Below are 121918 nucleotides of genomic sequence, written 5' to 3' on the forward strand. Positions count from 1 at the left end.
TAATACCTAGTCAAATTGTTTCCATGGAAACACGAAAATTATTAAAGATATTTGATCGGTCTATGAGATATACCCTGGAAACAAAACCTGAACGGAATGCAGGAGAGCGGAATTCATTTCGATACCCCTTCCATAACCTCATCGGTACATGGACTCGATTAAGCGCATTACGTACATTTGGTGTTTGAATATGGTATGTATGCTTTGTCTGGTGCACGACAACAATCCTCAAATCAATTTAAAATAGTATCTATAATTCGGTATTAATTAAGTGCTAAAAAGAAATATATATCTTTATTTAAAGATCGAATTATTTTGTTTAACTGCTTTGTATACTTATCAGTCAATGTATATAAGTAGTTATTTATATACAAGTTCAAACAAAATAGGAAACTTACCGCTCACTGCAAAAAATAAAACAATGAGTAAAATCCCATAACGTACAATACTTCTTATAGTCCCGTCCATCACTGAAACTTCTATAGAATGGACCATTTCCATCTATTCTGGCGACTTTTATCGACCGTTCAGCGTGGGCTAGGTTGTTTCTCTTTGACACAATACGCCTTTATCTTCTTCCAACCGCCCAACAGACACCGATTTCATCTGTTGCAATTCCACTGACAGGATGTCGGCAGTTGATGCCAAGCGAGGATAACGTTATTGTTAATATCATATGCGATTTTGGTTCCATGCCCTTTGATCAATAATGCATGCATCAACATGAAGAAGATAAGTTCCTTTATGATAGTTTATATTTTACTCAAATATAAAGTCATGCTTACAACTTTTAATTTAATCATAAGAACAACTCCTTTTTGTGTTTCGACAGAAATATTATGATTTTTACATATTTATATCAGTCCGGTAACGGAAAATGTTCTCTTTCTAAAAAAAAGGGGTTTCCTAAAAAGATCAAGTTCTCTTCTAAAACGATCAAGTGCTCTTTCTAAAACGATCAAGTTCTCTTTCTAAAACGATCAAGTTCTCTTGCAAAAATGGTAAATGTTCCCTGTCAAAAATATTATATGTTCCCTTTCAAAAATATTAAATGTTCTTTTTTTAAAAATGGCAAATATTCTCTTTCAAAAATGGTAAATGTCATCTTTCAACAATGGGAAATGTTGTTTCAAAAATGTTCGATATCGAATTTGGTAAATGTTCTATATCAAAAATATTCTTTCAAAAATGGTAAATGTTCGAACACAGGTGACTGTGTCAGTCACAGTATGATTGAATGACCGATTGTTTTAACGTGTACATTTCTGGGTCCGGTTGTTCACCATGTGGTTAAACATATAACAAGGTAAAAAGTAAATAAACGTTTAATTTAACAAGTTCATGATCATTTTCGTTATATATTTAAAGTTTAATTTAACAATTTAATATTGCTGCTATTGATTCTTGGTATCAAATTCCACCTGTCACACGAAACGATCTACTGTTATAGCATCTATTGCTGTTTCGTTTTGTATTTCGTCATCAAGTTGCTTACATTCATAAAATCTATTTTAAGCTCTTAATCGTTTTTCGATTGTCAGTATAATTATACCTCTTGTAGTTCGTAAACTAATTTTGGCAAACAAATTCTTTATTTAACAAAACATTATATCCACGAGTATCCCTGGGAAGTGGTATTGCGAAATAAATGTCAAATAATGAGAGTGTTGAGACACAAACTAAGTAATTAATAACCGTAGATGAACTTTAGTAAAAGGCCATGACATTATCTAGATGATAAGCGACCAAGTCTATCATTATGCATTAACTTAGGAACCATATTAACTGTATGTAAGATGTAAGTTGAAACTAAGTATCAATGAGAGAATATACCGCATCCTAAAAAGAAAAAAAAACGCCCATGTTTTATATGCGTGTGCCTTTACTCACAATTTAACTTTACTTAAAGATACATTATGTAAGATTTAGATAAAGAGCTGGCCGTTCTGGCTAAACTATTTCAAAAAAAAGATAATGCAAAATAACTATATTGAAAATTTAATTCAAATTACTATATTCTAAGCGAGGATATTAGCCTTTGAAGGTTTGACAAGATGTGTGCACAGATTGTAACCACCGTACTGGTTGTGCGGAGCTAAGCCTAGCTTCACTATTTGTATGGTTAATCATTAAATGGCTGACCCGTTCTAATCTGCTTTAAATCGGACCCATCGGATGGCATTGAGGGTTGATTATGGTCTTGTTATGTTAATAAATGTCTAATTAATAGCTTATATATAACATTTACGGCCCAAAGAAAGGCCTGCAATAGGCAAATCTAGCTCTTCCAGGATGCATGTTTAAAGGAGAAGTTCCAAATACAAGTAAGTTGAATAAAATATAAAACTGAAACAAAAAAGTACACAAATAATTGACCTAGCATCTGTTAATCACTAAAATATATTTGGGACAGCAAATATTAACATCGTGACCCATACTATGATGTCCAAACCTAGCGTGATTTTATGGAAGTGGAAGTAGTTGAGTGGAGTTAGTTGTAACCCTCAAACTACAAAGGGTCGGATATATTCACTTCATTTGATTTAACTTGTTGTCCGTGTATACTTTCTTGGTAGGTGTGTGGTACAATCATCCTACACTTGCCAGACACTATTATCTTATACGTATGAAACATTTGTCTCGATTGAATTGTCTATTTTGTCTGATGTCTCACTGTATATTGTCCCCTGGGTACTCTTGTCACAAACAGAATAGATACGCAACCGCAAGCTACCAATAACACAAAATTATATTACCACTGACGCAATGTTTGCCAGATTAAGTGACTTGGATAATTCTGTTTGTTCCCTTTAATTAGATAAATTGATCCATGACTCAATAAAGTTGTATATAATTTCCCGCCATAAATTGCTTCCATTCTGAACTTCAGATTGACCCGAAACAAGCAGCCGAGGGCGTCCAATATATCACGTCTGTAACAACATTCAGTGTTGAGAGTGATTGCGTCTTCAAACGAAACACTGTGAGAAGTGCGAGTAAATGATGGCGTTCAGGGTTGAATTTAAAAATTACAAATTTCTTCACTGATCTGGATTGTTATTAAGATTCAGAATGACAATTACTCGACCTTCCTCAATAAAAAAAAATTGATTCCAGAAACAGAATCTAGACAGGTGTTATCTCGCGGGTCATTGTTTCGGGAATATGGCATTTACTAGAAAAAGCCGAATCTTGAATGAATATTATAGAGTAATCACCAGCATACACGGTATACATATTCATTAGCTGACACGATATGCCAGAGCTCATCCATTGTGATATTACTAGAATTGGGATATTTAATCTGTAAACTGAACACTGCATTGAAACAATGATACGGTCTCAAGAAAAATTGTCGTTGACACAATTCTATGGCCTCAACAAGGAATTGCGGTCGGTATATAGCACTACTGAACTATTTCACTGACGGCGAGGTTTCTGTATTTGTCATATTTAAATGTTATTAAAAGTGGGTGCCGCGTGTGAGGCAGAGTATGCTCTTTCCGCAACACATGTCATAGAAAGTTAGAAACCCCAGTTATAATCCTTGAGTGGCAATTAGCGATTAAACACATTAAAAACACAACACAGTTTATCAATGATAACGATATCAATGATATCGATACGAGAATACTTGTCGAAACGTCGTGCTATGCCTATAAACCAGTGATTGTATTTCCATATAAACTGTGTTGTGTCGAATACTTGTCGAAACGTCGTGTTATGCCTATAAACCAGTGATTGTATATATAAACTGCGTTGTGTTATTAAACTCCAGTTAGTTTAACGTTTCCTTGACACAGTTCACATTTCATATGTCACATTGCTTCAGAATCGATGGCACTATATTTTATGAAAAATATAGGGGACGCAAAATTAATCTTCTGTTCATCTTTAATCCACTGAAAACCTCTTATCTAAGATAGATATCAGAATCTGTCACCCACTCACTTACCTTTATGACAAGTGTAGCAAAATAATATTAAATGATGGACAGATTCTGAAATGATCCCGACATCTATTCCATTAAATGTCAGGCAATATATTCTGGAATGCCAGCGAGCTCTGTAAATGCATGCATTTGTAAAGTAATGTCGTTTCAAAATTAATATCTAATTTAATTTTTACTAATCAAAAGTAAATAGGCCATACATTAAAAATGAAACTGTAGATGATTCGGTGTTTTGGAATATGCCTTTAGCTACGTGATTTTATTACGCAGCAAAGGGCCCACCGAAACTGTACAAATGTGTATCTTGAGGTAGGATGTTGACATTTTAAGAATACAAAAACAGGAAGAACTGATTGTTAAAGAATAAAAAGTAAAGGATATTCATTATAGACATTTTAGCCACATGAACAAATTAATTCTATTGAAATAACATGACAAATACAAACCAAATAGTTTAAATGTTATTTTTAATGTAAATCTGTCTGTTTACGACAAAGTTTTTAGAGTTAATCCCAGATTAAGTTTCTATTTGAATTACTTTAATTCTTATAAAGCACTAGTCTGTTGTAGAGACTCCAGGCGTTATTACATCGTTATTATAAGAAAACATTATTAATGTTTTTGAATGAAATGTAAACGTTCCTTGGTTATTTTTATACCAAGAAGTCATAATAATCATACAGATAAACATGTTTCAAAATTTGATCTGTTTCATTCCACTGAAAAGATGTCGGCAGTTGATATTGTTAATATCATACGCGATTTTGATTTCTTATTCTTTGATCAATAATGCTGGCATCAACTTGAAGAAGAAGGTTACTTTATAACAGTTTATATAAACGAACTTCAAACTTTAATGCCGATTGTTAATAATAAAAATAGTGATGTGTACAGATCATTTGGCCAAAGTCAAAATGAAATGAAATGGGGTTTAACGTCCTACTGTTCTGCCCCACACTGGGCTAATGAATACGGACATACGCCATACGGTGCGCTATGAGGGAAATTTTGCCCGGACAGCGGCACTACGGCCTACACTTATATCGAATTCCAACCGCCAAGGGATCTTTTACGTGCACGCCAATGTGTACACGGGACCTCGGGATTTTTTGTCCCATCCGAATGACTAGACAGCTGTCCTTGTCAGACCCTTCGTCCTTCATCACTGACAAGGGGTAGCCACGCCGGAAAATCTGGATGAACTTTCTCGGCCAATGCAGGGATCGAACACCGGACCTCCAGGCTAACGAGCCAGCGTCTTACCCACTTAGCCACCGAGCCTATTTATCAACTGATATTTCATTTAAAAACATACGAGACGATTTTTTGTTCTCTTAGTACGTAGTCCATCAAAATGAGACCATTGGCGGAAAAGGTTGGAAATGGGATGTCATATGTAGAAATTGGTCAGTTTAGCTTCTGTTTATTGAAATATCAGATTCTTGAACATTTCTGGGTGTGAAATTCAAGCAGACGCGACACATTAACTATGAAAAATTAAGGGGTGTATGGTTACATTGAAAATGTATGAAACTATGTACACGACAATTAAATCGATGACGCATCAGAGCATTCTGCCACCAATACGTAAAACCTTGGGCATTTTCTCGAAGAAATTATTCTATATAAACTGATTAAGGACATCGAACAGACTTAATGTACCTGTCATTGATAACTTAATATATTTATTTTCATGTAATCACTGCTTCAGTGTTTTTGTAATGATAGACAGCAGAGCCACGAATGAAAACCATATGGTATAATTTCCATTGTTAATGTAAATCATGAGGAAGCGCCAGATTCCAGAACTTTCTACGAGTTATTGTGTGAAAGTTGTGTACTACAAGCCAGTCAGAATACCATGTATCGACATACACAGGACGCAAGTCTCTGTGGAATGCAATCAATGTTTATTACTGAGCGACTTTTCCTCTGGGGTACTCGTTTCTTTATTATGCAAATAATAAACAATCATAGACATGCCACTAATCACCTTTCGTAGATTTTTAATTCTTGACAGAGACGAGAGAATCCCCGTTGCCCAGTATTTTTATCTTGTGTATATCGATATCGACAGGGACACTATTTTAGCGCCATAAGTCACAGAAAGGTCTGGGGTCTTGGTGACTTACCAATCCATATTTTGGTTTTCTCTGATATCTATGTTACAAGTCGTTGACTAGCTTTACATTATAAAATTACATTAAATGTTAAATATTTCAATGGAATGCTGTCGTGCCTGCTCGTGCCTGGGAAGTTGGATTTATACTCCAAGCAGCAGTTTTCTAGATGGTAGAGAGCGTATGCATACACGTACCTTGTATCGATCATAACACCAGCCACATCTTGGACAGCGAAGTTACTTAGTAAACGATAAGGCCAGCACCGACTAGGCTAAGGAAGACGGACATGCGTCATGCAGTGTGCTACGAGGGACATTTCGCCCGGGAAGCGGCGCTGCGGCCTACTCTTACAACTGTCAAGGTTTTTTAAGCGTACGCAAATGTGTACACTGGACCTCGGTTTTTCCGCTCATCCAAACGACTAGACAGTTGTATTTGTCAGGCCCTCCGTCCATGCACCACCGACAAGGGGAAGGCGGACACAAACGGTCACTTTCCCAATGTTTCAATGTAGATCACGGTTTACCCAAAACCATTTGGCACATATCCATCCCCCTTACTTAGATCACACTAGCCAAAGATCCAGTTTTTAATCTGTCTACCGCATCAACCCTCTCCCAGTCCTTAGTCGTCAGCTATCCTTGGTAGGCTATAACTGTGGTGTCACTGTATTATCAAGATTAACCATCATATCAACTCATTTATAACTTTCTGTCTGAAACCAAACTCTTAGTTCGGTAACGTCGCAAGTACCATAAAAAAAACATATCATGACGAATTAGCGGTGTCTGCGATATCACCGGAAGGTGGAAGCGGACGTTAAATCCCCTGTTTACAACATCACCTAAGTGTTGAGGATAGAGGCAGAGATAAAAACAATATTTCTTTATGTTTTGTAAACAGACTGACATGGTGTTTATAAAAAAAATATCAAAAATATAACAGATTACTATGAATAATATCTATTGTATCTATTATTCAGGCATAATAACAGAATTAATTTACACCGACATAACTACAAAGGATCCATTAAATATATTATGACCAATGTTTACAAATTACTTATCTACATCAAACTGTGCTAATTGCATCCGTCTATATTTAAACAGCATAACAAATACAACATATTATTATGTTTACCTGTTGTAACATTCAGACTGTCAATCTCGGGAGTTTCCGTTGAACACTATATGATTCAGATAAAGAGTAGCTATAAAAAATATCCAGGAAAATAGGAAATGATATTGTACTTGTAGTTGACTAAAAAAGAAACGGTCCATTAATACTTAAGATATAAAATAAATGGGTTCTTGTATAAATGTAGAAAGGATAAATACAATAACACAAGGGCATTGGGATAAAGCCACTAATGGTTAGAAACAAAGCTTTAAATAACATAGCTGTTTCATGGGAGTTATCTTCTCTAGGAAATGAAATGAAATGGGGTTTAACGTCCTATTGTTCAGCACCGACTGGGCTGATGAAGACGGAATACGTTATACATTGTGGCATGAGGGACATTTTACTCGGACAAAGGCAATACGACCTACTCTTTATTTCGAACTCCAACTGCCAAGAGTTCTCTTACGAAAACGCCAAAGTGTACACGGGACCTCGGTTTTTCGGCTAATCCGAACGACTATACGTTGCCCCTTACCAGGTCCTCCATCCTGAACCAAAGGGTGGGGGGGGGCGACACGCCGCAAACCCCTGATGAACTTTCTCAGCCAACACCGGGGTCGAACAAGGGACAACAGGGCTAGTGAACCAACTTCTTACTCATTGAGCCACCACGGTCCCATCTTCTCTAAGATTACTGTAGTTGCAGACAAAACCATTTAGCTCTGATATACATGGATTTTGAACGAAGAAATTAGGCGAAAAGGGGATATTCTCTACAAGAAAAGGGAAAGTTTATAGCGACCTAGAGACTGGCCCACATTCAGGGATTTCATAAAAGACCCCAAAGGTTCATTTAGGTTATGTCACCCAGTTGTGTTACGTTCCTTTCCAGTCTCTGCGGTACCGGTTTCCTGGTAATTTCAATTTCAACGTTTCGTTTAACAATGTTGAGAATATGTTTTTTTTGCCTTTTGGTTTTACGAGGACCATTTCCCTATTATTAGGTTATGACTCTTCTATATCCAAGCATGTCACAAGCATGTGTCTTGATCAGGGGCGGATTGGGGCCGGGAACTGGCCCGGGCTCCCGTGTCGGAGCCGCCCCTTTTACTGCCCACGGAGCCCGGAGGGGGGATCCCCGGGAAAATTTTGAAAAATGAACCCCAAATATGCGATTTGGTGGCATATCTGATTATAATGGGAGGCCATTTCCCACAATTTGAGACCATTCCCGACATCCCAATTCTGTTATTTCATCTCTGAAAATAACGAGTTAATAAAAATGTCAAGGAATGTTTAACACCAGCCTCAGGAAATCGCCTCGCACTCGTATTCAGCCAGCAGACCAGCTATCATCAAATTTTGCTGAGGCTTTAAATTGAATTTTTTTTGGGAGTTACGAACCATCGGCAGACGTTTTTGGCGTATCCCCACAAACAGGGTGCAGATGACTTAATAATTAGTAAATTTGCGGGCGACAGTGTCGGGTGAATCCCACCCGGCCCAGAAAGTCTATTATACCAGCCCATTCCAGACTCCAGTGATGGCGTGGCGGCCCGTTAAAGCCACCGGCCACATAATACAAAATGATCATCATCGCTCCATGGCCGGTCCAATACCCCCCCCCCCCCCCTATAATGTTCAACAGAAAAGGGGTTTTTTTTGACAAATTGGACAAAATTATTTTTTTCATTTTTTGTCCGACCGGCCCAATCCGTCCCTAGTCTTGACCCACAATAAAATATAGATGTTTTATCTTTTTGGGAGGAATATTATATTTTTATTTCCCACAATTCTGAAGATTGCATATAATAAATAAATAAGATTACGATCAAAAAGAAATAAGTTGTTATTAAGTATAAATTTGCTATCGTAATAACCGTGAATTCTCTTTCTAAAACAACAATGAGTATGTATGTAATATAATATTTAATACTAACACTTGATATTATTCTATCCAAAGAAAGAATTGGCCTCAGGAAAGATAATTAGTGCCTTCACAATAAGAATATTGTAATGGGGATATAATTCGTTCCTTTATTAATTCGTTCCTTTATTAATTCATTCATTTAATGTCCAATGCGTTGTTTTAATAACATATTTAAATTTCAACTGATTTCTTTTAATACCGATTATACCTGAAGCCATTAATCTTGTAACTTGGTAACCGATGGTGGACAGCCAACTCATTAATAGTTTAGACTGTATGATAAGCTTACTCCTTATTATTTCTATTATATGTAACTAGTGTCTTTAATGTTTTATGGTTACCTACGTTCGTTAACTGTGTATATTTAATTAATCCTTAAATACCGAATTGTACATTCATTCAAGATTCTAGGTTTCATCCCGTTTCCAGGACAGTTACTCTGCTTGTCGGACGTGCTGTTCTCCATATATGATGTTTAATGTTTTCCGGTAATAAATAGTCTCAAGGATAGTTCCAGTCTTTAGTTATTATCGAAGATTTACACTGTTACAATATATATAAGGTTTTTTTTGAAAACAGAAAAACAAACACTTGGTATCGAGTTCAAATCAGGGGAATAACTAATCTAAATTATTTATTCGCTGAATACAAGCTCGGAGGTAACGCATATTTAAATAGGCGCTTTGGGAGTATCATTGGGAGTGGTAAAATTAGATTATGTTCAAAAGTTAAACAAGTTTTTAAATTCTTGCTAAGATATAGACGTTTTAAGATTCATTACGAGTGGTACACGTGTTCCGATTTTCGATAATTTGGCGAATCTTGGGTTAGTTTTAAAAGGGTACTTATATTTATTTTCTTATGGAGATTAACGATCAATGTTAAAAGTCAATATGTCTGACTTCATTTCACGTCTAGTATTGACAATACCTCATCTTTAGTTGTCTTTTACTTTTCGACCCCAATAAAAATGAGGGGAGGGCACTACAAAGCTTTGGGGATTTATAGTGATGTCAATATTGAAATATCTAGAAAAAGAAACGACACATATTAATTTTTTTTTACGGAATAAAACAAAGGAATCAATAGTATGTTTCTTTAAAACGTTTCTTTTTTTAATATTTCTAATAAATTCAAAAGTTTGTCTTAAAGCTACAATCAGGAAGAAAGAAGATAGTTTCAAATCAAATAGAATACTGATTTGTTTCAGTTTTTTTTAAATTTCACAAACATGAAAATGGCGTTGTGGTTCTGATAAATCGACATTTTAGCTGACGTATGATTAAATATTTAAATTTCGATTTTGTGGTAAACGCAGTGCATTTTGGTTAATGAAATTGCTGATATTTGTAAAATAATGTGTGTCGATGGCGTTTTTTAGCACATGAAACCCAAGAATTATCACGAACAGTAGTTTCTTTGTTGTATAAAAACGGAGAGCAACGTAATCGAATGAAGTATCAGTATCTTGAACAAACCATGACTCGAAGTTTTTTCAGAGGGATAGCATTATTAGGTCTTTCGACCTATTTCAACCCAATAATAATGTTTGTACCAAACTGGAAATCTATAATTGATTCAATTGATTGCTGTGGTTTGAGCATACAATTTTCACAGAGATAGGGTATTAATAATTTGTACACGTTGATTCATGCTGATCAGTTTCGCCGTGGGAATTCACCAACCATAAACCATCACTCTAAATATTCTATGGTCTCTTCAATGGATTCCTGGAGTTAGACAGCGTCACAATATGGTTTAGAACAATTGCTGTTGTATACATGTCTTCTGGGATTTTGTGCTTGTTATAATGTGGAATACGCTAGGAAACTCTTCATTGCATTAAACATCTGATTAACAATATGACAACTGTCTGATTAAGTCTCTCATGCGTACATTTTGAACTCTCCAAACGCCATTCCTCCAATGCAGTATAGTTTTTAAATTCTTGCTAAGATATAGACGTTTTAAGATTCATTACGAGTGGTACACGTGTTCCGATTTTCGATAATTTGGCGAATCTTGGGTTAGTTTTAAAAGGGTACTTATATTTATTTTCTTATGGAGATTAACGATCAATGTTAAAAGTCAATATGTCTGACTTCATTTCACGTCTAGTATTGACAATACCTCATCTTTAGTTGTCTTTTACTTTTCGATATTGGCTTTTATAAATTACATTTTTATCAACATAATCATCTTCGACTTGATATTATATCTAAAGTGGTTTTCGATTCGTCTCGAAGGCCATCTGAGGAACATATTTCTGCTTAAATGTTTCATTTACAGTCTGCGTATTTCAAAATCTTTATTAAAATTTATACTTACCAAAGAAAATTGACCAATTTCTGGTCATTATGTGGCCTAGTGAGTAAAAAGTTGGTCGCTAAACAGGAGGTCTCGAGTTCGCGCTCCGTGTCGCAGGGAAAGTTCCTCGAGATTGTCAGTGACGTAGACCTGAGGGCCTGGCAAGAACAGTGTCTTGTCGTTCGGCTGGTATAAAAGACCCGGGTCTCGTGTACACACTGATGTGCACGTTAAAGAACCTTGATAGCTCGAATTAGAAATAAGGCCATAGCTCCGCTTTCATGGCAAAATTCCCCTCATAGCACACTCCATGACAGGCATCGACATTAAAGCGATATCATACCACAATTTTAATTTCGTTTCGTTTATTTTTCTGGTTAGATCATAACTAAGTTCTGCCAAGAAGAGTTCCATTTATATCAGACACTCGTATTCCAAATGGTTATAACGACTAAACGACATAGATCATTCTCATATCGAATCACCACAATACTGCAGCCAGATGCATTTTCACGAAATATTTATAGGGTAGATATTTCCAATAAAAGTATGGCATCTTACTAGAAAATACTGGATTCCCTGAAAAACATCCATGGGGCGCCCATGTGATAACCTGTCCACCTGTTGTCTGTTCGATTGACTTAACGGCCGCTTCGTATGTGTTGGTCGAATGGCTAGAGTTGTGAGAAAATTGAGAGACAAAAACTACAGCAGACTCTACAATTATCCACCGGAATAGGTTGGCAGCGGATTATCCTAGAATTTACTAAGGCTTCGAAATCTATGGTAAATGGACAGCGAGTAGTGACAAATGCATGCTGTGAATGGACTTACACTAAGTCACGTGACAAACGAGGCTGCTTAAATATAATTTTCCAGCTTGGGGTAGTTTTGAAACAAACGTTTGATGGATATATTAACTTTAATATGTTCTAAGTCTAGATCCCACAGTCAGGGCGTCGGAAGACATCTTTAATATAATGATTTCCAATAAGACCAAACGAAATATGATTGACATCTGATTTTAATTATATTATCTCCGATCCTAATAAAAATGAGGGGGAGGGCATTACAAAGCTTTGGGGATTTATAGTGATGTCAATATTGAAATATCTAGAAAAAGAAACGACACATATTATTATTATTAATTGGTTTTTACGGAATTAAACAAAGGAATCAATAGTATGTATCTTTAAAACGTTTCTTTGAGAGCCATAACCGTCAATGATGTTCTATGACACCAGATACATTTTTTAATATTTCTAATAAATTCAAAAGTTTGTCTTAAAGCTACAATCAGGAAGAAAGAAGAGAGTTTCAAATCAAATAGAACACTGATTTGTTTCAGTTTTTTTTTAATTTCACAAACATGAAAATGGCGTTGTGATTCTGAGGAATCGACATTTTAGCTGACGTATCATTAAATATTTAAATTTCGATTTTGTGGTAAACGCAGTGCATTTTGGTTAATGGAATTGCTGATATTTGCAAAATAATGTAGCACATGAAACCCAAGAATTATCACGAACGGTAGTTTCTTTGTTGTATAAAAACGGAGAGCAACATAATCGAGTGAAATATCAGTATCTTGAAGAAACGATGACTCGAAGTTTTTTCAGAGGAAGGATAGCATTATTAGGTCTTTCGACCTATTTCAACCCAATAATAATGTTTGTACCAAACTGGAAATCTATAATTGATTCAATTGATTGCTGTGGTTTGAGCATACAATTTTCACAGAGATAGGGTATTAATAATTTGTACACGTTGATTCATGCTGATCAGTTTCGCCGTGGGAATTCACCAACCATAAACCATCACTCTAAATATTCTATGGTCTCTTCAATGGATTCCTGGAGTTAGACAGCGTCACAATATGGTTTAGAACAATTGCTGTTGTATACATGTCTTCTGGGATTTTGTGCTTGTTATAATGTCGAATACGCTAGGAAACTCTTCATTGCATTAAACATCTGATTAACAATATGACAACTGTCTGATTAAGTCTCTCATGCGTACATTTTGAACTCTCCAAACGCCATTCCTCCAATGCAGTATAATATTCAAGACTTTTACAAACGGCATGTAGATATTCGACAATATTTGAGATTTTTATGGGGCAACAACATATTAAGGATATTGAAAAATGAATATGGCATATATCTTTTTGTAGTCCGATGTCTTATTGTAACCTTTTTGCAAGCTATTGTGCAGGGGGTTGACCATTAATGGATTGCCTGAAAGGTAGGGCAATTGCCCCTGACTAACTTAGACAACGACATAAAAAAGGAAAATGCACTATGCCAATACTTCACATAGGACAGTACATTAGAATAAATCCAAATTTACCGCCTTGCGAAAATCAAATAAATAACTGAACAGTGGACGAACAATGACTCATTGATTCAATTAATCATATACAGCACTTTTCAAGTTACACGCAATGGCCAAACTGTTTGAAAAAGTAACCATGGCTTCGTCAATACTAATTCTTTCCTATTCCAAACATCTTCAAATAATACGCCCCCACCCCCACCCCCAATAAATCTAATATGAATGTATAGGAGGCGTATGCGGACATTCGACGATGAATTCCAAAACGGTTTTTTTATTTAACAAAGAGACATTGTTCGGAAGGCGTTAATACAAAGTAAACATAAATAACTGTTGATCGGCTTAAACACATCATATTTCTAATCCACTATGGTTCTGTGTAAACTTTATTGTATCTAATGTATCTGAATAATTGAAATTTACCATAACCATTACGATAATGGCATATCGGCCATTATGACTAACCTTCAACCATTAAAACTAATATCTAAGCTACTCATCAGTACAGTAATGATATTTACCTTTCCAGTCATAATTTAGACTGTAAGATAATTCCATACTGATATTAATTAATTCTATGACCTCTAATATCGCATGTTAACGTAATTCCCCTGGGCAATCTTACTAGGCAGTTCAGACCGTATTGTGGGCATTTGGTTCACTTGATTCACATAAAAACTATAACAATATAGTTAGTGATTGTGGTCATATGGTAACGATGACGGTGCAGATGACTATGATGACATCATGATAATAATGATGATTGTGATAACCTCCCGTTCAGCTTAAAATTCTCTAAGTTGCTTTGCAGGACTATGACTTTCAAAGTTCCATACTCCATGACGATACATCTGAGTGAATAGTAAATAAATGAAATGAAATTGGTTTTAACGTCCCACTTTTCACTATTTCCAACACCAACAGAAATAGTAAAGACGGTAGTTAGGTTACTAAATAACAATCATAACAATTGTAAATATAGGAATGCAGCATAACACATGACATGGCATTTAAAAAACAAACATGGTATGGGAGAGAGAGAGAGAGAGAGAGAGAGAGAGAGAGACACTGATAACTGACACATAACTGATACTAAAAGAAAATATCTATAGATAGAGAAAGAGAGAGAGAGAGGTATGGGGTTTAACGTCCACTCGACACAAACTAGGTCATTTTGGGACTAACACATGGTTTAATTTTATTTCAATAATTCGCTTGCGCGTAGGGGTCTTTAGCAGTGGCGGGAAGCGGGAGGACCCGGAGAAAACCCACGAGGTTGGACAGGCAACCCTACTCCTTGTCACGTACAACCGGGGATTCGAAACCACACCAGTTAACTCAATGACAGGCCTCGTGATACAGCGCGCACGTGCTACCCATTCGGCCATCCAACACCCCAATATAATGGAGTTTGAAGGTCCGTCAACACAATACGGTCATTTTGAGATTAACATGTTTATTCTACAGCAAAGTTAGTAATGCGAGGTGGAGAAGTTTGCCTTTGCCCATACAGTGGCGTTTTCGCCTACTCATCTTCGAATTCCACTCCGCTTTTGATTGAAGTAACATAAGAGTATGGTCAACCCAAGATATTATGCAATAATGGAACTATGAAATGTCATACGTTAATAATAACGAGTGAATTCTCCATACGAGATAATATCTAAATATAAAGCAAAGGCGCCTGTAGCATGAAAAATCTCTTACTAAAATAACATTAAACTGCGGCTAAGTATTTAGTCTATTACTATTATATTCGTAAGCGACATTATCCCATCTTACTATGTCAGTCGGTTTCTTACCTTCCTACGTCTATTGATAGCGAATCAGTTTCGGACAAGTTGTTTGCCCCTGATTTTGATATTAATTTTGAAAGCGATTGTCCATGTTATCTATGTGCCTGTAAAATATAAAGTTCTATCCATTTTTAGGGTGAAGATTGTAACATGAACGTGACATATAAAATAACAGTCAACCCACCCCCAGCGATGAAACTATGGAACGCCATCAGTGACCAACGGTAACTGTATGCTATGAGTATAATCCGTTATGATGTAATATTTTTAAATGCGAACAAAATTACTTGCGGAGATTTATGATAAAAAAAACCAAGTGTACTATTTTGTGCAAAATGCTGTCCAAAGCTCGTCAATTTATCAATTATTAATGATTATTTATATGGTGATAATATGTCAAAGTCTTAATTCACTTCTGATATTCCATAAAGCCGAAACAGACACCATAACGTTGATTTAACAAAATGAATGACGATATAATAATGATTTACTGGAATCTATTTGAGTGTGTACAGATTGTACTTTATAATCAAAAATTAATATAAGCACACATTCGTTTTTTCTATAACAATGACTTCAGGCAAACACAAACTGCTATTTTTCTCTGATATTTTCATAAATAATTGAAAGCCTTTATGAATGTATGATTTGATTACAAATGTCATATCTTTCGTCAGGGGTTTGAGGCTGTTTGCCCGAAAGTTTTCTTTGTCACCCGAATTTTCAGAATGAATCAATCATTAACTAAAACTAAATTTCCACAAGGCTGGTTGTTTATTTTTAATTAATTTCATAATTACACAACAATAGAAATTTACCTTATAATGTTTAGCAAAAAACAACTTAATGTTCCCCATTCTCTGATGTTTGTACCCGACAAACGACATTGCCCGAAAAATGGACGGTTCGCCGCCGGTTCCTACGCCTATGGCGAGAATACGGGGACTCCAGTATACCGTGGGCATTGCCTTAAGGATTCCCTTGTAGTATACCGGATCGACAATCAAGGTTCGGTCCTGTTTTGGCCGAGTATGGTGCAGGAAGAAGAATCTGGCAAGGAAGAGCGTCTCTAGTAGTTAGGATGGAACGGAAGCCAAATGCCCTGTGTACACGTTGACATGTGCGTAAAATAACCAGTTGAAATTCGACGAAGAGTAGGCCGTAATTCCACATCTGCATAATTTCGACTATAACCCCCCCCCCCCCAGTACATTTTGAAGGCTAAATCAAGTGCGTAGTTCCGTTATATACCAGGAGGTCTTGGGTTCACTCCCGGTATTTGCCGAGAAATTCCCGGTGTGCTTTCCCCTAGTCAGAGATGCAGACCGGAGGGTCAAGCGAGTACAGTGCCTAGTCGTGTGGATTGGGCGAAAAGCTGAGGTCCTTCATAGCACACTGCATGGCGTTCGTCCGTCTTTCTTTTAGCCCGGTTAATGTAGAAATGTGGGATATTAAACCCAATTTCTTTTCATATCAAATGACTGAATACCACATATCCGTGTTTTAAGAGTATAATTTGATTCCAAAAGGAAACAAAACTGCGTCATTTATATATTTTATATTGGATGTGTGTAACGCAATCATGTGATAATTCTAACGCCAAGCAAAAATAGATACACGTATAACCTTTAACAAGAGACCCTTTACATCCAAATTGCCAACTAATGAAGTTTTAGACAGGAATACCACCAATGTGGTTTCATCAACACTAACTATTAAGGTCACCGAGCAGAAAACAAGTGGGAACACAGACGATACGCCTACATGTAAGCATTTGAAACACATCAATTCACACAAAAACAAATAATAGAAAAATGTGACAAAATATATATAGATAATAACGGTGAAAACCATTTCCTTAAATCAATATAATAAAACTAATTTAGAAATCATAAGTAATTTTTTATGGGAATCCAGTGAAGCGAATTGGTTCTCAGATATTCTCTATGTCCATAGATTCTACTTATTTGAGATTCATATCTGAATATCGAAAAACGGGTAGCCTGTTTTCGTTATTGGCCAATATCGACAATTCAAAACGAAGAAGCAGTTTTATTGAATCCTCTGCACATGCATTCTCATTTATGGTTTCAAAATTCGCTTTATAAAACTGTATTGATGAAATATGTTTGGAATACATTCTGTAGATACACATCCTTAAATCCACTTTTTTTATATGTACTAATTGTTTTTCGTCATTCGCCAATATTGAAAATCAAAAGGGAAAAGCAGTTTTATTTGATCCAATGCCCAGGCATCGCCATTTATAAGTTTAATTAATTAAATGTGTTTCTCTATTCATTCCTGAAAACTGTTTTTATATTTAAATGAGAAGCTTGTTTTCGTTATTTGCCAATATCGAAAAACGAGTAACTCGTTTTTCGGCATCAGAGATACCAAGCCTTTCTCCAACTGCAAATACTTGGGTTCGTATGCAAGTATGGATATTGGCCAGGATGTGCATTTTGATTACTACCCGGTTGTTAATTACCTTGGCCTGAAACAATAGATTAATCAAAATCCTCATAGTAACTTAGCTCCCAAAACCAGAGTCCGCTGGAGGTTGTTTTTCCTATCCGAATGTCTCAACAGTTTATCTCCAGACAAGATATTACTGTCACTCCTTGCTCGTCTAGAAACGTTTACCTAATGACGGTATATTTGACTCTTGAAATCAACGATATACATCTTGCCCTGGGTATAATTGATAATCATGCCCTAATTGGGATGATCGTCTAGGTCTAGAAGTTTACAATCACATTGCTAGACGATAAATACATATTTTTATATTCTATTTTTAAATTTACAGTGGGGCATATTTCTAGGGCTGAGACACCTTTGAGCTATACATCATAATTATGAGTTAAATTCCTAGAAACATTTCGAAAGGATGGATTACATTCTGTTGGTTTTATTCTGAACTTAAACATACCGCGGTCTGCAGTCCAATCACAATTATGCCTGGTACCACGCATCTTCAATAGAAACTCGCAGTCGTTGCTTCAACAACATGGGTACCACAAAGCAAGACCAACTTAATTCCTCATTAACGTGTATTAATTCCTAATGTTTTGAAAACATTTGGCTGTTAAATCCCTACTGTTAAAATTGAACAAGCTAGATTTTGACAAATCAAAAACATTCTTTCAATTTCGCAGTATACCCGATCACAACAATATTTAACTGTGCCCTCTAAATGTATGCATCTTTTTAATGCCACCATGCATACTAAATTTTAAATCTATTTGGGAATTTAAAAGTATATTGTCTGCTAACTTGCAGTTTGTTATGGGGTAGGTCTCTTGTCTTACTTTGTGGTATTTCTCCAGGTACTTCAGTATCCCCCACTTCTGAAGACCCTTGTACACCAATAAAATTATTTAAATACAAATTGTACACTTGGTCCCAAAATTACCTAGTTTGCAATGAGAGGATATTAATCTCTCTTTCAAAATGAATAGACCTCTTTGATTTGGATCAAAAATAGAACCTAGTTCAATCCAATATTAAGACATAATCAATTGCATGTACTGCTGCTGACACTGTATGCCAAACATGATACTGGTGCAAAGGCCCCTATATGAGTGACACAGCCACGAGCCGAGCACAGCACTTGCAAGTTTTCTGTGAGGGGGGGGGGGGATGCACCCGCTGAGAAATTTTGAATCTAGACTTCCTAAAATGTCATTTCCTGGACTTTATGGGAAGATTTTGCAGAATTCTGATGGTCAGAAAACACTTATGAGTAAATTTGGGTAATACCATGGGAATTCATGTTATTTATTAAGAAATTTGCAAGAACGTATATAGTGCTGTGATTCTGTGACAATTTCTGAAAGTGATAATAATTACATCATTTACATATGGACCTATATCTTCCATATACTGTTGAGGTGAAAATACATGTAAATAAATTAGCAAAGATATGACTATGCATATTTGCATCAAGCACCTATTGGCAATTTTGTCAGGATCAAGCTTTGAGCTTTGAAAAACTGGCGCGTATTGTGATATCAAATCAAAGCAATCGTATACACAGATATATTCAATCATGATATATTAAGTATTTGAGATTTCCATTTCTATTTTGGCATTTTTGTGTACCTCATTAATTCATATAGTCGCTGATGCATAATATTGGGACCGACTGCACTTATTTTGCGACCAACTGTTTTTTTCCTGGGTATCCCCCCCCACACACCCCTGATCAAAGAGGTTTAGCTCTTTTAAGCAGTTAAAGACATCATTTTACAATAAGTTTTGTATGACTGTATTTTATTAATAGCACTATAATTAAAACAACATATAACAAAGCAAATGATAACAATAGGACCTTTTTACAAATTCATATATAAAATTACATATTTATCAGAATCATATAAACTTAATCAAATATCATAGATCTCAAATAGTACAGTAGCATACATAAAAACATACAATGAATTACGGATGATTAACAGATAATGAATATTTTGCTCATATTTACCTAGAATGTATATATACAGTCTTTAGTATATTATTAAAACTCAATTTTGTTTGTCCCACTTATTAAGTTCTCAGTTTATTATATCATGGTAATTAGGGACTGTACCTTTTGCGCAGCGGTGAGATTTACCGTTGAGATCTGATAAAAATTATGCTGCTGGTTAATTTTGTATTACTGACAGAATGTTGTTATGTAAAAGTAGACACACATTGACGAATAAGTGACCAATTTGTGATGTCAATCATTGTAGAAATTACTGCTGAAAATCAGATTTCTGCTTCCTCAATTCAGTCTACGAAAAACAGACCAAATATTTTGCTTATATAATGATGCGAATTTACAAACATAATGATGCGAATTTGATAACATACAAATGTATGATTACTTAAGCCACATCAATTTGATTTTCTGTTCATTGGGAATACACATAGAAATTTGTCTTATTTCTTTGGGGAAAAAGACTTATCTATAAACAAAAATACTTGGTTGTGCAGTTAAAAAGCATTTAGTCTCATTTTTTTAAGTTTTGAAATTTCAAACAAAACATCTTTCGTTCGTTCGTTTCTGGGGTTTTACGTCCACTTCCACCTAAGGTGATATCGTAGACAATAAAACATCTTTCACACGATTGAACTCTTAAATGACACAGAGGTTTGACTTCATAACGTTATAAAAAAAAAAAAAAAAAAAAAAAACCTGTCATAATGATCAATAGTGTTAAAATATAGATATGCATTTTAAAATCATTTCATTAAATAACAACTGTAGATAGACCCAACATGTAAATGGATGAAATAATCTAAATTTAATGTTATTTTCATTAATATGAATTTTATACCAAATATTAATTTAGACATTTCATGCAAAATTCATGTATATAATGGTTAGTTCTATTTTTTTGTCTGTCTGTTGTGAACTAAAAATCATTCATCATGAATCTCTTTTGATTTAAGCTTATTTAAGTAATTTGTTGATTAAGCCCACTTGCTTGTATCACGTGACTTATCACTATTATCAGTAGGCCTACTAACTAGCCTATCACGTTCTAACGCAAAACTATAAAAATCTAAACCACAGATAAAATCAAACAGTAAGATTTTTAACTGTCAAAACAGGATGTAAACAAACAAGAAAAAATTTGTCTGTTCATAAGGAAAGTAACTATCATTATGCTAGAAGGAGGCAGACCACCATTAATTTCCCCATTGACTTCAATGTTAATTCTGGCCTCTTTGCCCACCTCCAACTTTTCCCCAAATTTTCGTTGGGCTGAATGCTTTTCACTACAGACAGAGGAATAAATGGTCATGTCTTCGCACTAAAATTTGTATGGGGTTGACCACCAAAATTTTGAGATACACAAACTTGAAGAAGCATACTAAAAACATGTAACTAGTTGCCGTACATATCGCCGTAGCCAACCTGATAACCCTGTTATCCTTCCGCCTCAAAATCATGAATATTTACCAAAACCTGGCAGAAAATGTTAATTCAAACCCTCTTCGTCCATTCTAGACCAAAAAATCAACAAAAATGGGCATGCAAAAGGGGAGAAAAGAGAGAGAGAGAATTGCTATAAATAGACGAACTACAATTCGTTGGGTACCGAGATGGTGAAATTTAATGGTGGTCTGCCTCCAGAAGCATTGCATTTAGCTAAATGGTTTTGTCAACAAAAGTTGCCAGTAATTTTAACGGTAATGTTATAGGTGTCGACAAAAGTCACTATGCATCAGTTAAGAGTTAAGTGGTCATTTATTTATCAAGACCCCAAAGAACAGAAAATCAATTTGTTGTGGCCTTAATTTCATACATGTCAAATTATCACATTTTAGTGAGTACATAAACCATGTTTTAACAACTGCATACTAAGTAAATTGTCTACATTATGCATGACAATAAATACTTTACTAAATAATACAGAGCTATAGTCAGTTGATAAAATAGTTACAAACTATTAATTATAAATGCATCATAAAAATATTAGATATTTTATATTGTGTGGACAGTGTGTTGTAGTGAAAACATCAAATGCTGAATCCATTACTATCAATATCATCAGATAATTTTGTTGCTTACCATATTACCTACTTTATATTAATTTGTACTTATCTTATTAATCATGATATATCACATATAACTCTTTACTTAATTACAGTACTGACAGTATACATTTGTTCTTTGTCATTGAAACCATTGCATAATTTATGAATATAATTTTAAACAATGTATTTATATATTTTATTTTTAAATCATGATATATCACATACAACTCTTTACTTAATTACAGTACTGAGAGTATACATTTGTTCTTTGTCATTGAAACCATTGCATAATTTATGATTATAATTTTAAACAATGTACTTATAATTTTTTTTAAATAATTTCTTTCCAGAAAAGAATTTATAGATTTTCATAATACTGAGTCTTGTTGTATTATGTCAATATTTATTGTAATGCTAATTTTACTAGTCACAATTCGAATGCTGCCATACCGGTATTTGAAAAGTCGAAATGAAATAAATATTTGGTTCAGTTTTGGGCATTTTTCAGAAGTTTAGAAAGTCAAATTCTTCCAAATAAATATAGGCTAATTTCTTTCATTTGAGTAATAGACGCAACAAATATTTCATATTAGACAGAAACTTAACAAATTCTGATTTGAATTTGAATTGACATTATATAACAAACAGTAAACAGTTTGTTCATGTAGTCTAATAAAAAAGAGATTTAAATGCAATGTTTTAGGTCCAATCTTGTGTTCATTCAAACATTAAATATTTCAACATATATATGTGTAACCAAAAATATATGATATTATGCATATATCATTACATATAGACATGTGCCGATACATAACACTGATACAACACAAAGCCAAACTCATTAGATATTCTCAAAGCCAAACAATTATGAATTGCATTTAAATATGTCATATATTTTGGGTTTATCTTAACTACTAAATGTCATTTAAAGAAAAAAAAAACCTAGGTTATCGAGTAGTTACATAAACAATTTAGATTCAGACTTTCTTCAATCAAACTAAAATTAATGTGAAAAAATTACTGAGCAATGTTTTGATTAAGATTCTCTAGTCTTAATGAGGGACATATACTAAACAAAGCAATTGTATTGATTAATATATTATTTATCTATATCTATGACTGAACATATATTGAATTTGAAACCAATAGATATAAAATATAGAAATTTATGGATCTTTTCTTAAAAAAATTATATCATGAATTCGGAGAATGAACTGAGATCTTAAATATAGAATATTACAAATCACACCGCCGTTCCCTCATCATTCGATGCTTCAGCTCTTTCGGATAGAATAATCAACAATTGGTCAAATTTACGATGTCTGTCTTTACGATTTACACTGGCACCTCTGGCTCCCCATAACAATTTAAGATGAAAGGCAGTGTCAAACATATCTAAAATGTCACGATCACCATGAAAATCGGCCATTACAGCACTTCCTGTAATTTGATAGAGTTCAACTTGAGCAGCAATGACACGCGCAGTATCCAAATGTGTAAGAAACATATCTAACCCTGCCACAGGGTTGTTGCGTTCCCATGTTAGTTCATTGAGCAGACTATCTAAATCTCGTTCCAATAAATACACTAGAGGGTTAATATTTGGCACGCACACATTTTGTAAAGGGAGAGAACTGCTACCCTCATTTAAAGCTTTATAGGCTGCCTTGAGTTTTGTGTCGAAGGTGTAAGCACTATTGGTGTGATTTTGACGTAATATTAATCTGGTTGTCTTTAATCTTGACACCTGAAAACACAATATTGATGAGAATTAACATCATGTGACTACATTGTAGGAATTCTATGGAAGTAAGGAATATTAGTCATTTTGAGGCCCACAAAATTTCTATGGTTCCAAGTGAAATTTGAAGAAGAATTCTCACTTAAAGTTCCTTAAAGGCCATCACCTTAAAGGCCATCACCAACGGATCTATAGCAAATTGAAATGAAATGAGATTTTGATGTCTATCTTTTCTGCACCAACTGGACATGATGAGGGCATATACTCTTCAAAAAAAAGTAGGGGATATTCCGAAACAATACAAAACTGTTTTTAGTAGAGGAAACCGTGTATGTTAATAACAGGCAAATTGCCTACACATGAACATAAACAGTTCATATGGGCGGCTTATCTGACGGCCCCATTTCACTCGCAAAGAGATATACACCGTCAAAAGTGAAAATGGACGTTTTTGATTTTTGTCTTAATAATGAGTAATTGTTCCACCAATCCTCAGACATTCAGCAATTCGTTGTGGCGTGCTCCTAATCAACCGTCCAATCAGTCCTCTTGCAGTGCCATGGCCAATGCTTGCAGTGTTGTCGGTTGACGTTGACGAACACGTGTCCCGATCAAATTAAATGTAACACACTAAAGCAAAGATATGCTAAACAGTAAATCTTATGCAAGAACCGATAGGAATGCAAACATGGATAGATAAACTAGCACGCGGCAGTTTTCATCAACCCTTCCTTGAAGTGTCAAATTTGACAATGAACCCCTTCCACAAGAATGGCGCTATTGCGTTTTGCATGTGCAGCTCAGTGGTTCTGTTGGGGCGATAAGTTCTTCATCTGTGAACATACTCTCAAAGCATGTCAAATGTCCATGACTATTTATCATATCGCAACCTGCATAGGTATTTGCATTTCAATATCCCCTACTTTTTTGGAAGAGTACATATAAGGGAAATTTTACCCCGACAGCGTTGCTATGGCTTACTCATATTTCAATTTCCATCTTTCAGGGGATCTTTAACATGCTGCAGATGGTGTAAACAGAACCATGGCGTTTTTCGATCATAGCAACTAGATGCTTTTCCTCTGTAGTGCACCGACAAGGGAAATCAGGTTGGAAAATCATAGAACCCTCTGTCTGCTGGTATTACGACTCCTAAGCAGTCTTGGTGATTGTTTTTCAATCATCTTGTTAATAAATGTCTAAATAATAATGCATCTTTAATTTAGAAGCTTATGCACTAAATTGTTTGAATCCAGGACACTGGAACTGTGAACAGGGCATGAATAACATAAATCTAATCGTTTCATTACAATTCTCATTACAATGTTAATAAAATAAACTAACCTGTTGTGAAGTAAGTCCATCCATAACATTAACAAAACTAAATAGATTACCCAATAGTTTTAATTCTAAGGATATCAAAATCCATTGACTCATCATATTAGCTCGTTCACTGACTGTACTGCATGTTAAAATACTGACAATAACAAATAACTTCATACAATGACATCTGTAATACATAAAACAACAATGGCCATGTTAAAATACTGACAATAACAAATATATAACTTTATGTCAAAATACTTAATTAATTAATATAAAAAATAGAGTGGCAATATATGTAGTTATCTCCCTTGACACATTTTTAATTTTTACACTATCATTATTTAGATATTCATGTTTAACCTCATCTCAAATCACATGACTTTTGACTTTTAAGTTTGATTAATATTAAACTTCTAAATTGATTTTGAATTTATTTACCATAACTTAAACCAGGGCCCGGTTCCTACAAAATTCTTAAAGTAAGCAAAGAGTCATGCTTCACGTTTACTTAATGCACGTAAATAACTTTATAAAATACCGTCTCTAGAAAATTCTCAAGACCATTCTTACGTAAGCATAAGTCAAGAACATTGTGACTAGTAAATTGAGACTATGATGCTCTCTAATGTCATAAAAACAATTTTGGTATGCGAATTAAGTCATAAATTGGTCGACTGCATTGAGTTATAAATAGATCAATGACATTAACTCCCTGGCAAATGGTCGATTTAGATGCATTTGACATGTCCCCTATACATATATAAAATGTGCCACAAACTAAAAAAAAAAAAACGCAAGAACATGCAAACAGACGGAATAATTGTGAGAGCGTCTGATCTTAAAGTGGCCTGTGTTTGTGTTGTTTACTAATTGGCAAATAAATAAAATGGTTTCAGGGAAGAAGCGAAATTTTCTATATTCTTCTCGAGAATATGTTTCTTTTGTATCAAAGGAAGTAAGAAATGCCGTCGAATATCTCTACGGTCAACCATCTTGTTTGAAGAACAAACAGACTTAAGGTTGGTAAGCGCTTGGGACTTGCACTTAGATTGACAATGTTTAAGAACAAAGTTTTACTTAAGTATTTTCTTGGAACACATAAGAACGTGCTTGTGCTTACCCTGAAATCTACTTAAAATCTAAGCACAAGAATTTTCTTAAGAATTTTCCGGGAACACAAAATAAGATAAGTTTACTTAAATGCAAAGTCTACTTAAAATCTAAGCACAAGAACGTGCTTAAGAATTTTTTAGGAATCGGGCCCTGGCTTAATGAGTCACATGTTGCAGGTCTCTTAATTGAGATTTGGCATGATACGTACAACAGTGTCAACTAAATCCAAATTAGTATAGTTTTCCCCAATATCTAAAGGCAAACACTGATCAGAAATGCACAAAATATGATGTTTTTGGTTGCTATATATGGAGTCCTTATTTAGTTTGTGTAATTATTCTGAAAATGACTGTTACGGTGTATACCAATTTCCAAGCTAAATATTTCACCCATTTTGTTAGATAAATGCATACCGGTCAACATGTATGTCATATCAAATGGAAGACCATTGAATATAGGTTTTATGCATTGACCCGTGGATCTCATGCGGACAGAACCAGTCATATATTTACCCACACCAGTACAACATGCTAAACAATAATATGCCTAGGAGTTATTAAAGACAATATACAGCCATGACTTAGATTATCTGGCCCCAAGTTCACAAAACATTCTCAGACTTAAGTTAAGAATTTACTCAACTTTCAATCACTGTTTATGAGAAATATCTTTGATCCAGAAACACAAAAATTTGCACATAGTTTCTTATTGATGTATTTGATACATTAAAACAACACAAGTTTTATAAATGGTTATATTTTAGTTAAAATAAGGCGAACAATTATGAACATAGGTTTGAGAATGCTTTGTGAACTCGGGGCCTGGTTTATGTACGAAACAAAAGAACTGAACCAACTCATCTACTAGCCCATATTACTAAATATTGAAAAAAAAATTTTCTTCAGTTTCCAAAACTTACCTTTCTATAATATCCTGTCTTAAATCTTTACCCTGAGGCAGGGTCAATAACTCTAGCCCCGATTCTACCCCCATTCCATGATCCTCATTTGTTAAAACATGAACAGCATCTAAATCCATCTTAGTACAATGTAGAGCCAGCACTCGGGCATCTTTTTCTAATAACGTGGATTTCAACTTTATCATACTTCCAGCCTCTAACGGTTTACAGTCGTTTGGCAAGACTGCGAATTCACTTGTACGAACATTAAAGCTTGAAGAATTGCGCATCACTGGTTTTGTCATTTTACGTTTTTTTAGATACATGGTATCATACTTGATATTTATGTTGTAAATATCTTCATCATATCGAATATCCTTAGTCGGAGAATCCAGCTCTGGAAACACACGATTACTTAAAAATTTTCCGTATATCGTATGTGAATTAAGATTATGGGAGGAATTTTTCAGAGTATTAAAATTATTGTCATAGATTTTCGGAGGACTAGTTAATGCTGTTGGAGTTTTAATGTCAGGTGCAAGAGAGGTTTTTCCCTTGGCCCAACTCGGTTCCTCTTTCACCTGATAGTAATCAGAATAATCTCTTCCGTCATCATCTTCATATAACGCAACATTCCTGACTAAAACCTTTGGTCGTTGTTTATATTTTATAGAAGGGATTCGACTGGGTTTCGGCGGTGGAGGCTTTGTTAAATCACTGTCTGATCCTGATTGTCCAGTTCCTTTTTGAATTGATTTTTGCTCCGATTGAGTAGGCATTAAGACAGGTTCGCTGCCTGATCTTTGATGATATCGCGTAACTGGATGTTCTCTCGAGGGAGATCGATGTTTAGTTTGTGGTGTATTAATCACCGGTAAACTGTCACAACGATCCATGGCATTGGAACCTATTCGTGTATCTCTAATCTCATCCACAGACAACAATGGCTGACTTCCTGTTCGTTTTGGTGTCCTTCGTTGCATTTTTGGACTCGTTGATGGACTAACGGCTGGAGAAACAAAAGGACTAGGTCTCGGACTTTGCGATGGTGTGTAAACACCGACAGTTGATAAATTACTCAAAGCTCCATATTTGGAATCATAATAGCTCAGTGGCATTGAACGTTTTATAGGTTTCTTGAGTTTGGCTTTGGAAGTACGAGTGATGAATTTATTCTGTGTTAAATAAAAGTTAATCAAATTCTGTATTGTATCGAAAGACTCTTCTTCAAATTGATAAGATATTTGCGGAATTTGTCCACCTTGTACAGACTGGATGTTGGCGTTGATCATAAAATGTAATGGAACTCCAGACCAACAACAAGTAAGCACAAAATCACCTGGCTTAGAAATACAGTCACGCACTAAAAAATCGCCATTTTCTTTTACTATGACTTCTGCTCGCTGCCGGGAGATGTTACCATGGTACCACCCATGACTCTTTAACTCTGATGGGTCCGATTCCAATTCTCGTTGCAGAACCTCCTGAAGTTTTTCTTGAGAACTATTTAGGCTCGAATAATCTGGATGACTGTAGGGAGATGGTGGTGAAACTCTAAAAGAAGAATTAGATGAAAACAAACATGAGATTATATTTATATTCAGATATTAATATCCTTCCCATTCATGACGACATGTAATATCATGAATGAATGTGTGCATATAATTGTCATATGAAACAGAAACATGAAACAATAGAAGACTTTATTCATTATTAAATGTGCAATATTTAATGCACACATACAATTCTGTACAATAGTACGTCACAACAGGGGTATAGTGGTGAAAGTATAATGTAATTTAGTTCCTGGTTGAATTAAGACAATGAGTCATATATAAAGTCTACATGATAAAGTATGGCGTACATGTTTATCAACATACATACAGTATATTATTACTATATATTGTCACACATAACTGATACTAAAAGAAAATATCTATAGATAGAGAGAGAGAGAGAGAAATGGGGTTTAACGTCCACTCGACACAAACTAGGTCATTTCGGGACTAACATATGGTTTTAATTTTATTTCAATAATTCGCTTGCGCGTAGGGGTCTTTAGCAGTGGGAGGAAACCGGAGGACCCGGAGAAAACCCACGAGGTTGGACAGGCGACCCTACTCCTTGACACGTACAACCGGGGATTCAAAACCATGCAAGTCGACTCAATGACAGACTTTATGATACAGCGTGCGCACGCTAATCTATAGATAGAAATATAAGATGAAATAAATAGAATCAAGCACAATCATGCATGTTCATATTAAATTCTGTGCAAAATTCTGTGCAAAATTGGAGCTCAAGTCGTCAATCTTTAAGAAAGAATACTATCTTCTTCAGAATTTGAAGAAACATTCAAAGAAATCTGCCCACTGCAGGTCAGTGACCCAATTTTCAATAATTATAGATTCAAGTTTATAAGCTTATTTTGAATACCTTGGTAGATGTTTTTGATGCCTCTTTATACAGAATTCTAAAATAATGTTTCCTGTGAATAGCCATATCTCAAGATGTAAAAGTCGAACACTGTGAATATTTGCAGAATAGCCTACACATACTGGTATATTGGCCTTGAGCCATTTTAATCATAAAAAGAATGAAAATATAATGAAAGGTGTTACATACTGTATGCCAGGTGGTGGTAAATGAGCGGGACCAGGTGAGTGAATTGGTGAATGATGACTTCGTCCTTTAATTAATAAAAGAAAAATAATGAAAGTACTAAAATCTTACAAGACAATAATAACTGTTCAAATGCAATAACCAATGAATTTGATAGGCTTCTCCAAGTACTAACATAAACAAAATATGTACCAGTAATCAGATGAAAACTTTAACTGTCTTAATTACGTCATGTCAAATGGATGATAACTTTAGCTTTTAGAGCATCGACAAGATTGATCAATGTCATCAAGGGCATTGACTTTGATAATAATCATTCTTCATCTCATAAACATAAGTACTGTGTATAAATTTTCCAGATCCTCCAAAAAGTTATTATCAGAAATGGTTGACAAGAACTTAAGCTGTTTGAGTTATCGGAAATTAATAGGCTGTCTTATCTAATGATCATAAACACTGTGTATAAATTGCATGTAAATGGATCAAAGAATTGCATGTAAATGGATCAAGGAATTCTAAACAAACAAATAAACAAATGGACTGATGGACAGGAGTGACTTTATAAACAAAATCTTACTGACTATAATGCTGTTGACTTGACTCATTTGGACAATATTTCAGTTTATACATTTGTAAATAAATATACTACTCCTGTCTGTATGGATCTTTACATCAAATGTATTAACAAATCCCGATGTTAAAATTGATTCAATACAAAACATACTAAATAATTTTATATCTACCTTTTTCATACTTTTCACGAAGTATTCGTAAACTGGAAACTATTTTCGCGCGATGTCCACCATTATGAACTCCAAGATCTCTTATTTCTGATTCTGTTAGATATAACAAATCCTGAAGAAAATACACATGGAAATTATTTAATTTAAAAGTAATCCGTTGAAGAGAACTTTAAATCATTACATGAAAAAAAAAACTGATGCAGGATCTAAATATAAAGACTGTACCGTCTGTTATATATAGTAAGTAACAATAGAATATAGAATGTCATACTTAAATCGCAAACTGCTATTCCTAATTTATCACAATTTAGGCAATAAACTCATAACTACTTAAGTGCGGAATATGATCAGTGTCATCAGTCAAGTGTCATCAATCCATCTGCTTATATCACCCAATATGGATGTGAAAGCTGTAAGTGATAATTTGATTGGCTGATTATCAGTATTTCATTGTTTCCTTAGATACAAGTATTGTTACCACTCCATCTATATGTACTAACATGACTTGATATTGGGTAAGACGATACTTATTATTAGTAATATTCTACCGAATATTGGGGGTTAATGACATTTGATCTTTTAGTCATATCCTACGATTATTATTAATTTCCTTAGTAGGATAGTATCATATTTATATATTTGTTATTTATAATATAGTTTATCTTAATTGTTGCGGAAAACAGACCTACTTGAAATAAATTAGTAGTAGATAATACAATATAAGTGGTATATAGTTGTTTCATGAAAGTATAAAGGGAATTTCTGGTCTGGTAAAAATTAATGTTTGTCATTTATTTAGTTAGTAATGAGGTATGACTTAATTTCACACCGAGCTGATATTAAGAAATCAAATGAAATTGGGTTTAACGTCCTACAGTATGCTATGAGTGAAATTATTCTCAAACAGTGGTGTGTGAAAAAGCTTTATTTAACGTCCGTTTCCACTGAGGTGATATCGCAGACAAACAGTGGTGCTACAGCCTGTTTTTATTTCGAACAGGACCCCAGTTTTTTTGCCCATCCGAACAACCATGGTTGTTCTTTGCCAGGCCCTCCGTCCTACACCACTGACACGGGGTGGGTGGAGGGGGGGGGCATGATGAAAAATCCTGATGAACTTTCTAGGCCCACACAGGGATTGAACACCGGACCTCCAGGTTAGTGAGCCAACGTCTTACTCACTTAGCCACCTCAGGTTCTGCTAATAAGGATAGGTTTGCTTATTGCTTTGGTGGAAATGAAAAAGCTAAGGGGTCACATAAAAGAACCCTTGACAATTCCTTTTACATGTAGAGTAGGCAGTAGACTCTGGGCATTGCACACATTACCATAGACAAATCAAATAATATAATCAAGGATTAAAGGTGCAGTGTCTCATGAATTATGTATGGTATACTCTTAAAGATCTTCATCCTGTGAGGTACCTTTTCTCAGAAATACAAACTTTAGTTTCCATATGTTTTTGGTGACAAGTCCCCAAATTCCATGTTATAAACAAATGCCTGGAAAGATATGTCTACAGACATGCAAATTATAGTGGTAAGAGAATGTCATTATTATTACAAAGTCACTATTGAAACAGTGTATTCTATAAATAAAATGAAATGGGATTTAACGTCCTACTTTCTGCACCGACTGGGCTAATGAAGATGAGATTCTTTAAATAAGTTATGTAACTCTGTGAAGCAAATCTAGGGATATCTTCCAAATGACTCAAAATTTTGAGCTGAAACTTTCATACAAGCTATTTGGGCAATTTCCTCACATTTTGGCATTTGGTATAGTTAAATCAACTCTTATCAATAGGTATGTACCCAGTGAAACCTGGGACTGCCCATTTAATTACAGATATTTTAGTAGCCTACAAAACATTTTTGTATTTTGTTTCATAATCCTTATATATTTAATTAAATTTTTGACTGCTGCATTGGGGATGGGCCTTTAACTAGTTGTCATATAAAAACAAAACAAGATATTATTATTCAAGTTTAGTTAAAAGCGCCCCTAACATCATGACATAGTCTGAAAGGTATTAACCAAGTTGATTTTAACTAACACATTACACACAGCTGGATCTAAATTAAACTTTATGCAGTTAACATCACTCCACATGAATAAAAAACACTGCATAATGAATAAAGGTATGTAACAGGTTTCAGTGTAGACATGTAATTGGGTAATAACAAACAAAATTTTCATGTGTCACGGAAAAATATCATGCAATTTTCCTTGTATATAAATTACATCTATGTAAACTGCTATATTTTTATTTATAATGAAACATACATTAAAGCGTCAGCATGGCAATGCAGGTTATCATGCTCAGGATAATAATTCAAAATATTTACAAAAGTTTGTGCCTTTTGGTTGCAAATTGAATATTGTATCACATAAGTTATAGGCAAATTGCAGACATGTTACATTTGAAACTGGCACTTCCAGGTGGACCTTTAACTGGCTTCATACTATGATTGTAGCATTGTAGCCATTTCTGATCATTTTTAAAAAATCCTTCCACTACAACAGATCTTGGCTGTCAATCTGGGAGCTCACCCAAAATGTTCCCATTTGGTCCTGCAGCTCTTAAGACCGTCCCTATAGTTGCATGAATTTACAATAATGTACCATAAACAAAAATCATGAAATATTAATCTAAATTGCAAATTTTCTGAGAGTTATCAAAAATGACTGACAGTGAAAATTTTGAAGTGGAAGCCCTGGTCCCTAGGTGCTGGAGCAGAAGCAGTGTTGAATAGGCACCATAGATTAGTATATCTATCATCCGGGGGTTCATATGCAAATGATTAAAAGAGCTAAATCGCTAATATTTGGGACCTAGAAATTGACCCAAATGGGTCGCAACGCATATAATAATGTAATCTGAATGTATATAAACTGATTTACATTCAATTGTTTCTGTTTTGAATCTTAATTTCAAATCAGTTACGTCCAGCGAAATAGGGCATGATTCTCAACCGAATGGCAATTTCTAGCATCTGGTTATTCCAGTCTATTGCGCATGCTCTCCAGATAAGATATGGTGTGACCGTTTGGCATGAGTTGTGTAATATGTCTAACCTCGTTCTTTCTGGTCACTTGTTACAAATGACGCTGAAATGCACTATGGTACACGATTCGTGTACCAATGGTAAAATGTTTATTTTGTCTTAAATATTGGATATCAGAAGCCTACCTTTTCCCGGTAAGATCACAACATCAATGTTGATTTGAATTGAGAAATAATTCACGTTTTCAACTTGTAAGCCTTTGGATGATATTGAGTCCAAGATTTAGCTACTTTTATTGAAAACTGAAGATGAATGATTGGAAAATATATTCTCACCTCAACCCCCACATATTTGGTAAAATGTGGTAAATATTCTACAAGTCCAATTGCATCTAGCCATGTTGATACAGCTATATGTTTATGTGCCATCAACTGTTGATTATGTCTCTTCTCTAGCACCAATCTATAAAATACAAAATATGTAACATATTTATTTTACAATAAATTAATAATATAAGATATTTTTCAAGAGATGGATTTAGGTAATGAAAATGAACCAACTTGGCCAACTTACCTGTCATGTAAGAATTTAACCTTAACACATAAAAAAATGCATCAAAAATTGACTGAAGTGAAAAGTCTGGTCTGAAAACAAGAGATTTTGTCCAGTCAAATTGATCCAAAATACTTAATCCTGACGTCTTTTTCATGTATGAATTAGTTTCTTGTTTAGCAGTTATTGTGTCTATAAAATAACTGAAGGAAAACACAAAACCCATATGCAAATAGAAAGTCAGGTATATTTTAAAATAAATAATTAGGGATCCAAAGCTTGTCTCGATAAAACGACTTAATTTTACCTGATTAAAGCCTGTGGCATTATTATATATGTGGTTGTCCGCTGGTAAATCAACCAATACTTGTTCAAAGTTATAAAATCAACTTGTCCTTTAGTTAATCAAACCATATAGTCAAGGACAATATGTAAACTCCACTATTACTTAACACAATATATTCATGTTCACTTATCTAATACATAAATATAACCTGTTAACAGTGGTAAGGTCTTGAGGGAAACTTAATTCAACCAACTGTATGCCCCAAATGGCTATGCCCCAAAGCCATTCTATCTCTCAGACAATGTTAAGAATTTAAAACACTTATAGACCTTATAAAGATATATTTGACACCTAATGCAGGTTAAAAGATGTACTGAACTATGCTACATGTTTAATTGTTAAATGATAGCCTATTATTAATGCTATTATTTTGTATAATTGGGAGATAATTGTTGACAAATAGTTTAATGAGCACTCATGCTTTCATGATGAACAATGCAAATGAACAATGGAAGCGATGATGACAATGTCAGTACTTTTCTTTTGCACTGTTAGTCCCTAGGCCAAAACAAAAGTAGATACATTTCATTGCATACAAGGCTTTTTAAAACATTTTTTTTCCCTTAATTTTCTTAAGAGCCACATTATAACAAATAGGAAAACATTGATGAAAAATATAGTCTTCAGACCTATGAAAGTTAAATTCAAGTATGGCATCCAAATGGTAAATTCTGCCACGTACCATATTGTCTTATTAATTACAACTTCAGAGTTCGTACCGCTGGAAGGGATCAAAATAGTATGGTACTTCTATAAAATGTTAAAATCAAGTACCGTATATAGAGTACCCACATGGTAAATTCTTTCAAGTATCAAAGCTAGTAGCTGCAATGATTATAGAAAGAAAAAAAAAACGTTTGGATCAATTTAGGAACTTTCAAGCCTTTTGCAACAAAAACTTTGCAGTCAATCTAAATTGGGGAATTGATTTCTATTTGAATAAGATTTCTCAGCTGATTTGACAAAAAATTTAGTTTGCCTCAAGGCGAAAAACTGACAACTTTTTACTTCACTGCTCATTTATGAGTAAGATCTTACCTATAAAAACTTATAACAATAATCAGTAGAAAACGACAACAACTCTCGTACAAAAGGTCCTAAAGTAACTGGATGCTAGTATCTGAAGGACATCTAGACTGGGATCTCAGCGATACACAAGGGGTTGCAGGATAAAGTAGAAATATAACAATACATGTAAATAAACAAGGTGATTAATATCAGTAGTTTATTTATCATTATTTTCTATCAGTCCTTATTTCCTTTCATCATATGATTCAGATTAGTATTATGTTTTTCTCAAATCTGGTGTTGACAAGTTTAACTCCTAGTTTGTTCTTTTATAAAGAAATGAAATGAAATGAAATAAAATAAAATGGGGTTTAAAGTCCTACTGTTCTGCTCCTAAACTGGGCTAATGAAGACGGGCATACGCCATACAGTGTGCTATGAGGGAAATTTTGCCCGGGCAGCGGCGCTACGTCCTACTCTTATATCGAATTCCAACTGCCAAGGGATCTTTTATGTGCACGCCAATATGTACACGGGACCTTGGTTTTTCGTCCCATCCGAACGACTAGACAGCTGTCCTTGCCAGGCCCTCCATCCTGCATCACTGACAAGGGGAAACCACGCCGGAAAAAGTGGATGAACTTTCTTGGCCAATGCAGGGATCGAACACCCGACTTCCAGGCTAGCGAGCCAGCGTCTTACCCACTTAGTCACGTGATCCCTTCCTTTATAAAGAGATTGCCCACGATTTTGCAGGCTATATATTGATACATGTGGGTTAAAGAATGCCAATGTAAAGAAATATTGAGCTGTTCTGAAGTCATTGTCTAAAGATACACAGGTATTGAGTGTTGAAATGAGATTATGGGGACTTCTCCCTGAAAGATTTTGAATATGAGGAACAAATATAGATACGTCTTATATATAAATGCCTTAATTTAATTTAAAATATCAAATAACTTACTTTACATCATAAATCACTTTAAAAACACCCTTCATGGAGTTAAAAGAATTGTAACAGTTATATTATTACTGTACACTTTGATTGAAACTTTAACCGACATGCACTTATATTATACTATGTGCACACTTCTAACAGTGCATGTATAAGTGGAAATTTGACCACAGTAATATGATTCAGTTTTCTTTACAAAGGTGGTTCCCAAATGAAACAATCATGTATTTTCCAATTATTAATAAAGTTTAAAATATTTACATGTATTTACATGTTCTTAATAAATTTTAAAATGATGGAATATATAAATTACATGTACTACTCTACCTTAATATTGTTCTTAATAAAGTTTAAAATGATGGAATATTTACAAAGGTATCTGATCTACAACTTGACCTAAGATTTCGAGTGGCTTATAGCTTGTTATAGAGTGTTTGTCAGGTGTAGTGGATAAAACTACCATTAACAGATTATCTTATGTAAACAATCAGATGTTAGTCTCTTGTTGTGTGATAATGTAACACACCTGTTTACGTGTTGTAATAACCTCAACACATAAAACACAGATCAGATTTAAAAAAAGCACATTTATTTTCAAGTTCCAAATGTCTTAGAACCATCTTGAAGTACAATTAATGTGAAGAATTTATTATGATGTCTGTTGTTTTTATGTGTTGTAATGTAACACATTTTTATGAGCAAATGGCCACCGAAACAATATGAAATTTAAAACCTTAAATTTAAAATTGATATCTTCAAATCTAACATAACATATAATATAGTCGAATTATCTGAAAAAGTATTCGTGTATTATACATCACCAACTTGTTCATAATTCTAAAATGTCCGCTTCTTACTAGTCACATGAAGTCTGTGATATTATGTACCGGTACTTCTAATCTAATATAATCTCATGTTTTATGTATCTAAAATAACATGTCATTGTATTATGCACGAAAAAAGGCATTACCATCCTCAAAATGACCACAAGATTTCATAGAATGCTGTTGTATATTTAGATAACATTTCACGCATAAATATATGTCATAATCTCTCAACACCAATGGAAACATTAATGCACAAAGGTATTCAAAACATTACCCAGTAAGTGATTTACATAAAAAATATCAGTAGGTCACATAGAATAATATACAATGTCAAGATTTTAAAATTAATTTTCACAAATGATCAGTCATCTGTAACGTTGAGCAGAAATGTTATTATAGAATTAACAATGATTTTATACGACCTGAGATATCATACATCATATGCACTCATAGTTTAAGAATTCCTCCGATGATGTGGGTATTATCTAAAATATGTCTGTGCAGTAAATAGTTTACATATTCAAATTATATTTAATGTGTTTAGAATAAGATAACGCTTGTTTCAGGTATGGTAACCTCAAGCGTATATTGGTTACAGTGATAAAGAGACATATGAACTATTGGATTTGGAGGGGGGAACCAGGTTTGGGTGCCCGAATTTCTCTATTTTTTTTAACCAAATATCACATACTGATTTTGGCACATATACCAAAAAGTGACATTCACATTTTTTTTCTAGGGATATGAATATTGATAATAGTATACTATAAACATTGAAGATTCTTGTTCGAATTTGACCCATAAAATTCAAAAACTTTCCAATGGAATTTCTCTGATCGCCTCGTCAGTATTTGCCATCACCCTAATATCAGGGTTTGTTGGGCTGGAGGCCACTATGTTTTTTCAACATAATTTTGTATACATATATACTCTAAATGTACTGTCCCTACAATATCATTTGTTCTGTCCTTAGTTTGTTGTGCAGTTATCCTGCATTGTCTGTTTTTTACAAAATAAATTCCAATCTATTAGAATGCTGAATCTCTAGGGGGTTTGCGCCATCTGGTGGTCCTCGGAATATGATAGATTTCTTCACTCACAAAGCCCATCTTCCCTTATTCAAAATGTTGAAACAACCCTTTGAGTAGGTACATGTAGGTAGTTAGAAATGATAAAAGGTGTACATGTAAATTTTGTTTATTATACAAATTGCATCAGCACCTGTAAACATCAACTTCAAAGAGAAATAGTATCTTGATAAATTAAAGGGCATCATTATTGAAAGATTAAAACCATACTCTGTAACCGATACATTTTGAGGTATACCTTCATGTAGCAAGGGTAAAGCCGGATAATATACATGTATAAATACACCATAGGACAGAAATAATAAACATAGACTAGCTTCTATTATTTTAATAAAAATTGTATTTATATTACAATAAGGGCAAACAAATAATGAATGGCTATAAATATTTCCTAATTATTAGCATGTGTTACCATATATAAACACCAAAATATGAAGAGGGTTGGAAAATATACCCTATGGTATTCTGCATGGATCATGAAAAAATAAACATTTCACATGCAGAGCACATTTCACATCCATCTGATTTTCAAAACAGATATTAGTACGCAAAGGCAATAGATAACTTTTTGTTGGCAACACTTATTTTTATTGTTTATGTGTATTTCCAGCAAAAGCCTTTCAGGAACGAATGATTGAAATAGTGTTTAACGTCCTCCATTTCTGTTTTAAACGGGCTAATGAAGACGACCATATGCCAGGCAGTGGCGTACGAGGAAAATTTTGCTTTGACAGGAATTGAATTAAACCTGTCAATGACTCTTTTACAGGACCTCAGTTTATTTTTCGTCCATCCGAATGACTCGACATTGTTCCATGCCAGATCCTCCCCGTCTTTCACCACTGAAAGGGGGAAACCACCCTGGAAAATCCCTTTCTGGAACTTTGCAATGGTGTTTATAAATAACATAATTGTTAAAGTTAAAACTAAGCCTACAAATGAAGGGGAATCATAAAAAGATGTCAGTATAAATTCTTTTTTTTTTGGACATTGTGAGATTGTCTAGAAAGTTAAAGTGTGGAAATATGATTGAAATCAACAACACATTTTTTACAGGAGTGGTCAGTGTTTCAGCTGGAACTAAAATATTGGAATTAAACAGATCATAATTAGAACATTGGTTTATATAATTAGATCATTTATATAAACAATATCTCACATTCTAAAGGTTTAGACTGAGACCACCATATCTGATGTCTGCAATGGCTACCTATAAACAGGAAGTGGTTGACATTAGTAATTTAATTATACCAGCACCTAAAAGATTATTATTAAGTACACACAGTCCTGGGTCACTTTAAATACCACTTTTAAAAGTTATTTATGACATTTATCGTTTACTTTTAAGTCATTTGAAATGTACTCAACCCAATATGGATGCCATACGAGTACAATATGAATACAATGAAACTTTAGAATTATGGATTTCAGAACTATTAACTCTTATTTCAGATCTTTTACAATTGGAATGTTAGTTTGCTGGGGTTGCATCTTTCAAGTAGAATTTGTCTTGGCTTGCAACATGTCCGGGCAACACTCGATCTCATTGCACACTGCATATATAGCATAATGCCTGTCTTTATTAATTACATTTGCCCTGATGGAGAAGACAAGTAGAACATTAAACCGCATTTCTTTTCATTCCTGTCTTCTCTGTACTCTGTAAAATAATAACTGAGGAACATGGTTTTCTCTACTACAGGTCGCTAAGCATGTAGAAAAAGGCCAATAAACATTACTATAACTTTTGGGCTTATAAAACATGCTTCTTATTAGCTATAGATAGACAGAAGGTATGCCAGACTTAATAATGATACAGTTACTGTGGAACTATTTCATCAAATCACAGAATTTTGTTGTTTTATATGGCAGCTGACATAGGATATAAAGTGTTTAAAAAACCTAAAATATTCACTGAATATGTTTCAGTTTACAAAAGCATGTCCGCTACGTAAGTAAAAGTATGTAACTTTGCATAACAAACATAATGGCTGTCTGCAATTTACTTGTTTTTTAAATTAGTGTAAATGGAACAATGAATCTTTTATTTACAAGCACAATGCCTGTATTCTTTTGAATTTTGGTTGATGTAAAGGATAAATTAGTATTCATTTTGTTACCCATGATTACATAACATGGCCAATCCACACTTTCTAAAGTTCAACTTGTGTCAGAATTCATTTACCACCATGATAACAGGGCTACATTTTAAAAGGTGCATTGACTAATTCAATGTAATAAATGCCCCCCCCCCCCCTCCCCTCCCCAGAAAGAAATCATTTCGAGATAAAGCCTTTAAACAAGGTAAATAAGCTATTTTGTCACATTATGACAGGTACAACTTCAGTTGTTATTCCAACAGACAATGCAAAATTAATTCATAACAATGCACAAAGTACCAATTCTAAAATCAAATGTCGAAGTTAATCCAATTTGAATACTACATTCTTTTGTGAATTGATCATGGACATTGCACAGGTATTGAATATGATCCAAACCAAAAAATTACGAAACAGAATTAAGAGAACTAAGAAATTAAGTTCTACATACAATTCACTTGTCAGCTGAGATGAAGTTGATGCATTAATATTTTGCCATTTAATTATAAATCTACATTATAGGCCCACCTGTGAACAAATATTTCAATGAATTGTTATTCACCTACCTGACATTTTATCAGATAACCAAAGAAGGAAGAACTACTTGACATTAAGTTAAAGTCAAAGTTTACACTAATAGTTAGCCATTATATTGCCCTCCAGCAAGTTTAAACTGACCTTGTATCTTTAGTATTATTTACACGTCTGCTTCAATTACCTGACGAGATTTATCTCCTCTTGTTACAAAATTATCAAGTTAACAACCCACAGGTAGCCTATATATATATACACACACACACCTCAATTAAATTAACTGGACATTAATAGCTTAAGTAGCCTAGATTAATGATAATAGTTTGTCTACTTTTACACATCTGCATGAGGTGTCTAAAATTAGCAAGTTCTGTTTTTTGGGTGTGACAAGGTCTTTGTGGCAAGTTAAGTTATCTTTAATGAGACAATTGTTCCAACCCTAGATGAACTATGAAATATTGACCTACTCTGTCCTAATTTCAGCCATAGTAATTTGTGTACGAGATGTGTGTTCATAGATTATTTCACATTGCCACATAAAGTTTGTGTAATCTTGAATTGGATGGTTAGTAAAGATTTATCTGTCGATGTTACTCTATGGAATTCAGGCACCAATCTAAGATACTTCACAGCAATATTAATGGTGAAAATGAACTTTCTCCCTTTCGAAAGAATGGGATTTAATGTCCACTTGACACAAACTAGGTCATTTCAGACTAACATGTATGGGTCATACTATTTCAATAATTTGCTTGTGAGTCGGGTCTTTAGCAGTGGGACGAAACCAGAGGACCTGGAGAAAAACAAACTGGATTGGCCAGGCTACAGTACTCCTTGTCACATACAAGTGGGGTATCGATTGCGAAAACCAGGTCACTTGACTCATTGACAGACTTTAGGATTTAAAGCGCAGGCTGTTAACTCATCCGGCCACCCAAATCCCCCTTTAAAAGGAAATCATCATCATTTTTCTGCATTCTAATAGTTATATTGAATGTTGATTTCACTATTTGATTTGATTATTCTAAATCATTATTCAAATGAAATATTTTTGGGTGCATTTCTTGATTGTTAGAAACTATACATCTGCCATATCCAAATATATTTTCCTTATTTCTGTTTGTTTATTTCTGAACATTAGTTGATTTCGCTTAATCCATATCATTAAATACATGTAATTCATGTATAGGAGACAAAAACTGATCAATTCCATTAGATTTAATCGACAATGAAAAACGAATACTAAATACTATGAATAACCAAATATATATGTGAACACTATTGCTCACTATAATTTCCCCAATATCATATACCTACTGACACATTAAAAATTAATATGAGTGTACTATGGACCAGGAACTGACTATGTGATGTCATATAAATTATCGAAAGCCTGTTAATCTTTGCACAATTGTCCAAGAAACAAGTATGCTATGTTTCATGTCGATCATACCTGAATCGGCAGAGTCTTAGGCTTTTTGAAGAGTGTCGCCTGCAAGAACAACAAGATCCTCAAGATGAGTAGCGGGTAGCGCTAATGGCGTGCAGCTCCTGTGCCAAAAAGTTTCAACTTAAAATCTTAATAATTGTGATTTGTGATATAAGGAGCTATATAATAGTTACTGTAATCATTTGATACAAATCTTAATAAATGTTTGAGAAAAATCTGATAAAGTCAAAACCTTACCTCTAATTTCAAAACTTTTAACAAATATTCCCTGTTCCTCCCACCGCATTTAATCAGAATGTTCTTGAATTCAAATTCAGGAGATTTATAAAATAAAAGTTTCATCATGGCATCAAAATGATAAGCAGGAACTCAGAATGGTTGTTTCTGTTAAGATGAATATACCATCCTTATAATCTCTACCTAATCACACATCTGCCATTTCTGTTTTGAAATCATGGTTAAAATGGCTGATAAACATATCTGAAACAGTGTCTTACTTGTTCTCTATATTTTGATATTATTAGGTTTTCTTTTTTTATTTGACAGATTTCGACAGACAGTTGGTCAGTGCACTAAATCCCCCACAAAAATATCAAAACATTGGCAACCATCATGTCATGTATATTTTCACAAAGTGCAATCATTGGCAGCACAAGGCAATATTTAAAAATAACTTCCTGGCAAAATTAAAAGCAGAGTTAGTTTTGGGGTTGTCATTGCACATGCTAATATTCAATTAAACATATTAATATGAATTTAAACCACAATCTTCAGAGTTATTTTGGGGTTGTCATTGCTAATATTCAATTAAATATATTAATATGAATTTAAATCACAATCTTCAAAGTTATACTTGAAAACTATTTCATGTTTTTTGGCTGCAAACTTGTCAGTTAGTGAAAAAAATTGATATCAGGACTATTTTTTGAAGTCAGATATGTGGCGCTGAATATTATGGATAATATTGAGTTAAGAAACAAACTATAAATTCAATTAAATATTGTATTTTATGGTAAATTTCTTTTTCATTCTAATTGGATGGCATGTACATTGATTGACACGCAAGTTCTTCTGTCTGTCAATTTCACTGGGGAGCCATGGGGGTTTACTAACCTGGTGGTCCCGTGTTCAATACCTGCGTTGGTGGAGACAGTTCATCAGGATTTTCCGGCATGGTTCACCCTTGTCAGTGATGTAAGACTCACGGCCTGGTAAGGGACATGTAGTTGTTCGGAAGGGATGAAAAACAGATGGAATTCGGAAATAAGAGTAGGCCGTAGCACGGCTGTTGGAAAATTTCCCTCATAGCACAGTTCAGAACAGTAGGACGTTAAACCCGATTTCATTTAATATTACTGTTAGTCAGTCAAGACTAGGAAATAGGTCTGAAATATAAGCCCTGCATATAACGCTATGAGGTCAAAGATTATAATCTATCAGTCTTCGGTATTGACTAAAACATTGGTGAGTATTGGTATGTTTGTAAAAAAACTTGATGAAAACAGGTAGTCAGTTCGGCCAAACACATTAATAGTTCAATCAACAAAACTAATAAACAACCTGCTGTCTAATACAGGAAGGTAACACATCTGTTTAACACAAGTTGATACAAAGACTAAAATAGCACCATGGGAAATATCAAAATTTGGAGGTGGTGGCTATGTACTTAAAGGGAAGAGCATGATTTTTGCTGAAATATGAGCAGTTCTCTGATCTCATGTACAGTTATTATTAGAATATTAATGCATATATTTATTGTAAAAGTGTTACACTGTTCCCTCATCCTTGTTCAGACATTTTTTGCAAAAAATTGGTTCCTAGATATACATACATTATATCTAATGCTACATTCGCTACGATTGAAATCATGTTTTAATTATGGTGATCCTATCAGGTCCTATCATATATTGAGGTCAGTCGTGGCAATCATGTTGATTGTATCGAAACATATCTTAACGTATCTTCACATACCATATTGTTGACTCGATAGGGCCAATCCTATCATAAGGCATCGCACGACAGTGGGAACCTAGCATTATATGAAAATTACAAGCAATCCTAACCGTCAAGAAAATTCTTATGGACAATTGTAAAAAATTCAACAATACTATGAGACCATTCATTTTAAAATGATAGCCTAGCTACCAGGTGTTTTAAAAACATTATGCATGCACTGCCACAGACAAGACAGTTACAATGCTGTTAAGAGTTCAGTTTAAACCCCTTAGAATATAGTTACAAAGCCAGTAAAAATACACTGTTCTGAATAATAGGATGAATAATACTGTACAGTGATGGTAAAGGGCAATAAGCATAAAAAATAAAATTGTTATATTAGTTTCAAAATAGCATATGTAATAAGAATCAATGACGATAAACAACACTCTTGTTTATTATTTCTCATAACATTTGCCATTTATCATGATGTGCTCCCTGCACCAAATGTTTCTTCAGAAAATGATTAAATCAAAACTGTCAATATTCTCCAGTTAGTGGGCAACTTAAGATAATATATCATAATTAGAATAAATCTTCTTTATTCCTCAGAGACTACAAAAGTAGAGGATATGTAGAGCACATACAGTACTGATTACTTTAAAACATTTGAGTACTAAGGCACAAATTATTTAATTTTAAAGGAGATGTCCCAGATACATTCTTGTGAATATAGATGATTAATTTGAGATGTACACCATATCCTAGCGCTTTGCAACTTTCCTAAGCTGTGTGATCTGTCATACTTTTTTGAAGAAATACAAACTTATAGTTTCCAAGTAGAGTTATTCATAACTTATAAATCTTCTAATTACATGCTGTGTATGTGCCTTGTTAACCATGTCTATATATATGCCAAAGTTATAGTGGTAATTGATGATCATGATTATCAAGCCACTTATACAATTAAGGAATGATATTCCTTCAAATAGTTATTAAGTAACCCAATTAAACAAATGTAGCAATCATTTTCTAAGGCTCAATGTTTTGATTTGATATTTTCTAATTTTGGCATTAAGATTTAGATATCTAAGTCCACTTTATGTCCTATGAAACCTTAGCATTTATTTTTGCTTCTGAGTGCATAAATTAAAGCAATTGTCATTAATCTAATTGCATGATTTATACTTCTTTTAAATTTGCTTTTAAGCCTGAAATTAAAATATGACTTCTAAGCCTGATATTAAAATTTGACTTTTAAGTCTGATATCAAAATCTTATTTATTTTAAGCCTGACATTAAAATGTAATGTTGATTATTGCTTCTGAGTGTGTATTTATAAATTAAAGCAATTGTCATTATAATTTAAGCCTAGCATTATAATTTGACTTTTAAGCCTGATATTAAAATTCAACATTTAAAACCTGATATTGTTTTTTTTTTACTTTAAAACCCAATAGACTTTTAAAATGTCCTCAGGTATCTAAATTTAAGCTATGATAGATGCAAAACAAAACTACATAGTTGGTGCATGTTTCAAAAACCCATTAAGCTCAGTTCAATAGAGACTGCATGCATGATGGAAAAGAATGTCAATAGGCACACATCAAGTACTTTTTTAGTACCAGAAAAACATTTCGGGTTTCAAAATAATGATCATTGAGATATATCATTTGTTGTTCATACATACTTACCTAACAGATAAACTGCCAGATTGCATGAAACCGGCAAGAGACCAGATTAACTTATCTGGGACCCCTCTATTTAAATAGTCATTCCACACAAGAGACATGCAACTTGTTTAAATTCTTTTCAAGCAATTGTTTATTGGAAAAGAGTTATTAAAGTATTATATAGGAAAAAGATTTTTTCTTTGAAAACCAAACTATTACATTTTAGATTCTGTACCATGATATATGATGCTATTTGATCGAGGCAAGTTAATAAATCTGTACATAATTAAATTTATTCCATCCTTAAGTATGTTTATTTAAGATGGGTTGAAGAATTTAAATTAAAATGCCAAAAACATAAACTCTTTGAAGAAATTCTTAAGAAGGTAAAGCCTAGAGCACAACCCAATCTGCACTGTATAAAATGTTCAGAGGGTCAAATTAATCTCTCAAATGTACAACTTTTAATTAACAGTAAAACAAACTGTATTTGAGACTGCCCATTAGCTAAGTAATGAATATTCTTTGGAATATTGGGACCATATGAAAATACAGAGGTGAACAGAAGTATTAAAGTTCTATATGGTTCTCTCATGCAGAAATCTGGTTGCTTTGATTGCCAAATAAATTCCATTGCATCGGCTCTGAATATCCCAATATCCAGTATTAGATACATCTACATGTATGTTTCCTGTTTCTGGAGCCTTGCAGTTTTGGTCATGGTTGTCATGCTTGGCAGAAATGAGGAAAGAATAAAATCTGAAGAATAATTAAGGTAAATAAAAAAAAACAGAAATACATGCCATCTCACCTTGCCATGGTACCAATCATTGGAATTAAGTATGGGATCATTGGATCCAATGGTTCTTCTAATTCCATATTCCAGTCAAATAGTTTATCTACCGATTCCACTTCCATAGTATCCATGGTAAACAGTGACGCTTATCCAATTAGTTAAAATCCAAACTCTGAACAAAGCAGTTCAGCAATTAATATCTTTCAAATATGGTAATCCATTCGCTGACAGCAGAACCCTTCGGCATGTGTTCTCGTTACAAAAGAAATCATTCCAAGTCCACTAGAATGAGTTTTAATCATTAAATGGCACCATTATGCTCAGGCAAGCCACACAAGAAGAACTCTAAAACTGTAGCTTCCAGGAATTTACTTACAGCATTCTCAATTTGTCATTGGCACTACATGTCTACATGTAGTTCATTTTAAGTTCACTTCTCACAAGATATTTAGACAATAAAATGTTTTAAACACTTTTAAAAGTCAGTCAAAAAAATTTTCACATCATTCTTTACAAACAATGTTTTGTTCTCATATCAAACTTCCTGATTTTAAGTTATGTTTCTCTAAAAAGTGCATTTAAATCAATCTGTTCACACTTCGCTATCATCGGTGCCAAATTACTCCTACCTACAGCAGAATGATGTAAATTATTATGACATGAATATACATGTAATAAGGTAAACATCAACTCCTACATAAAACTATCATGTACCAACTTTGAACCTGTTCATAAAACTGATAATCTTAATGATCAGATTTCATTAACCAAAAGTCAATATAAAGGATTGGTTTCCTGTTTTTTGTACCCATTTCAGGTCACATTGCAGTGCACACAAATGAACAGTCAATGTTTTTTTGTGGCAAATCAGTGGTCCACCATCTTCCTTGGTTAACAACTTGTACATACAACAATTTGTAAGTACTGGCTAGAAATCTTTAGTATGTACTGGCCTTTAAATTATTAACCAACTGAACAATCTCTGCACAATTAAAGTCACCAATTTAATAAACAGCAACTGATACTGATTTATATATGTATCAAACTATTATCTTTCAAGTGCATGTTACATTAGATGTAAGTTTTATTTCTATTTTTTCCAAACTAACTCTATGAGACAAAACTTTCACAGAATCCATGAGATATAATCTTCCATAGAACATTATCCATTAGAAAAAAACTTCCTGAAGATGAAACATTAACAAAAACCTTGAAACAAGGAGACAGAACTTTTACAGAATAGAGTAAGACAAAACTTCTACACAAACACCATGAGGCAAAACTTACAGAATACATTATAAACTCTTTAATCAGCATTTATATGTGCATGTTTGTCCTTTTACAGTGTACACAAATTTTGTTCCCATGGCCTCAAATTTAAAATCCTAAATTTTCTGAAAGCAATTTGGTACTGTTATAAGTGACCTTTGCTGTGAAATTATAACTCTCCACTAAGTTTAAAATCACTTGCGACATTTATTCTCATGACAGAATAAAATGATTATCATCAAAAGTCAAAAGGTTTACGTACGGTAATAATTCTCTCATTGCTGCATACAATATGTGAATTATGCATGAGAACAGAATAAATAACAATGTCTCTCCTGTCTGTACAAAAACTAAGAAATCTTAACTGGAAGCAGGAAAAAGTTAGTCACACATAGGATATGAAAGAATGTATCATGTGTGTAAAATAATAATAATAAGGGTTGAAAATTACGCCAATGACCTGTCTTACATTTTGCCCTAAACATCATAGATTAAAGAAGAAATAAATAAATAACATTAATCATAATGCAATCTCTTTATGTAATTCGATTTTATAATTATATGGTATGCATTTAATGTAAAACCATATGCTTAGTCTATATACAGGTGCTCGAATTTCTTTACTTTTGTCCAAATAAGAAGGAAATGTTAGTCACACATAGGTTATGAAACAATGTATCATATTGTAACAATGTATCATATTGTGTGGGTATGATACATTAAAGGGGTGGCAGGGTTCTATCAGGAGAAACAGTTTTCAAACTTCAAAAATAAAACACTGGCAAAATTCTAAAAAGTCTTACAAACACAATAATGTTGGCTTTTCTGCCTAGTCTTTTATGTGCATGCCAATGTGTACAGAAATGGACCTTGAATTTTTGTCAGTATGAAAAATGCTAAGATTGAAAGACCATGCATCACTTTAACTACATGTAGGCTACATGTATCAGAGTTGATGTAAAAATTGTTTTCACACTTTTAACTCTGCACTTAAAATACCTAAGTGTGTAAAGTTTATCTAAAATAAATTAAATGATTCTCTGAGAAAAAAAAGAAAAATTGTGGCAGAAAAAAAATTACTGTGTAATCAAGTAGTTTAGTTTTCAGTTACGAACATTTCCGTGTAGTTTTATCAACTAATGATTAACATAATCATGCCATGATATTGTTAATTATCTCACAAATTAACAGGAGAGAAATAGAATCTATTAAGGCTGGTGATACAACCTGTATTACTCATATCACAAGATATACTAATGTAGAAAGGTAGTAAATAAAATAAACCCTGATAACAAGACAGTAACAATTTCCTCGTTTTTGAAATTTGGCTCTGAAACTAAGACAGACAGAAACTCTTTCATTTTTAAGTGAGGTTAACAGTCACAACAGGATTTTGATAGAGCAGTAGCACTGTGTGTAAATAAACTGTCCTCCAACGATAATATTTCCACAATTTGTCCAGAATACTTCTTTAAATATCCATATTTCAGTGTTCTGACCAATTTTCAAGCATATCAATTATCTAAATCCTCCAATATTGAACATTACAATCAACAAAGTGTTATAATTATATCTGCCTATTAACAATATATATACATATTACTTAATAATAATAATAATAATAATGAGTTCTTGTATAGCGCAGCTTATCCATAAAAAATGCTCAAGGCGCTTAGAGATGGTATGAAGCATATCAATGTTACAATGTTCAGTTATAGTATGAGTTAAAAAGAAATGTTTTCAGTTTTGACTTAAAAGTCCCGAGATTATCACATCGCCTTAAATCAATATCAATTGCGTTCCAGAGTAATGGTGCAGCATGGGAAAATGACCTGTACCCGAAGGTCTTCATGTCGTAGCCTTTTGTGTAAAGTTTCAGTTGGTTTCTTGATCTGAGATTGCGTGTAGGAATGTAATTGTGTATCAGTTCTTGAAGGTACGAAGGGGATGAATTGTTGACACTTATTATACAATACACATCAAGTTATCTTAATATACATCTCTCCTTCACTGTATCTTAACACCTTATATATCCAATAAACATTTACACTGATACACTCCAAATACACATACTAGATATTTATCTGATAAATAAAAACATCCAGGTGGAGCTACCCATGTCCAAGAATGACAGAATAGTACAGTATGATCAACATATTTTCATCAAACAAATTTTAGAGTTGGGAAATCTTAGTTCATTTCTTTCTAAGTCTGACACAGCCATAAAATGATCAAAGATGTCCTTCTCTTCAATCATTTATTTTGGGTTGATTATTGTACATTTAGGTCAGGAACAGTCTGTCAATATGCCACTCAAAAACCTTAAATAAAGTGCCATAAAGTCTTTGATTTAGTAAATAAGAAAATATTGAAGTTAAAGTGGCTAATAGTCTCTAACTCAATATCATCCAAAATCTTCGATATTGAAAACATGATTTATTTGTCGGTTTAAATCAACATTGATGTTGTGATCTTACCGGGGAAAAGATGGCCTTCTGATATCCTATATTTAAGACAAAATAAACATTTTACAATTGGTACACGAATCGTGTACCATAATGTGTTTCAGAGCTATTTGTAATAAGGGACTCGAAAAATGAGGCTATAGGCATATTCCACAAGTCATGTCAACCAGTGACGCTATATTCTTATCTGGAGAGCAAGCCCAATAAATAATATCGGCGTAGACTGGAATGACCAGACGCTAGAGATTAAATATTACAGTAAAAACAGAAACGCTTGAATGTAAATCAATTTATATACATTCATATTACATTATTGTATGCGTTGCGACCCATTTGTGTCAATTTCTAGGTCCCAAATATTAGCAACTTAGCCCCTTTAACTGTTACTGTTTATAATGATATATTTTTGTAAAATAAATTTCTTTCGATTAAGCTAAGTTTAACATGTAACCAACAGACGATATTAACATAAAGCATCCATAAAAATCTAATAAACTTGCAAAAATACTTTGGTTCAAATATTAAATGAAGTGACAATATTTTCATCTTTAACTGGAAAAATTGCACATATAAACCTTCTTTTTTTCAGCTAAATCTAAAACAATGCTTCCCCCATATAAAATTATAAACCCTTTTGAAATATAACCATTTAAAAGCTGCATAAATATTCCAATATTAAACAAATACATCACAAAGATCATCAATCATAAATATCCACACTTTAGGAACATGTGTAATTGTTTCCAATAATTCACACAATTTTCACATTGTTAAACATCAAAGAATCTTCCCTGATCTCATAAAACTTATAGAAAATGCAAAACATGCCATTTTTCTCCACAACAATGTTCAAATATTATAAACATGTTTCCACACTGAGAAAGTTTGCACTTCACAGCATACTTTTTGCTTACATTTTTTTTCATTTGACAAGCAGAGTTCATGGTCTTCTTAATAGTATATAATTCTTAAAACAAGAAAAACTGGAAACATTAGAGAGAAAATATTACAAAATATGACTATTCAACAGATTATTTTAATAAAATTTGGATAAGTTGGGTTAAACGGCAACCACACTTTCTTAAAAAAAAATCTAAAACACAAAATTTAACTAAAATCCTCCAACATTGATTTGGTCTTAATTTTAACCAAACCAAGACTGCAGAAAATTTTTTACCTTCATCATTAGGAAACAGAAACATCTCATAAAATGACATCTTTTAATAAAAAAAAAAAGTTTTCAAAAGACCTTGATCCAACTACTTAATGTCTAGTCTTTTAGTTACAATCACTAATTAATTATACATAATCAATTACACCTCATTCATATCCAAAGACCTTGATCCAATTACTTAATGCACTGTTAATGCTCAATCAAATATATGTATGCTTAATTCATATCTAAAGACCTTGATCAAACTACTTTCAGTTAAATCATTGATTAATTACTCTTAATTCATATTAAAAGACCTTGATCCAACTATTTAATGCACAGTATTTTAGTTACAAACACAGATTAATTAGGCATACCGGTAATCAATTACACTTAATTCATATCAGGAACAAATGAATCCATTCAATATTCCACTTAGCACAATTTATACATTCTCCATCCATACACATACAATAGATTCTAGTATACAATTCTGGCACTACTTGTAGTAATTATTTTATAGTCTGTGATATATAGCGCTACTGTCTGAGAAGGAGACGTTGTAAAGTTGTAACCCTCCTATAATGTAGAATACTGTATATATACAGCATAAATCTCACCTATATAATACAAGTACCCCCCTTAACAATCTGCTAGCTGGCTACAGTATGTCTATATATTACCTACTGAAAATTCAAGGTAACTTTAACTAACATTCTAAGGTATAAGCTTGAAAGTAAATAGCAGAATTTTACTATAGATGTAAGGTGATAAAAATCACTATGTTTTCTGTCTAGTGGTATTGAAAGAAAGAGTAAAATGTTTTTGAAGTCCATGAAATGAACCATAACTTTGTAAGTATAGCTGTATTAACAATGTGATTCTGTATAAGAGATTATTAAAAGTCGTTATGAAAATAAGAGGTGAAAGTTTATGGGACTATAAGTTAATATACCCTTTAAGTTCAATACATCAAATATTTTAAAGTACAAAAAGAATGTATTTTTATTGCAGGGCCATCTTTATATTTTTGATGGTATGTATAAAAGACTACATGTACTATAAGTTTTCTGATATTTGCAAATACCCATAAGCTATGTGAACTTCCCATGTCAATCAGTTTTGGTATTAAGTGTCCTAAAGTAAAAGGTACCCTTTGGACCCTGAGGGGGAGGGGGGCGGGTGGAGGGGAGACGTAGTTAGGTCTCTCGAATAGTATGTTCAAGTTTCGAATCCTGATGTGGGTCGAGGAATAGTCATTTTTTGATTCAGGTTTTCAGATGTCAGGGATGACACAAGGATTAAAGTATACCGAGTCATTCAGATAAGACAAAAAAAAGGACAACTGTGTACACATTGGCTTGCATGTAAAAGAACCCTTTAATGGTAAAATTTTACCCACTACATTACACATATAACCATAGAAATGAAAATTACCATGTTAGTCTCAAAATGAGCCATATATTTTGTTGACAGGTCATTAAACCCCATTTCATTACAATAACCAGTAAACCTGAACTGGTAAATAGGATCAAACTCATGATATTTTTACTTGAAAGTTCCAAAATTATATCTATTACTTTGACCAAATAAGTTTTTCTCCCAGATTCTTAACGCATATAAGATAAACAACCACCAATATGTTTCTAGTTAACCGCAAACCAATAATGCTTATCTAAATATTTTCAAACATTTACTCTTTCTTAAACTGAACACTTCAATTCTTTTGACATCAAATTATACTTTCAATAAAATGTATAATGAGGAAAAAAAAATCTCCTCTTGATACCAGAAAATCTGTCTACTAAATTTATGTCTCCATTTCATTTTATTATCCTTTCATTTCAAGTAGTTGTCTTTTTTCCATTACAATTTGAATTTCCAAGCTGTTCCTTCTCAAATTTTACACCTTTTTAAACCAATTAAACTGCCAGTCAATTACAACAGTCTGTTGTGTACATGGCTGTTTTTTTCTAAAACAATTTCGTCTAGGTTGCATGCATACTTTTTTTTCAATTACCCGAAAGATAAGCAACACTTTGGCTAATTGTAAACAGTATAAAGTATTGCATGGCAGATTTCTTTGCTTTTTATATACATAGTCGAAAAGTTCTTGAAAATTGGTTCATTACAATGAAATTACTTGGAGAAAGAATAAATAATTGTTTTTAACACGAAGTGTTTTACTTTCGCTCGTCCTTTGTTTCCATTTGAATTCAACCACATAAAAGAGATACAGTCTTTATATATGGGTTAAGTCTATGACCATTGTAATTTTTTAAAACATACTTTTTTTGGGTGGTTTCGAATCCCCCGTTGTACGTGAATAAATTTGTTAGTGAAATTTGTTAACGTAACCGATATTTCAATTTGCGTAACCAGGAAGTTGTTCGCGCGTTTTTGAGCTGGAGCGACCGCACATAACCAATTGGTATCGTTCGCGTGAAATTTCGTGGCCTGTATAGTCTATAGCCATTGTAATTCTATATATTGGTTAAGACTATGATCATTGTAACTTTATATATGGGTTAAGTCTATGACCATTGTAACTTTATATATGGGTAAGTCTATGGTCATTTCGTCTAGGTTGCATGCATACTTTTTTTTCAATTACCCGAAAGATAAGCAACACTTTGGCTAATTGTAACAGTATAAAGTATTGCATGGCAGATTTCTTTGCTTTTTATATACATAGTCGAAAAGTTCTTGAAAATTGGTTCATTACAATGAAATTACTTGGAGAAAGAATAAATAATTGTTTTTAACATGAAGTGTTTTACTTTCGCTCGTCCTTTGTTTCCATTTGAATTCAACCACATAAAAGAGATACAGTCTTTATATATGGGTTAAGTCTATGACCATTGTAATTTTTTAAAACATACTTTTTTTGGGTGGTTTCGAATCCCCGGTTGTACGTGAATAAATTTGTTAGTGAAATTTGTTAACGTAACCGATATTTCAATTTGCGTAACCAGGAAGTTGTTCGCGTGTTTTTGAGCTGGAGCGACCGCACATAACCAATTGGTATCGTTCGCGTGAAATTTCGTGGCCTGTATAGTCTATAGCCATTGTAATTCTATATATTGGTTAAGACTATGATCATTGTAACTTTATATATGGGTTAAGTCTATGACCATTGTAACTTTATATATGGGTTAAGTCTATGACCATTGTAACTTTATATATGGGTAAGTCTATGGTCATTTCGTCTAGGTTGCATGCATACTTTTTTTTCAATTACCCGAAAGATAAGCAACACTTTGGCTAATTGTAAACAGTATAAAGTATTGCATGGCAGATTTCTTTGCTTTTCATATACATAGTCGAAAAGTTCTTGAAAATTGGTTCATTACAATGAAATTACTTGGAGAAAGAATAAATAATTGTTTCTAACACGAAGTGTTTTACTTTCGCTCGTCCTTTATTTCCATTTGAATTCAACCACATAAAAGAGATACGGTCTTTATATATGGGTTAAGTCTATGACCATTGTAATTTTTTAAAACATACTTTTTTTGGGTGGTTTCGAATCCCCGGTTGTACGTGAATAAATTTGTTAGTGAAATTTGTTAACGTAACCGATATTTCAATTTGCGTAACCAGGAAGTTGTTCGCGTGTTTTTGAGCTGGAGCGACCGCACATAACCAATTGGTATCGTTCGCGTGAAATTTCGTGGCCTGTATAGTCTATAGCCATGGGTTAAGTCTATGACCATTGTAACTTTATATATGGGTAAGTCTATGGTCATTGTAATTTTATATATGGGTTAAGTCTATGACTATTGTAATTTTATATATTGGTTAAGTCTAGTATGCCCATTGTAATTTTATATTATAGGCTATTAAGTCTAGTATGGTCATTGTAATTTTATATATAGGTTAAGTTTACAGTCACTTGAATTCTAATGAAATAAATATTAGTGTCAAAGAATGTTTCCCAATTCATTGATAATGGCAATTCAGTTGACAGGAACAATCCAAGATTAATCTGGACAGTGAAGCAGGAGTGAAGGTATCCATTGGTTTTAGTTCTGTGAATCAAATGCCAAAATATGACGAAATGGCCTAATAATCTTGCCTGAATGTTTCAAATTACACTATTGAGCATTAATTGTCCTAGGATTTACTTTACAAGGTTGTATAACTCTTTTAAGGGATTTTAGTACGCAAATTGTCGGTAAGTGTCAAAAGGGGTGTATCTTGGGAAATTAGTCAAATACACTTTTTTTGCATTTTTAAAATCTCCCAATTAATATGCAAATTTCTGTCTAAGCTGTGTATCTCTACACCAATTAGAACTGTTCTGGGTATCATGTGTCCAAATGTATCTTGATTTGTGGAGATTTTAAAATGCAAAAGGTTCTATTTCTTAATCTTTAGAAATTCTTAGATACACCCTTTTGACACTTCACCGACGAAATGTGAGTTGACAATTGTGACTATAGCTGACCACAGGAGAATGCTAAATCGGAGACGGTCCTGCACATTTGATGTTATATGTAGATTATGCGTTAGGGTAAGGGTAAGGGTTAATCTTGGTCCAGGGTTAGGTTTAAGAATTTGGGAGAGAGGATAAGTCTCCACATAAGCACTGACCTAGGGTGATGGGCACGGGCGAGGGTTAGGTTTAAGAATTTGGGGTCCTAACCCTTACCCTAACCCACATATGACGTCATATGTGCTAAAATGAGCAGGACCGTCACCAATCTAGCGTTCTCCCTGACCATATTTATTGCAAAGACATGGATATCCAGACATGTATATTATTATTAATTAAACAGCTTATTTTATTCAAGAAATATAGGCCTACTTGGGACGGTGTCTTCATGATAAAAAGTTTTACATTTGCAAAAATTATATGCTGTTTCAAATTAGGAAAAATGTCTTGGATGATAAGCCACTGAATATATTGTGAAATGTGAAAGCTGAAATGTTTTGGTTGGTAGTAGCTATAGCATATAACCAAAGGGTTATACTATGCACCTGCCTTTAGGCACCACAAAATAGGAGTGCCAACTCCTTGAAAGATGATATTCAGCCATCCTTAGATTAGGATTGTGGACCAATATGTCATCTCCTGTGATGGTCAGTATCGCAGAGCCTTGTCTAAGGATTTGGTCGTGCGCAAATGTCGGGCGAAGCTCGACCCGCGAGCAGCGTAGGTGCAAGCCGCGCGAACACAGCCACCGCCGCCTAGTCACCATGTTAAACGAGGCTCTGCAGTATCGTGACTATATTACCTTAAGTACCTGTATGGTATATAATTACAAATACCATACCAGCTAAATTCTTCATAGCAGTACAAGTAAAGCCAATCTGCTTAACAAAATTTTAAAAAAATGATTTCATTTTCTGCTTAAAAAAAACAAAAGTAGCTACTCTAGTAACAATGTCACATGTTTATTAGAGAGTCAGGGACCTTGACTGGAATGATGTACATGTATATGTTGCCGCCCATGCTGTGAGGCTTGTAGACTTCACAGAGATGTTAAGTTAAACTTCCACATGATCATCTCTTGATAATTAAAGCCTTTATAGATATAAAACAGATTAACATGTGGAAAATATTAATGCCTATATACAAAAGCAATGAGAAATGGTAACATTTATGTTATCGTTTCAAAATCACCATATACCACAGGAAATCTATGTTTACCCCACTGGAGTGTCTTAAATATATCATTTGAATTCAGACTTAAAGTCTTCTTGGGCTGGACTTTGGTGGGAAAATGTAGGAAACATTTTTATCGTCATTAAGACCTGGTGGGGGATAATTGGGAACATTTTTTATTGGACTGCTGGGTTCACAGCCAAGGTCTGTCTTAGTGATTTATTAAAAATGACCAAAAATGACTACCAGTACTTTTTTTAAAGTCAAAAATGTGCTTTAGTACTTATGTCCAAGGGGCCAGGGCAGTTTTACATGACAAGACTAAAGTAGGTATCCCAGGCACATGGTACAATTGGGAATTATTGGTCTGCAATCGGTTCGAAAAATGCTTATGATCAAACTCAGTCAAGGGATAAAAATAATGTGTAAGAAGTGGTGTTCACTAGTTTGATAATATTATCAAAATTCTCTGGTTATTACATGTATCTATGAGTCAACTTCGGTAAGGTGTCAAATAAAAATTATTTGACTTTCTTTAATTTTGTTTTCAACTATTTGGTCTTTTTAATATGTTTTTTTTTTAACAAACATGTTTTAATCTAATCAGACCATCTGCTGTGGAGATTGACATCTACAACTCACATAACCCACAACTAATGGAACCTTCTTAGTATTGAAAGTTTTCTAATTTCATCATCTGGCAGTAATTGCATAGAATCTTCTTGTACAAAAAATACAACTTCTGCCAAAGAACTCGGTGATTTCATTTTTTAACCATGGCAGACGTCACTTTTAGATCACTCAGACATCTAAATCGGTAATTCTAGTAATATGTAGGTGGTTTTTCGAGTAAACTTTTATAATATATATTTAGAAACATTATCAAATCATGCTGTTTTTTTAAGCAAAAAAAAAGAAATCTTCTGAACCCACTGCTCATGTAACATAAGTACAAATTATCATTCAATTCCTATGTTTCACTACAAGCAGGTAAATGCAATCATATTGCGGAAAAGCTAAAATTACTCCAATTAAATCTTCAGAGACCATCTTTATCTAATCTCTGAAATCCCTCTTTATCTGAAGATTGAATTAAATATTTATCTAAACTACCATAAGACAACAAGTCAGCATGTGCCAATCTTAGTTAGAGCTAATATTAAATAATCAAAATAGACTTCAACATGACAATTATTTACAGATTTTGATAAGGAAATAATCTGAAACTTGAAGTATAAATCTTGTTATAAGACAAAGATAAATGGGTTATTTTTTTACAAAAATATCCCTCTACGATATATATACACACACACAAAGAAGCCAAATATTTTTGTATCATTTTAGTTATTTTACAAAATATACAGGAATTAAATGCAAAAAATCAAAAAATAATTGCACTATATTTGATGATGGCTTAAAGATGCTAAATCTGCATTTGCAGGTATAAATTATTGTTTAAGCTTTTATTCAAAGGAAAATCCCATAATCAATCCTCTGTAGACCATCGGATGGTTGGATTAAGAGATGTCTGCCATATCTTCGTTAAGCAGTATAATGGAAAATCGAGACTCTGTTTATTATGGTAGCAATGGTACTTGACAATCGGGATAAATTTACTTTGTTGCTTGTCAAAATTTTCAATAGATTTATTTTCCATTATCAATTTTTAAATTATTATAGCAACAGCGGCCAGCACTTTTTCTAGATTTTACATACTGCATCTTTAATCACAAACATTCCAACCCAACTAAAATAATGGTTAAGCTAATCGGTGGATCACATATCAAACCAAACATACTTTGCACTTTGTTTTTCCCTGATTTACTTCTGTGATGTTTTGGTTTCAAATCAGGTGAGTTATTTCATGATATATAACGTATGTAAAATGATCATAGCCAAATCTAACCCGAATTAACATCAAATAAAAATAATCTTTCCTTGTAAATAATAACTGTGTAATTTAGTTAACATGACCACTGTGAATTGGGTAACATTTACGTTATCAATACAGACATGAGGCACAGATTGCTGATCTAATGCTAGGATAAAATGATTCCCTTAATCCCCATGACTATAATCATTTGTTACTTTTTCCCCCCAGAAATTTAACATTTGCAGAATTTCAATGGAAAATATCTCTTAGATGAGTTATCAAGCTTTGAAGACTAGATGGATTTTGCAATAAAATAAGAGTTTCCAAGATACAGTTAAAGAAATATCAAAAACTTAAAATTTTGCCATTTCAGTCATAATATTTAATGTTAGCCCAACTGGACAGTGGAGAGTATAGCTAGAGGTATCCCTGTGATGGACCATTGATGCTGGATATATCCTACGAATTCGAAGTTGGCAAACGTCCGACTTCAAAGATACATAATTGGACATATGGTGAATAAATATTAACTGTACTGAGTGTAAGTATTACTAATCTCAATCGTAGTACTGACAATGAAACTGTGACCACGAGATACTATAAATAGTGACAAATCTTTTGTGGTGTTATTTTTCATTACATAAAAAAACTAAAATCTTTTATTCTGTAGTTTTGAATTTGGGTAAATCAAATGATTTTGAAATCAGTCTATCAAAATAAGCAGAGATAAACATTCTAATATTTATCTGAGAAAAAAAAATAGATGAGTGAAACGGTGTTGATAAAAATGATTTTCTATGCATGTGGGCCATATGTATTTTGTAGTTTGTCAGTCAGACCTTGGCAGTTTTGAACTAAACATTTGAAAACACTGTGACCGCATACAAAGTTGTATCAGTTACCTTATTGGCAAGTATCCTGTGCCAAGCGAAACAATATAAACGGACTGAATATTAATACGAAGATTATGTATATCAAATTTAATGAAGTTCTCGAAAAATGTTGTTCTTACAGAGATACAGAGATACTGTTAGCACTTTGGGATGAGGCAGGAACAATGAAATAAAATGAAATGGGGTTTAACGTCCTACTCTTCTGCTCCTAAACTGGGCTAGTGAAGACCGGCATACACCATACAGTGTGCTATGAGGTAAATTTTAACTTGTCTAACAATTACAGTGAGTTGTCAATCATAATGGCATATCATATATTAATAGGGAAAGTTGCATATCAACTTTTTCCTTTTTGATGTATGTCTAATCTATTTGGGTAAATTTTGATGCTGAAAATGATGTTAATAAAAAAAAAAACAGCACATTAACAAACTAATGTTTTAATTATAATGTTTCATTAAAGTCAATTTATACATTATATAGTAATAAATCATTGGGTATGCCACACACCCCATGTTAACTGTCAGATAGGAATAAAGATATCACATTCTAACTGTATCCTGTAGTTTATTTGATGAAAATAACATATGATCATAGAGGGTTAACATTATCACATGCAGGATCACAGACCGCTTTAAAAACACCTCTATAATGGCAGCGTCATGACAACTCATTAAGACAGCAGCTGTCAGAATTGGGTGAAAAATACTAAAAGATTAAAAAATGTCTACCAGAAACTTGATATTTAGATGAAACCTACACCTAGGATGGAAAGTCATAGATCATAACTACAATGGATTATGCCTAAACATATACTTCTGATTGACAGTTCCAATATGAAAATGCATGCATGGGCATATAAACATGAAAACTTGACAGGTCCGTAACTAGCAGAGGGGCAAGGGAGCTGGCTCCCACCCGGAAAATAATCGCTGCCCACATTGGACGCAAAACGAAGTTAACGACCAACCTGCCAATATCAGTATATGCGCAGAGTGACATTAGTTGGGCACCCACAACAAGATTGCCGAGGCGCCCAATGTCAAAAGATATGAGGTGTCCCCCCTAAATGGTGAGGCGCCTCATAATTAATCGCATGATTAACTCCACAACTTAATCGATGGGGCAACCAAAACGACATGATTTCTGCAGGGTGCCTTATACCAGAGGAGCGCCCATAATGACATTATTGGTGGGGCGCCTTATAATGACAATATATGATTGTCAGACTGCACATCATGCATAATGCCGAGTGAGATTGGTTAGGCGCCCATGACTTGAAAAATGGGGCGAATAAAACGGCTTGATTGGTGGGGTGCCTCATCCCAGAGGGTAGCACATAATGTTGAGATTGGTGGGCCGCTCACAAAGAGATCATGGGCGTCCAACCAAGAAACAGATCGCATACGCCCAAAGAAATCTACCATAAGAAAGCCAACTGAGATTGTATGGAATATTCCAGGTCAAATTCACGATGGGGATGAGATTGATTCAAGCACACACCAGGCGTTATAATCTTCAAAATTCAAACAGATTTCGAACTTTTCTCATAAATTATTACAGGTACCCTAAAGTCGTATTGCTTCCTTCAAATTTTTATAATGTTCATATCAAAATATCATAATACACCAATATCGCAAATTCAGCCTCAAAATTGAAATATTCTGGTGTCACCCCTTTTTTCCAAAATTTTCTGAGGGGAGAGCCCCCCTAGACCCTTCTCCGAAGGTAGACACTCCATTGGCGCCCCCTGAAATTAAATAGAATTCTACCGTATGCCCCAATAAACAAACTTACTGAGTTTTAAAATATGCCATCAATACTTCGAGAGTCGAGACCATATTTCAAATTCAAGAAGAATCTGTGGAAAACTTTTACAATGTAAATGAAATGAAATGAAATGAAATGAAATGGGGTTCAACGCCCTTTTTAATTTACAATATACATGTATAAAAGATACCATATTTATGTCTTTTTAATTTCTTGCCATAAAATATCATATCCGTATGTTACTTTAATCATAAGAAGAGAACATTACTATCTCTTGTGTCTGCTCTGTAGTATGACTCAGCAAATACTTCTGCTCACCTATTGCGGTCTGCAAAAATTACTAAAGAAAACAAAACACAGGTACAACAGGCAGCTTTCATGTCTAATTTACCATTACCAAACTGATAACGATCACTTCTTCAATTATAGCACCATATCATATGGCACTCGCAGAATAAAAATACAGACTTTCCACATTCTTAAATTATGTCTTGCCACATTTTTTTCAGATTAGGGACCTGCAAAAAAACCTTTAATGTAACAAGACTCGTCTGATTTTTTTACTTGTGGTTTGCCTTTTTTTAATTCAGTGTTGAAAAATTGTACAACATAATGGGAATTTCTTGTCTTAACTGGTAAAAAAATCCCAGAAGATTGAAATCCATGGCATGTTACTGGCTTTCAAAGTGATGAAAAATAAACTTGCAATGACTTAAAATCTATTTAAATTTCCAACAAATTTTGTCAGAGAGACATAGAGAGAGTAAACTTTTTTTTGAATAATAATCTTGTCCCTGCATGATAGATGAAAAAAGAAAGTGCTTAATACACTAGCAAATGGATGGGTATGAAATGTTCATGAATATAACCATGACTGTTGCTATATAAAATTGAAGATCTCATGGAATAATTGTGTAGTTTTATCTTTAAGATTTGGAAGTATAGGCAACTTATATAAAATATGCATAAAATAATGTTGGAAGTGACCAATATTAACACTTGAACATTCATACTTGATAAATATCGATCGCTCCATAAAAATCACATGCATTTTGTAACTCAATTGTCCTTGCTTTTCTGCTTTACTTCACAATATGCTTTTATTCACAATTGTGTTTTTTCTAGCCAAGATTAAAATTTGTTAATATACATAAAAAATGCATCTTATGCAACCCAATTGCCCTGGCTTTTCTGTTTTGGTTAATCACTATAGACTTCCATTTACAACTGGTGCCGGTACTTATACAATATGCATATATCTAAATCATCTTGAAGACAAATGAGATATTAATGGAAGAAGTTTTCTACAGTATGAGATATTAATGCAAGAAGTTTTCTGTCAGTATGAGATATTAATGCAAGAAGTTTTCTGTCAGTATTTTTCTAAGGTTTGAATACATTTTCATAACAAAACACTTATATTTGTCAGGAAAAAAGTTTGTTCTACAATTAGCTTTTTATCTTTTAACAGAGAAATAATAATTACATAGAGATGTCATTGACCAACAAAAAAACAGATGTTGTTTATAAAAATACTTCTTTGAAAATAAGAAATACTTCTTTTGATTCTGCCAAAATAAAATTGTTTCATATACTTTATTATTAAAAAAGTTTGAAAGAATTATTTTGAGTGTGCAGTTAAAATTTTTCCTTTTACTTGATCCTTTTATCAGAAGGAACACCTGATCTTAAAAAAAAATGAAATGCATTTTTGTGAAAAAGAGAACAAAATTGTATTGCATTGTTTTTACACCATTAGAAATTTAAAGCTGTAAGCAGAGGAATTTGAAGAAAAAAAATCATTTATTGAAGGGATTTAGAGAAGATAAGACACATTTAGTGGTGTTTTTCGGTAATTAACCCAAGATATAAGAGAAGGATTAATGTTGTGAAGGTAAAACCAGTCAGATGCCAACTGTTTTAGCTAATAGGTTAAACAAGGGTGGAAGAAAGTCTGAAATTCTGTCAACACCAATTTACTCAGATAAAGAAAAACAGATGTGTGATTAATTACTCAGTCTGTTATTTTATATATAAAAATATTTGTCTTTTAAATCAAGGTAACAATTTAAAAAACTTTTCAACTTACCATATCAAATGCATACGCATCATTTTCAGTTTACCGTACTACTTAAATAAAATTCACTGATAAAGTTTTAGATGTTTTATTTTATTTTCTTGCATTTTTCTGTGTAACGCTTCATGAAAATTATTCTAAAATCTCTATCATTCAAGCCAAGTCTTCCTTTCTATACTGGTACTTGTGTTTGTGTATGGATAAGCATTAGAATCATATAAATTTATTTTAGAAACTGTAGATCTGTCAATAGTATATCATTTGAGGAATGGTGAATCCCTGGCAAACTACAATATTTTCTGAATATTGAATCCCTATAAGGAAAACCAACACAAAATTGGTCCACATAATCTGTTCAGTATTAGCAAATATATGATCAATTTAAAATTTTACAACATTCAGCATCCTCTGCAGATGATATAAACAAGTCAGTGTCGACTGTTCTGGGTAAAATATTTTTATTTAATCCAAATGAATTCAAGTCTGGAGATTATCTGACATTGATATTTATGTTTTGTTTTCTTACTTAAAGGCTCAATACCACTCTTGTTGTTACTGAATAATATGTCCCAATCATTTATTCTGGTCAACAAATTGTACTATTTTACAATATTCCAATTAATTGATGATACAAATTTCATCTTAACACACCTAATTTAAAAAATTTGAAAAATTTAACTAAATGATTTGAAAAGCCTGAAGTAAAGCTTTTCCAAAGTGACTTAGAAATATTTTTGAACCCTCTGGACAAGTGAAATAGGATTTAATGGATAATTTACACAACAGGTAGGACACTAACACATCTAGTACTTAGAATAAGGCTATTTTTTATTTTCTGGAGCTGTCAAGCCAGCAAGAGTGTTATTGTCCCTTTAAATGATAATAATCAATTAATATTTTAGTGTTTTTTAAGCAGTGAAAAAATCGATATTGTTCAAGAAATGCAAATGACGATAAACAGCTTTAAGTGAAACAGTAAATATTTTTTGATTTTTAAAATATTTAAAGACTATCCAGATTATTAATTCTCTCCTACCAACATGACAACTGCCATCTAAAAACAAATCCTTACCTTTGAACAGACATTGATTCCATCATGCAGTGGATTAGGTTACACACTTTATTATGCGATCTCCACAATATTCTGTGGATTTCTATTCAATGCATGCTTGACAAACTTACAATACACCAGGAAACCTGTCAAATTTGATGGATTAAACTGGTATTGAATGTTTCAAATGCAGCACAAATTGTTACATGCTGGTTTTAAGATCAATATCAGTGAATCATACTTATTATAGATAATTGTAATAAATGGTGTGAATTTGTATTGAAATTCAAATATACATTTCATCGTGCATAGAATATATATAGCTAAGTTTTCCTTTATGAATGCCAAATATCTGTTTTTGGAAATGAAATGGGGTTTAGCGTCCAACTTTTCTGCATATACCATGCATTGTGCCATAAGGGAGATCAAATTCCAATTGTCAAGGATTCTTTTACATGAAAGCTAAGAGTTGTACCATTACGAACGACTAGGTCCTTTTCCTTGCCAGGCACTGTTCTTCACCGCTGACAAGGGAAATCGGGCTGGAAAACCTGAAGGAACTTCCTTGTACATCACTAGGATCCATCCAAGGACCTCTCGGTTGGTGCCAGTCAGTGCAATACACACTGAGCTATTATTAATGGTTACATCAAATTGGATTTTTCTTTAATCAAAATGTTGGTACCAAGCACCAAAAAGCTGTTATACCCTTGATGTTTCATTACCAAAATATGGAATATTGTAACAAAACAATTAAACCCTTTGCTTTTATCCTCCTCCAATTTTCGTCATTTTTATTCAAAATTTATATGGTAGGTTGCTAGACAACAAAATATATACCCAAAGAAGCTAAGATTTCAAAGAAATTCATGTACCATATTTATTCTTTTTTAGGTAAAGGCAGCATTTACAAGACACTAAAAACTAGCCAAGAGTAACAACCCATTCAGTTATTAAACATACATTATGCAAGAGCTAAATCTGCCTATTGCAGGTCATTCTTTAGGCCTGAAATGTTATCTAAATTATTAATTAGACATTAATTAGCTAATCCAGACCATAATCAATTCTCGATGCCATTGCTAGCCTGTTATATTTAGTGGATTGGAATACATTGTTTGAAAAATAATTAAGCTAATATATCCCGGTTCAGAGTGGAGCAATTTGATTGAAATTTTAAGCATATTCTAATTACGTTATCTATTTTTTAACTATTATAATGTCAACACTTTATCTAATCTCCCATAATGCTGCTTTAAAGTTTGATAGGTTTCTAGTTTGATCTAGTGTTACAGTTATAATATAGAACATGTACCGGTAATCAATAGAACTATTGTGGATCACAGAGTGATGTACCGGAGGAGGAGTGACAACATTATACCACCACATCTAAATTATGGCCGTATTATAAAAGATGTGATGAAGACATTTTACCTTTTAAAGATTTAGATGATAGACCAAAGACAAACAAAACATGGTACATACCTGAAAAATAAAATTAAAATATTTAATATAATACTTCAGAATGTTGCCAGATCTTAGATAAATATAAAATATATGGTATCATTTATGATCTATAAACAAAGAATGCTTTGTGTTATGGGATATTTGGATCGAAACATTCAAGTCAAAACTATTACTCCAAGTAGTGATGAGTTAAGTGTCATACACAAGACAGGATATATTTTCTCTCATTCTCTCATTTTTTTCTCTGTACAGGGAGCCACGGTGACTAAGTGGGTAAGACGCTGGCTCAGGATTTTCTGACATGGCTCAGGATTTTCTGACATGGCTCATGATTTTCTGGCATGGTTTCCCCTTGTCAGTGGCGCAGGACGGAGGGCCTGACAAAGACAGCTGTTTAGTTGTTCGCATGTGACGAAAAACAGAGGTCATGTGTATACATAGGTGTGCACATAAAAGATCCCTTGGCAGTTGGAATTCAATATAAGAGTAGGCCATAGTGCTGATAGCCCGGGCAAAATTTCTCTTATAGCACACTGCATGACGTATGACTGTTTTCATTAGCCCAGCATAGGAGCAGAACAGTAGGACGTTAAACCCCATTTCATTTCATTTCTTCCCTGTACTTTTGTACTGATGATGATTTCCTTCCATTGTTTCATAAATAAACAACAGAATCAATCTGTAGTGAAAATAACTACAAATACAACATTTTCGAACCAAATTAACCCTAAAAATCAACAGAATAAATTAAGTGTCACACCTATTACCTTTTGCAAAAATTTGTTGATATATATAACTATGTCTGATGGATTTTTTCCAAAAATAAATGTACCGCAGGAGACCTGGCTATACATTTCCATTGTTATAATATTTATTTAGTAGGATTTAAACACACCCTTCATTATGCAACGCTTATGTGCACTTTAAACTTATAATATAAACTCCAATTGCTGCATTTAGTTTTATATTTCAAATAAAAACACAACCCAGCATAAAATAAACCACCTTTGTCACTGCACGTTTATAAATTGTCAAACTCTGCCATTTTTAATTATAAACGTGAGTATCAAGTTTACCAACTGTTGACTTTATTTTATACAGTTTTAGTTTCATATTTCCAAAATGTTTATTTAATGGGACATACTCAAGATGTTGTCAACTAAATGGAAATAGCATCATTCTATGTATAATAGTCTAAATATTAGGGTCCCTCCACTGTATAGAGGTGGATATACATTGTAAGGTGTGGTGTAGGCCTGCCCCCACCTAATTTTACAAAAATAGAGTTTGCATACTCTTTAATTGATTAAATACAATTCTCAATTCCTTAGAACAACAGAGCTTTGACATGCTTCACACTTTGGCTTGGACCCCAACAGTTGCTCACAAAGGGCAATTTCTATATGCCCCTCTCTTTTAAAAAAAAACTGGATAAGCCCCAAATGGATGAAGTGTCATCAAGTGTTCTAAAAAAGGAGTAAGTACACTCACAGATCTTGAAGGAGAAAAGGAAAAGAAAGTTTAATGTCTTATCAAAAATATACTTCAGTTAAATTGAGACTTAACATATTGTTAGGTGTGTAATATATACAGAGGAGAATTTTGCCAGGACAGCAATGTTTCAACCTACTTTTCTTTAAATACAAAATGTCTAGCATTCTGTCATGATTACAGTTTCACCAATATATACAGGAGTGCACTTTGTTTAAATGGTACCAACTGACAGTCTCTTAATGCACACCAGAATTTGAAACTGGGACATTCTATTCAAGAGTTAAGTTCCTCGACCACTGAAACTACCTTTTCCTCCAAAGAAGAGAAGGAAGGCTTTTATTAAAGGGATCTTATCAAAGATTAATGATTTCTATTTTATTTTTCTTACAGATATCAATCAACACTTAATGACATAAATTATAGCTTCTTTTCTTCTCACCTGTACATGTAAAGGAAAAAAATTCCTCAACTTTCAATTCAACATTTATTTTATCTAACAAATGCGAACATTTCTTTTCGTCAATATTTTTTTAAAGGAGTAAAGTTAAAAGAAGAAAGATATCTGTAATCTCTGATGAACACACACTTCCTAAATTTAAACCATTAAATTTCTTCAGCTGTATAGAATTCCTACAATACTTTCATCTAATATGTCTAATATATAATTGGTCTGATGGCATGACAGAGTTTAGAGAGAGTTTGATGTTAAGGAAACAGATGGGAACATGTAGTTGTATATTAAAGTAATTGAAATGATATACAGTACAAGAACTAAAGCAAATCATCCTTATATCCTATTTCCTGTCATAATCATAAGTCAGGTGATCTTCTTGTCAAAATGACTACACAAGTTTATTTTCTCAAGTACTTCAACCATAAATTCATGAGATTTCAGAATTTTATAATTCTTGTCAAAGATATCACTTTTCAGATGGGAAGGAAGATACTCAAGGCAATTTGAGTAAAAATTGGATGTTGAGACCAGTAGCATAGCTAAGACAAGGCAAGGTGTGTGTGTGTGTGTATGTGTGTATCCATCCCCTCCCCGGGCTGAACTTTCTACTGAATTAAAAAAGGGTACAAACGGATACAAAATGCCTGATATAATAATATTTTCCCACAGAAACACAGCACAAAGTCTAGATACAGCAACGCTTGATCCTAAACTTCAGGTAGCATCGATGTAAAATCTACATGATTCCTATTGCAGTGCTTTTAACAGATCATTCATATCGTCTGTTTAAACCAAACTCTTTAAATCCTGTCAAAGTAAAAGCAAATTGTTATACCTATTTCACAATATAATCTCAGTGAATTTCCACAAATGATCCAAGAAATGGTTATCTCCCTTTATTGTTTGAACACAACCCCTTCTTAGATAAAGGGTATTTTATTTAAATACAGTATCCTTTTAACATATTATAATTTGCATAAAGTGATTTTAACAGGGTATATAATTTGTTTAACTTTACATATAAATGTGGAATAAAAGCAAGTTAACAAGAAATGCATTAAGACACATATGTGCATTATTTATTGGAATAGTCATTTTTACACAGATCTGTACAAAAATGACATATTTTAAACATATTGTATTTAATGGTCTAAAAATGTCTGCCTTCAAATCTGTCAACAAACATGTCTGTGTTATTTGCTAAAATAAATTTCCAACTAGACAAAGGTTGAAATGATTAGCTTCAACTCATAACAAGTGTACCAAAACAAAGTAAAGTTTTCTCTCTAGAAGTCCACCCTATAACATCTGTAATAATGAAATTCTTCCATTTATTTGAAAAAAAATATTGTAGTTTCAAGTTCGGGTCCCGGTTTCACAAAACATTCTCAGACTTAAGTTAAGAATTTACTCAAAATTTTTCGCCTTATTTTAACTAAAATATAGCCCTTATAAAACCTTTGTTGTTCTAATGTATCAAATACATCAATAAGAAACTATTTGCAAATTTTTGTGTTTTTGGATCAAAGATATTTCTCATAATGCAGTGATTGAGTAAATTCTTAAGTCTGAGAATGCTTTGTGAATCCAGGGTCCTGTTTCTGATTGTTTTTAGTTCATAATACCTTTATACATGTACCGTTACACTGTCAACTGAGACAGATATATGGTTTAACTTTATCTCAACACAACTTAGGTCATTTTAGGACTTAAATATTGTATATCTTTATTGAAATAATACAATTGCCCACTCACATGAAACTTTAGAAGTGTTAGGGAACAGGAGAATACTGAAAAAACCCACGTACATGGTGAGACAGTTTATCTTATGTGTACTTGATGTTACACATTTTGAAAACAAAATCACTTGTTTTATGTATGGGCCTAAAAAATTTCATGTAGACAGATATCCATTTGTAAAACAAATCATCTCTTAAACTTTCATTTTTTTCCTCAATTCAAATAGCACTCTAAATGCCCAACAAAATCACAGACAATCCAAATGTCAAAATTAATGGCTAAGCTCTTAATTCAGTATAATACACCAAGATAATTAATCTGAATCAGGGATCCACTGCAAGGCACATTTGAGTAAGGCAGACACGGGAGGCCCCAAAAAAGAGGTTAATGTTTTTAAATAGTTTGGGGGGCCTTTTTAGTCTTGAATTTACATTTTGTTTTTGATGAATGCTTAAGAGTGCCACTGCTAAATTTGCGCACAAGCTACAAACATCAAGATATACTCTTTAAAGCATCATTTAACTGAATTGAATGGCAAGATTAGAGAGAGAGAGAGAAATGGGGTTTAACGTCCACTCGACACAAACTAGGTCATTTCGGGACTAACATATGGTTTAATTTTATTTACATAATTTGCTTGCGCGTAGGGGTCTTTAGCAGTGGGAGGAAACCGGAGGACCCGGAGAAAACCCACGAGGTTGGGGCAAGATTAGAAGAAAATGGTCAACTTTGTTAACCCGCCTCAGAGCAAGATAGATGACCAGTCATTTTGAGTTAATATAAACCAACAGAAACCTGATATAATTATAATTCTATACCACTATGATCATTTTTTCTCACAATAGTGATTCTTTAATTCCATTAAAAGCTATTCAAATTCAAGAGAGAAAAACAAAATGGGGTTTAACGTCCACTCAACACAACTAGGTCATTCTTGAACTGACATTGTACAATTTTATTTTAATAATTCACTAGTGCTGTTGGGATCTTTGAAAGTGGGAGGAATATGGAGGACCTGAACAAAACCCACAAGCTTGTCATGTACAAGCTTGGAATCGAAACCACACCTCTTGTCTCAATGACAGACATTACATGTTATGTTCTAAAGCACACTATTGGGCCACCCAAACCCTTGATATTATATACATGTAGTGTGAACTTATTGGTAGAGCTCAGTTTGCAAAAATATTGCAAATGTTTGAAGTGTGAACTTGGTAGAGCAAAGTATACAAAAATATTGTAGTCTGCATGTTTCAAAGTTGATTTCTGAACGTGCATATCCCTGAATCCTTATCTAAGGCAGATTCCTAATGACAAAGAAATCCATGGGCACATGAGCTAAACAAGAAACTAGTACAAGGAAGTGCAAACCAGAGCCTCGTCTAAGGATTTAGTCGCCCGAAGTTCGAGCACAGTAGGTGCGAGGTCCGCGAACATCGAAGGTGAAGCCCATGTGGGGGGTCTTGGGGGGCCCTCCCCCATAAAATTTTGAAAATTGACTCCCTTAGACTTGATTTCTGAGCACTTAAAAAATAGTTTCTTGAGATTTGATACACTATTAGTTTTGGCATCTTGTTAAACCATGGATTGATTAATACCTTGTAAAATCGAGATCAAAACACTGCTGCGGCTGACCCGCAGACAGAAATATACCCATAAAACAATCAGAAAGACGATTTTGTAAACCTACGCACCATGATATAGTATTGGCATATGGGAAAAACCTTGTCAGCGATTTTCAAAAAGTATGTATGTTGCCGCCCAGTCTTCAACTTTTGGGCTCAGTAGGCGGCACAGTTTTGCCAGTGCGTGGTGGCAGCGCTGCCTAGTCACCATGTTAAACGAGGCTCTGGTGCAAACATATTGTATTTGTATCAATCAACTTTGATATCAAAATAATCAACAGTAAAATAGAAATAAACACCATGATGATATACATCAGATAAACTGAAAAAAAACAGGTGGTATCATGTAAAAGACATTAATTTAATGCACAGTTTTCTCTTACGCTAGGGATGCTAGAGTGTTAATTATAAAGCCATCAAGATAGCTATAAGATACAACTAGTATTCATCACTCACAGGTTATCATGAGTTAATACAGAATCTTATATTCTAATATGTTAGAGCATATTTCCACCCTTACAAATGTAAAAAAAAAGAAATATATCATTAAATACATTAACTACTCATGTTCAAATTTAATTTTTCAAAAAAAGGTTAATGAACAGTAACCTTAACTCAAAACATATATTTCAACACCAGATATCTGAACCTTTGCTTTATAATGATAGAAAACTAATTTATTAAATCACTGTACACCTTTTGTTAAAGATATGTTTCTATGAGTTTAATGAGGTCATCTGTTTTAACCTTAAAGCTCAAGTAATTAGAAGTATACAAAATTAAAGCAATAAAGTAATTCACAATAACTAAGCCATACATAAAGATTCCAGCACTTTGATCTTTGTGTAAAATGGAGTGAAACTTTTTTTTACCAATAAACATCATAAAGTATAAACAAGATTCTACAACAATATCAAGGAAAATAACCATAAATAGCCATAAAAATAAACACACTTAAGTATGGATATACTACTTCTTAATTTTATTAACATGCTACGTTTCAATACACATACAGGTATCGTTATATGTCTTACAAGGATTATTTAATAGCCTTATTTATCATGAAAACATAGTATATTATAATGATGACAATGCTACAAAGTTTACAATATTTCAAAAAGTGAGCAAAGACAATAACTAACTAAAGTAATTAACAGATATTGGTGACTGATTTCTTTCCATCATATTGTAACTTTCGTCACAAGAATAAATCACAATATTCTACAAAGCGATGAGTAAGTCTTCATTAACGAATCTTGTTGAGTCTCACTAATGACTAAAGTGTGTTAGACACCTAGTTGAATATCTAGAGTGATTTTCAGTTTCCTGACGCATTTTAAACAGATATAGTGTACACTTAAACTGTATCAGTAGTTCCCAGTAGATTTTGAGCACAAATCATTGAATACAGGTTATTTGAGTGGAATTCCTATACTGTGTGCCATGAGTTGAGACATATAAATTAACTCAACATAAGGTTGCAAGGTAGCTAATATATGTCCATGATTTAAGAGAATATTATACCTGTGGTACCTGTACCCGTATGTCTCAACATTTTCCTAATGCCCAAGAGAATTGGAAATAAAATGAAATGAAATGGGGTTTAACGTCCTACTGTTCTGCTCCTAACCTGGGCTAATGAAGACGGGCATACGCCATACAGTGTGCTATGAGGGAAATTTTGCCTGGGAAGCGGCGCCAGGTCTACTCTTATAACAAATTCCAACTGCCAAGGGATCTTTTACGTGCAAGCCAATGTGACCATGCCGGACCTCGGTTTTTCGTCCCATCTGAATGACTAGACAACTGTCCTTGTCAGGCCCTCCATCTTGCATCTCTGACAAGGGTAAACCACGTCGGAAAATCTGAATGAACTTTCTCGGCCAATGCAGGGATCGAACACCCGACCTCCAGGCTAGGGAGCCAGCATCTTACCCACTTAGCCACGTGATCCCCTCAAGAGAATTGGATTTAGATATATCCTCTATAAACCATGATAACAGAATATAGACCTGAGATGTGAAAGGAATATCTCTTTAACTGACATCTGTGAATTATCTTATGAAGTTCTCACGCTATCCTTCTCACACAAACCAAGAATCATAAAGACCAGACACCCCCCCAACATGCTTGCTATTAAAAATTTTATAAACATTAATGAAAATTTCCATGCCACCCATTTATACACCAGACGGTAATTACTTAAAAAGCTAATCATTTTATCATAAAATACTATTTGTTTTATTAACCATTGCTTTCCCACATGTGAAAACCAAAGCAACTGTAATCTTCAAAACATTTCAATGGGGTCTATTCCCTGATTCGATAATCGGCACTTATGGTATACCAAATATACTTTATGGATGTGTTTAGATTGAGTTGAACAAAGTTAAATATTATGTGTAGATTAATATTTGCACTTACAGGCTTATTAGAGTTTACAATTTGGTAAAATAAAGAATCATTTCATGGGGCATGTCAACTGTGGACCGTGTATAGGAAAGAGTAATAACTTCAAAAATAATTTACAGGGCTTATCTCAATACCTAAGTTTAAAGAAATATATAAAGTCCATGGCATTTATTTCATTATGTCTGGTAAACAATTCTACTCTTACATCCAGCAGGAGCTGCAGTGGCTAAGTGGGTGAGACATTGGCTCGCAAATCTTGAGGTCCTATGTTCCATCCCAATGATGACCGAAAGCATTCATCAAGATTTCCCTGTGTGGTTCCCCTTTGTCAGTGATACAGGACAGAGATCCTGGCAAGGGACAATATGTATGGTTGTTCGGACCGGGTGAAAAACTGATGTCCTGTGTACAAGCGTGCACATTTAATAACGCTTGATGGTTGGATTTCAATATAAGAGTAAGCCGTAGTGCTGCTGTCCATGCCAAATTACCCTTATAGCACACTGTATGGTGTATGACCATCTTTATTAGCCCAGCTGAACAGTAGGACGTTAACCCCATTTTGTTCATTCTTACATCCGGCCATAAGTCTTTAAAAGAAAGGTAAGCCATCAGAGAATGTAGAAAATATTTCAGTATAGGCAAAGAGTTCAAACATAATTACTTGGTAATTAACTTATTCCAGTTACATGTAAATAGACACTACAAAATTAAGAGATGAGGCCAGATAAATTTATGTTAGTATGATCAACAGTTTAAGTATCTGAGTAAAATCATCTTAAAGTTTGCATGTATCAACAGATGGTAATAATAAGAAGACATGCAGGGAAAAAAAATATGTTTCTTAGAAGAAAAGCCGCAAGATTTCACAACCAGATGTAAAAACCTGTTTCCTGACAGCCATAAATTCCCAGTTGTCTATGTTTTTTAGCAGCTTTTGAAAAAGTAGAAGCTGATTGTTATTGATATATAACAATATCAAGAGGGAGGGAGGAAGAGAGAGGGGGTTTAACAGCAAATCAATCCAAACTAGGTCCGTTTGGGACTAACATAACTGGTTTGCATGTAGGGGTCTTTAGCAGTGGGAGGAAACTGGAGGCCTCGGAGAAAACCCACAAGGTTGGTCAGGCTACCCTATTTGTCAGGTACAAGCTGGGAATCGAATCCATGTCACTTGAATCAATGACAGCCCTTATGATCTAAAGTGCACATGTTAAGCCATAAGACCACCCAACCCCCATAATATCAAGAGGGAGTAAGTATAATAATATAGATTTTATTTTGTGTGTTCTCTTTAACAGGATTCCTTGATTTTAATGGAATAGGCATGTAAAGAATTTCTAGGTTGCACTACTTAACTTAAAATTTTGTCATCCATATATTTTTACCTGAGTTTGCATTGAAATCTGTTTTTATCAAAAAAAGAATTAAAAATTGTATCTTTTATCATTATATATTTCAAATGTGATCTGAATCAGGCAAAAATTTGACCTCTGGCTGGTCCCTAAATTTCGTTCATATTCCAAATTTTTGGAATAGGCAGGGGCCATAAAAGAGAAATTGTGGTCCGATGTGCACAAAATTCGAACTCATCCAAGATCGCTTGATCGTCAACATAAGTTCCATCTTAATCAGACAATTATACATGCCAAAATCGAACCCATCCAAGATCTTTGGGATATAAACAAATATTTTAAATTCCATAAAAATCAGAGGGTCCTTTAAAAATATTGGACTGACAGGGACAATGGCACAATACATAATACATCCACTTGAATATGTGAGGGTATAAAAAGTGGTGTTTATAAGCCAAGGAATTTATTGAAAGACAAATGCTAGTCACATAGGATTTATATATCACAGAAGTTCAAATGGCTGAATACAAAAATCACATTGTTAACTTATATATACAACCACTGAAATAAAAGCATTCGTGTGTAAAAAAAAAGAATTAGACCTTTCAAACCTTTTTATATAAGGTAATAATTAGGAAGTGTGATAACATAATATTTTCTAGCCATAGAATATCAGCTGTAATAATAAACATCACTGTATCTTGTATAGAAAACACATCTTATCACTGGCTTCAATAAAACCATTTAACATATTAGATGTCAGACCACCTCTGCTTGTTTTCTTTCTCACCATTACAGTGAACATTTAGAAAACTGCTCTGTACACATTAAAGAACACTAAATGGATAACCTCCCTTTCCTAATAATAAATTGAACCCATTTATCGTCTCATCCAGATGTCTAGACACAGTTTCTTAGATTTAATCTACCATTAAGCCAACCAGACTACTACCTAGGATCAGAGAAATGAAATGAAATGAAATGGGGTTCAACGTCCTACTATTCTGCTCCGAACTGGGCTAATGAAGACGGGCATACGCCATACAGTGTGCTATGAGGGAAATTTTGCCCAGACAGCGACACTAAGGCCTACTCTTATATCGAATTTCAACTGTCAAGGGATCTTTTACGTGCCTACCAATGTGTACACAGGACGTCGTTTTTTTGTCCCATCCGAACGACTAGACAACTGTCCTTGTCAGGCCCTCCGTCGTGCATCACTGGCAAGGGGGGACCACACCGGAAATCTGGATGAACTTTCTCGGCCTATAGGATCAGAGAGGCATAGTACTGAACTAGGTTTAAGATGTTTTCCCACATATAAACTCTTTGGTTTGATGATATATTTGGAGTTTGGACTAAAAACATATCTATCTATCAAAGGTTTGCTTCAAATCCCTCACAAAACATTTTAATCCTAAGAAGACTATCCCATTCTGCAAGGTTCACAGGTTCGGAGGTCTGAAATTATATTTTTACCTAAATACCACCGTAAAGATTTAGTTGAATATACCAGAAAGTAAGTGCCACAGTTTTGTTGAAGGATGAGAATATTCATACTATTATATTAGTGAGAATCTTGATACTAAGTGCCACAGTCTTGTTGAAGGATGAGAATATTCATACAATTATATTAGTGAGAATCTTGATACTATAGATTAGAATATTATAGTCTAATTGAAGATTCTTGTTTGAATTTGATCCTGTGAAACCACTGGCCAGACAGCATTCAGTGGAACAGATAAAAGTTTCAATGGAACAGATAAAAATGCAATGATTACACCAATTTCTTGGACCACCTTGTTTGAATAATTGATAAAGATGTGGATACAAACTATTATTAACTTCATCAGCTCCAATTGATTATCGATTTTGAAAGCTTGAAGGATTCCATGCCTTACAAGATTATGCACCATCATCACCAATAAATAAGGATAAAAAATAACTAAGCATCCCAACTTTTTCCAAATCTGGTAGTTTTCCTTTAAGTTTAAATAAGTGTTAGTTTTTCTGCTTTAAATATAATGCTATATGGTCTTTAAAAATAATTAGATCAAGGTCTTTCTCAAATCATGTTATGTGTTATCATATATGTTTATGTGTATACCACAATTTGGTATCTTATATGCCTTTAAAAACATATCAGAATTATAAAACAAAAAAAGATAGAAACTCACCAGATTCAAAAAATGAAAGCAGACAAAGATACTCGTAGATGTAGTATAAGTTAATTGCAATCTATCTTTTATACACAAAAACATTAAATGACTTATTTACATTTTCCATACATAATGAAATATGATTAACTTCTAAAATATTGGGAACAGTGCCAATAATATGAAAATAACTACTTGTTTTTTTCTGTGAAATATGACACAATTATGAAAGTAACTAATTTTACAAACATAAAATTTAATCCTGACTTTTGCCTAATGCAGAAGGGATATGTCATGCAGTGTGCTATGAGAGAAAATTTGCCCTACCAGTGGTACCGTGGCCTACTCTTATTTCAGTTTCCAACTGTCTGGAGATCTTATCGCGGTACCAATGGTATCACCAGACCTACGTTCTTCACCTCATCTGAGCAAATGTGTACCAGGCCCTCTGCCCTGCACCCCTGAAACCAGACTTGGAAATCCAAATATATTTAGTTGGTCGGGAACTTCTGGTTGTAACCTAATACTATATACATACAAAGCCACCATGGATTCTTTTTAATAAATTCAGAGCAAAATTTTTTGCAACAAAATTATTTAGTGGCTGATTTAGTATAAAATAAAAAGATTCCAACCTCCAAACTATGGAATTCACCACAATGAAAATATTAAAATTGTAACTCGCATACATGTACACTGGTACCTGCCTTAATTTAAAAGTTGCTCACCTATGGACTCAACAATTATGCATAGATTTTAACTATAGGTGTCTCCAAAACTCAACTATACTTCTTAAACCATATTCTCATTAAATTTGTAAACTATACTTCTGAGGGGGTGGAAACCAATGAACTTTATATAAACCCACTTATATGTACACTACCATTAAACCCCCAATATTCTAATATTGTCATCTCCACTAAAAATAGCTTATATTACACAAAGGTAACTGTTTCCTACCACACTATTCAAATAAAGTAAACTAACCCTCTCTTTCAAATACAGGGAAGTGTAAGTATAATGTTGGTATTACATCTTCATCATATAAATGGTAGTTTTGTCCTCTTTGTAGCCCAAATCCCATCAATAATACAGGAGATGTATGCTCAAATATTTCAATTTCTAATTAAAGAGTTTTCAGTACAGTTTGTCTATATTCATGTTTCTTGTAATAGTGTGATTGCTTGCTGCTAGCTATGTTTGGGTTTATAAAAATTACTTAACATTAATTAATAGCCACATTTTGTGGGTCTCAACAAGTGTGGATGGGTATCTTGAAGTTTGAAAAAAAAAAGGGTAAGAAAAACAGGATGCACAATGGACATATAGTAACTTATCCCATTCTGGACATGTTCTTACATGCCTATATTCCTTGAAATTTGTAGCAATAATTACATACAGTTTATGATATTAACATTAGCAGCAAGCAATTATGTATAGACACTGGTGCACTGATGTTGTTTTAGGAAGTATTTTTTTACCTGGTAAATTATATTTCAGCAAACAAGTGTTGGGGTCTAGTTTAGTTGTTAGGCTCCTATGTGCAAAGTGGATCACGTATAATATGTTTTTTAAAATTTTAAACTGCCTAGCATCTACATTTAAACGGGTATCTATATTCTTGTCTGTTCCAAACCTGTCAATAGTCTTCGTACTAGCTGATCTTCTAATACTCTTGCCACTTTCTGATCACAGGCTATACCCCATGAACATTCAAAATGGTTACTTTCACTTAGAAAATGTTTCCAGCCAGTAAATTTTCAATGTATTTTTTCCAAAGAATGACAATAACTATCATTATCCCATTTCAATATAATTCAAAATGATTTTTACACATAAAAACTGTATTTATTGTAAGGTTAAATTATTTTAAATTCTAATTTCATGGCATGTAAATTGACTACCAACCAGTCAATTTCACGGGTTGTCAGTCATAATTGGCAGATATGGCTGAAACAAAAGATCTGGGGAAGAGGCACCACAGTTATACATAATAATTTATTTTTATTTATCTATGAAATGTTGGCACAGCTTAAAATAGACATAAATAGACAAGATGAGAAGAGAGGTTCACATCCCAATGGACATTTTAAAAGTAAATCTAAGTTAATCATTGGATTTTTAGACCTGATTTACTATGAATATGTAAAATATATCAATTTATATAATCCTAGTATCACATTTCCTCCACACGCTTTCTACTGAATACAGATAATATAAGGTTCATTATACTTTATTCACTGGCTGTATGAGATTATAGCCTTATAGTTCATTGAACCATGATAGATCGGTGTATCCCCAATACACAGCCTATATATATACCCATTGACTGGTCAAATAAAACATAACTTGAGGCAATAAAAGCCATAAAATTTTAAGCAATAATATGAGTAAGCTTATAGCTGCGACACGGACACATCTCCAGCCTATACTCTAGTAGATTGTGCTCGCCTCACAGCTGACAGGAAATCCCTCACAGATAAACTGAGCTCCCTTAACATGGCCCTCAGTGTTCCGAACCTACTCGATCCTAGAGTAAGTAAACACAAGATCTATGAGGTAATCTACAAATTCGTGTGTGAGATTGGTATCCGAGATATTATGATGTGACCCTGGCGGGGGGACGAAAAGAGTGTTCTACTCTGTGAAGACTTCAGGTTTTACCCCAAGACCCAACGGATGGGATCCATAAGCAATCATCCTGAGGGTAACTGGTAGTCGGACATCTTTAAATTTACCTACCACACACAAGATCGTAGCATTATGGCAAAGCAGGCCAGACCATGCACGCTCACCGTTTTTTTCTTTTCTTACACCCGGAGCCCCTCCTTTGGATGAAATATACCTTGGGCGGTTCCCTGCAAAGACACTATGTCTTAATCAAATAAGCTGGATCAAGCTTATCTTGTTGCAAATTTCTTAGGAAACACTTCTCTATGATATCACCATTGGTGGAAGCTGATGTAAAACCCCTCAGAAACAAAACATTAGCTTATATTGAAAGAAATAGGGTTCAAGATCATACATACAATTTTATTGACATTGTTCTGACATGAATTATTACTCAGATTAGATTCAATTCTAAATTTGAAGAGATATTTTTTGACATTGCTCTACTTGGTTCATGTCAGGAATCGAACCTGGTTGTAGGTCCAGCACTTTAACTGTTCAATCACACTAGTCGCCTTATACTAATTTGTACAATGGATCTCTGATTGCCATCAAATTAGGCTGGAAAATCCCAATGTCTTTTCCTGCATGACTACCACAGTCCCCTAGTATTTGAAAGAATATAATTTATACTTCTAGCTTTGAAAGATGTAAATTTCATGAAGATTACTTACAATGAAAGATAGAGACATGAAATACAAAAATAAGCAGAAAACTTCAATTCAAATCTATGTCTTTGCCATATACTAAACCCTTTCAAATAATAAATGTCTGGGGGCCAAAAATGACCAGGTTAACTATTGACAGATTGCTAAAAACTTCACCTGAGTGTTTATGTTACCTAATTACTGCTAATTAATAACTTAATTAATGACGTACCTTGTAGCACCTAAATTTGATTGATGGCAAGATTATTCAATCATGTGTCAATTATATGAATCAAATCTCCCTAGACTTATTTTTTTCGCCTTCATCCTTACAAAAGACGTCACCATGATGAATTAGTTAGATATAAGCCTTTATACACCTAGGTATGTAAGGAATTTACTATGTTAAGTTTGCACAGATTTTATTATCATTTTTATAATAAATGAAAAACATGAAGGTCAAAAACAAAATAAAATAGATGAAAATCCAAAATATATGAGAAGTGATGTCAGATGTTCCAGGAAGAGTAATTCGCCTGGCATTATTTTGATAAATGAAGCCACATGTTGACTTGGAATTCAGAAACTACTGGTATTTTTAGAACATGAGCTCTAGACAATGCAGATCACCTGAGACATTCTGCTTATTTTTGACATCAGATATGTCTTACTATAAGTCTTTACCATTCACTTCAATATCCAGGAACTCCAGAAGGTTTGTGCACTGTTACAAACAAATAATACATCTTTCATTGCAGATGGCAGTTCCTGGAATTAATGATCTTTTGATTTGCACCTCAGATGATAGCTACGAGAGAACATCGCTAAAAACGTTGAGATATACTGACGCGGAGGTTGAGAGATGGGGTTTGTTATCTACTCAGAGGAGTATTCTGGCTTCTCGAAGGATAAAGGAAATAGTAAAAATTGAAGGGTTATCACTCGGTTGATATAACCGAGTGTCATAAAAATCGGTTAATCGTTTGGAGTAACTCTTGAAAAATAATCGTTTGTCTCCAAATATTGGCTTTAAGACGCAATGAAACATATTCATATTATATTCGTATTACTATTATACTATGTCGATATTTAGCCTATATTATCAAAGTCTAACCACCTTGTCAAAAAAGTTGAATAGCCATTACAATTAAAGTACAAAATTACCATTCGGCAACTTGATGGCAGTAATATTAACTCGGTCAAATAACAGTTTAACTTACCTAATAAACACAGGTAGTTACTATAGACTGTTTAGGTCAATAACACAGAAACTTCAACAGGTGTTAATCATTACACAGGTAAATAACAATATTATACTCAACCACACTTTCTTACAACCACGTGATAATATAAGGTCATCTCTCCGATAGTGTGACCTAGGACGGGGTTAAAGGTCATGTTTTGGTAAAAAAAAAATAATAATATGTTTTTTAAATATAGTGCATGAACAAAAATAGAGTTTCGATTCATATGCGTCTCTCTCTGACCGATATTTTCTTTTTATTAAAGTGAAGTGAAGTACAATAGAAGATGCTGTACATGAATGTCCGTGTTACCATGCAACGAATATATAGTGTGTCTTTAGGTATAAAGATATAACTACGCTGTACGCATAAAATTGAATGATTTCTTTTTATGATTAAACATGCATTATGCAAGAGCAAAATCTGCTTATTGCAAGAGAAAAATCTGCTTATTGCAAGTCTTTCTTTAGGGCTGAAATGTTATCTAAATTATCAATTAGACATTAATTAACTTATCCAGACCATAATAAACTCTCGATGTCAAGGCTAGCCTTTGATGTTGGCTGGATTAGATTCCTATATGCCGCTAACGGCCATTGATGATTAAATCAGAAAAAGTGGATAATCGAGACTATGCTGTTTATATTAATGATTTTAGTAATGATGACCGAGACTATGCACAAATTTCACCCGCTTCTTTCTCGGCTCATAGTGGATCAATTTGACTTAAATTTCCAGCAAATTACCTTTACACTGTTTAGTTTTTAACTATTATAGCGAGAACTGCCATCTCTTTATCTTATCTCCCATAATGTATCTTTAACTAAGTCGAACGACTCTGAATTGAAATGTTTGGGGTTTATTAACATACAACTATTACCTACTGACTATCTACTGTAGTAACTACCTACTGACTAGTTCAGCTCCCTCTGATCATGACCAGCTCCGACTGGGCTAATGAAGGCATACTTCTGTATCATATGAGGGAAATTTTGCCCACACACTTGCGCTACGACCTACTCTTATATGTAATTAAAATGCCATGGGTCTTTATACGTGCACGCCAATTTGTACATGGGGTCTCGGTTTTTCGTCCCATTCGAACGACTATACCCTGTCCCTTGCCAGACCCTGTGTCATGGACCACGCCGGAAAATTCCAAAAAACTTTCTTGGCCAACACCGAGATTGAACACGGGACCTCCAGGTTAGCGAGCCATCGTCTTACTCACTGAGACCTTTGTCTTCTCTATAGATGTTGATCCAAAATCTAGACCCGTTTCTACACGCACAAGCCTCGCCACTGTTATTTTAAAATCGCGACTGATTTATAAAGTGGCACCCTCTAAAATCTGAAACAAATCAATCTTTTTATCTATCCAATGATTAGAATTAAAGCTCAAAATTTAATTTTGTTATACCCGAAAACTGAACACAGATCCTAACTGCACTGGCAAGATCGTTTTTGATTTACTAGTAAACTTCTTCATATGGGGACAGGGACATACGCAAATTCGAATAAAGTTGGATTGTCGGTTGTGTCCTTCAGATTTTGTCTTAAAGATACATTATGGGAGATTCGATAACGAGTTGGCAGTTCTCACTATAATAGTTAAAAACTAGATAATGTAAAGGCAATTTGCTGAAAATTTCATTCAAATTGATCCACTATGAACCGAGAACTAAGCGGTTAAAATTTTCGGCTAGCATTGATCATCATTAAAGTCAGTACGATAAACAGCATAGTCTCGATTATCCATTTAGTCGTTAAACCGTGAAGGAAAGTTATGCAGTAAATCGGCTCATGATCCACTAAAGATCGCAGGCTAGCGATGCCATCTAGATTTAATTATGGTCTGAATAGGTTAATTAATATCTAATATATAATAGTTTAGATAACATTTCAGGCCTAAAGAAAGACCTACAATAGGCAGATTTAGCTCTTGCATAATGCATGTTTAAGTGTCGATTTGCAACAACATATAATTTATTTGTTTATACAAACAAACATGATAATCAGAATTTCTTCATATGAGAATAGGACAATTGATGTTTTAGAGGTCGAAACAACGTACAGCATAATATTACAGATTTCCAATACCTTAGTTTTGCGAAGATGCGAATTAACCTCCATTTCGAAAAATAATGACGATTGACGCGCTGCTCCACATTCAAATGCAACTGTCAGCGGTTATAGATTCTTGATATCGACAAAACAATTAATTACTTGAAAAATAGACAAACCTGTGGAGTCCAAAAAGAGACGACATTTTATCTTCCTCTTCGAACAATAGTATTTATGCAGATAAATTATTCAGTGAGATACGTTTGTGAATGTATGGGGGCCAGCTAAATGTCATTTTAGACAGTAATTGTCTACAATATAGGTTCAACTCTGACACATTCATCTGTTATGATGGAATTCTAAATAATAGCTTATTAGCATAACAAATTAGAATACCAAAGCGTTTATAGGCTACGGGGTAAAACTATGATGTGGACTAATCTGTATTTATTTGTTAATCAGGGTTAGGTTGACCTTACCGTGCTAACATAAGGAAAAGGGTAAACTACTAAATCGTTTTAATAGGATTAAAAAGGAACTTCTCTCGAGTATAAATTGGTGTGCATAAAGTTCACTTGATAATTGGGATAAACCGCAAGCAAGAATTTTTTTTAACCGTGAATACTTATTAAAGGGAGATAACTACGGTCTTTAAGTCAGATAAGCCTTCAAAAATAAATTGAGGATGTTGGTTCGAATACCAAATTATTATATTGGCCAGGGGAGATCCAGGCCCGTAGCTAGCATAGAAATGTTGGAGTGGGAGGCGGGCAGAGGGGGGTAAGGACTCCTGGGGGCGCCGATGGGGCTTCTGTGGGTGCCGATGTACCTATACTTGACCGTCCACGGCGAACGGCACTGTGGAGAAGGGTCTAGGGTGCTCTACCCCCAGACAATTTTGGAAGATAGGGTTTGCACCCGAGGAGTGGATCTATTAAATTGACGGAAAATTTCAATTTTGAGGTTGAATTTGCGATATTGGCGTATTATGAATCGGGTTAGAGTGCGACTTGTTTGACTTTTGAAGATTATAACTCCTGATGTGGGCTTGAATCAATCTCATCCGCATCGTGAATTCGAACTGGAAAATTTCCTACAATCTCCAGTTGGCTTTCTTATGGTAGATTTCTTCGGGTGTCGGTATGCGGTCGTGGGCGTGCCACCAATCTGGACACTATCGACGCCCCTCCGGGATAAGGCACCCCACAAATTACGCCATTTTGGGCGCCCCATCAGTCAAGTTGTTGTGTTAATCGTGTGATTCATTTGAGGCACCTAACCATTTTCGTTTTCGCCTCCCTAAGTTTACATTTACCTACGAAGATCATTTTGTACCGTGTTTCATTCGGTCTACCGGTATTTTTATGTGATATATTTATCTTTTATCTCATACGTAGATGTCTTCTGATAACAAAGATAAAGATAGGTTTATTTATCAATATCAATGAAACTAGGATACATTGAATCAATACAGAGTTAAAATTTATTGGGTGTACTATACGAATTCGTCGATTATCAATAGAACAAGACAATTCTCGGAGAACGATATGATTTTAAGGTTTATCTTAGTTCTGACGGTGTTGTCAGTGGTGCAATCGGGTAAGTTTTAGCTGATAATATTTAATCGTCGACAAGCCAATTAAATTGTACCCAAATAAAACATATAAATAAAGGACACTGTCATTCACTTTGCTTTATGACACAGTATCAATAATTGACGGCAAACTTTTTGACAAATACACCACGTGCCCAATCAACGGCAATAGCAGTTATAAATTTACTATTGAAATACTCTGAATTATGTCAGATTATATTCTTCATGCCCCAATAATAACCCCAAAAGATATGAAAGAGTTCGTCGCCAAAAACTCCTGTGCAATGGAAGTTGGAACGTTGGCAACTTTATTAGTCCAATTGTAAGATTTGGATAGCTGTCTGTCTATATGCGGTAATAGAACAAAATGCTTCCTTGAAGGGATTGTTTCTTATCATCAAGAAAGTAATCCCACCAATACTTTGAACTTTCTGTACTGAACTCTATTTTCCATCGCGTTTAAAAAAAAGGCTTACAGTATCTGATCGTCATTTGAGAAATTTTAATCCATTGCCCACTACAATATTCTGAGAATTGTATCTCCAATGGGAACATCAGTCACAAAAGGTACAATACCGCTCAGTATTTATAAAGATATGATGAATTTAAAATTACAGACATTATTTATAATCTAGTAGTACCTATAAATATTGGGTGGAATCTTTGATGGACCTCTGTTTAGAACCATTGGTTTCAAACCAGTATATATAATCACAATAGGAAGTGACGAACGCAAAAGGAAAACACGAGTTATCCCTCTATATAACTGGCTGAAGTGACGGGTGATAACAGATCCATGGGCGAATTTCTGCTCACTTAAAATTCCTTCGAAGACCAAAAGTTGTTATATGAGACTGAAAGAGTATATCTGACAATTCAAAAAAGTAATTGCACGTCATTAGATAAGAGAACACGAGAAAAAATAGAAACAGTCCGTACATTCACGGGTGTTTATTCATTCTATACTTATAAAAACATGGTAATGCACGGACTTTTTCTATTTTTCTTTCATGTTCTCTTATCTAGCGAGAGTAAATTTTGTTTATGAATTGTCAGATATCCTATCACAGTCCCATACAACAACTTTTGGTCTTCGAAGGAATTACTAGTGAGCAAAAATTCGCCCATGTATCTGTTATCACCCGTCACTTCATTCAGTTATATAAAGGGATAACTTGTGTTTTCCTTTTGCGTTCGTCACTTCCTATTGTTGAAACATTGATTACTCATCTATCATAGCAATGATCTCTGTGATAAAATAATATTTGGAACGTGTTTAACCAGTTCTATCACATATGTGATAATGACTGGCACCAATATTGTCCTTTAAGCCGTGAAAAGAGTACTATAAATAAAAATGTAAACGACGGTTATCTCATTTAAACAGCTACGAAGAAACCAGAGTGGAAAGGTTCTTTTGGTGGTTTTAAGATCAACATCAATCCAGATGGAACCTATTCAATTAGTGTAAAAAATGTCACATGGTTAAACAGTGCGCCTACCTTCTTCCATGCTGATGGACTACGCCATGAAGCGGGCATTGATCTAAAATTAACGAATATAACCAGTAATGATGGCTCCGACAAACTTGGACATTGGACAAGGACCAATTTTTATTATCTTGCTGGAGCTGCTCAGATCGTTGCCTCCATAAAGACCTATATTAATGAATCAATTCCTTTGGTTCTCTTTAGTCAGGTTCGTCAATTTTGTTATGTTTTAGTTGCATATAGTTTAGATATGAATACAAAAGCAAAGTAAAGATTTGCTATCTATGTGAACTTCCCAAACGAGAAATGTTCAAGAAACAATAAACTCGTGCATGTCACCCGTGACACAAGTTATAAACGATAGGTCTAGTCCTTCGGATGAGACGAAAAACCGAGGTCCCGTGTATACATTGGAATGCACGTAAAAGATTCCTTGGCAGTTGGAATTCGATATAAGAGTAGGCGATAGTGCCGCTGCCCTGGCAAAATTTCCCTCATAGCACACTGTATGGCGTATGACCGTCTTCATTAGCCCAGTATAGGAGCAGAACAGTAGGACGTTAAACCCCATTTCATTTCATTTATAAACGATAGTATGACATCCGAACACCATCTACATTTCCCTACTGACTTTAATGTTAATTCCCGTTTCTTTGCCCAGTTCTAACATTTTCACAAATTTTCATGGAGTTGAGCGGTTTTTACCATAAAGGTAGCAACATATGGCGACCTTGGCCAAATACACGTATGGAAGTAGCATACAAATAATATTTACCAGAACGTGGCAGAAAACGTAAATTCTAACCCGTTTATTCAATTCTAAACCGGAAAGTCAACAAAAACCGCCATGCAAAAGAGTCTATAAATAAAGTCTATAATTCTGGCAAACCAAATGAACAGACTTATAAAATGAGGTCTAGGATTCTCAAAGGCCACCGGCAGCATAGTTTAAATTAAAACAATAAACTACATGTAATCTGTTTTATTGCAGCACTATGTTAATGGTGCCAGTTTCACTACTACTATAGATAAAGATTTTACTATTTCTTCTTTTCCTGGATTTAAAATAGAGAGAACAAAATTACCATTAGGTTTCTTGTCATATGGTGGAATTATGTTTGGAGACACAGAGAAAAAAATAGGAAAGTAAGTTCTCACTTTAGAAACATTAAATATTGATCACTGTGCCCTCCACATATAGTATTGCATGTGTAAAAGTGTACCACCTTCAATACAATGAACTTTTCAACAGCAAATTGATTAGAATTGATTGGGTGGACAATATTATTGGAACTTTCTGGCCGTCTGTCATTATCGTATACGATACTTATCATATTTGGTACATGCATTAGCTTAAATTATTCCCAAAGACTTTAAGAATAAAATGATGAGTTTTTGACCGTTTCAGCTGGAGTTATGACGGTCTTAAAATAAATTCTGGTATTAAAGGGGGACCACTGGCTTTGTTCGATTCTTCTGGGAACACGGTCATTATTTCCACGGCTAACAACTTCATGTCGACGTCTGTTTGGCAAGAGGATTTACGAGAGCTTGGAGGTGCTGTTCACTGGGGAACTATGGGTAGAGTAAATACAGTTCCGACTGGTCATACTGTAGATACAGTGATATTTTATCACAATGAAGGAATAAATAAGGTAACAGTAACACAACGTGATCACATAGTTGTAATACAATACGTAGATGTAGTGGCAGGCGGGGGGTGGGGCGGTAAGTAAATTTGGAAAGAAACGAGTGATTTGTGGCGCATATAGGACCCGAATATAACGTTGAATTTCCCTAGCTGCAACCTCACTATACTTCAACCGATAAAAGGCTAACATTTGCATGTTTCGTAAATAATAAGTGATCTTTTATACTCCTCCCCCCCCCCCCCGCCACCGCCACACCTGGATCCGCCACAACTTAAATGATACACAGATGTAGCAAAGACCCAAACTATGAAGATTGCTCTTTAAATTGTTCGACAAATACGAAATACCTATCATCGAAGTAGCTTGAACATGAATACAGAACCCGACGTTACTGAATTGAGAATAGCCTACTTTTTTTTATTTTTGGAACCTCTCCGACGTGATCCCATGAACTTTGGGACGTATTATTTAAGCTCACCATGGATTAAAAAAATGTTTCTGTGTGCTACAGGCTATGGAAGGATGGGGCGAATATTTACGATATCGTTATAATAGAGATGATAGTTATTTAAAATCTGATTTGACCATTAACTATTTAGGTTATTGGACTGATGCAGGTAAGGTTATATTATTTCCCTCTTTTTCACCTTTCATATGGGACGAAAAAAACACGTTGGTTTGCTCGTAAAATAACCCTTGACAGATGGATTCGAAATGATTCCAACTGGGCAGAATTTCCTCCAAGACACTCTTCATTAGCCCGGAAGAAACAGTAAAGTATAACGTTAAAATACAGTTCATCTAATTGCGCCCCCCCCCCTTGGGGTGGGTTGTGGGTGGGGCAATTTAGCAAGGTAATACAGATATACATAATGTAGATTTTTCAAAGACACAAGCAATCCAAGCATGCTTTTACTTGTATACTGTTGGACACATCTAATTTGCTATTAACCTTAGGGTTTCCCCATTCTTTACATCATGAAAACATACACAAAAAGATGTTTCAGTATTATCGTAGGAATTAACACAATGTTCTGCAACTCATCCCGTCCAAAAACAATGATGTATTAAAGTACTAAACATTAATATTTGTATTTTGTTAGGTGCGTATTATTATTATAACACAGAAGTTGAGAAGAATTATCAACAGACAATTTTAGATGTTTATTCCTATATTAATCAAATCAAAGTACCCTACAGGTTAGTACATAAACGACGATTGGATGTTTGGTGAAATTTTACAGTCTTAGTAAGGTTGCTTGCAGAAAATGAATTTTGTGACAGCAAGAAGTAATGGGTTAAAAGATAATACAATATACCTAATATCATGTAAGATTTAATAGCCGACTTTTCTCTCCGATCTTTCTATTCACTGAATTTATTGAGATGGTTAAAGAATATGCTAAATTATTCTCAGATATCTACAGTATGACTCGTGGTGGTATTATAAAGGCATAACTCATGGTGTTAAAACTTGGGTGGCACGTCCAAATGTATTCCCAGACGGAAGTCAGTAAGTTCGTTATATCATTTTAGTTCACTAGACATCACCTTTCTTTTACTTGTGATAACACTTTCATTACACATGTACTGTTTTATTTTAGCAAATTTGCTGATGCCACTTCTCGGTTTTTTCGAGTGTTTATGTAGCTAATATGTTTCTATATAGTTCGGATACAAATAATATTATCTGAGCATGCATCAAGGTTTCGTTATAAGATACATATTATCTAATATTTCTCATAGAAAAATATGTTGCATAAACTGCAATTGTCTTATTGTTGTATTTTAATTTCAGGTATATATTTAATAAAACTGGGTTACCTGTTTCAGCACATAATAGATATTGGTACTAATTACATTATCATATCTCTCGTACATGTATTTTATCAATTGCGCTTGGTTTGCTATATCCTTATCCCATTCATTTGCTTGCTCACACCTTTGACCGTGTCTGTGCTCGCACAAACAGTGCCCTTCTATTCTACTGCGGAAGTGGAAGCAACGCATATTTAAATTAAAGGGGCATTATGCAAGATTCTCGCTATAATAGTTAAAAAATAGATAATGAAGGGAATATATTGAAAATTTCAGTCAAATTACTTCACTCTGGGCCGCGTTATCGCCGTTACAAGATAATAAACATCATCTCGATTATCCACCCTTACGTTAAATCATTAACCGCAAATCATATTTAAATCTGTTCAAAATTTAGAGAATCCGATGACATCGAGAGTTAATTATGGTCTTGGTAATTTAATTAATGTCTAATCAATAATTTATATAACATTTAAGGCACAAATGAAATCGTGTAATAGTCAGATTTAGCTCTTGCATAATGCCTGTTTAAATTAAAACAGTTATGTTTTAATAGTAATGTTAGTTATACATTATTACAATACTAACATTTATGCTGCAAAATATTGCTAACATTTACCTGTTATTTCATTACTCACAGTTGTTTTATACATTAACAACGGTTATATTTCATTATATTAACACTAATTATGATTGGTTATTAACGTTCATTAATTGTATCAATAGAAAACGTTAATAATATTTATGTTTTATTATGTTAATAATAGTTTTACCTGTTATTGAAAGGGATAGAGATACAACGTATGCCCAACAAAATGGCGGAGACTATAAATTCATCGTCGGTCTTCTCAAGGCTGTTCCCATGGATGTGGTAAGAATTCTAAAATCTGGTGAAACTCATGTTAATAAATTATTTTTACTTTTGGCTGGTTAGCTGTTAAAAATACCAAAAGATGGGTCTCCCAAAAAATTTCAATGACCAAAGTCTGGGCGGAACATCTGGAAAATCAGACGTGTGCAAATAATACAACAAAGTACTAAAACACTTGTAAATAAAACTATATTATCTTATATTTTTACAGAAACTATGGAACCATATTTTCACCGAGGCGCGAAAGTGGGGATTGATCACATATGAACAGGTATCTATAATATGATAATACACTGAAAGACTGTTTGAAGAATGCAGTTATAATTGTTATATAGGTTAATTAGATAATGAATTTATTACACGTTCTTTTATTTTAGTTTGGATTCTTTGTCTATTGTTCATTGTGAAATTTGAAAAGTACAAAAACATCCGCCCGTGCTTGATTATTTTTTTTTAATTTTAGGATTGGTTAAATGATGAATTTTCTGGCATGGAAGCCTTTATCGCCGATATAAATAATGCTAAAATATGGCTAAATCTGATGGGACAAGGTGCTATGGAGAATAAAATAAATATACTTTACAGTATGTCTAATTCTAGACATGCCATGCAGACATTAGAAATACCTGTTGTAACCCAGGTACACGGACTCTTATATTAATAATGATTGAAATGAAATGGGGTTTAACGTCCCAGTTTTCTTCACAGGCTGGGCTAATGAAGACAGCAATCTCAGATCGTATTCGTTTCGTTTGTTTATAGTAAAAAATTTCGTTTTACTTGTTTTCACTGCACTAGGATTTTGAAGAGTTGTTAAATGACCCGCGTTATGCTGGATCTGAGGGAGTAGCCAATCAAGTGGTCTGTTGAGTCGAGTTCTTGTTGCCTAGCACGCGGAACTGTGGATAGACGTTGCATTTCCAAATACCCACTTGAAACACCGACGAGGATTGGTTAATCCAATGCTTGCCGCCTTACGAGTCAAAAGCCCAGTGTATGTCCTTTGTAACGAGCTCCCACTACAACGGTTAGATCTAATGGATAAGGCCCACTTCACCAACCCTAATCCTAACCCTGGACCTATCCCTAATACTTACCCTAAACTACAATCTCGCTAACAATCACGTGCCCTAAACTTATTTACATCTTGACGAAAGAGATAAATATATGACGGAGATGTTATATAAACATGTTTAATATACATTTTAGGCTCGTGCTAGTGATGATTACAAGCCTGGTAACAGCCAATGGAAAATTGGTATATCGTCCATGTTTGCCCATGCAATGGGCGTGGCACCGTTCAAAGATACGTTCTGGACAACGTCAACCCAGCCAGGCAATCCGTACAGTAAGTTACATCACATCCATATTCTGTATCTGTCCGTTGATTATGGTATCTTTAAAAGTCTCTTCTTTCTTAAAGGCGTGTTGTCACCTTTCTTAAAGAAAGCCGAACAACAAAACGTAATTCACTAGATTTTCTTTGGATGCCTTCGCAACCATTTCGGTGCCGTTAACTAAACCAAATTCACTGTTTGAACTAAACAGACCCTATATTTATTTTATAGATAAATCCGAACCCAATACCAGACTGCAAGGTTTCGTAGCTACACTAAGTACAGGACCAGTTGGACCAAGTGATAAAATTGGTCTACATAATGTATCATTAATCATGAGGTGAGGATTATCAGCCTTCGCTTCTCATAATATGAGGCGTCTTTCATATACCCAGTATGACCGCGGCAATGCTAATAATTTAACCTAAACAAAGGGAAGCTTATTATTAAAGTATTAAATCGAATAACGTTTATATGGGACAATATACTAACTAACTTTGTAATATTTTACATCATTTGAACTTGAAATATATCCAGTCCGTCGAAATTATAATATTATCAAGAAACCTTCAACTAGTTTGCAAAAAACCCTGATCCTACTAGGGGTGAACAGATATGCATAGCTGAACTTCAGTAGATTTTATTTCATATGACTAACGGATCGATTCCCGGCGGAATGAATCGCAGACTGTAAAGTCTTTACAGGGTTTTGCTTAAATGGACAATTACTCCGCGAGAACATTTGAGGTACCAGCTGTCACCATTTCTACTTGTTAGTGACCAATATTATACAAGATTCATGAACTACATACCGTATAATTCTAGTGTTAATGGGGCATGTCATTACGTTTAAATTCCACTCTTATCCATAATAGGCTGGTGGGCGGCTGAATGGTTAGCACGTGCGCACTGTATCATAAGGTCTGTCATGTAGTCAACTGGCGGGGTTTCGATTCCCCGGTTGTACGTGAGTAGGATCGCTTGTCCAACCTCGTGGGTTTTCTCCGGGTCCTCTGGTTTCCTCCCACTTCTAAAGACACCTATGCGGAAGCGAATTATTGAAATAAAATTGAACCATGCGTTAGTCCCGAAATGACCTAGTTTGTGTCGAGTGGACGTTAACCCTCTCTCTCTCTCTCTCTCTCTCTCTCTCTTATCCATAATTCCCGTCTTCATTAACCCAGTCTGAGCAGAACAGTAGTACGTTAAACCCCATTTTATTTCTTTTCATTTATCCATAATTATTACATTTATTTTGTTATAAAGATGTTGTAACGATGATGGCCTGATTTTAAAACCTTCCAAACCAGCCAGGGCCATAGACAGTCAGATTTACCAGGTAAATAATCCAGGACTATGGAGGTCCGTGAAAAACTGATTTCACCCCATTCTCGTTTTCGTTGACACCGAAATAATATTCCCATATCTAAACCCTCCACGTATATTAGACTCGCAAAACTAAAGAACCCAATGAAAAATCCACCCAGTACAGTCTAATGACGAAACTTCCAATCCAATCAATTCTCTAAATCTACTGCCCATCATTTTACAGATTACTATATGTAGTAATATCGGACTTCCTTGATGTGTTTTCTTCGTGATCGTAATATAAAACCACAGGTTAAATGGTTTCTGCAGCTTTATTATTAAACTGCTTGCAAGGCTTCTATGTTCCACGTAGAAATATCAGGGTGAGTTCTGATCAATTCCGCTCAACACCCTCCTTATTTCTGCACGTTATAGACTGACCTTGACGTTAATTTCCTTCCCAAATATGGAATAAACACCCCATTCTCCCAAGACCATGGGGGAATGGGGGGGGGGAACATTACCTTATTTGGTCTACCAACCCCATGTCATAAACAGATAGAATTTGATGGATATTTGACAATGGTTAGGTTTTCACCAAAATATCACTGTTTTTTTATATATAAACATGTCGTCCGCTTTTATTAGTACGTGGGTTTTGACTCTATAGAAAGAGTGAACCAACAATTAGTCAAAGACACAATATGGTCTAAGGACCAAAGTCTTACATATATCTCTTGCAACGTATTCTATTGTAAATGTTGGATCTCTAAAAAGAATATCAGTCCGGAAATGGTTCATTTTGGTCAATATTTACCAAGATATGATGCATTGGAAATTTCACAACATTGGCCATAAACCGCAAACTGTGTAGACAAGCCGGGGTCACCTTTGAATGTTGGATAAATCTTTTAATGCATCTCTTTTTAATCCTTGAGTGGCATTTAGCGATTGAGCACATTAAACGACAAGAGAATACTATATGTGTATAAACCAGTGATTATTTTTCCATATAAATTGTGTTGCATCGCTTTTAGTTAGATTGAAACCAAGTCGGGAGAGTATCTACCATTAATGTTTTGTTTTCTTAATTACATAACCAATTTAAGTATATACTTTATCGTGGATTAAGCCTAGAAAAGTTAGATATTGTCCGAGAATCACAATCATCAGCTTCCCTTATCCAGTGCTTCTCTAGAAATAAGATTTGTAATAAACTTTCATATTTCTGACAGTCTGCGTTTGGTAGTGGTGGTCCTATAGGAGAGGTGTGGACAACGTATTCTAATATTGGTATAATTGATGAAAGACATTTTGGTATTATTCTAGCAGCAGAAATAAAAAACACCTTTCATCTAACACCATCTCTAGCAGGTTTTGGCAATGTAAGTAATTGTCTGTTGAATTTGTTTGTCTTGTTTATCATAGAAATGAAATGAGATGGGGTTTAACGTCCCACTTTTCTGAACGATTGATTTATTGAAGACTGTCATAGCTGACGGGCTACTGGGACACATCTAGTACTACACTACTGACCGATTGAAAATCCCGAGGAGTTTTGTTGACCAAAACGGAGAAGGGACCCGGGACCATCTGGTTATTAAGGTCTACACTCACCTGAGTCGCTGTGCCTCTAGTATAGAAGACGCGTCTAAACTTTATATGCTTCAGACACATTTCCAAGATGGTGGCATTAAAAGACGCTATGAATTTGTTCATACATTAAGAAGAGATTTTGGGGATTTTTTTTGTCAGTTTGCCTATCGAGACTGGCAGCAGTAATGTAATTTATACCATAGAAACTTATTAACTTGTGTGGCATACTTTTAACGAATAGTCGTCATTCCCGTGGCCAGTGTCATGTTGTCGGCGTCTAATTATTTATATATTATTTGTTATTTATGTAGATAACTGGTTATAAAGTATTCTATATGAATAATCCACAACAACTTTTTGATTTCACAGAGAATTCACCAATAACGATAACTCCCGAATGCACAAATGTTGAGTTTTGTGTGTATTATATTTCACCAATTATAAAAACAAGGTATTGGATGGCTTATATTTTTTATGGTTCTATATTATCAGTTTATGCTCCGTTCGTGACAGTGCAGTCATTAGCAAGCTCTTTCAGGCACATTTCATAGAAACCACCGCATGGTTGTACGTGACCGGAAGTAGTAATGGTAGCGTAGTTTGGGTCATTAAATAATGGGTTTCCGCATGTATATCAGAAACTTCGAATTTTACAGCGTGCCTTAGTTCACTGTGTAGTACATAGACTATCCATAGCCCTACAGTTATTTGTTATACAGGCCAACTTATTTCGTTCCAGGAGGGTTGGCTGGCTGAATGGTTAGCGCTGTATCATAAGTTCTGTCATTGGATTGAATGGCGTGGTTTCGATTTCTCGGTGTACGTGACAATGAGTAGGGTCGCCTGTCCAACCTCGTGGGTTTTCTCCTGGTCCTCCGGTTTCCTCCTACTGCTAAAGACCCCTAAGCGCAAGCGAAATATTGAAATAAAATTGAACCATGTGTTAGTCCCGAAATGACCTAGTTTGTGTCGAATGGACGTTAAACCTCTCTCTCTCTCTCTCTCTCTCTCTCTCTCTCTATCTCTTATCCGTACGATTTACATGTGTTATAAAACATTCAGATGCGTCATATACCCCCAAAACATTAAATTAAACAGAATGTTAACAGAGATAGAGACATTATTTACCACAATGAGACTTTTAATTCTATTTTGATTTCCCTAAGCTATTTATTTTTTTTATATTTGATCATTATCATTAAGAAGTGGAATGCGCCACTTAGAATTGGTTAATGTGCCCCCTGAGGTACTTCTCAGCGTGCTTGCCACCCCCAGATCTACTTGTTATCGTGTTTTTGTTATTTTTAAAATTTTATTTCAGTCCAGAGATTGTCATTTTGGGTGAACTGTCAAAATGGGTTCCGGTTTCGCCGCAAAGAGTCCAAGAAATCAACCAATCTGACGACATTATAATTACAATCACTGGAAAACAAAGTGAATCAGTAACATTCAGTTTTTCTGTAGACGGTGTTATCAGGTCTATTAACTGTGTATTAGGAAGTAGTGGTACTGCTCAGATATACGTCCGGGCAATGTCTTGTGTATCAAGTGAATCTAGTCCTTAGTAATCTTAGACTTTTCTTGATAATTCAAATATAAAAAAAATAAAGTTTTCTAAAGATAGATTCATGTACAAATGTTTGTCTCCGAAAACCAAGGTTTTCTTTTACGAAGAATAACCATAACATACTCTGCTAGTGGTGTATTTGATAGAATAAAATATGCTAGTGGCGCTTGGAAAACGCCACTGGAGGTTAAAAGTATATTTTTGTAACGTTTTCAATACCCTAAAGGACAAATCACACTGTCATCAGAATGTGATGTGGTGTTACTTTAGGGGGATTGAGTGGTGGAGTAGTCTAACCGAAATTAAGATCTCTGTGGGGTTTCTCCTTGTAAAAAAAACCCTTTATCTCCAGTTTCGTCCCACTTAGTAAGATCTTTATGTCAGTAAATTATGGAAACATATCATGTTAATCTCACAGCGACCTTTTCTGTCACTCTTATTTCACAACATTTAATATACTGCCGGTGTCTTAAATTCCAATGGAGAATGTTGGAATACATGAGAAAATATTTCGATATTGATTTGTTGATTGAAGTATAACCATTTGCTACCTATTACTACATGTGCCTATAATATTTCCATTTGATAGAAAACGGCGAACCATCTCGAGTAGAGACGTCATATATATATATATATATATATATATATATATATATATTAGAAAGGTTGTCTGAAATAAACGACCATGTAGCTATTTCATGTGCAAAAAACTATGTCTAATCCGGTCATGCAGCGTCCCATCCCCCAGCTACTAAAAGTAGCGTTACTGTAGCTGTTGCACTACAGGAACACATATAGCGTTCACCAAAGTCACAAGAAAATTATTATTCGCTAAATGAACTAATTTTGGTGAGTCAACTTTACTGTGTTCCAACTAAATAATGGTGGCGTTTTAAATATTAAAATGTTAAATAATTTATAGCTCAATTAAACGCTGCTGGAGATAACAAAGCATTTATTGAATCACTTACAGCGGCATGTAAGAGTGGCTGATTGCGATTTAAGATTACTAAAAGTGCTTAAAGTTCAATCTCTAAGTTTGTGTTTACATGTATTTTTATTCCCAATACATAATCAATTACAATGGCACATGAAAGTCTAACACTCATGTCAAAGAAATTTTAAATCTTTTTAAAAATCCATAAAACCTTTCACGAAAAGATGTAAAAGTAGTTATATTTTTATAGACAACAGGATAATCACTAAAACATTGAATTATTTTCTTTCTATTAGAGATGGACATTTTATATTCATAGCGGTGCGATTGATAATCAAAGCGACTATGGGACAATATTCCCAGAAGATGTTCCAATCTTCAGAAGAATTTATTCAAATAGTTTCCATCGTGAAATGTGACACCCAACTGGCCCCACCATGACCGAGATATTTCAAATCAGAATAAAAGTCGCGAAACCTAATTAGGCATAATATTGTATCGAATGATTGTTCAATCGGAAAGTAGGGGTTAATTCATGCAGGCTGATAGATAACGCTTTTTGATTGCCGCCAAGGGAGATAATTCCCACCGTTCAACTGCCGACCAAACGAATAAATTGGTTAATTATTTGTTATAGCTGCTAGGGAAACACTAGTTAAATCTCGTGTGGTCTAAACATATAACCTTCTATTGTTTGTTAATTTAATATAGGATCCCCTTAATGATTAGCGGTCCATTTATGATAACGATCCCCCACGGGTGAACTTGATTTACAAATCTGGAACAATCCTAGTGGTTTTTATATTGATGTTTATGGCTACACTAGTCGATAAATCATGTCTTAATGACCAGTGGTATTTGGTTGGAACCGTACCAAACTGTCGAGCCTATAGACGTGTAAATATTAACGCATTTTAAGATGCTACTGGTGGGTGATAATTCTTATTTTAAAAGATTTTCTACAACTTAACTACCAAGACAACAAGGCTTAATTCGTCTCTTATACTGAAATATTTCCTGCACGTGCCGGGATTAAAACCATGGTTGCTTTCACCATTGTTTTACCAGTTTTTTTTTATCGGAAGTTATATTCGATCCTCACGTCCCTTAATTTCCATGTCTGCTGCAGCATAAAACGCATCACGCTGAAAATACCAATGATCTCGAATGTAAATAAGGGAGTTTGATTGGGGAAAAGATCTACTAAATACGCCTTAAATGTTATATTTCATAGAAAACGCACAACAAAGAAAACAAAAACAAAAACATTCCGACTAAACCGAATTTCAACTGCCATGGGATATATTTTACGTGCAAGCTAATGTGTACCCCTGACAAATGGGAACAAGGCTTATAAATTCACGAGGTTCTTCCTGATCCAGGCAAGGGTTCGAATCCAAGCCATTTTAGGCGAGAGTACAATCAGGGTATGCTTTAACATTATTAGTAAGTATAGTCGGGAATGCCCCACTGCTTTGTAAAAAATATAGAAGCAGGAAGACAATACCAGTATATTTAGGTAGACACCGCACAATCCCAAAACACTTAATACAAATTAGAATCAAAATAAGAAGTCAGATTGTAGTGTTTCTATTCAAAAATATGATATTGCAAAAGCTGAAAGATCCACAATACAGAGTAAAATATTCATGATAAATAGCAGATTTACAACAGTGTCTTCGGAATTTATGCAGTATGTACCACATATTGGTTCATTTTCGCCAGTCTCTATTGTGTTCATTTTGGTGTGGACAACACAGTTTACTTTAAAGTCCTATTCTTAATACTATATTAAGGAAACCCATGTGACCTAGGGCTTGTGATTCCTTAAAGGGGCATTATAGAAGATTGGATAAAGAGTTGACAGTTCTCGGCTATAACAGTTAATAAACGTAAACGTTAAGAGAATATGCTGAAAATTTTAGTCAAATTACTTCACTCTGAGCCAAGAAAACCGAATTTAAAAAACACTGTCATTGTTACCGTTGTTACGATAATAAACAAAGTCTCGATTATCCAATTTTGCGGTTAATCATGAACAGACTTTGAATCGCAGATCGGATTCAAATCTGTTTAAAATCGTACCCATCAGATGGCATCGAGATTTGATTATGGGATTGTCATGTTAATAATGTCTAATTAATAGTTTATATAACATATAAGGCCCAAAGAAAGACCTGATATAGGCAGATTTACCTCTTTCATAATGTATGTTTAATATTACCCTAATAGAATGATCTTAAGTTTACAGTCTTATTTGAAAATTATTTGAAATTCAGCAAATTGCTTTCTTTCACTGGCATTGTATTAAAAGAAGCATAAGAATTCAAGTATACCACAAAGGTGTGTTAGTTATGTAAATCTTATAAAGTGATCATGACAAACAGAAATAACACGTTTGATTTATATTAATCGATACCAATCCATATTATTCAGATATTCTGAATCTATAATTCGCACCATCAAAGAGGTAAGATAATATATAATTAAGTTCTTAAAAAAATAAATACATCACAACGAATCTCTGTACATTATAAATAATAACTTAAAGCTAGTTACCCACGATATATTTTAGTTTCCGTTTTTTGTAGGTATATGCATGAGTTTAATATAGTGCATTGGTTTTCAATTTAATTTGTTTAAATCCACAAATAACACCTCAGATTTGTTTGAAAATAGTTAAAGTCTATAGCTAAAATGTAAAATCATGCTTGGAAGTGTATGTTTGCATTTCTTTATATTTATTTGGCTAAATAGCTATATATATTCTAAAACCACACAAAACCCATGAATTTGGTTCACACCCACGCACATGTTTTAATGATATCGTTCGTGTATGTACTTTTCGATTTGTTTCGTATAAGTTATCGATATGTCTTTTTCTCGTATTATTGTAGTACATGGTATCAAAATGTCTGTTTCGCGTGTTATTGTAGTACAAGGTATCAACATTTTTGTTTCACGTGTTATTGTAGTACACGATATCAACATGTCTGTTCCACGTGTTCCAAGGCATCAACATGTCTGTTCCACGTGTTACAAGGCATCAACATGGCTGTTGTACGTGTTATTGTAGTACACGGATCAATATGCCTGTTTCTCGTGTTATTGTAGTACACGGTATCAATATGTTTGTTTCTCGTGTTATTGTACTACGATGTATCAATATGTCTGTTTCGCAAAGCGAAATCAACCACGGGTCTCTACCTTTACTGTCTTAGTTTAATGTTATGTTCTGACTTGATTATGACAAAAGTAGCGTCTTATTATGATAAATGGTAATAAAAGAGATATATAAAATGTGACATATAATATAGTGTTTATATACTTTTATAGAAACAAAACAATTAAAGCTGGAGGCCATTACAATGATTCACATCTAATAAATCACAGACAGGTGAAAGGTATTTCATGTTGTTACACTACCAGTATTCAATGGTACGAAATTGCATACACCTATTTTTTTTAATTTTTTTTGTTTGTTTGTTTTTTTTTCCTTTGCCGTTTGCTTTTGTGGAAATCTTGAGAGGGAGAGAGAGAGAGAGAGAGAGAGAGAGAGAGAGAGAGAGAGTTTTAATGTTCTCCAAAGTCAGAAAAGTTTTATTAGTTTGAGCAGTAAAAGCTGGAGAGTATCATAAATCAACACGTACGTTATCCGCATTATTTCCAAAATGCATTCTATCAATCTTCTTAAAGCCTCGAGGTTTCGAAGTATTTCTCAGCTATTAAGACTGGTTACATATTCTATTTTTTTGTTGAAAATCTATGATTTAGTTTTTATTGTCATGGCACGACAAGGTACATTGTATCAATCCTACATACATAGTATATCTAAATAAAAATCATTCTAAATTCAATATCAGTCATATGAAAGACTTTTTATTTTGAATCTGTAGGAGGAAAGAACGTCACAGAAATGAAATGAGTTGAAATAGTGTTTAACGTCCTACTGTTCTGCCCCAACTGGGCTAATGAAGGCGGACATACGTCATTAGGTGTGCTATATGTGGCGAATTTAGCCCGGACAGCCAAGGGATTTTTTATGTGTACGCCAATGTGTACACGGGACCTCGGTTTTTCGTTCTATCCGAACGACAAGGGGGAACCACACAGGAAAATCCCGATGAACTTTCTCGGCCAACACAGGGATCGAACACGGGACCTTTAGGTTAGAAAGTCAACGTCTTACTCACTGAGCCACCGTGGCTCCCGAACGTCATAGAATGCGATCTAAAATTATAAATGTATATAAAAAAAACAGTCTTACATCATGGACTATCTGCCGAAAGACGATGAAATGAAATGGGGATTAACGTCCTAATTTTCTACACCATCTGGGCTAATGAAGACTGGCTTACGGCAAGTGTACGTGCATGCCATCGGGCTTTATTCATAACCGAACGACTAAATGTTGTTCCTAGCCAGTCCCACCGCCGTAACTTTCTTGGCCAAAATCGGGTAACGGACCCGAGACCTAGTTAGCTATAGTCATTAATACAGTCGACTCCAATAGTACCCATAGAAAATTCTACCTCGCTGGTATTTTGATCTTCTTATTCTCATCAGATACTTATGAATTTAGCCATTAACGTCCAAGATCAAACCCTTTTGACGAAGTATTAACAATATTACGTTAAAATAAACCCCTACATTAATACAAAATAAAATCAAAATACTTTTAAAGGCCATAATACTATTATGAGCACGCCCATAATGAGCACACCCTTAAAACGGTATATAAATGACAAAGTCCTAATATAAGGTTGGTTTCCTAAGCATGAATATGCAGATTATATCGCTGCAAGCTAACTAATAGTTCACCTTTATTGACGTACTTATCTAAGCCAACCTCCATATGTAATTGATAAGATTTAAATCCGTTTGTCCTTTGTTCTACAGTCTTCAATCATAGATTGAATCAAGCTTGAATAGATAATACAGAATTATATTATTACCAATTTCAGTTGCACACGTGCGTGAAAAATCATAAATATTCGATCTCATGATGTTTTAGTCAGTTAAAAAATACACACGAAATCTTAAAAAAAAGAATTGTTATAATTTAAAACTGAAATAAATAATCGATAATTCATTTCTAGCCATCTTCCAGTAGGCGTACGAGCTGGGGTGGGGGTGAGGGGCGGCCGCCCTCCCCCCCATTTCGGGCACCAAATGCTGGGAAAATTTGGGCACACAATTGTACTATGTAATAGTTGTATAAAAAATATTGTGTTCATAAATGCGAATTTATTATTATTATGTAACATACTGAGAACCTAACTACAGGTTTTGGGCACCAATCACCACCGCCCCCCCCCCCCCCCCCCCCCGCCCCAGTCAAAAATTTCCCCGTACGCCTATGTAGACTTTGGGGAGAATCTGAGTCAAATTAAAAAAACAAGATAAAACAAAAGCAACAACAACTGCAAACGTCCAATTGTTACATATTTTGTTTTCTTAGTCGTCTATTTACATTTTTCAAAATATTGTGCGTTATATCAATAGTAACAAAAATCAATACTTACAACGAATCATGGAAATGACTGATCAAAAAACTGCAATTAATTACGGTTGACTTGTAAATACCATGATTTGTACATACAGTTTTTTTCCAGAACCGTTCCAGTTTATTGAATCTCAACCTAATTACCTCTTCACTGAAGTACAAGATCAATGAACGACAACGATAATTCCAGAAGGACACGTCTGATGTTCGCCGAGTAGATCGAGATAAGAATCATTTTGGGTCATCAAAAACTGTCAGACAAAAGACTATTAACACTTTTTGTTGACTGTATTTTTATTTTTGAAAAAAAAAATACTATATTTATTTTCAGAATGTATGTGATGCATTTTTCTATCATCACTCTAGGATAGACAAGAGTATAAAGATTTAGTGACGTATAGTAAAGTGAAGTTTGGTGAAAATAACACACCGTGTGTGAAATAGCTTTATTTAACGTCCGCTTCCTTAGAGGTGATGTCGTAGACAATTACATGTTTTATGTACTAAGTGAGTTTTTTTTATTTACAAGGTGATTAGCGAAAAGAATTGAAAGGATTAAGAAATATTTATATATAACGAATAAAACAATTAATGACGGTACGATAACAGTTATATAACAAGTGCTATAAAAAAAAGAGTGCAAACAGAGACAAATATAGACATTTTACAGACAGAAACAGATAGTACTGGACAACACAAACATTTGACAAAACAAGACATGAATCGAGACGAACATTTAGATAACTAAACATTTGTAGGAGTCGTTTGTGTCGGTCAGGTTGATTTGTCCGGTTGAATGACAGGGCGGTGCAACATTTGTTTGGCGGTTGTTGGTGAGGGTGGGGCTGGTGATTCTGTTGTTCGTTCCTTTGTTGTTGGTTCTCTGAAGAATGAATCAAACAATTGAAAAGAGAAAGGAGAGAAAAAAGAGAGTAAAAAAGTAAAAAAAAAATAAATAAACATACGTTATGTAAGAACTAAATCTGCCTATTGTAGGTCTTCCTTTTGGCCTTAAATGTAATCTAAATTGTTAATTAGGCATTTATAAAAAAACACCCAAAAAACAAGGCCATAATCAACTCTCGATGCCATCGGATACTCGAGATTTTAACTATATTAGAACAGTTAGCTATTTAAAAATTTAATTTAAAAATGGGAAAACGAGTCTAAATTTCGAATATACGAGTGCCCTGGTTACCACAATGCACAGATCTTGTCAAAACTACAAACATTGATAACTTGGCTCAGAATAGAGTTATTTGAATGAAATATTTTAAATATTTTCATTTTACATTATCTATTTTTGAGGTATTATAGCAAGAATGGTTAGCTTTTTATTTACATGTTTACTTAATATGGCATTCTAATAAATAACACACCACAGTAAAGGGCCATACTGAGCGCGAACAGTTCGCGCGAACGATTTTCATTAGCCAATCAAAGTACGAGATTAAAAGCCATACAGGTGACTAGAGGCGGCTTCACAATTTTGATCCTATTTTGATGAAACTTAACACTTGTGTTTATGTCCCAAAGATCTCGGTTCCTGCAGATATTCACGCATATCGGATCGTAACTTGATGGATTACGGCCCTTGATTTTACAAAATATCCAGTTTTTAGCTTGAGGACTCTCTAGAGGTCAGAATTGTTATCCGATTTTAAGAAACGTTTAAATATATGAGTGTTGCAAACCATTGTTTCAACACTGTGTGATCAGAAGTAGAAATATAAGTGCTATCCCTACCTTACTGGGCATTTCTACTGTATTAGAAACACTGGATGACAAAAAATTGCCCTAAAATATGCGTACGGTTTCACTGGCGTTTGTTAAAATTGGTCTCGCCATAACCATATTGGGTGAACAATGGAGAGCGGGGGAGGGAGGGCTAAAACATTTCCTTATCTGACAAGTGTTACTGTTACATGTGGTGTACCCCAAGGATTGATATTGGGACCAGCATTACTTTGCATATGTACCTCAATCCACTTGATAACCTACTATTTCAAAAGGGTTTATACCACGATTTTAACGGGGATGGCCAAAGATCATTGAATTTTTCACGTCAGAACAAAGTTATCAGTTATGTTCATGTGTGAAAATAGAAATCCGTGTAACAGAAATCTGATTGATTGTCCCTCGGCATAGAAAAAAAAGGTTGATATAACCCACTTTAAAACGTTACTCCTTCAAATTATATCAAAATATTTGGTGTCATCATGGTCAAGAACTTATCAATAGACAATCTTTCTTTGAAATATTAGTTCAATACGTCATTTTTATAAAAGCAGATGATGCTGCAACTCTACAGCTCTCGCCCATAATATTGGTTTAAACATTATTTATTTCGAGAATATTATACAATGTAAAAGCATAAATAATATGATACAAAAACAAGCCAAGTAGGCTTATATTAATTTGCTTCCTTCTGGTTTGGGTGTATAATATATGTACAATGTCGAATTATATATGATACAGACAAAAACTAATTACATTATTTTAGTTATGGTACAAATAAGCAGATAAATGATTTTAAATAGATAAATAAATAAATAAATAAATAAATAAATAAATAAATAAATATAAATAAAAAGAAAAATAAATAAATAAATAAATAAATAGAAAAAAAAGAAAATAAAACAGATAAAAAAATAAATAAATGAATAAATAAAGATAAAAAAAAAGAAAAAAAAGAAAAAATATTTAAAAAAAAAAAAAAAAAAATTGTAATAGTCTGTTATGAAAAACTAAATCGTCCAAAACGGATACAAAATTAAGTTGTCAGAATTGTTTCACGAACCTATGTTGTGATGACATATCGCCTGCTTTATCGCTAAAAGCTACTCATCTTGTTCTTCTTGGGTGACGCTATTCGAAATAGCTCAAGTCACCGTCAGTTCAAGTTCGATCGACATGAAAATTGGCATGCCTGTTCTTTAAACAATTCTTCATCGATTTGTGAATTAATTGAATTTCATCTAAAGTTCCTGGTCCATAGTACGATCATACTTGTTGAATTTTGGCGTTCCTTTTCTTAACTGAGCTAGGTTTTGGGCTTTATTTTCCTTTGCCCTTCTATGATGTATTCTGTACGAGGTACTTTAATGCAATGGAGCCGTACCTGGTGCAATAACTATTTCTATTATTTAGCGTATGTCTACCTTCTGAGCCATCTTTTATATACAATAACCTCCGGATTAATAAGTCAAAACTTTTGTTCTAATTGAAAACTAGCCAATGACATCCTATCTGATGAGCTAACAACTACTCTGTGTATTGACTGTACTACATATCATCAAAAGACAATAGTAATCTGAAGCAAATTGGATATAAATCAAGTTAAGGTGACCAATATATTGCATGTTGAGTAATAACGTCAATGACCATTATGTTAAATCTTTAATAGGCAGTGTTACCTCATTATTGTAAACTAGATTATGTATACTGATTACGGTAATAATTCCTGATATAATTATTTATTCATCCTAATAGTGCTTCATTAAAACCGAGTGTTGTGAAACATACGGTGGTTCCCCGAAAGATTCAAACGGATCAGTGGGGCTGCTATGGACACTGACGTGAGACCAAGCAACCCCTTTCCATTCCTTGTATAGTGCGCCGAATAATGTGTTCTTACTAAACGTCGTAACGCCTAATTTTTGTTTTAATTCTTACCTTGAGTTTTTATTAAACGGCCCGTCTTCATTAGCCCAGTCGGTTCAGAACAGTAGAACGTTAAACCCCATTTCATTTCATTTTATTAAACGAATAATTCGAGTTAACCAGATTGTACTTTTCTTTATTTAATGTGTATGATTCAAAATGATTTAAACCCCGTCTAATTGTATGATTGTGATTAAGAATGATTTTTTTAAAAAAAACTAAAACATGTTTAGGGGATAGGTCATGATTAAGAATGATTTAAAAAACCTGCTTACATGTACAGTTTATGATTAAACACGATTTAAAAAAAAACTGTATAAGTGCAGTTCATCATTAAAAATGATATTTAAAAAAACCTGTTTATGTGTATAGTTTATGATTGAACATGATTTTAAGTGTATAGTTTACGATTAAGAATAAATTAAAAACGGAATACAATCATAGTTTATGATTACGAATGATTTAAAAACTGCTTAAGCGTATATACTTCATGATTAAATATGATTTAACAAACTGTTTAGGCGTATAATTTTTGACTAAATATGATTTAACGAACCGTTTAAGCGTATAGTTTATGATTAATCATATGACACACTGCATTGGTACATCGAGTCAACATGCCGGTTTAAAAAGGTAGTTTCAGTTACTAGTTTTACCCTTTATTCCCAAAGTCACTACTTTAGACGAAACGCCAATTGACCGTGTATTTCGGACCTAAGGTATTAATTGAATGTAAAGTATCTGACATTCTGCTATTAAATATAGCAAATCCCGTTCCTCCAAAGTCTGGAAGATTTGAGCAAATTTCGTGATGAACAAACTGCTATTTTAAATACAGCACCCGCCCCCAGACAGTGTGAAATTAGCTCAATTTTCGTTTTTCGATATTGGCGAATAACGAAAAATAAGTAGCTCGTTTTTCGATATTCAAACTTGAATCTCAAAAAAGTAGATTTGATGGATGTATATCTACAGAATGTCTCCAAAACACATTTGATTAAATAAGTTTTCTAAAACGAACTAAAAATATCATAAATGAGGATGCCTGTGCAGAGTCAACTGGCACGGTTTTGATTCCCCGGTTGTATGTGACAAGGAGTAGGGTCACCTGTCCGACCTCGCGGGTTTTCTCAAGGTCCTCTGGTCCCCCCCCACTGCTAATGACCCCTACACGCAAGTGAATTATTGAAATAAAACTGAACCATATGTTAGTCCCGAAATGACTTACTTTGTGTCGATTGGACGTTAAAACCCATTTCTCTCTCTTTTTATCTCTTCTTTATTATTTAAGTTATTATTATCATTTAGTACAACTGTTCAACTTACGGCCTTTTAATGTACTCCCACTTTCACCGATTGAAAATAATTACCGTATTAAGGAAGCTAAACCCAAAAACATTTTGTTTGTTGCCGAATCCTTTGAAATGTATTGTTGTATGATTGATTATTCGTCATTATAATGAATAGAATATTGTTTAAATCAAAACACTGTTTAAGATCATTGATTAAGGATGATTTTATACCTGTTTAGTTTATACTTTGGCTATGATGAAGCATGAGTTCAAAACTGCAGTTTCCAAGTACTAAGAATCACTTACCTAATAGTTATTATATGATTTATTTGAATAGTATCACTATTATTTATAATGTGGGTTTAAGTTATTATATATGCAGCGAAACAAAATTCTATATTATACACATATTTTATTTTTGATTTAATGGTAACAGGATGCTTATAGTTTGGGAACAGATGGGTTATGATTTATCAGTGTGGATGAGATAAACTGATAAAGAGATACATAGAATATAGTTACATTTTAAATTTGATATCATGTTAATAATGAAATAAATATTTAACACAGCTGATCAACAATGTGTGGTGATTTATAGTCATAAAATATACCAGTATACATCGATCGGGCAATCTGACTTATTGCATCTAGTCGCCTAATAAAGTGCCAGAAACCTTATGAAACACTAAATTTACTTTTCTTTTAAATGAATACCGCAAATTTGTACTGAATTGACTATGTGTTAAAATATTTTTCTCTGGAGCAACTCCTCTTTGTGTGACATTTTTTGGACATCGATTATTATTTGTGAATGCAACTGCAACAGTGTGATTGAGTACTTGAAATTCAGGTCGGCATAAAGTGGGTGCAAACTTTGAAGTTGCTTAACTCACGGGCTACAATATCAGAAAAAAACGCATTTGCGGCGGTTAAATTTTCACAATTTTCTTGACTTGGGGAGGACAAGGCCCCCATACCCGGCGACGATTGACTGGTTGTTTGGAATGCAGGCCACCCCACGCCACCTAAAATTCATTGAGTCCGTACGCCCATGTCAGTATATATATTTTTACATCTCATATTTAAAATGTTATTATATAGACCCAATAAAATCGCCTCCGCGCATTACTCTAAACCATGACGTCACAAAATTTTACACTCGCATATTTAAAATGATGTTAAAACCCAATAAAACCACCTACTAAATCGCTATTCTTTGGCACATAGAAATGGGCATAAATAGATCGAAACGCATACAATAATGTAATATGAAAGTAAACTGATTTACATTGAATCGTTTTTTGTTTTACTGTAATTTCTAATAGTTGGGGGGGGGGGGGGGGTGGATGGCTGAATGGCTGAATGGTTAGCGTGCGCGCGCTGTATCATAAAGTCTGTCATTGAGTCGACTGGCGTGGTTTCGAATCCCCGGTTGTACGTGGCAAGGAGTAGGGTCGCCTGTCCAACCTCGTGGGTTTTCTCCGGGTCCTCCGGTTTCCTCCCACTGCTAAAGACCCCTGCGCGCAAGCGAATTATGTAAATAAAATTAAACCATATGTTAGTCCCGAAATGACCTAGTTTGTGTCGAGTGGACGTTAAACCCCATTTCTCTCTCTCTCTCTCTAATAGTTAGGTTTGGCGAAATACGCGTAGAGTCAGAATTGAATGGCAGTGTTTGGTATCACGTTATTCCAGTCTACATTGGTAGTATTCTCCTACACGGGATATGTTTAGCCTCGTTCATCGAGTCGTTTCATACATATGGCGCTCAAAAACATTCTGGCACATTCTGTCTTAAATATTGGATATCAGAAGCCCAACTTTTCACGGTTAGATAACAACATCAATGTTGATTTAAACTGACCAATAAGTCGTGTTTACAATGTCGATGATATTGAGTTAAAAACTTGGCTGCTTTAAAAACGTGCATTCATTTCCCTAAAACTTATATAATGACGTCAAAGACAAATTCTCATACGAACATATTATAGACTATAAATGCAAAAGCATTAATAACGAGCACAAAGCAAAAAAATATAAATAATATATAAAATAAAACCTCTACAAAAACAATATCAAAGGTGTACTAAATGTCTAATAGATCGAAACGCATACAATAATGTAATATGAAAGTAAACTGATTTACATTGAATCGTTTTTTGTTTTACTGTAATTTCTAATAGTTGGGGGGGGGGGGGGGGGTGGATGGCTGAATGGCTGAATGGTTAGCGTGCGCGCGCTGTATCATAAAGTCTGTCATTGAGTCGACTGGCGTGGTTTCGAATCCCCGGTTGTACGTGGCAAGGAGTAGGGTCGCCTGTCCAACCTCGTGGGTTTTCTCCGGGTCCTCCGGTTTCCTCCCACTGCTAAAGACCCCTGCGCGCAAGCGAATTATGTAAATAAAATTAAACCATATGTTAGTCCCGAAATGACCTAGTTTGTGTCGAGTGGACGTTAAACCCCATTTCTCTCTCTCTCTCTCTAATAGTTAGGTTTGGCGAAATACGCGTAGAGTCAGAATTGAATGGCAGTGTTTGGTATCACGTTATTCCAGTCTACATTGGTAGTATTCTCCTACACGGGATATGTTTAGCCTCGTTCATCGAGTCGTTTCATACATATGGCGCTCAAAAACATTCTGGCACATTCTGTCTTAAATATTGGATATCAGAAGCCCAACTTTTCACGGTTAGATAACAACATCAATGTTGATTTAAACTGACCAATAAGTCGTGTTTACAATGTCGATGATATTGAGTTAAAAACTTGGCTGCTTTAAAAACGTGCATTCATTTCCCTAAAACTTATATAATGACGTCAAAGACAAATTCTCATACGAACATATTATAGACTATAAATGCAAAAGCATTAATAACGAGCACAAAGCAAAAAAATATAAATAATATATAAAATAAAACCTCTACAAAAACAATATCAAAGGTGTACTAAATGTCTAATAGATCGAAACGCATACAATAATGTAATATGAAAGTAAACTGATTTACATTGAATCGTTTTTTGTTTTACTGTAATTTCTAATAGTTGGGGGGGGGGGGTGGATGGCTGAATGGCTGAATGGTTAGCGTGCGCGCGCTGTATCATAAAGTCTGTCATTGAGTCGACTGGCGTGGTTTCGAATCCCCGGTTGTACGTGGCAAGGAGTAGGGTCGCCTGTCCAACCTCGTGGGTTTTCTCCGGGTCCTCCGGTTTCCTCCCACTGCTAAAGACCCCTGCGCGCAAGCGAATTATGTAAATAAAATTAAACCATATGTTAGTCCCGAAATGACCTAGTTTGTGTCGAGTGGACGTTAAACCCCATTTCTCTCTCTCTCTCTCTAATAGTTAGGTTTGGCGAAATACGCGTAGAGTCAGAATTGAATGGCAGTGTTTGGTATCACGTTATTCCAGTCTACATTGGTAGTATTCTCCAACACGGGATATGTTTAGCCTCGTTCATCGAGTCGTTTCATACATATGGCGCTCAAAAACATTCTGGCACATTCTGTCTTAAATATTGGATATCAGAAGCCCAACTTTTCACGGTTAGATAACAACATCAATGTTGATTTAAACTGACCAATAAGTCGTGTTTACAATGTCGATGATATTGAGTTAAAAACTTGGCTGCTTTAAAAACGTGCATTCATTTCCCTAAAACTTATATAATGACGTCAAAGACAAATTCTCATACGAACATATTATAGACTATAAATGCAAAAGCATTAATAACGAGCACAAAGCAAAAAAATATAAATAATATATAAAATAAAACCTCTACAAAAACAATATCAAAGGTGTACTAAATGTCTAATAGATCGAAACGCATACAATAATGTAATATGAAAGTAAACTGATTTACATTGAATCGTTTTTTGTTTTACTGTAATTTCTAATAGTTGGGGGGGGGGGGGTGGATGGCTGAATGGCTGAATGGTTAGCGTGCGCGCGCTGTATCATAAAGTCTGTCATTGAGTCGACTGGCGTGGTTTCGAATCCCCGGTTGTACGTGGCAAGGAGTAGGGTCGCCTGTCCAACCTCGTGGGTTTTCTCCGGGTCCTCCGGTTTCCTCCCACTGCTAAAGACCCCTGCGCGCAAGCGAATTATGTAAATAAAATTAAACCATATGTTAGTCCCGAAATGACCTAGTTTGTGTCGAGTGGACGTTAAACCCCATTTCTCTCTCTCTCTCTCTAATAGTTAGGTTTGGCGAAATACGCGTAGAGTCAGAATTGAATGGCAGTGTTTGGTATCACGTTATTCCAGTCTACATTGGTAGTATTCTCCTACACGGGATATGTTTAGCCTCGTTCATCGAGTCGTTTCATACATATGGCGCTCAAAAACATTCTGGCACATTCTGTCTTAAATATTGGATATCAGAAGCCCAACTTTTCACGGTTAGATAACAACATCAATGTTGATTTAAACTGACCAATAAGTCGTGTTTACAATGTCGATGATATTGAGTTAAAAACTTGGCTGCTTTAAAAACGTGCATTCATTTCCCTAAAACTTATATAATGACGTCAAAGACAAATTCTCATACGAACATATTATAGACTATAAATGCAAAAGCATTAATAACGAGCACAAAGCAAAAAAATATAAATAATATATAAAATAAAACCTCTACAAAAACAATATCAAAGGTGTACTAAATGTCTGATAGATCGAAACGCATACAATAATGTAATATGAAAGTAAACTGATTTACATTGAATCGTTTTTTGTTTTACTGTAATTTCTAATAGTTGGGGGGGGGGGGGTGGATGGCTGAATGGCTGAATGGTTAGCGTGCGCGCGCTGTATCATAAAGTCTGTCATTGAGTCGACTGGCGTGGTTTCGAATCCCCGGTTGTACGTGGCAAGGAGTAGGGTCGCCTGTCCAACCTCGTGGGTTTTCTCCGGGTCCTCCGGTTTCCTCCCACTGCTAAAGACCCCTGCGCGCAAGCGAATTATGTAAATAAAATTAAACCATATGTTAGTCCCGAAATGACCTAGTTTGTGTCGAGTGGACGTTAAACCCCATTTCTCTCTCTCTCTCTCTCTAATAGTTAGGTTTGGCGAAATACGCGTAGAGTCAGAATTGAATGGCAGTGTTTGGTATCACGTTATTCCAGTCTACATTGGTAGTATTCTCCTACACGGGATATGTTTAGCCTCGTTCATCGAGTCGTTTCATACATATGGCGCTCAAAAACATTCTGGCACATTCTGTCTTAAATATTGGATATCAGAAGCCCAACTTTTCACGGTTAGATAACAACATCAATGTTGATTTAAACTGACCAATAAGTCGTGTTTACAATGTCGATGATATTGAGTTAAAAACTTGGCTGCTTTAAAAACGTGCATTCATTTCCCTAAAACTTATATAATGACGTCAAAGACAAATTCTCATACGAACATATTATAGACTATAAATGCAAAAGCATTAATAACGAGCACAAAGCAAAAAAATATAAATAATATATAAAATAAAACCTCTACAAAAACAATATCAAAGGTGTACTAAATGTCTAATATTTAGTATGAAATTTGAAGGCAGAAAAATATCTGGAATATGCAGATTTAGCTTTAACCAATCAACCAGTAAAAATCGTAAAGAACATTTGGATTTATTATATGACTTCCCGATAACGTTCCGTCGTAACATTTTAGTGTAGTGTATTGATTATCATACTCAAATAATTTCAATAAATTATAAGATTTAAAACAAAAAATATGCTTATTATTGACAATGTATCAATAATTCATCGTGTAAAAATTCATAATTTTCGGAGTAATGTCAAGTAAAGAAACATGCTCCCTGCGGCTACTGGCTAATTTCAATAGATGATTTGTCCATTGACAGCTTATACCTTAAAATGACAGTGTTACTCGTTTGATAAACATAAACATATAGGCATCAAAGAGTTATTATGATGATGGACTATTATGACGCATAGCTTATTTCCACTGCTTTCTGACACGAAGCACAGATTCGTCTTAGCTGTATTGAACATCTTGAATACCATACCAGTAAGCCCTCATAAAAAAATATTACTCTTTTATGGACACCCATTTGATTGTTTTTGTTATTTTGTCACATTATTGTTTTTGATTGATGATTTCGACATTTCCTTTGTTAATGGTACGGCTTTGTACTAATATACTTCGATCTTTTCCTTTTTGTTTTTGCTTGTAAACGAGAAAAGGTATCTCATTTTCAATACTCGTGCACACAACATATGTAATGGGAGGGATGGGGTGTTAATAACAATTTTTCTTACTGATGTGTTCTCTGTGTAATACAAATCAAATGGACATTTATCACCACAACGTAACTTGATATGCAAGTTTCAATACAATTTATAAATTTATCATTTTAAATAAAGATAAGTAAGGAGAAAAAGAAAACAAGTAATCATCCACTGGTTGCATACTATGTATTTTTAATCCCAACCCCTATTTTTCATATACCCCATGGACTGTGCTATGAGGTAAATCTTGTCCTTACAGAGTCGCTACGGCCTACTCTTATTTCGAATTCGAAGTGTAATGCAATCTTTAGCCTGCTGTCAACGGTATACATGGGCAACCCGAAAAATGAAATGAAAGGAAATGGGGTTTAACGTCCTACTGTTTTGCTCCGAACTGGGCTAATGAAGACGGGCATACAGTGTACTATGAGGGAAATTTGCCCAGACAGCGGCACTACGGCCTACTCTTATATCGAATTCCAACTGTCAAGGGACCTTTTACGTGCACGCCAATGTGTACACGGGACCTCCGAACGACTAGCCAGCTATCAAGGGAGAATCACGCCGGAAAATCTGGATAAACTTTCTCCGCCAATGCAGGGATCGAACACCCGACCTTCAGGCTAGCGAACCAGCGTCTTACCCACTTAGCCACCGTGATCCCCTGAGCAACCCCCCGAATATCTAGACACTTTGCCTTGCCATAAAGGGCAATCTGTACCACTGACCAGTGAAAAACAGACTGGACTATTGCGAGGAATGTTATCACACAACATACAACACCTTGCTTGAACCCGTGACCCCCTGGTTAGTGATCCAGCGCCATACTTACCGAGCTACCGTGGCTTTCAGAGACTTGTGTACGATATCACCCTTAGTGAAAGTGGATGTAAAACTCCAGGAACGAGAGAGAGAGAGAGAGAGAAATGAAATGAAATGAGGGTTAACATCCTACTGTTCTGCTCCTAACCTGGGCTAATGAAGACGGGCATACGTCATGCAGTGTGCTATGAGGGAAATTTTGCCCGGGCAGCGGCACTATCGCCTACTCTTATATCGAATTCCAACTGCCAAGGGATCTTTTACGTGCATTCCAATGTATACACGGGACCTCGGTTTTTCGTCTCATCCGAAGGACTAGACAAATATCCTTGTCAGGCCCTCCGTCCTGCATCACTGACAAGGGGAAACCACGTCGAAAAATCGGGATGAACTTTCTCGGCCAATGCAGGGATCGAACACCCGACCTCCAGGCTAGCGAGCCAGCGTCTTAACCACACAGCCACCGTGCTCCCGAGAGAGAGAGAGAGAGAGAGAGAGAGAGAGAGAGAGAGAGTTTAACGTCCACTCGACACAAACTAGGTCATTTCGGGATTAACATATGGTTTAATTTATTTCAATAATTCGCTTGCGCCTATGGGTCTTTAGCAGTGGGAGGAAACCGGAGGACCCAGAGAAAACCCACGAGGTTGGACAGGCGACCCTACTCCTTGTCACGTACAACCGGGGATTCGAAACCACGCCAGTTGACTCAATGACAGGCCGTATGATACAGCACGCACGTGCTAACCATTCGGCCACCCAACCCCAGCTCCAGGAACGAACTTACAGATATTTGTATCTAGACAATTACAAATGTATATGACAATAATTGGTAAACATCAAATGTCTTACATCGAATCTTACAAATTTTTCATCCCGGTTCTTACTTTACAGGAATAGCGCTGTGGTCATTATAAGTAAAGTGTCGCCTGGTCGTTCGGATGAGACGAGAAACCCGAAGTGCACGTAAAAAACTCACGACTCGGTGGATAAAATTCTCCTCTCTGGTATTGAACATAGGGCCATAGAAACAAAATAACCGTATGTTAGTCTCGAAATAAACAAAGTATTGGGTTGACGAGACGTTTCCCAAATTTATGTAATGCTCCTTATCTTTCTAAATATGTCTATATTTATGTCTCTTCAAACCAGTTTAAGTCACGCTAGATTAATTATGTTATCAATAACTAGTTCATATCATTCTGTGACATCCGGTAATGGTTAGAAATGTATTAATTCAATACTCTGTCGTATATCAAACATTTATAACTGTCCCGTTCTTCTTTTGTTTGAAGCGTGGAACGGGGGTATCTTACGCAGAGCTTAGGGAGCGATTCTTCTGACAAGATTTACGGAATCCCCAAAGCGTCATTAAGTTAGCCGGCGGCAATACACTCATTATTATTATTTAGATATTGACTGTGTTTTCTATCAATATTTAAGCAAAACGACGCGCTTCAATTGTTCGATACTGACTGTACCGCGCATCATGTGGAAATCTGGCGATCGCTATTATGCACAGCATTCCGAAGTTTAACTTTTCGATATTCAATGAATGAAATAAGCGGCGTTTGGTGAATACGCGCGATTTACGGTTGAATTCATGGCTGATGGGAGACAGTTATCCGAGGCTTTTAACGTTAAGACGTGTTTCATTGTGTCAAACGACTTATTCCATTGACTTCACCAAGAAGTTTATGTTTCACCAGAAGAGAAGAAGTTTTTGTGACCAGGAACTCGAAAGATTTCAACAAATTTTAAAAGTGTGTATCCCTGGGGTACTTTATTGAACTTTTGAAGAAACAAAATAAAGGAATTATTTTGTTTTTGTTTATAAAATATTTAGAGTTGTTTAAAACTAAATCTACAGAATGCCGAAATCTTTTATGATCCAGAAGTCTAGAGGAAGGAGGTCTAATTTTTTATACAGTAAAAATGAACCAACAGATGGTAAAGATGTTCTACATCATAATCAGGGTAAGATTTTAAAATTTTGATAATAATATAAAAAAAAATCTAAAAAAAACAACATGAGTTTAAATAAAAAAATTCTCTCCAAATAAATACAAAGGTAAACTGATTGTATCTGTCAAAATATATATCTCGTGCTGGTATATTGAAGAAGTATTATCTACTTTGGGAAGTAATACTCAAAAGAATTGTCTGAATTATATTGACATCGCAGAAAGTTAAGATTATTTTTTCAATGAATCCAGCTAGTCGTCTAAAACGATGCGGCCCCGATATTACAATAACACGATATGTTTTTTTTATTTTTTTTTTATTTTTTATAACGTTTTGCAGTCAGTTCTCCCGTCAAGGTTTCCATTGCATTGTGTCCATTTTAACTAGACTGATCAGTATCGGTATCACACCAGCATCCCACTAAATTGAGAGTAGAGGATAAAAAAAGTTATCTAAGTCTGCAGTCGTGACTATTGACTTTTGTTAATGTGGTTATCACTCTATTAATGAACTTAAAGAGCGAATATCATGAGAATAACCTAACTTTAAATGTCTAATATACAATACCCAAAAATAAATCACAAATAAATAGAGAAGAGGCGTAACAACTACCTATTCTAAGAAAAATAACCCAACATAACTTTACGATGTAATTTAACGAAAAGAAAAGACTGATAGTAAAAACTAACAAGAAATGTTAGCTGAAACCACAAAACTTTGCAGACACTTCCTTTTTAAAAAAAAAAAAAAAAAAAAAAATCCAACCAATTTTGACAATTTTTCCAGATTCTGATTTATCATTTCCTACATTTAAACAGTGTTCTTTATAATATTCCCTACAGTGATGTTATTATTATGTAAAATTCAATTTATATTTATCTTATACTGACAATGCGCCACAATTCCACCATTGTGAGTTATAGATATTGCTACTTTTACATACATGTAGATCACAGAGATAACAATAATGCAATTAATGATTTGAGCTAGCTGCACTAAAGTTCCATGGACAAAATTGTTTCTTTAAACCTGCCGGAATACATCACACATATATAACAAATCACTGACTTAAAATACATAGGTATCTTAATATCTTAAATTTTATTTATTTCCCATATAAAAAAAAACTAGCTGCGGCGATTTTTTTCTTTTTTATTCTTGTTATAGATAACTATATTTATTAAGTTTTAAATCATAAATGTATATGAGGTGTATTTTATGGTTCATACTATTTTGTTATTATCGAAGCATAAAAAAATTGTTAAGTTGCGTGGTTCTCGAATGTGTGCATTAAAGTAGTAGTATTATTATCAATCCATATAACTCAAAGCATGTATTATCTTTGCATATAAAAACATAATATTCTGCGGTCATTAACAACTTACTGTATCCGAACACTTAATACATACTAGCAATTAGTATCATTAAAAGTTTATTAATGACGGAAAGCTATTCCGAGTGGTATAAGCCTATTTTCATTTTAATGTAAAATGAACATTTTACTTTCTGAAGTATTCCGTACTTATATAACATTCTAAATATGTTTTCAAATGTTGACTGACATTTCAACTTACTCGTAATTAGATATGCACGTATTAGTTATGTGTGTTTCTGAAAAAGACACGCACAATATAAGATTTAAAGGCAAAAAAGGTTATGTAGTTGCCATTTCTTAAGCAATAATGGAGAACACAAACTTTTGTCAAATTTTGGATGGTCCATTAACCAGGCGCCTGGAAATAAACATTAATTGGTCAATTAGATATAAACATTAAAACGCACCACTACCAGATAATCAAGAAAGAATTTCAGTACCAATAAAATTGAAACACGTATTTCAAAACATAAATGTTAGAATTTTAAAACCAAAGGAGTAGAATGTTAAAACTAATGTTAAAAATAATCTAGAATTTTAAAATTCTAGAATGTTAAATCAAAATTCTAGATTGCTAAATCAAAATTCTAGATTGCTAAATCAAAATTTTAGAATTTTAAATCAAAATTTTAGAATTTTAAATCAAAATCTAGATTGCTAAATCAAAATTCTAAAAGGTTCAAACCGAAAATTTTAAAATGTTCAAACGGAAAATTCTAGAATGTTCAATCCAAAAGTAAATTCTAGAATGTTAAAACCAAAATTCAAGAATGCTTGGGAAATATGATACCGTAGGACGAGCTATTATAGTGGTCGAACGAGCTATTATAGTGGTCGAGAATCGCTATAATTTTCATAATAAAATGACCGAGACTAATTCGAGCTTAACATTACAATTTTTGGGAAATTAATTAATTATAAATTAAAACGACCTATCTTTTCGTGGATCTATAGCTTCTGTTTTAAAAATTAAAAAAAAAAACCAAACAAATCTAACTCCATTGGTGGTGGTGCCCTTTAATTGAAAGCATTGTTTACGGTAGACGGTATTCTGGTTTGTCAGTTGTTCATGAGTCGTTATACACTCAATTATAAAATATTATCTTTACCCTTTTAATTCTATAGCAAATAATAAAATAATAAAGATAAGCAAATTTATGAATTTCCAAACAAAATTCAACAATTAAACAAAGGGGAAATCACAATCGATTAAATCTCGTTTCCGATTTGAAATATATAACTCGATTACTGAAGCTTCAAATAAAATGATTGTCTGGTCTAGCATACTGTTATGTTTAGCTTCAAAGATTTTTTGTTGTTTTCGAATTCATATTCGTGGCATACATGCTATCAACAGCTGTTTTGCCAAGATAAACTGATGTCTCGCTCAATTAAAATATTTATATAATGGTTCATGTCTGTATGTTATTGTTAATATGCATACATGAAAGACTTATTAATTGTCATTATTGTTTGGTGACACAAATGACCCAAATTAATAGGATTTTTTTCTCTCGTAATATTTGTGTTGATAAAGCCACTTGAATATTTACATCTTTGCGATAAGCTATATGGTGTGTTAGTCAATAAATTCATATTCCATCTAAGTTTATTCTTGATAAAGCCTAATAACTATATACATCTTCGCCATTATCTTTATGCTGTGTTAGTCAACAAATTCAAATTCTATCTAATTCTATTCTCTTATATTCTTTTGTTGATAGAGAAATGAAATGAAATGAAATGGGGTTTAACGTCCTGCTGATAGTTGATAACGTCTACTAACCATTGACATCTTCGCGATTATCCTTAAGTTGTGCTGTTAGTCAATCAATTCAAATCTAAGTTTATTCTCTCGTATATTTTTGTTGCTAAAGCCTTCTAACCATATAAACAATAAACAGGAATATCAACTTTTTTGTCTTCCATATTGTAAGAAGACAACGATATCGATTTCGATTTGGGCATATGCATCATTAAATGCTAGTTTTCAAATTCTGTGTCTAAAAGCTCTGTTGTTAGTCAAACCCAAACGACCAAAGCCCTTTTCCATGACCGTTACCCATTACAAGTTAAGTCGGGTTTGGAAAATCTTCAGGCTCCTCTTGAACTACACCGGGATTTGAACCATTTCCCTACACACACCGGGGTGGGGGGTGGGTGGAAGACTGAATGGTTAGCACATGCGCGCTGTATCATAAAGTCTGTCATTAAGTCAACTGGCGGGGTTTCGATTCCCCGGTTGTAAATGAAAAGGAGTAGGGTCGCCTGTCCATCCTCGTGGGTTTTCTCCGGGTCCTCCGGTTTCCTCCCACTGCTAAAGACCCCTACGCGCAAGTGAATTATGGAAATAAAATTGAACCATATGTTAGTCCCGAAATGACCTAGTTTGTGTCGAGTGGATGTTAAACTCCATCTCTCTCTCTCTCTCTCTCTCTCTCTCTCTCTCTCTCTCTCTCTCTCTCTCTCTCTCTCTCCTTACACACCTGACCACTAAATATATCAAATGTAAAATTTATGCGCAGTTTATTTTAAAATAATGTAATTTTACTAAATAGATAATTTGGTAACTATTGACATGCAT

At 34.2% G+C, this 121918-nt stretch overlaps 2 protein-coding genes and 3 long non-coding RNA genes across 12 annotated transcripts; 4 read left to right on the forward strand and 1 right to left on the reverse strand.

The window, feature by feature from the left end:
• Positions 1 to 19828: 19828 nt before the first annotated feature.
• LOC126815625 (breast cancer anti-estrogen resistance protein 3 homolog) lies at positions 19829 to 84569 on the reverse strand. Of its 8 annotated transcripts, none has more exons than XM_050541375.2 (7): positions 84479 to 84569; positions 33882 to 34008; positions 30539 to 30650; positions 29799 to 29862; positions 27195 to 28727; positions 25181 to 25346; positions 19829 to 23842 (listed from the first exon to the last, which is right to left on the reverse strand). In XM_050541375.2, the coding sequence occupies exons 1-7, from the start codon at positions 84502 to 84504 to the stop codon at positions 23339 to 23341; spliced, it is 2532 nt and encodes an 843-aa protein (XP_050397332.1). In that variant the 5' UTR covers positions 84505 to 84569; the 3' UTR covers positions 19829 to 23338. The 8 variants fall into 8 exon arrangements, with proteins under 8 accessions (XP_050397332.1, XP_050397342.1, XP_050397322.1 ...); XM_050541385.2 differs by lacking the exon at positions 84479 to 84569 and adding an exon at positions 82212 to 82341; XM_050541365.2 differs by lacking the exon at positions 84479 to 84569 and adding an exon at positions 64993 to 65051.
• Positions 58885 to 60366, forward strand: LOC126815656 (uncharacterized). Its single transcript, XR_007678021.2, has 3 exons — positions 58885 to 59159; positions 59554 to 59721; positions 60195 to 60366. It is a non-coding gene; the product is annotated as an uncharacterized LOC126815656 (long non-coding RNA).
• Positions 84570 to 87285: 2716 nt separating the features above from the next.
• LOC126823043 (uncharacterized) lies at positions 87286 to 89029 on the forward strand. The gene is made up of 3 exons (XR_007681073.1): positions 87286 to 87591; positions 88375 to 88529; positions 88792 to 89029. It is a non-coding gene; the product is annotated as an uncharacterized LOC126823043 (long non-coding RNA).
• Positions 89030 to 89544: 515 nt separating this feature from the next.
• Positions 89545 to 91995, forward strand: LOC130012136 (uncharacterized). Its single transcript, XR_008787441.1, has 6 exons — positions 89545 to 89652; positions 90139 to 90235; positions 90453 to 90548; positions 90834 to 90884; positions 91640 to 91724; positions 91936 to 91995. It is a non-coding gene; the product is annotated as an uncharacterized LOC130012136 (long non-coding RNA).
• A 199-nt stretch (positions 91996 to 92194) lies between these two features.
• Positions 92195 to 97639, forward strand: LOC126819480 (uncharacterized). Its single transcript, XM_050547580.2, has 7 exons — positions 92195 to 92364; positions 92934 to 93072; positions 93293 to 93401; positions 94328 to 94400; positions 95605 to 95754; positions 96277 to 96416; positions 97287 to 97639. Exons 1-7 carry the CDS (start codon positions 92215 to 92217, stop codon positions 97528 to 97530), a joined length of 1005 nt encoding a protein of 334 aa, XP_050403537.2. The 5' UTR covers positions 92195 to 92214; the 3' UTR covers positions 97531 to 97639.
• The last annotated feature ends 24279 nt before the right edge of the window (positions 97640 to 121918 follow it).

This window comes from Patella vulgata, chromosome 1 (genome assembly GCF_932274485.2).
Source record: "Patella vulgata chromosome 1, xgPatVulg1.2, whole genome shotgun sequence".
In the NCBI taxonomy this organism is placed as follows: Eukaryota; Metazoa; Mollusca; class Gastropoda; family Patellidae; genus Patella; species Patella vulgata.

Bases quoted from the DNA above. Each gene is read 5' to 3' on its own strand.
- LOC126819480 (XM_050547580.2), top strand. From the start codon at position 92,215: ATGGAAGCCTTTATCGCCGATATAAATAATGCTAAAATATGGCTAAAT. The intron at 92,365-92,933 runs GTACACGGACTC...TATACATTTTAG, and splicing joins AAATACCTGTTGTAACCCAG to GCTCGTGCTAGTGATGATTA. The intron at 93,073-93,292 runs GTAAGTTACATC...TTTATTTTATAG, and splicing joins CCAGCCAGGCAATCCGTACA to ATAAATCCGAACCCAATACC.
- LOC126815625 (XM_050541359.2), bottom strand. From the start codon at position 46,940: ATGGATACTATGGAAGTGGAATCGGTAGATAAACTATTTGACTGGAAT. The intron at 30,651-33,881 runs GTGAGAATATAT...TATTTTCTTCAG, and splicing joins CCAAATATGTGGGGGTTGAG to GATTTGTTATATCTAACAGA. The intron at 28,728-29,798 runs GTATGTAACACC...TTCTTCTTTTAG, and splicing joins TTACCACCACCTGGCATACA to AGTTTCACCACCATCTCCCT.